This window comes from Pistacia vera, unplaced genomic scaffold (genome assembly GCF_008641045.1).
Source record: "Pistacia vera cultivar Batoury unplaced genomic scaffold, PisVer_v2 Contig93, whole genome shotgun sequence".
Taxonomy (NCBI): Eukaryota; Viridiplantae; Streptophyta; class Magnoliopsida; order Sapindales; family Anacardiaceae; genus Pistacia; species Pistacia vera.
Genome location: NW_022196812.1, coordinates 2,010,682 through 2,151,259, shown reverse-complemented (window position 1 = coordinate 2,151,259; position 140,578 = coordinate 2,010,682). Strand labels below are relative to the sequence as shown.

Sequence of the window (140,578 nt, the reverse complement as noted above, 5' to 3'; positions counted from 1 at the left end):
AATCAAAATGTAAAATTAGGAGCCAAGAAAAAATTAGGTACAAAAGTTGATTGGGTTGTAAGGTTAATGACCCACGCAAGGGCTCGCTCTTGGTTTGCGGAGGGTGAGTGATTGATCACCACAATTGGTTAACAAAACAAAGCTGTGGCCCACAAGGGCGGTTAGGGGAAAACGCCGTCTTTACATGGATTTCTTTGGCATTGGCCCCAAAAAATCGGGGGGCACCAGGGCATGGTCCTTGGCCGCTTCCTAGATAAATTCCCACAATCCACGGCCACGCGGGGGTGGCTTTTGTTCGCATTGGGCCAAAGGTTTTTCTGCGGGAAAACCAAGGGGGCCGGGTCCCGCCGGACTCACACCGGTGGGTGGGGCTGAGGTCCGGGGCCTGTCATTGGGTACTACAAGGGCGCTCCGTCGAGACTTCCTCCATGAACCGTTTAATCTTTATTCCCCGCTAAAGGGGGCAGGGTGTTTTAGTGGTCAAGGAAAAATCAGGGTGTGGGGTTGTTTGTTGTGGTTTTTAGAGTGGGCAGACGAGTGAAGGGGGGAAGAATGAGAGGGGTTTTGGGTGTGTGTGCCGTTGGTTTTTTGGGAGTTGGGGGTTTGGGGGATGTGAGTTGAAAACGAAACACGGAGTGATTTGTGTGTGTTGAAGGAGAAATAAACTTTTACGGCTTATAATAGCGATCACGTAACAACAAAACTAAGGAAATAATTTTAACTCTTTTTTTTTTTAGCTTTTTATATTTTTTAAACTTTTCATTTCAATTATGTGTTTGTAAACTCACGTCCCGCTCTCGTTTATAAACGTTTAAATTTCAAGGGTAAATATGTATTTCAGTTAGACTAGACATCTAAATACTTTTAAAATTTTTTTTTTTTTTTTTTTTAATTTAAGTTGCAGGTAATGTTTTTCTTTTAAATTATAACAACTGTATTTTTATTTTATTTTTTAGACTTGTTTAGCGTTAGTTACTTGCCCAACCCTTTTCGTTTCTCATTAAAACACAGTGTATGTTGCCATTTTATTCTGGAATCAAATAAAATAAGACATAACCTGTAAATTTTGTCATTTTTAGATCTCAATTTCTCCTAGCCCTTGTAAATTTTTTGTTCATTTTTTTCAACATTTTACAATATGATAAATTCCTAACACAGTCACTAACACCAATCTCTGTATTAAACAAAACTCTTTATCACTTTTTTCTTACACATACACGAGATATTGGACGGGTGAAAATTGAAAATGAATAAACCAAGTTAAAGAGACAAATGACAATCGCATGTAAAGCTTATGATAAGAAATTTGTACATGCAGAATACTTGTGCTCAATCCTTTTTTAATCTATGCAAACTCCAGAAAGAGAATATTATGGTCACTGAAAGGGCCTAATAAGAGGCCCTGAGACCTAACTAGCTAGGACGAGTTCAACGAACGAAAACCTGTGGATGATCCAACCAAAGCTCGACAGTTGATAATGTGATGAAGCGAAAACACAAAATCCCAGTATCGGAAACAGTCAACGGCTCAGTGCACGACATGGCCTACATGCCAAACCTAACCATATACGAGCGTCTCTGAGCATACAAATGGAGACAAAACACCACAACCAGAGACTCTGCTCTTGAAAAAAATGGCTTAGTAACAATCCCACATCAGGAGGAATGAAACGGAGAAAGGTTTGGGGCCTATATAAAAGAAACCGATCAAACAAAAAAAGGGTTAGTTGTTAGAAAGTCAGCAGCTGGTTGGGCAGGCAATGAGGGTCGAGTGCAGGGGGTGATCCCTTGCGACAGTCGAGCTTCTCAATCCAAAAACCAAACAACACAACAAAACACTGATAATCAATCAAAATCACAACCCAAATTGCAAAACCAATCAAACTCTAAAATCCATCAAAACCCAAAAAAATCCACTCAATCACGATGCGGAAAAGTCAATTTGAAATCGAGTGCAGTGCATACTCCTCCCTGCGTAACCTAAGTAGTGGAGTATCGTTTCGTCCTTTTTGGTATCTCTCCAATGAGTCTTTTTATTCCCAGATTGTATCACCAAATTGCTGCTCCGACAGCGTATCAAATGTTGTCACATGTCTGGCCTTTTCTATACCATGGTGGCATTTCATAGTCGATCTTGACCTCGATACACGTCTCTGCCCCCTTATTTGAAGGCCCCTTTGCGTAGCAATAGGTGGGGATCAACTTGTGGAGGTAAGCTGGCGGAAATGAGCTATGGTCATGACACTCGCACCAGGTCAGGCATAATCGCCCACAGTGCTGCCGTTCCGGCCAAAGAGGTGGCCAGTTGGGAAAACAACAAGAGGGGGCCAATTCACAAAAAAGGGTTGGCGACGGTGTCGATAATGGTGGTGAGTTAAGAGAAATTAGAGGTCGTGGTTGTGAAAGAAATTTGAGATGCGGTGGTTATTTTGAAATTTTCATATTTTTATTTCATATTTATGCGAAATTATCACTTTATCCTTTTGCTATTACATTAAACAATTTTTTGTTAATTTATAGGTGGGAATACGATATTTATGAAACCAAGGATGAGAACTTGTCATTTCGTGAAATCTTGGGTGGGAACAAGTCGTTTACCCAAAAAAAAAAAAAATCAAAGTTAGAGGTGGAAAAATGGGTCGGGTTAGGCTGGTCAACCCTAACCCGGCTTGCATTAAGATGGGTTCAATCCAAACCACCTAAAAGGTGAACCGGGTTCCACTAGGCAGGCCGGGTTTTAAAATGTCAACCTGGCGGTTTAAATTTTTTATTTTTTTAAAAAAACCCTCCAACCCGCTGGGTTGGGAGTTTTCAACCCGGCAAGTTGGACAAAAAAATCAATAAATAATAATTTTTTTTTTTTTACAAATACCCCATTTACCCTTGAAATATAGCCGTTTTATAGCAGTTGGAGAGGTCTTTTTCGTCATTTTCTTTTCTCATTTTTATCTATAAATAGGGCCTAAACTCTCATATTTTCTCACATCTCAAATTCTCTCATTTTCTCTAATCTCTATTGAAATCGCTCAATTATTCTCTTTATTGTCAATTTGCTCTCATTTTAATTTTTATTAGTTTTTGCAATTTTCAATTTATATTTCCAAATTCCAATTCTCCTTCTTTAATTTTTTATTTCTTTTATATCAATTTTTTTTTTTTTAACTACAATGGATAGATATTTTCATCTCATCAATTTCGATGATGAGGAAAACTATCATAGTCCCCCTGAATTTACTAACATAAATGCAGTAGATTCAAATAGTCTCGCTTTCCTAGTCTCATAATCCAATACATCTCATAATATTCCCCCGATTCCTCCCCATGTAGCTATAGCTCCTGGTGGTTCTAGAAGTCGTCCTCGTAATCGTCGTCCTCGTCCAACTTCATCTCAAGCAGAAGCGAGTTCATCAATTACTGTCGAAACCGATGACAGGTACACATCAGACGTTTGGGTGCATTTCGATAAGTTTACGAGATAGAAAATTAAGTTCAAGTGAAGAAAGCAAGATGCAAGTATTGTGGAAATATTTATAAAGCTGATTCAAGTAATGGTACTAGTACTTTAAAAAGACATACTAATAAACATATTACTCAACATGGAAATAGAGAAACCAACCAAACTCAAATAACTAATATGGGTACTACTTGGCGTTATAATTCTGATGTATATAGGGAACAATTAGCTTTATATATTGCTGTAACTGATCAACCTATTAATATGGCTGAAAATAAATATTTTGAAAGATTTATTAAAAATTTATTTTTTCTAGGATTTAAAAGTTATTCTAAAACTGCAACTAGAAATGATTTAATAAAATTGTTTGGGAAAATGAAATTAGAATTAAAAAATAAAATACAAAGTTGTCATGTTAGTGTGGCTCTAACAGCCGATATTTGAAGTGGTAGGGCTAAAAAATATTATATTTGTGTGACTAGTCATTATTTTGATTACGAATGTAAATTAAATAAATCTTTATTGGGATTTAGATTAATGGATGTGGATCATAGTGGTCAACAAATTTATAATAAAATTGTTGAAGTTTTAGAAGATTATGATGTTGTTAATAAAGTGATAAGTTTAACTTTAGATAATGCAAGTGCTAATAGTACAGTTATAGATTTTTTTTAAATTAATTTTCCTTTTTATGACAATTTGAAGTTTTTTCACCAACGCTGTATATGTCACATTATTAATTTAATTGTGAAAAGTTGTATGAAAAAAATTAGAAATAATATTGATAGAATTAGAGATTCTTTAGCTTGGATTACTAGTAGTAATAAAAGAAATGTTGAATTTCAAGATGCTTGTATAAAATCAAATATGTTTCCAAAAACTTTTGCATTAGACATGCCTGTTAAATGGAATAGTACTTATTTAATGCTTGATTCATGTTTACTTTATGCAAATTTAATTAGTTATTTTGTAGCAAATAATAGAAGTCCTCATTATTGGGCAGAAAATGATTGGCATATAGTTAAAAAAATTCATTATTTTCTTAAATTTTTTTACCAATCCACTTTACAACTTTCTGGTCTGTATTATCTTACTAGTCCATTGGTAATACATACAATTATAAAAATTTCAGATTTATTTTGAAAAAATAGAAACAATGAAATGTTAGCGGGACCAATACAGGCAATGGAATTAAAAGTTAAAAATATTGGAAACCCATTCCTTTTCTTTATTGTTTAGGGTCTATATTTGATCCTATAATTAAAGTAGCAGGTTTAGAATATGGTTTAGACACGTTAACTGAAAATTTACGAAACAAAGCATATGTCAATCAACTAGGAGAGGTAAGAGAGTGTCTTGCAGAGGTATATTTGCAAAATAAAAACTGGTATGAGAACCAATAAAGAGGCGAAATACCCAGGGAAGTTGCATCAGAAGAAACAAATGAAGACTTCGACTCTTGAAGTGCACTTAATAGGCTAGAGAGGACATGAACCCGAAGCACAGCCTCCTCTTCAGAAGCATCAACAACGAATGTATTGTCCTCCATGCAGTTACAAACTAATGAGCTTCACCAATATTTGGGAACCCCCGAAGTGTTATCAGTAGATCCACAACAAAGAGTCAACTTTGATGTCTTAGAATATTGGAAGAGTCATCCGAACAAACATTTAGTGCAAGTGGAAGATTTTAAATGAAAGGAGGACTAAACTTTCACAAAAAAATGATTGAAATCCTCATATGTCTTCGAGATTGGGAATGGTCGCGCCATCGAGATCAATACGAGATTGTCAACGATACTTTAATATAATCATTTCAATTTTGTAATATATATGATACGGATGAGAGAGGTCTTAGTCAACCCTCAAATTAGTTATTTTGTAAATTGTAACTTGTAAATTAATTGTCAATTATTGCACTCTTTTTTCCTTACCAAGTTTTTGTCCCATTGGGTTTTTCTTGGTAAGGTTTTTAACGAGGCAATAATTGTTGTAATTTCTTATTTTATTTTTTGATAAATGAATAAATCTAATTTTTCTTATATTACAATTTCATTGTACTAAAATTGAATTAATATTTGAAATGTTAACAAAAAAAAATTAATTTAATTGAATTATTGATATTTGAAAAGTTAACTAAAAAGTAAAAACAATTACACAAAAGAAAAAAATAAAAAATAAAAAAAATTAAGGGCTAACCCGGCCCGACCCCCATCAAAACTCGTCGAGTTAGGGTTGGCGGGCCAGGCTAGGCCAACCTTTTTGGCCAAGAGGTGGGCCTAACCTGACCCACCCTTCTTGGTGGGTCGAGTTAGGCCTGGCCCGCCAATTCCTATAACCCGCCGCAGCCCGGGCAGGGCGGGTCATTTTTCCACCTTTAATTAAAGTTGGAATTTTGAAGGCCGTTTGGATTGGGGGTAAATAAGATAACAGGGATAATCTTTATTTATTTTGCAAGATTCTTGTGTTTGGTTTGCAAGTAATAAAATATTACAATAATCTTTTATTGCAAATAGTGTTTACTGTTGGAAATGTGAGGGGTAATCTTATTACCTTGTTAGGGGATGTTATTAAAACATTACCGAGGTAATATGATTTTTCTACCCATTTTGCCCTTAATTAAAAACTATTTTGAATACAATGGCCCTGAAATGTCTACCAAATAACAACTACCAAGCCCCCCTACATTTGAGAAATTAGCTAAAACACGCCAGCCACAAAAAAGTTTAAAAGTTAACAAAATACCCCTAGCCACCCAAGACCACTGTCAGCCATAACTAACCACCGTCGACTACCGGCATCAGTCACTGTATTGGTGCACGACCGATGGGATCTGGTCGGTTGTGCCCTGGTAAGGCCTTTTCTAGCCATGGATCTGTCGACCACATCCTTGGCCTTGAAATGACCATAGATTTGGTCATTTCCATCTTTCTTGACACATGGTCAGCCATATACGGCCAATCGTGTGCCATTCTATCAACTACTAGTGGCAACCGGTGTTGGTGGTGGTTGGCTGCCGGCAGTGGCTTGGGGTGAGTGGGGGTGATTTTGCTAAAAAATAAAGTTTTATATGGCTGGAGTGTTTTAGCAAAATTTCAAATATAGAGGGTTAAAAGAAATGATTCAAAAAATACTATTATATTAATATTTAAAAAGGAGGCAATTCGGTAATCTATATAACATAACCACCCATTTATTGTAACACCCATATCAAGGTACGTAATTTTATTAATGCCCTAATACCCTTAGTTAGATTTCTTTGAAGTTACCTTAGACAAATGTGAAGAAAATTCCTTAAAACTTCATTAGGGGTAAAATGATATTTTCACTCATAATTAGTTGAAAAAGTGGGAAGTGAAAGGAAGCAAAATAATGTGAAGAAGATAATAAAAATGAGTGTATTTTGGTAATTGACTAGATGGAATTTCATAGAAAGTGCAATGGCAAAATAGGAAGACATGGATATAAGATTAGATATAAGGTTTCATTGAAGAAACCCTAGCCATATCTTCAGCCCTTGTACACGCCACCCTCGCCCCTTTTTCTCTCAATTTTCTTCACTAAATTTCAAAGGGAACTCATAGGATTTAGCTTGGATTTTATAGATTTTCAATCCTAAAGCATCCAAAGGTAAAATTCTAGCACAAGGTGTGTGATTAACCTTTAAGGTTCTAAATTCTTATGGTTTTTTTATGATCTAGGTCCAAGACGAAGAGACTTTAGCAAAAGTAGATGATATCACACATTCAAAGTAAGTAAACCTAAATTTAGCTTTGATTTGAGCAAGACTTGTGTAGAATGATTCTTCCACGTTTTTATGTGATTTTATGTGAGAATTGTTGGTTGTTTTTTATGTTGAATGATGTATAATTTCCAGCCATGAGAAGTAGTGCTTGAGTATGTGATGAATTGGTGGAATTATGGAAGAATTAGTGATGAAATTGTGAAGTGTTGAGAATTGCTGAAAACGGCCAGGTTTGATGCTATAGTTAGTGAGTTTTTGGCTCAAACTTTGGTGGATTTAGAGAGATGTGGAAGTGTAGCCAACATGGTAGTTGCATGTGCATATGAAGTGTTTGATGAAAATCCAAAGAGAAAATGCATGCGTGAGTTGGCTAAACCCTATTGAAGAAAGGGTTAGAGAAAGGCAAGAATTGAAGTAGAAATATTATGTTGGGCTTAACCAAGTGTAAATGTTAGTATTCAAGAGTGCATATTGTTATGCCAAAATTTAGAATATCACTTGGTCATGTTAGTTCCATGAAAGAAATGACCCTTAGTGTTTGGCTTTAGTTACTTGAACCTTTACTACTTATTGAATAGCACATGAAAGTGTTAGAAAAGAATTGTATATTAAAGTGTTCCTTTGATATGGCATTGTTGATAAAAATGGTAGAATATTTTATGACATACCATTATGCCATAATGAATTTTCAAGTTTGTTTATGTGAGCTTGGAAAGAATATCAAAGAATGGGCTTGATCATACATATCTTGTGCATATGATTTATATATAGCCTTGATTTGGTAAATGACAATAGTAAAGAATATGTTAGCAAAGAATGAGAAAAAGAAAGAAAAGAAAATGGCTTGTAGTTTTTCTTTTAAGCTAACATGCAAATATGTATTTTCTCATTTACTAAAGAATACAAGTGTAAAATTTCCATAGGTTGGAAATTTATTTGAAAATGTGTATAGTATCTCTTTCTATTCTCTTTCTACAACATATTATGATATAAGGTTGTTGCGATGGGGAACTCGTGAGTGACAAAGATGCCAACATGCATGTCGCCATTAGTGAGCGGCCTCAGCAGAGAGATACAACATTTGTACAGTCTATCAACAGTGCATGTGGATGAGGACTGTACCCAGCAGAGAATACCTACATGCACGCCGTTATCAGTGAGCCGCCTCAACAGAGAGATACAACATTTGTACAATTCGTCAGCAGTGCATGTAAATGAGGACTGTACCTAATATACACCCACATGGCTAGGGTTCCAAATTCATGCCTCAACCTAATCCGATCGGCAAACCATAATAGAAAAGAAAAGAAAGAGAAACATAAAAGAAAAGAAAAGAAAGAGATACATCATAAGAGACAGAAACAGAAAAGAAAAGAAAGTTCTTTTCTCATAAAAGTTTATTATTCTGCATATGTGTTATGCTACTTACATGATTTAGCATTTCTTATGTGCTCGACAATGTACAGTTTTATTCACTCTCTTTGCACGTTGATAATAGCAAATCAGAATATCAAAAAAAGAATGCAGAATATCAGAAAAGCATGAAGAATATTAGCAAAGATTAAAGTGAGAAAAGGAAATCAGAATATGAGTAATGGAGGAAAAACAGTAGTGCAGTTTGGTTTACTTACTAAGCAATTAGTGCTCTCTCAGTTATTCTATTGTTTTGCAGATACTAGATGATTTACGGTCAGGTGGGACGTCAAGAAGCGGAGGAGTTTGGCGGCACTGTCCAAGACTACCTTGTACTTATTAAAGTATATTAGTTTTTTTGTGTATATATTTATATGAATTAAAATTAGAATTTTCGGATTTTACATTATATACCTCTATGTATATATGTTTACAAAAGTTATTTAGTGGATTTTGTCATATATTTCTCAAAGAATTACTAGCTAGAGAGTATATTACATTTATCCTCCCAATCAAACATATTATTCACTAATTTATATAAACCAACCAAACACATTTTCTAAACATTCCTAGTAATCTTCAAAGTGATATTTCTTTCTGTTAATATAATATACATCTATAATAAAACATTATATGATCCAATCGCTCCCTTAAGATTAAAAAATATCATAGATTATATATTTTATTTTTCATATATAGTGATTTTTTTTTCTTGTGGATGTCTTAATTAAAAAAAAAAAAAATTTAAAATTCAGATAGAAAATTTTGGTTGAATTTTTTTTTTTTTAATGCTTATAATCAAGAATGTGGATCACAATTTTTAATGAAAAATTTCTTGTAGATACGATATTTAATTTATCAGATATAATTTCATATAAAAAAATGATGTATTAACAACTAAATAAATTGACAAACAGTATAATAATCAAGGCTAAAAAAAAAAAAAAACCATCTATAGGTACACTTACAAATTTCATGATAATTTGCACAAACAAATGATGCACACCAATGAATTCTTTAATTTTAGGGGAAAATGTAAAATAAAAAGGGGTAAGAGCATCGACAATGATACTTTTTATTTTAAAGAGTATCTTTCATATAAATAAAGAGCATTTTTATTAAATTCTAAATATAAAGAACAAAATTTTTATTCAGATCCAATAGATTCTTTAAATTTAATGAAGATGCTCTATATTTTCAAGAAAAAAAACTTAATACGAAAGAGAATTAATAAATAAAATACATAGAAACTTGTAGTTTATTAATTAAAATTAAGATAGAGAGTGAAATTTGACTCTCTAGATGTGGAGTCAAACTGACAATTTAATTTATATTTAAGAATAAAGAATCAGTTGGACTCTTGTTTTTATGGATAGATTTTTTATAGTAAAGAGTTTGGGTCATATCTTTATTCTTTAAATATAAATTAAAGAATGAGTTTGACTCTCCACATCTAGAGAGTCAAAGTTCACAATCTATCCTAATTTTAATTAATAAATTATAAGTTTCTATGCATTTTATTTATTAATTTTCTCTCCTGTTAAGTGTCTCTGCTATTTATTAAGTTTAATTTAAAGAGTTCACTGGATTTGAATATAAATTTTGTTCTTTATATTTAGAAATTAATGAAGATGTTCTTTATTTATATGAAAGATATTATTTAAAATAAAGAGCATCACTGGAGATGCTCTAAAATAATATTGTTAAATTGTTTCATATTTGAAATTACTCTCTTCATATTACTACATGAGAATACTCCACTATTTTTTTCATGTGGTCTTGTGCAGTTCTCCAATGAAGATCAAGAGAAAAACCTTGTGGGTTGTGAGTAGGGTTGGGCAAAATTTTAGGGCAGAACCAGAATCGACAGGTACCCGAGTTTCGATTTTGGTTTCTATCTAGAACAGGTCGTAACAAGGTCGGCTCTAGTTCCAAAAAATAGGAACCGACACTGTGTGGTTCCAATTTTGATTCCTAATCAAAGGAATCAAAACCAGGACTAAATTGATATAATATTAAATGATGGGGGGTTTTATGATATTTTGCATTTCCATAAATATATTAGAAAAACTTAGGGATTTGGGGGAAAAAATCGACATTCTCTATCCTCTTCTCCAGTGCGCCTATGGACTGTTAATAATTGGATGTGATGTTATTGTCATGCTAATCTTATGTTAATTTATCATAATGGACCCAAAAGGTTTACGACAAAATTAAATAACTAACATTATGTAATTATATTGTGAAGACAACGCATCTTATTCGCCGTTGCTAAACAATCAGTGATGTATAATATTTATGTTTCTAATCCATAAAAAACCGTAAGTACTGAGACAACATTCTAATGAAATCAGCTTTTGATGGCCTATTATTGACTAGAAGCACATTATAGACGTAAAAATCTACCTATACGAAAGGGGGGGTCTGATCCCGTGAGGTTGAGGCCACTAGCGATCCGCTGTACCTGCACATGTAGAGAAACAAATGCGTGAAGCGAACGGAAAACACTAGGGTGGTGTTTGCCATAGGCACTCCGAAGCTCAAGTCAGCAAGGCTGAAAGAGGCTAGTATAGTGAGGGCTATGGAGTAGAGAGGTTACCGGAAGTCTAGTCGGGGACTGTGACTACGACAGTGATGTGAAGCTCTCAAGTCAGAGCTTCAGGTGTGAAGGTGTAATATAATGTGTCTTGTGAGAGGGCTGGCCTCTACTTATATAGTGACTATCTGGTCTCCCAATCTTGGTGGGAGTAGGAGTCCTAGTGTTATTCTGATGCAAACCCTATAAGAGTTAGGGCGGTGGTGAGCTGTCTTACCAGTGTCCGGATAGGAAGGTGATCCCGATCAGGAAAGTAACTTCGAGTAGGAAAGTGATCTGAACAGGAAGGTGACCTCGAATAAGAGATTGACCAGGAATAGGAAAGTGATCTGAGGGGGGCCGTGGGCTCTGGATTCGCTCATGGATCCAGGAAGTGAACTCAGATTATAAGGCTTGTGCCCGGATGGTTTGGGCCGGTTGTATCTTGTACCAAATGGGCCTAATCGGGATTGGGTCGCATCGGGATTGGGCTTGGCTTCTTCCTCACTGTCGGGCCTGTTTTCCTATTTGGGCCAATGACGATTTTTGGCCCTAACAGTTTGCCCCCCACTTTCTGAGTTAAGAGTTTCTTAAGTCAGAAAGTAGGATGCGATTGAGGCACGGTCGGTCTCCCTTCCCGGACGACCGATTGTTGGCGTGGATGATCCAATTGTTGCAGGTGACTCTTAGTCGGATGTCATTCGGTATCCATTACTAAACCGGAGTACGCCATCATTGCAAAGTGGTGTGCCTGATCAGTGTGAAGGGCAGAAGGGAATGAGACAACCAGGCTTCGAGGGCTCACGCATTCGTTCGGTACGTCCAGCTGACGAGAGAGGTGAGCAACAATTCTATAGCTGGGGTGTCCACTCGGTATGCCAGGTTGACTGAGTAAGGGACTACATTAAACTGAATGTTCGCTTGGTCGGGGTGTTCGGTCGATCGAGTGGAAGAGATATTCGAACTTCGATAGATGGTTGCCTATTCGTCCGCTATGGAAGATGAGCGGGCGAGGCCTCCTGCCTTTTTATCTGGAGAGTTTGGGCCGGGCCGTTCCAGGTTGGTCGACCAGTCGAGAGGATCTCCTGGGCTTGTGAATTGTGGGGGCATGTTGGGTCCAACCTGGCAGTCGTGTGCTGGCTCAGTCGGGAAGGCAGGGCGATGGAACGTGGCTTCCGTACAACGCTGTAGTTTCCCAGGTTGCTTGGATCCCTGCCACGCGTATGGTGTTGATCAATCTTCGTTATGGAGGCTGGAAAACGAGGAGTCGTTCTAATCCTTGGCCAGTCGTGGGCCGCCACGTGTCGGCCTGTGTCAGATTTCCCTTATAAAAACGAGATTGCAGACTCTTCGTCTTCCATTTTCCGTTTTCCCTTTATCTGCATTTTGAAAATTTTCTCTCCTTCCTTTCTTCTTTTCGTTTCGGTTTCTTTGAGCAGCGGCGGTTTTCTCTTTGCAGTCTATCATTTTACGGTAAATACCCTTTTCTTTGGACTGATTTTGGTTTGTTTTCGTTATTTGCTGGGTTTTTGGAAATTAGGGTGAAGTTTTTGAATTTTTTGAGTAGTTTCGACTGGTTTTGAGGAGTTTAGAATACAGGTTTTTAGAATAGGTGTGATTTCTGGTGTTTCTGGTGAGTTTCCGGCGAGTTGGCTAGTTTTTTGGTGTTTTTCCGGGCGTTTTGGATAGAACCGAGAAGACAAAAACGGTTTTCGTATTGTCTTGACTCAGCTCGGTTGGTCTGCCTGACCGAATCGAGTAACAAGTTGGATTCTAGTTTAACTAGATGGGTAAGTCCTTCGATCCATCCAACCGAGTGGTAGAGGGAGTGTGCGGAGTGGATTGACAAGGTGATCGGTCATCCAGACCGAGTGGGTGGTACAGCCATGTAGGCGTTTGAGTTGGTAAGTCGGTGACCCAGAGTGGGTAGACTCATAGGGTTGAGCTTGGAGGTGGGTCGGTCACTTGGGGTGAGCGAAGAAATCTTTATTGAATCTGGAATCGGGTCGGTCAGTAGCGAGGGTCGACCGGGGTTTAGGAGTTGACAAGTTGTTGCCGAATAGGTCGACCGGTGTTGACGGGCGAGCGATAGCTAGGCGTCGTACCCTTATTTGGTCGGTAGCTTGGGGTGAATGGTCACTTGCCACTTAGATTTTTGGGAGCCTAGGTCGTGAGGTTCAGTCGGTCGGTTAGGTAGGGCGAGTGGCTACTTGACACTTAGGTTTTTGGGAGTTTGGAAGTCTGAGTCGAGTCGGTCCATCGGGTTGGTCGATCAAGTTATCATGTCCGACTCTGAGTTAGCTAGTTCGAGTGGAGTTGCGGCGGATGTTGATGACGAGTATGAACGTGCCCCTACCATAGTGATAATGCCCGAAGGGGGCATTCCGATGGGGGTATCGACTGGAGTTAGTGTAGCTGCCTCAAGGACAAGTACTGTCGGCCCGAGTGGTTCGGGCAGGCATGGGAGAACTGGAGAAGACTCCGAAGGAGCTGGTAGTCCGTCTTCATCCAATAACAGCTCTGAAGAAGAGCCGAGTCAACAGGGCAATGGGATATTGACCAGGGATTATCCGCTCGCGCTTAAGGAAAACGATGTGTGGCGCATCTGGACTTTGTACCATATACTGAGTTCAGTTGATATTCGAGTGCCACGGTCATACGAGCGGGTTGACTGGGAGGCACCGGGTTGGGTTAGTGTTTATGAGAAGTGGTTTCACAATGGGTTGAGATTGCCTATTCCTCATCTTGTCTAGGAGGTATTGAACCATTTCATGATTGCTCCGTCTCAGCTCATGCCGAACGGTTGGAGGTTACTTATGGCTCTAGAGGACCTTTGTATCCGGAACCAGGTGATGTTCGGGCTGCATGAGTTGTTATTCTCGTACTTTCAGAAGGAGAATGACAAAGAGAATGGTCAATATTTGATTAACTTGAGGCATGATCGGTCTCACCTGGTGATCGATCTACGGTCTAGCGACAAGAACTAGAAGGACCGATACTTTTTTGTAAGGGGTCAGGCTGTCTTCGGAGAGAGAGGACCGATACTTTGTTGCTTTCTTTGTACTTTGATTACTAAATCTTGATTGTGTTTTTTGCTTGCAGAGCTTGAGTACAATTAGGCTGGGCAAAGCGGAGACGACTTGGACGTGGTGACCCAGAGGGTTCTTGCCATTTCGAAGGAGCAGAGGGATTGGCGGGTAGTGTTGGCAGAGTCCAACCTCAGGACCAGCCATCTCTGGGCCGGAGTAAAGGCGATTCAGCGAGGTATTCCCTTTCCTTCGTTGAAGCAGACTTGGGATGTGCTTCTAGCTCGGTACTGCAATCATATCATTTTTGGTGAGTCAAGGCTGAACCCACTAACCGTTGGAGAGTTTGCGCTTGCAGAGACTCTAATGAAGAAGTTGACCGTCCCCAGCGTGAGGGATTCCATTGCTCGGCGTCGAGAAAAGAGGAGGAGAGAATCCTCGGCCAAGGAAGATAGGAGAGTGGAGGACGTGTTGGCGACGTCGCTGAGTCAGCAGCCCGCCGTTGGAGCTAGGTCACCCCAGACCGTGGTCATGGATGAAGAGATCGGGACGATTATATTCAAGATTCCAACTACCACGTCGACCTATTCTAACGCGACTTCCATGAGCAAGCTGGCAGACTTGTTCTTGTTCCCGACGGACGAGGTGCGTCTGAACTAGATGGGCACAGTCGCTGCTGCTAATTGGGGAGTATCTGGCGCTTTACAGGTTTGGTCAGAGTTTTGTTTTATTTATTTATTTAGCTCCTTACTTTCGTACTGATGACAATACCTTGTTGTGCAGGTACTCACGAGCAGTCTTTACCTGAGGAAATTTGTGGTGGCGCAGGAGAAGAGGATACAAGATGTGTCCAAGGCGAACACTAGTTTGCGCCAGAGAGAGGCAGCAGCCCGGAAGGTCGAGCAGGAGGGTCAGCAGTGTCTGAGGGATAGTGAGCGTGAGTTGGAGAGGTTGAGGCGTGAGTTGGCCGAGAAGACCGTAGAGATCAAATCCCTCAGGGAGCAGTGTATTTCCATCGCTGATGACGTTATCATCAAGGCCTGGGGTGAACTCATGCTTGAGTTCAAGGAAGGAAGGACCTCTAACTGAGATCCGAACGAAGACATTCAGCTCATGCGGGAGTTGCTGGAAGAGGGAGACGGTCCTTCGGGTGGGCAGGACGAGGAGTAGATGTTTGACCTTGCTAGTCAGTCGGGGCCATCGGATGTTGGGGTTGCGAGCGACCGGGCTGCTAGGACGGGTGCTAGCAGTGCAAATATGATGACCGAGTCGGAGATGGAGGAGGCGACTCATACTGAGGATACTTAGCTTAGTTTTCCTTTATGTATTTTGGGGCCTGCAATGCCCTTTTTCTTGGCGTGTGTGTCGTTTTTGTACTCTGAACTGAGCCGTTTGAGGCTGTATGTATTATACTCGATTGTTCTAACTTTTGATGCTTTCTCATGGATGAGTGAGTTGTTCATTGTTTCTTTACTTGTAGATGCACTGTGTTGTGTTTGTTACTTTAGTGCGGCCCAATGGCTGAGGCATGTAGGCCTTATGTTGGGCTAGGTTGGTGATTTGCTTGTTGAAGGTGTAAGAACCATTCACTCGGTTTGGCCAACCGAGTACGTAGTCTCCTGGATTGAATGAAGTCAATCCGAAGGTGTGAATTCTTGGATTGGACAGGGCCGACTCGAAGGTGTGAGTCCTGGGTTGGGCAGAGCTGATCCGATGGGGTAAAGTCGTAGATCGGGCAGGGCCGATCAAAGTTGATTCCGTGAACCGAGAAGGGTCGATTCGAAGGTGCAAGTTCGTGGATCGGATAGAGCTGATCTGAAGGTGTTATCGTGAATCGATTAGGGTCGATTCGAAGGTGCAAGTTCGTGGATCAGGTAGGGCCGATCTGAAGGTGTTATCGTGAATCGATCAGGGTTGATACGATGGTGCAAATTCGTGGATCGGGCAGGGCCGATCTGAAGGTGTTATCATGAATCAAGCAGGGTCGATTCGATGGTGCAAATTCATGGATCGGGTAGGGTCGATCTGAAGGTGTTATCGTGAATCGATCAGGGTCGATACGATGGTGCAAATTCGTGGATCGGTAGAGCCGATCTGAAGGTGTTATCGTGAATTGAGTAAGGTCGATTCGATGGTGTAAATTCGTGGATCGAGGCGGAGTCGATCCGAAGACGAGAAATTTCTGAATAATACTTCATTAATACTTGGCTATGATACCGACTTTCTATGAGGAGGTGGATAGGCCCACTCATCCTTTTTAAATGGAAAGAAAAGGAAAAGGAAAACATAAAAAACATGAACGACATTCCAACTGTTACTGATGTCTTTGCCCTCGAGGTCTGGAGTTTGTAAGCACCCTTCCCTGCTTCTTTAGTTATCTTATAGGGGTCTTCCCAGGTGGGACCGAGTTTACCAGATTTGATCTCATTGGTGTTTTGGAAGACCTTGCAGAGGACCCAGTCACCTATTTTGAAAGTGCGGATCCTCACGTTGTAGTTGTGGTGTCGGGCGGCTTGTTGCTGATAGACTGCATTGCGGATGCTCGCCCTTTCGCGTAGCTCGTCAACGGTGTCCAGGTTCTGGCAAAGGTTCTGGTTGTTTGATTCCTCGTCCGCCCATTGGAGCCTGGTGGACAGGACTGATACTTCGGCTGGGATGATCACTTCAGAATCTGACCCCTTGACTAGCGGGCCATGGTTCGGTACGACGAAAGGACTCCGGGTAGCTCATCTGCCCATGCACCCTTGGCTTTCTATAATCGCTTCTTTAATATCTGAATGATGGCCTTGTTTGACGACTCGGCCTGGCCGTTAGACTGGGGGTTGTGGGGGGTTAAGAAGCTCAGTTTTATTCCCCACGTGCCACAGAAATCCCTGAAGTCGAAACTGATGAACTGGGATCCATTGTCGGTGATGATCTCCTTTGGTATCCCAAACCTGCAGATGACATTCTTCCAGATGAAAGTTTTTACCTCTCGGTCTCTGACTTGTGCGAAGGCTTCGGCTTCAATCCACTTGGTACAGTAGTCTGTCACAGTTAGCATGAAGACTCGCTGTCCGGGTGCAGTAGGTAGTTTTCCCACGATGTCTATTCCCCACTTCTTCACATAGCGGTCAAATCGGTGCGTATGGTCGGTCAGTAATATCCAGTAGTGATCACCTAGTGTGCAAGGCTACGTCCCCCAGCATGGTTTCCACATTCACCTTCATGTAGTTCGGCGATGACATGTTTGGCCTCTTTTGGGCTTGTGCACTTGAGATAAGGACTTAAGAATGATTTTCTAAGGAGTTGGCCCTCATGTATGGTGAATCTGGCAGCTTTTGCTTTCAGTCGGCGTGCTTCATTCTTGTTAGCTGGGAGTTCGTCGTTTTCCAAGTATCTCACTATCAGAGTCATCCAACAATCGGCTAGTTCAACATCCATTGCTTCTTCGGGCGACTTTTTTGTGGTTGTTTCTTCTAGTTGGCTGGCCATTGCATGAATAATAGAGGGATAGATAATGGAGAAAAACATTTGAGCGCTGAGCCAAGGTTGGCAAGGGCGTCAGCGTGAGAGTTCTCTGCTCTTGAGACTTCGACTATGGAGAACTCTTCGAACTGGGCCTGCAGTTCCTTCACTATGTTCAAGTAAGCCGTCATCTTTGAGTTGCGTGCTTGGTACGTGTCTTGCAGTTGATTAACCACGAGCTGGGAGTCGGACTTCACCTCCAGTCTCTTGGCTCCAATTTCTCTGGCTAAGGAGAGTCTAGCAATGAGAGCCTCATATTCGGCTTCGTTGTTTGTGCAGTTGAACCCACGCCGTATTGCCCGCTGGATGATGTCGCCCTCTGGTGAAGTCAGTACTAGTCTGAGTCCACTCCATTCACGTTACTTGAGCCATCCACTAAGAGAGTCCATTTAGAGGGCGGCCCTTCGGTCAAGCACAATAACTCATTTTCTGCTTGGGTGGTGGTACTCGGAGTGAAATCAGCAATGAAGTCTGCCAATGCGTGGGATTTGACGGCAGTGCGAGGCTGGTAGGATATGTTGAATTCACTCAACTCCATTGTCCACTGCATGAGTCGGCCTGATAGCTCTGGTTTATGTAGTATCTTCTTGAGGGGGAAGGAGGTGAGTACAACTATGAAGTGACACTAGAAGTATAGCCTGATCTTCCTGGATGCGTGGATAAGGGCGAGGGCCAGTTTCTCCAACTGACTATACCACGTTTCTGCGTCGAGGAGTGACTTACTTACATAATGGACCGGTAGTTGCTTCGTCTCTTCTTCCCAAACCAGTACTGCTGAAATTGTTGTCTCTGATACCGCTAGGTAAGAGTAAAGCTTCTCCCTGTCCACAGGCTTGGAAAGGAGCGAGGGGAGGTCAGGTACCTTTTTAGTTGTTACAGGGCTTCTTCGCAGGAGGGGGTCCACTCGAACTTCTTGGACTTCTTGAGGGCATGGAAGAAGAGATGACACTTGTTGACGGATCTAGAGATGAATCGGCTCAAGGCGACAACTCGTCCTGCCAGGCGCTGGATATCTTTGATGCAAGCCGAAGATGGTATATTGAGGATCGCTCTGATCTGGTCGGGGTTGGCTTCTATCCCTCACTAAGTCACCATGTAGCCTAAGAACTTTCCTGACGAGACGCCGAATGAGCATTTGGCTGGATTTAACTTCATGTTATACTTCCTAAGGATGGCGAATGCCTGGCTGAGGTGGTCAAGGTGATGTTCGGCCATCTTTGACTTGACGAGCATGTCGTCGATGTAAACCTCCATGGTATTTCCGAGGTGCTTAGCAAACATCTTGTTGACTAGCCGCTGGTAGGTGACCCCGGCGTTCTTGAGACCGAATGACATCACCTTATAGCAATAGGTTCCCCTTTCTATGATAAAGGTTATCTTCTCTTGGTCGTCCAGGTGCATCAAGATCTAGTTGTACCCTGAGAAAGCGTCCATGAAACTAAGGAGCTCGTGGCCTGCGGTCGCATCAATCATCATGTCGATATGTGGGAGCGGGAAGGAGTCATTAGGGCAGGCTTTATTTAAGTTCATGAAATCGATGCAGACTCTCCACTTCCTATTCTTTTTCTTTACGACCACGACATTCGCCAGCCATTCGGGATAGTGGACCTCTCTGATCATACCATTGCTCAATAGCTTCTCGATCTCTTCATTGATAATTCGGTTACGCTCTGATGCGAATTTCCTTCTCCTCTGCTTCACTGGTGGGTGATCCAGATCTACCTTGAGCTAGTGGACCATTGCTTCTGGATTGACTCATGTCATATCGATGTGTGACCAAGCGAAATAGTCTTGGTTCTGTTTGAGAAATTCTATCAGCTTCTCTCTTGTCTTGGGCTCGAGGCGGGAACCTATGTGTGTCTTTCTCTCGGGGTAGTCCAGATATATTTGTACTTCATCCAACTCTTCCATAGATGGTTGATTCGGCTCGGTCGAAGGGGTTGGATGGGACTGTAATTGCTATGAAGTGTTACCTTTGCCCTTGAAGGCATTCTTGTAGCAATCTCTGGAAGCTTTGGGGTCGCCCTTGATCTCTCGTACTCTCCACTTGGTAGGAAACCTGATCGTCTAGTGGAAAGTGGATGGGACTACTCGCATGTCATGGATCCAAGGCTGACCTAAGATGACGTTATAGGGTGAAGGGCAGTCGATCACTAGAAAGACCGTCTGTTTGTTCACTCTGCTAGCGTATATGGGAAGGATGATTTCTCCGATGGTGTACTTTTGCTCAGAACTGAAACCAATTAACAGTTTCGGCCTCCTGTTGATGTTTGCTTCTTCTAGACTGATAGCCTTCACTGCTTTAAGAAATAGGATGTTTGCTGAGGAACCTCCATCTATGAATACCCTCTTTACTAGGATGTTGGCGATCTGCAGGGAGACGACTAGAGCATCGTGATGAGGAGCGGCCAAGGTGACCGGCTCATCATCTTCAAACTGAATTACCTGATAGGTGTGTGGCCGTGAGACCGGATGGATAGACTACACTTCATGCTAGATGTTAGCTCTGGCGTATTGTTTAGCTAATGAGTAACTAACCCCGCTGATCTCTGATCCCCTGGAGATGAGTGAACAAAATCCTTTCGGTGTGGGTTCCCACGAGGGTGGTGATGTTTCTTTAGTGCTTCTCTGGCTAATTATGTTCTTCCCTTTATCCGTTAGCAGATCTCGGAGATGTCCCCTCTTCAGAAGTGCAGCGACCTCGAGCCTCAAGGCGATGCAGTCTATAGTGTTATGCCCGTGGTCGCCGTGAAACTCGCATCATTTGATTGTGTCTTTCCTGGCTTTGGGATTGAGCTTGCCTGGCCATTTGATGGTGGATCCCATTCCTTTCATTATTGCGACTACTTGGGCCGGTTCGACGTTGAGTTTATACTCTGGTATCTTGTATCAGCTCGGTCTGACCTGTCTGTTATCAGTTCTCGTTGGTTGGCGATCATAGGGCTTCCGGACTCTACTCATGTTACATGCTAGGGGTTGATAGCGGTGTTCCACCGATCTGTGCTCTGGCTTTCTGTCATTCTGCCTTGGGTCGTATCTGGCGTGAGTTGCCAAGTTTATCTCATCTTCCTCCCACCTTATCTGGATCACTGCTCAGGCCAAAACGTCTTCATCGTGGTACACCCCAGCTTCGTCAGTTCCTTATACAGTTCTCCATCCGGGAGAAGGCCCTTCCTAAAGGCATCTACGGTTGTCTCTGGGTTACAAGAAGGGATGAAGATCTTCTCTTTGTTGAATCTGCTGACATACTCTCTTAGTGGCTCTCCCCTTATTTGGTATACTCTGTATAGATCATCTGACAGCTTCTTGAGTTCTTGCTGCTGGCGAACTGCTCCACAAAGGTGTCGATGAGTTGAGCGAATGAGTCGATGGAACAGTTCGGGAGATTTGTGTACCACTGGAGTGCTGGACCGGATAAACTTGAGCCAAAGCTTTTGCACATGCAGGCTTCCCTTAGCACTTGGGGTATTGAGACAGTGAACATCTGCTGCTTGTACGAGGCTATGTGGTCATCCATGTCAGTTGTGCCGTCGTAGGATTTCATGCTGGGGATGGTGAACTTCTGGGGCATGTCAGCTAAGGCGATCTCATCCACAAAGGGCGAGTCAACGTAGCAGTGAGGCCTGCTTTTCTTGGTCGAAAACAGCATTCCTAGGATGCGCCTCATCACTGCCTCTACATCGGCCAACCTCTTGGCTAGTATCTGTTCCATAGGAGAAGGGGACACCACTAGGTCATCCCGCTTGACCTGGTCGGCCTTTGTATTCATCTTCGGCATATTCTGTTAGACCATCTCGCGCGGTGTGATTTGGTGGATCATTTCTTCGTGCACACCCTGGTAGCCTGGATCTTTGGTCACTTCTTGTGGTTGGATGACTCTCATGGTAACCGATCTGGTGTTTCGCCCTACAAGAATAGTCAGGGAGGTTGTTTGATAGTCGGTCAGTCCGTCGGGATGGGTGGGCTCGAGTGCTATAGTTTGGTTGGGTTGGCCGTTCAACCCGTGAGGGTGAGCCGAGCCGAGCCGAGTAGAATGGCGTTTGTGTGGAGACGGTTGACTGGAGGTGAGGCTGGATGGTAAGAAGGGACTGGTCTTGCGGGCGCGGGTTCTCTGTCACTAGGGCGCCTTGATCTCGAGACTGAGATAGGTCGGTTGAATGGGGTTCTATCGGCATATCTTTTTCTCCATGAGTTAGGACAGAATCGTCGACCGCCGATGAGCTTAATGGACGCGACCTTTTACCGAAGATCGAGGGTCGGTGCTTTGGTGTGTGGAGAGGTTGCATGGATGGAACAGGGGTGCGGAACCGATTAAGAGGTACTTGGCCAGACAGAAACTCTAGATCATAGAATTGACTCACCTTCTCTTTAAGAGACTAGTTTTCTGCCCTGATGGATGCGTTTTCGGTCCGGATTGCATTGTTCTCAGCTTCTAGTGCGGCTACCTTGTCATAGTTCTGTTGCATGAGCGCGGTCAAAGTCTCTAGTTTGGCCTCGAGCCCGGTGTTAGCGTTGTCGGAGTTGTCAGCCATGGAAAGTTCCTTTACGTAACAAGGTTCGTTAAGCCAAATGATTGCTAGAGGCCCCACAGTGGACGCCAAACTGTAGACGTAAAAATCTACCTATACAGAAGGGGGGGTCTGATCCCGTGAGGTTGAGGCCACTAGCGATCTGCTGTACCTGCACATGTAGAGAAACAAATGCGTGAAGCGAACGGGAAACACTGGGGTGGTGTTTGCCATAGGCACTCCGATGCTCAAGTCAGTAAGACTGAAAGAGGCTAGTATAGTGAGGGCTAGGGAGTAGAGAGGTTACCGGAAGTCTAGTCGGGGACTATGACTATGGCAGTGATGTGAAACTCTCAAGTCAGAGCTTCGGGTGTGAAGGTGTAATATAATGTGTCTTGTGAGAGGGCTGCCTCTGCTTATATAGTGACTGTTTGGTCTCCCAATCCTGGTGGGAGTAGGAGTCCTAGTGTTATTCTGATGCAAACCCTATAAGAGTTAGGGCAGTGGTGAGCTGTCTTACCAGTGTCCGGATAGGAAGGTGATCCCGATCAGGAAAGTAACTTCGAGTAGGAAAGTGATTTGAACAGGAAGGTGACCTCGAATAGGAGATTGACCAGGAATAGGAAAGTGATATGAGGGGGACCATGGGCTCTGGATTTGCTCATGGATCCAGGAAGTGAACTGGGATTATGAGGCTTGTGCCCGAATGGTTTGGGCCGGTTGTATCTTGTACCAAATTGGCCTAATCGGGATTGGGTCGCATCGGGATTGGGCTTGGCTTCTTCCTCACTGTCGGGCCCGTTTTCCTATTTGGGCCAAGGATGATTTTTGGCCCTAACACACATGATAATCAAAGAACTTTGTTGTGTTGGTACTGATAATGCATAATTATTAACATATAAGATTTAAACATCAATTATGTTATAGATTGTTGAGAATTATTTCATATTCAAATACTCACATAGATCTTACAGTAAACAACATTTTCCCACCCAAGGTCCCACCCCCGATTTCATAAATTGCAGATTCCCACCCTTAAATTAACACTGTTATTTTTCTCTCAAAATAACCCCCACATCTCAAATTTCTCTCAAATAACCCTCAGAGGATATCTTGGCCAAGCCAAAAATTCGGCCTGATTTCGACACCATTGGACCTCTCCGACACCACCATTAGCATCCCCTTATTCTCCTCACCAAGACCCCTAACTTTTCCACCCGATTGCACCTCAGTGAGGTGCCGGAATTTGCTGGAAAGGGGTGACAAAACTAGAAAATCTAAGGGAGAGTCGGCGACGATCGGGGGGCGATTGCCGCCGGCGATGTTGAGGGTTTTGGTGGGGGGAAGCCGACAATACTATTGGTGGTCGTGGGGGTGATTTTCGGTGCTGGGACTTGTCGAAATTTGGATGAAACGCCGATTAACACTAAAAGCGACAGCCGGCGATTGGGGGATTCAATTAGGCGGGGAGGTTAGGGGTTGAGGGGATTGTAATGGTGGTGTCAGGAGGGGTTGATTGTGCCGAAAACAGGCCGGAATGGCCTGAAATCGCTAGTGGGGTGAATTTGAGAAGTGAAGGGTTATTTTGAAATTTTTCGATGGGGTGAATTTGAGAAATGAAGGGTTATTTTGAAAATTTAATATTTGAAATGACCATTTTACCTTTTTAACTGTTAGATTAAACAATTTTATGTTAATTTAAAGGCGTGAATCTACAATTTATGAATCTAGTGGTGGGAACTTGCAGATTCGCCAAACCTTGGGTGGGAAAATGTCGTTTACTCTGGATCTTACTATCATATAACATTACCCATTACCAAAAAAAAAAAAAAAAAAAAATCTAATTGAATAAATGTTACAGTGAACCTCAAGGGGTTGAAACTTGTTATGTAATGTTATTGTATTATTTAATGTAAATTGTATTATAATAATATATTAACTTATTATGTGATGTTATTGTGTTATTTAATGTGTTATGTAATTTTAATTTTGGGAGGATGAAACTTGATGGTTGATATGTTATTAGGTTGTTGTACTTGTGTTATTTAAAGTTTTAAAGTGTTATATAATTTTAATTTTTGGAGGTTGAAATGGATATTGAAATAGTTGTATTGCAAGGTGTATTTGTCATTTTAGAAAACTAATAGGGGTATCATAAATTTTATAAGGGTTAATTTGCTATTTTTTTAAACAATAAGAGGGTAATTGATATTTATCCGGATACCCGGAACCAAAACTGACCGTTCCCATTCCGGTTCCAAATCAAAGGAACCGACCCGGTTTAAAAAACGGCGGGTACTTGAGGATGTGAATAGAAGTGGCAGATTGAAGGGCTATCTGGCTATCTGCGGGGAGGTGCACGAATCACGATAATCGGCTGACCCACGTTGCAGCTATAATATCTACTACAAACTTCAAGGTCACTACTCAATGTTTGTCTATAGAATGAGGAGCGTCAACGACTTTGAAAAGGACGAACAGTCTTCTCAGCTTGCAACCGTTTGTTCATTTTTTAAATCACTAAAATACCCCTACTTGGGACTCGCTCGAGTATGTGAGGCAAATTGTGATTTCAAATCCTTAATTTTTGGAGCCATAATAGAAGCATTCACGCGCTTGAGTAGCAACTGATATCCACCTGAACATCACGTCTGCGAAAAGTAAATCAACAAAATAACAAGCTTTACCTCTTAGCGAATAATCGCGTTTTCACGTTCATTTTCTTCTACGTGGACAATGCCGATCGCGTTAGAGACTAATAGAACCACGCCAGAAGCCAGATGGTAAGCCGTTTACGAGGGGAAATTATAGAATGCATCGCTGTACAAATAAAGCGCTGATAGAGTGTGTACTAACCATGATCAATTTACTTGCATAATTCTCGTCTGAAGATAATTTTCAGCCGGTTAGCAAATTTTTTAAATTTTATTTGATAAATTAATGATTTGATAATTAGATAGAGAGAATTGGTGAGTTTAGGCATTAAAAATAAAAGATTAATCTTAAAAGGAAATTTAGTTATCAAATCTCAATTATATAATAAAAGTATTTTTTTAAATAAACACAATAATTCAAAATAGAGTAAATCTTTTAAAAATTTTCATACAAAGTGATGTTACACAAAGTAAAAAAAAAAAAATGAGTTTGACTTTTTATTTTATTATTCTATTGATTTTTTATAACTTCACTTTTTATAAAAATCTTTATAAGATATGTTTGTAAGTATAATATTATTGTTCAAAATAATACATTATAACTCCTTGCAAGAATCTGAATGTGTTTGTTTTATTATTTTAATATTTTTGAGAATGTTGAATTGAGTTATTATTATTATTCTTATTAATAGATAAGATTTGAATTTAAAAATATGTTTGGTAAGATTATTTTTTATTTTTTTATATTTATTAATTTAGTTAAATACCTCTTAGACAAAAGTAATGAATTATTCCTATTAACTCACCACCGTCTTTTAATTTTCTGTGATTGATAGAGCCAACGGTGGTGATCAAGAGAGTCCATCAAATCAATATTGTTCAGCATAGTATACAGCAGCAATCCATACCCACACTCTACTCAACAGTCAACACTCTTTCCCTCCATTCTCATTCTCGTTTCTTTCTACTCATCTCTCTCTCAGCAGAGAGCCTTTTGTGCTCACCTCTCTCTTTCTCCGATTTCCTCCTCTCGAAAACCCTAGAAATCGCTCTAATAGACTAATACGAGTCTCTCTCGGTACGATTGTTTTCTCTTCAGTTTCCCTTTTCTTTTCTCGCACGATTAACTGTCATATTGCTTTGAATAAGTTTGCCTTATTTCAAAATTTTGAGTTTTTTGTAGTCGGTTTTCTTTTTATATTGTTTAATTCCTGTTTTTAGAGTTTGTTTTTGGTGTATCTTTTTCTGCATTGGAGATGCTCTGGTGTCTACATTTGTAGACCTGTTTGTGTGTAAATATTTTATAGGTATAATTGTTTGTTTATTCACCATTGTTGTTTATCTGAGTTTTTTTGTTTTTTGGTATAGACTATTTTCGTTTGAATAATTTGCTAGGAATTTTTGCTTATTATCGTTTGCTTTTTTCGATATTAATTTTATTATTGAGATTTTGAACTTTGAACTAACACGTTTCCTTTTTTATTTGTTTGTCCTGCCTGGTAAAGAATTTAGTATTCGAATGAGGTTGGCTGAGGCCTGATTTCAACCGGGTTAAGAAATTTCTGCGTTTATGTATATTTAGAGTAAATAATTTTTTCTTCTATCAGCATCCAGTGTTTTTTATCTGATTGTCTCTTAACATTAAATTGTTTTTTTTTTTTTTTTTTTTTTTTTTTTTTTGTTACTTATATCTTAGTTAAGTGTTTTTTCTCGGTTCTTTTAAGCTCACTTGTTTTGTCACCGCTTCGTTTTCTTTTCAGTGACTTTATTTTGGTGCTCTTATTGTGATTTATGACTGTCCTCATCTATTTGTGTCATTTTATTATGCTTCCTGAAGTTGATAATTAGCCCTTTGTTTTACCATATTAAGCATCCATATCCTTACTAGAAGATGGAGAAAGCAGGAGGTCTTGAGGGAGCAGATCAATCCCCACCTTTGCCTCCACCTCCGGATGTACCTCCAAATTTGAAGCCAGAGCTGGTGGACCTTCCCAAACGTTCTATCATCAGTAGGTGTGGGGTTGGTAATTGTGGGCGCCGTATAACCTTGCTCACCAATCACTTTAAAGTTTCTGTCAATGCCTCAGATGCAAGCTTTTACCAGTATACAGTATGTCTTAGCTGATCAATTTTTTTTTCTGGAGTTGCAATGTATTTCCTTCTGAAATTTGTGAACATACCTCTTGCAGGTCACTATTTCTGCAGAGGATAGGAAAATTACTGAGAGCAAGAATATTGGAAGAAGACTGCTTGATCGGCTTTACCAAACATACTCTTCTGAACTTGCTGGTAAAAGGTTTGCATATGATGGAGAAAAAAGTTTATACACTGTGGGTCCGCTTCCACAGAACAAGTCTGAGTTTACAGTGATTCTTGAAGAGTCACGCGCAAAACGGTATGTCTATTTGCCATTCTCTTTCAAATTCTGGATTCAGAGTTTTTAGAATTTATCTTGTATTTCTCTTGTGTGTTAGTAGAAGTGGCAGTCCTGATAGTGGCAGTCCTGCTGGTACTGGTAAGCGGTCAAAACAATGTTTCCAGTCAAAAACTTTCAAAGTTGAAATAAGCTATGCTGCTAAAATACCTTTGAAGTCTATAGCTCTTGCCCTCAAGGGAAATGAGGTAGACAATAGTGCTCAGGATGCACTGAGAGTGCTTGATATTGTACTAAGGCAGCAAGCAGCTAACAGGTAATTAAGTATGCTTCTTATAAATATATGCACTAAATATAAATCATTAGATCAAAACTCTTTAATGACTAAGATCATATATCTGGCACATGTCACTTCCAATTAGATGTTGAAAGTGAATTAATTTGATGGTCGTGTAAAATACATACACACGCACACACACACACACATATATGAGTCTCAACTGTTATATTTGTGCCATATTTGCTTTCATGCTTATATTTACTTGGATCATGGTTGTTGAATGAACAGGGGATGTCTTTTGGTGAGGCAATCATTCTTTCATGACGATTCGAGGAACTTTGTTGATGTTGGAGGAGGTGTTAATGGTGTCAGGGGGTATCATTCTAGCTTCCGTCCCACTCAGGGTGGCTTGTCTCTTAACATGGGTATAATTTTTATTTCAGTTCTCGTAATTTCTGTAATGGTGTCTTTCTTGTTTTACTTGTTTGTTAGTGTCACTGCCTTCATTTATTGCAGATGTATCTACTACAATGATCCTTAAACCTGGCCCTGTGATTGATTTTTTAATAGCTAATCAGAATGTACGGGAACCTCGCAATATTGACTGGGCAAAGGTAAGAAACTCTTAACTTCATCACTGAGGTTCAGCATTAATTTCTCTATGAATTTTCAATTTCCTTTTGATGTATAGGCCAAGAAGATGCTGAAAAACTTGAGGATTAAGACAAGACACCGCAACATGGAATTTAAAATCATAGGTCTAAGTGAGAAGCCATGCAATCAGCAGTTGTATGTGCTTGTTTCAAAATAGTGATCTCTCTGTTTTTAACTTCTGGTTTCATAGTTCTCTTATCTCTTTCTCTTTTCCTCCGAATAACTTCTAACTGTAGTTTCATCGGCTTTTTAAGTTTTCTTATGAAAGTGAAAAACAATGATGCTGCAAATGAAGGACAGACTGTGGAGATTACTGTGAATGAATATTTTGCTAAACACTGTGGCATAGAGCTCACTTTTTCTGCATTCCTGCCATGTCTTGATGTTGGGAAACCGAAACGGCCAAATTATTTACCGCTGGAGGTATGCAAATCTCTTGTGCATGATACACAATTGATTTTTAGTTCGATATTAAAGTAAGATTTTTATTCTTTATTTCCCACTGTTGTGTCAGCTTTGTTCTCTTGTTTCACTTCAACGCTATACTAAATCACTATCATCAGTGCAACGAGCATCCTTGGTTGAAAAGTCAAGGCAGAAGCCTCAAGAGAGAATGAAAACTCTAACTGATGTGAGTTTTATACATTGCTTGAAAACATGTGTTTTTCTCTTGAATAATGCAAACTTTTTCTTACTCAATCTGGCAGGCTATGCAAACCTACTGTTATGATGAGGACCCTTTTCTTGGAGCATGCGGTATTTCTATTGGAAAACAACTGAGACAGATTGAGGGTCGTGTCCTTGAGGCCCCAAGGGTAAATATGATCTCTTTTTTTTTTTTTTTTTTAAATTTTTAAGAGAGGGGGTTAAGGAGAGCTGCTCCATTCAATTGAAATGATTACTGGTATGGACTGCAATACATTTTTCTCTATATCACAGCTGAAGGTTGGTAACAGTGAGGACTGTGTCCCTCGTAATGGACGCTGGAACTTTAACAACAAGGTACTATTTTTGATATCTTGAACACCTGACAGGGGATAATCATCAAATCCTCCCACCAAGAAATTTTCTTCTTTGTCTCCTCAGTTGTATGGTATAGAAGTCGTGTTACCTTATTTAGCAATTTCATGTCCCACTTTTTCTCATTCTTTGCAGACGTTTTTAAACTCTATCCAAATTGAGCGTTGGATTGTTGTCAACTTTTCTGCCCGCTGTGATACTAGTCACATATCTCGTGAGCTTATCAATTGTGGGAAGAAGAAGGGCATTGTAGGTTATAATGTGTTGATTCTGATTTTTTGGGATTATATTTTTGTACCATGATTTGTAAATTAATTCTCTTGCCTTCTGTCTCACTCACTGACTCACATGCTACTTTGTGAATTAATGAAGCATATTGAACGCCCTTTTACCTTAATTGAGGAGGATCAACAATCTAGAAGAACCAGTCCTGTTGTTAGAGTTGATAAAATGTTTGATCAAATTACAGCAAAGCTTCCAGAACCTCCTCAATTCATTCTCTGTGTCTTGCCTGAGAGGAAAAATTCTGACATTTATGGTATATGATTCTTCCTGTTTTTTAAGATTTGATTCATTTTTATATTATCACTAACTTATTGTTTTGTTTCATTGTCGAGGACCTTGGAAGAAAAAATGCCTCTGTGATTTTGGAATTGTTACTCAATGCATTTCTCCTTCTCGGATTAATGATCAGTATCTTACAAATGTTCTACTTAAAATCAATTCAAAGGTGAATCTTGAAACTAGATGCTTGAAGAATCTTAATATATTTAATTTCTTTCGGATATGCTATTTTTTTTCCTCTTTTGTAGCTTGGAGGAATAAATTCTTTGTTGGCAATAGAGCACTCCTCACACATTCCCCTGATAAAAGATACTCCTACGTTAATTTTGGGTATGGATATCTCTCATGGATCTCCTGGTCGATCAGATATCCCATCTATTGCTGCGGTAATTCATCCATGATCTTTTCAGCATCTTAACTGTTCAGTCTCTTCATAAGTATTTTCATTGTCAGGTTGCTGATGCTTTAAAATAATGTAATATTCAGGTTGTTGGCTCTCAAAGGTGGCCACTGATTTCAAGGTATAGAGCATCGGTAAGAACTCAATCTCCTAAGGTGGAGATGATTGATGCTCTATACAAGCCTCTGGCAAATGGGAAAGATAGTGGTATTATCAGGTATTCAAGTCAAGCAAATATTATCTGTGCTTGCAGCTTGAGTGACTGATGTATATGCTGGTTTGTATATATGTTCAAAAATCCATCTCTAGGTGTTTAAATATTGATGTCGGAATTCTATACTATATATCAAGATACCATTTCGTTTATCTTAGAAATTTTATTTATAATTGGTAATATGTATTGTCAAGATTTAGATTTTTACTGATTTATTGATATATCTTTCTAAAGCCTTCTGAGTTGCTGTCAATCTTTGTACTGTGTCATAAAGATTTTTTATTTATTAATTGATAACAAACCTGTACCAGATACTTTTAAAATAAGATCCTGTATTAAAATCTATATATTTGCTTGGGACATGTGCTAGTTTATGTTATGCTGAATATGTAGAAAGATTTGGAGTAATGAATACTTAATTTATTTAAATGTATTACACATTCCCTCAACTGCACTGTTCTTCTATTGCATGATTGAGATTCCTTCCTGCATTGTATCATGCTTTTTGCTGATTTCTCACATCTTTGTAGTCTTTAACACCACTAGCATACCCCTTATCATCTCTTTTGTGAATAACTGCTAAACTTGGTTGTAATATTGTAGTTTGATGGTTTCATCTATTCCTAGTAAGACCAGTCTACAGTCTTGTTCATCATATTATGATAAATAGGATGCTATAAAATCTATGATGACATTCATTTGAGCTTCAAGTATTGAGAATATCGCTTGTGTTATTGTTCTTAGGATGTCAAACTCTTTCTTGTTTTATAGGGAACTGCTTGTGGACTTCTACAAAACAAGCCAAAAAAGAAAACCTAAACAGATTATTTTGTTCAGGTATTGCTGTCTTATGTCGGTAGATCTTTCTTACGCCAGTCAATTAATCTTGGAAGAGATAATTAAAGATAGTTTAAATATAAAAATCATTTACTCTTATTTATACATGTTATCAAAAAGGCATTGAAGAATTGTAGTTTTATGGCTTTACAATAAAAAGTAGAAAATGTTCAACATTCATCTAGATTTTGTATTTTGAAACAAGAAAAACGGAATTATAATATCTGATTCTTAGATTATCTTGCCTGTATCATAGTGCCAATCTTGCTTTGATTAGAGGCAAGCTTCCAACTTTCCTTATCTGACCTCACCTGTTTTATTATTTTCTTTTCTTGTATGTTTGGTTTTGTGAGCTAGATCTCAATTTCAACAACAAAACTGTGGAATTCCTTTTGTATTCTCTGGGAGAACCTTATAGAAGCCTTGGAAGAGCTGAAAACTATCACTTATAAAGAGAATGTAAATAAAATGTTTTCACGCTGAGATCTGAATGCTTTCTGTGGCCTTGTGGTAGTAAAGCATAGCCTTCTTTACACAACAATGCTATTGGCACTTGTATAAGTTCAAATTGATATTATTTTCAGTTTCTAATTGAAATGTGGGGTGCAGTGTGGATGTGTAAAGGAGAGGAGGGACTAAAACTAAAACTCCATTTTCTTGTTTTAAGAACCTTTCAAGTTACAGTATGATGGATAACTTTACTTTCTTATCCAAGCAAATATGTATTTGGGACTTTGGTGCAAACAATTCCCTTGTTTTTTGATTTGAGATTTTGCTAATTGTTCTTTTTGGTTTCTTTGCATGCATGTACTCTATGCGGTTAAACACAAATGTATCTGGCTTTTGGGTTTCTTTGTAATTTTCTTTTAAATCCCTTATTGAATACTATATTTCTTGGAATTTATCATGTTGCTTTTGTTCTCAGGGATGGAGTGAGTGAATCACAATTCAATCAAGTTTTGAATATTGAGCTGGAGCAAATCATAAAGGTGGCTGCAACCATGTTTCCTTCACATCAATTGTGCAAATTATGCCTGCTATTCTCAACATTTTAATTTTTTAAGCATTTCCTTCACTTTAATCGTGCAAATTATGTCTTCTACACTCATCATTTTAATTTTTAAGGGTCTGAATTTTGCTCTTGTTGATTATAACTACTTTTATTGGGTAAGTAGCCATATTTTCATTTTTGGTACGTGACTTGTCACTGTTTTATGGTGACTTACATAGACTTGTCAAAACTTGAATGCTTATTGCCTCATGTCTGCACATGTACTTTATCTCAGTTGTCTGTATCAATTTCATGGTTGACCATTAGGACATGCGGGCTCTAGCATACAGGATAGATAATCATACTTGTTTATGACAGGCATACCAGCATCTTGGTGAGACTGACGTCCCGAAGTTCACAGTTATTGTTGCACAGAAAAATCACCACACCAAGCTATTCCAAGCTAGTGGACCTGAAAATGTTCCTCCTGGTTTGTGACTTTCAAATGCTATTCTCTTTTGATGGTTAACCTAGTGCTAGTTTTGTTGATTTAACTCTCTCTCTCTCTCCAGGAACAGTTGTGGATACAACTATTGTGCATCCAACAAACTATGACTTCTACATGTGTGCTCATGCTGGGATGATAGTATGTCCTTAATTTGTTCCTTGGTATCTTTTTTCAAAGGCTCTTCAAATTTATCCATCTGGTCTGAATAATGTTTCATTTGTATGATAAGTTGCCATGGTGTAAATCCTGATATTCTATCATTTTATTACCTTTACATCCAGAATCCTTTTTTGATTTGATGTTAGTATCCAATACACATTAGTTCTTAGAGAAGAATTCAGTATTCTATGTTAAACTATTTAGAAAGATAATCACCTTAAGGTGCATGACGATCCCTTGCTTCTTAGAGCAAGTGCTTGAAGTCCAAGTGAATACTTTTTTTATTTATTTATTTATAAATTTTAAAGGTTAAAGTTTTGTTTGGTTTGTAATTTGTCCAATACTTAAGCTTCTATCAATTTTCATGTAGTATAACATGCTGTTTCACATCCCATACTTATACTTCCTATGATAGGGAACTTCAAGGCCAGCACACTACCATGTCTTGCTTGATGAGATTGGTTTCTCTCCTGATCACTTGCAAAATCTTATCCACTCCTTGTCATATGTGTAAGCTTTCAAACTCCGCTTGCTTCTCAGTAATTATTGAAATTTATAATCACTCAATTGACAATATCGTTCTTTCTTACTATTAATCCAGTTACCAAAGGAGTACTACAGCCATTTCAATAGGTGAGTTCATCACAGAGTCTTCAGAATTCTATTTCTTACAAAGGAAAGTTTTCTGGCTTGCACTTATCTTTATTTCACCATGAGTTCATCTCATTATCATATTTTTTTTTCAGTGGCACCTGTATTGTATGCTCACCTTGCTGCACAACAGATGGGGCAGTTTATTAAGTTTGAGGATTTGTCAGAAACTTCTTCAGGACAAAGAAGTATTACATCTGCGGGGAGTATTCCTGTTCCTGAGCTGCCTAGGTTGCATGAGAGAGTTGAGGGTTCGATGTTCTTCTGCTAAGAATGCTGTTGATAGCTTTTTGTAGGTACAGCTAACATGCCCTAGTTTTTCAACTCTAGATATTTGGGAAGCTAGGGGTATACAAACATGCAAGCAACCCTTAGTTATTTTGTAGGTGATTGAGATATAGGTACAGAAATGCAGTTCTATTTTAGTATTGGATGATTTGGGTGCTCTATATTTACATGGGTAATAGTAATTATCAATTGAAGAGTTCACCATTTGAAACTTTTGATACCGAGGAAATTGTTGGTTTGGATAGGTACGTTTTCAGGAAAGGTTTTTCCCTTCTATGGAAGGAAATTTTGTAATGTTCTATTCATTATGATTATTAATTTATTATATGGCATTATCTTTGACTTAATTCCTGTATTCCTTGTCATCAATGGTATTATTTTCTGCACTTGAATTTTGTTTTGTTTTTTCATCTCCAGCTGATAGGTTGTTATTCTTAGTCGTATAGCCTACTACTTTGTTGGGGGATGTATCTAAAATATCTGGTCCCTGCTGCCCCGATTCTAAGCAAATATAAAATATAAATTTGGGAAAGACCTACTGGAACTTGTTCCTCATTCCTCGTTAATATATTTTAATTAATACTACTTTAGTATAGAAATTGGTGTTAATCGTATCAGTGCTTTTTTTTTTTTTTTTTTTTTTATCTACTGTAATGTATGGGATGCGCAAGTGTGAAACGGGTATTAAACTTGTTGCAAATGTCAAAGATTTAGCTTAAGGATTCCAATAATTAACTTAGCTTTACCTATTCCTGAGAAACTGCTAACCGCCTTCTGCAGGAAAAAGAAACAAAATGTTGCTATCATTGCCCTTTTGCTTTTTCAAACTTGCACCTTTCCATGTTTAAGTCTAATGGACTTTTTTTTCAGAATAATTAGCAGGGTTTAGGTCAGTACCTTAAATGAATAGTTTTACCTACGCCACTCCTCACTAGAGAGACAAACCTTTTATGTTTTATTTTCTTCTAATAACTAATTACAGGTAGCATAATGTTACCTTTAATGGAAATCTTATGTTTTCTTTTTCATTTTTTACTCTTTCAAATTATACATTAGTTTATATAAATGTATTGATCAAAGTTCTCTTGTTTATATAATTCAAATTTAAGATATTAATTCCTATATTTAAGTATCCATCAGGGTCAAATAATTCATTTTACTATACAGAAAAAGGCACAAATATTAAAACTTGAAACAAGCTTGATAAGGAAAAGGTGAAGGGGAATAACAAAAAAGAAGAATGACTGGTTGGTTTAGTCCCACATCATACAAGTGATGGTGTGCAGTTGATGAGAAATCTTTTGAAAATCCTGAACAAGACCAAATCTGGTTGGTAAAGTCGTCAGAATTCTTACCAGACACATTTTGACTGGGTGTCTGTGTACCAAATTTACATTTCAATTGCATGCATTCTCATTATGACTAATGTGATGACTCATGCTGCTCTCATCACGCCAAATTCTAGACTTCTAACAACGTACTACCGAGACTACCATTGTTACGGTGCACCAAGTCACCAACCAATTAGGGTCTTCATTTCCAGAAATTTGTTGGTGTAGCTCTCTGACTCATAAAAAACTGGTATCTAAACCACATCATAACTTTCTTTGGCTGATGCTCTTCAAATTTGCTTTTGGGATGGGACCCACTTGTTATGACGCACTAGCGAAGAGTTTGCTTGCGCCAAATTCAGTCGGTTTGACATTTTTACCCTTTGTTTGTAACTATTATTTTATAGGCCTTCCTTTTCCCTGACCATTTTTTATGAGTGAGGTGTTTGATTTTGATAGATTTGGTTGGTGGTAAATGTATGGTGTGTGGTGTTGGGAGAGATTATTTATTAATTATTCTAACCCCACTTCATTTATTTCCTCTTCAAATTTTTCACCGACTTCCAATTACTAATCGCCACTCACACACATCCCTCCCCTCTCCTATTTATTTATTTTTATTGCTTGTGGTCTACTTCTTGCCTCACCTCCCGCCTTGTGGTCCACCTCGTTTTCTTTTTTCTTTTTTCACTATTTTATTATTAATAATATTAATACAATTAGAATAAAGAGTGTCGAGAGTTATAAATGATTTAAAATTATACTGCATGATATGGATGTATCTACTGATAATAGATCATGTCTGTCTCATTCATTCCAAAAATTAAAATGAAAAATTTTAATTGAAATAAAAATGGATTAACTACTTAGTATATAGAATGATGAAATGTAATTGGAAAGACGGTTCTGCATGCCTCAATCACATCTTACAGTTTCTAAACAATCACCAATAACTAACACATTGTATTTCAATATTCTTTACTTTAGTCTTTACACATCATTCCATTTGTCTCCCTTTTTTTTTTTTTTTTTTTTTTTTTAACTGGCTTATATCCAAACACTAAAATACAAACAATTTTAATATATCTTTTTGCATAAATATATATTTTCAACCGAATAAATACTTTATCCATGGAAGCAATAAATCTTCTTCAGTATTTCTTAAAAGAAAAAAAGGAAAAGGCTATTTTGTAAATGAACCATAACGCGTTATTCTCGGTCACGCAGGTAGAGAGTCGTGGTCGTTATAGTTTTTTTTGCGAGTAAATGGCCGCCGCGAATCTCCACTTCTCTCTATCATTCTTTAAACTTTAAACGGGACCCACTGGACAAGCTCGTTTTTTTTTTTTTTTTAATTTTTCTTTCCTTGGTTGTGGGGCCCCATCCTTATAAGCTCAAAATCAATGGCCGAGATTTCTCATCATCACTCACGTGCCCAATACTTTATGACGAACTTTTTTTAGCCTGAATAAAAACAAAATAACTAGTAATATTCGCGAGAAAGTTATATAAGGGTTTGTGGGTTAAAATATTTAGAAATAGCTGATAAATTTTTGTATCATTTTTTAGTTTTTAACTCCAAAATCATATTTTATATTAGATTAATCCTCTTTTTGGATATTAAAACAGAGATATTTCTAAATTAGAAAATTATTCTTCAATTATGTCATATTTGTTAGCCAAGTTATGTATTTTAGGCTACTTTGGTCATTTGCAGACCAGAAAATATGAAAACTTTAGACATGGGACCCATTGGAAATTCAAATCCTGTGGTCCATCCTCACCGCCCCTCTCAGGTTCGCGCCCTAACGGTGATTGATGATATTTTATATTTCTCAAATTTAAAAGAAAATATTATGCCTGTGACGCTCAAAAGACATAATAACCTTCACCATTTGGTCATGGGCTTTTGATTCTCTTGTGCGCTTTAAATGCGACTCTTCTGTTTTTACATTTTTCTTATCATTTAGACCATTTTTTAAAATATTTTTGAAATTCATTTTTTATAACATTAAAAAAATTAAATGAATGTTTAATTGATTGTCAATATATACATAATCAAAAAAAAAAAAAAAAAAAAAAATCTTAAAACACTTTTTATGAAGATATTTAAAACAATCATGGCCAAATTCCTCCAAATTCAATATGCCATTTTTTATGAAAGAGATACACCCATTTGAGGTTCGTTTCTACTAATTTTAAAATCATTAATTAATTAAACGATGATGATAAATGTCACATCCAATTTATACTTAGTTTTCATTTCGAGACCAAAATGAAACCTCCAATTATCATTAGTAAAAGGACTTAGCGCGCATTAAATACAATATAACTAAGGCCCAAAGCAATAAATTCAATTGATGACATTCATTTATTAATACTATTTCATATAGGTATTCTTTAGCCAATACTATAAAAAAAAAAAAATAAATATATATATATATAATTTCAAATACTATCAATATCGTATTAAGAAAATTGAGTTCACTAAAGGAAAATTGGTCACTAAATGAGGTTTATTTAACAGTTCAATGGTTTATAACCAACCGATACCCTAATTTTCGTAATTTCCCCTCAATTAAAACGTTAATTACCCTCAATCACATACTATTATCCATTCTAATCCAAATCAGGGATAATACGTAATCTGCAAAATAATGAAAATTATTCCTACAAAGAAAAGTTGAAAAATAAGAAGAGGCTAGCATACGGTTAATAACTACAAAACAGAGAAGTAGTTGTGAGGGCAAAGGTGTCATTTCATAGAAACTAAAGTATTATTCGTACAAGAGCCGATGAAACGAAACAACTTATGTTATATTTTCCAGTTTTGGTTTCACATTGAAGAGATCCGAAATTTTACACACACAAACTGAGAATCGTGGGAAAGAAAAAAGAAAAAGGGAAATAAAGAATTTTTAATCAAATTGGAATATATTTGCAGATTTCACTTTCTGATTCTTCATATTTTATCTCTTCTTCTTATCGATTTTTCTTCTCTTTTTTTTTTGTTTGGGAAAAAAATGATAAAAAGTTCTCCTCATTTCAACCTTTCTGACATCGTGTTTTTGTTTCTTTAACTTATTTGATTTTGTGTTTAGAATTGTATCTTGGTTGTGTTTGTTTTGTTTGAAAGCTGACGGGTGACGAAAATTCTGTGCCACCGATGCCAGATAACCGTCAGGCTAATACAATGCTGTGTCAAATCAATCCGGGACAACTTGAAGGTAGTTGATTTCTGGTGCACTTTTTTTCTTGACAATAGGGATCTGATTATTTTTTTTCATTAATTATATGTTTTGATGAAATATGATTGTTTATCTTTTGTGATCATGGGTTATTCTTTTTGCTGTGATCAACTTTTTGCAATGTGTTTTTTGTATTGTTAAGTTAGATTTTGACTTTGATTACAGGTGAGTGTATTTTCCATGTGGGTGTTTTAGTGTTTAGTACTGCGTTTGTTGAGGCATGACATATTAAGTTTTGAATATTTTGATTTGAATTGTTTAAGATGCGATGTTGGTAACTTATTTATTGAGGGTTTGAGCTATTTTGTTTCTATTTATTGTGATATTTGGATTTCAATTTATCTGAATCCTGTTGTCGTCTTATTAGATGAGAGAAGTTTGATGATTTGGGTTTTTCGGTTTTGACAACTATGTTTACTGATGCATGCATGTTGAAGTTTTGTATTTTAGCTTTCGTTGATGGCCTTAATTTTAGTTGAAATTTCATTGAATTGAGTTTTTTTTAGTTCCTTGATGTTTGGTATTGGTTGAGAAGTGAAATATCATAAGTTGATGGACTGAAAGCTTGGATTCTGGACATGAACTTTGATGATTTGTGCTTCTCCTGTGTTTTGCAGAAGCAATATGGCGGTTGAAAATTCATGATAATCAAGAAGGGGTGGTGTGGCTCAATCAAGCCCATACCCAGATCGGCCGGTGAGCCAAATTGTCCTATTACCTAAGGACAGGGGTGGGTGGTTATGGAAGCCATTGTCGCTTTATCATCCTACTTATGCTGCTCAGGTAATTAAGATTTTATACTTAAAGTGGCTTCACTAATGTTATGTCAATTTTAATGTTATGTAAAATGGATTATCAATGTTGCTTCAACGGTTTGCACCATAGTGAAATGATTTATCAACTGGTGTGAAATCTGCACCAATGTTTTGTGTTACCTTTACATAGACTTCTACTTTTTTTTCCTGTTATAAATTGTAGACTGGTAGTAGACTTTGTATCTCATCATATTATTATCTGAACAGGGTGCTGAATATAGAAAGAACTACCGGAGAGAGTTGGACAACCCGACTGTGGGGTACATTCTCCCCTTCTTGAATTATATGATTGCTGGGTGTTTATCTTGCTGTTTGCTCTGATATATTAGAATGAAATTTTTACAGGACTGTAGCTAATAATTATGTGGGGAATCCATCGGGTTCATTTAATTTTGGAACTTTATTTAAATATATGTATGTGATATTGTTGACTAAATGAAAGCAAAATGCACCCTGATAACCTGCAGAATCGGTTGGTTCTAGATTTTCTGATAATGTTGGTTATTGTTACACAGTTCCACTTTACTTTTGTTGAACAGTTATGAGAAATTTCTGCCCCTGATTTCTATTTGTTCTGTCTTGCCCACAATCTTTGACGGCAATCTAAATCGTCTTTGGAAGTTTTCTCACACTGTATATTAGTTATGAAGGGTGGGCCATTTTTCTTTGTAAATTAAATGAAATGCATAATTTGGCAGCTGCTAAGTTGGGTTTGCTAGTGGTTGACTGGCAAGCCCAGATGGGATTTTATTATATCATGTGTAGTGTATACAAGCCTTCCTTTGGAATCTAGGTTAGATATTGCTTAATTATGTTTGATATACTGCACAATTGTCTGCAATTATTTGAAAGGAGAATGATGTCATATTAATAGATTAACTTTTTGTAGTAAAATTACTCTGGAATTCTTCCTTTTATGATACTAATTGTTAGCCTGCATGTATATGTTAGACAATATGCCTCATTAGTTACAATCTTTCTGATTGATGAGTTTCCACCTCTTGACATGCGCTGCAGTATTATTTGAAGACAGGGACCTGCAAATATGGACCAACATGTAAATATCATCACCCAAAGGATAGGAATGGTGCTGGACCAGTCTCATTCAACGTTCTAGGTCTTCCTATGCGTCAGGTGATTATTTCTTACTGCAAATCAGTACGAGATTTTTTGACCTCTTTTCTCCTTAAATTGACATTTGAATATTCATAATTAACAAGTTCTCATGCATGGATGAATATGAATGATACATTTACAACTCCTAAATTATGACTCTTCTTTTTAGGATGAAAAATCATGTCCTTATTACATGCGGACTGGAGCATGCAAGTTTGGAGTTGCATGCAAGTTTCACCATCCTCAGCCTGCGGCACATGGAAATGGTTTACCTGTGACTGGAACTGCTGCATTTGGATCAATGGGGACATCAGTTCTGCCTTACGCAGGTGGCATTTCAACATGGTCATTACCAAGGGCACCTTATGTATCTGGCCCTCGTTTACAAGGTTCACAAAGCTACATGCCTGTCATTGTCTCTCCTTCTCAAGGCATTGTATCTGCACCAGGTTGGAACACCTACATGGTCAGTAAGTTAAATCTTTAGGTAACAGAGTTCCTATGTGAATTTCAGAAAACTTTGTTTTTGCTTTTGCTTCGTGTAAGGTCCATAATCTACTATTGGAATGAGTGGTACCATTAAGAAGCAGATTGCTTCATTTTTTGTCCACTCATGTTAATACTAAGAGTTGTGCTGACTCCGTCATGTTTCTCTTTCAAGTAGTCATATGTTTCAAGCAATTATCATATAAGAACTCAGACATAAATTTTTTATGTTTTTACCAATAAGCAAATGTATTTAGGGCTTTTCTCATGTGAAATTTCCATTTAATATGAATTTTTATTGTGTTATTCTCTTTCATGCTTTTCTTTATCAGGGAAATATTAGCCCTCTATCTTCTCCTGGTGCACTTGGATCCAACCATATTTACAACTCCAGGAATCAAGGTGACTTAAGTCCCGGTGGGCAGGTGCAAGTCTTATCCCCATCCAGTTCAAATTTACCTGAGAGACCTGATCAACCAGAATGCCGATATTATATGAACACTGGAACCTGCAAATATGGATCTGATTGCAAGTTCCATCATCCAAAGGAAAGGGTTGCTCAATCAGCAGTAAATAATATAGGACCCCTTGGCCTGCCCTCAAGACCTGTAAGTTTTTCACGTTATTTTCATACATTGCTGACTGGTGAGTACATATTGATACTCCATTTCATACATTGTGGAATAAACATTGATACTCCATTTCATACATTGCGGAATGCAAATTGATACTCCATTTCATACATTGCAGAATACACATTTATACTCCATTTCATACATTGTGGATTACACATTGATACTCCATTTCATACATTGCGAATACACATTGATACTCCATTTCTTACATTGCGGAATACACATTGATACTCCATTTCATACATTGCGAATACACATTGATACTCCATTTCTTACATTGCGGAATACACATTGATACTCCATTTACTGTTTGGGTTGCAAAATCAAGATTCATAATTTTCCAGTTAGTACTAGATTATTGAAATTACTTTTTTATTTAAAAAAAAAAATCATACTTATCTCATAATTGAGGCATGCCTATTGATTTACAGCGTCTGTCTTAAGAAATTTTGGAAACTTAGGAAATATCATGATTTTTTTTTTTTTTTTGAATATCAAGTGCACATCAGTGCAATAGTATATTTGAGCTTGTTATAGGCTTAAAGTTATTTATAACTTTTGCTCTTGAAATTTAGATTTTTCTCTTTGTTGAATATTTAATTAATTGCAATGAATTCATTTTCTCCTACATGCAGGGGCAAGCTGTGTGTTCTAATTACAGTATGTATGGAATCTGCAAGTATGGTCCAACTTGTAGATTTGATCATCCCTTTGCAGGATATCCTTTTAACTATGGTGTGAGCCTTCCTCCACTATCTATACTGGATTCATCTCTCATGACTCATCATCTCATACCGACAGCTCCTTCGTCTGAGAATTCTACTGCTATGTCATCAAAAGTTCCTGATTGGGTACAGAATTCTGATGTTGCAAATGTCAAGCATCAGAACCCAGATACGAAGAACTCAAGTACAAATAATTCAGATGATTCACCTGAGGAGCCCCGTTCTCCACCTCCTTCAGTACAAGATTCTTCAGAACCTTCACACGATCAAAATTGAGTTCATTTTGTTCTCATTGACTTTACATTTTTGTTACCCAGTATCTTTGAAGGATATTTATGACTTGTACCTCCCACTCCCCCCTTTTCACCTGTGAGTGGTATAGGTTGTTTGGCGATTGTGATGAGCAAAAGTTTGGGGGTTGTGCATGGAGGCATTTTTTGTGGTGAATAAATAACATGCAGGTGAAAATTTGTAAAAGATTTCCTTTTACTGTTGAAATATTTGCTCTTTCTTGGATCATATCCATTATGTGGTGATGAGATGAGATTTTAGTGGGAAGGTTTTGATGTTTGTGGTTATGATGAATGTTTGGCATTATTATGCTCTGCAAATCTCTGGCCTTTTCATTACAGGAACATGTTGGCAAATAGAACCAAATCATAGCTAACAAATTAACTTTGTGTGGTAGAATTAAGATTGGCAATCTTTTATGAACTACCATGCCCAGGGGGGGCATGATTATTTGGTTACTGTGAACAATGAATGTTGTTGTAGTTGTGGTTTGGCAGATTCATAACGTAATACGTTTATTTCACTTTATGGGTTACCTATAAGTTATGTTGTGTCTCCACATTTCTGAATGAAGACAGTGAAAGTAGAAGAAAATGTTTGTATTTGGTGCCGTGTTAAAGAATGTACAAATTAAACTTAAGAGGATCGATTTTGGTTCCACTTGTCCAAAACAACCGTGCCAGCCAAATGAAGCAAAACGTAGGGTCAAACTAATTAATTTATGTAATAAATGGAACCCACTTTCCCCTACTTAAGTTTTCATGCAAATAAATCTGTGGGTCTTCCTTCACACTTATACTCAGGGACGGTTCCCACCATTCTAAGTTAATATTTAATATTTTCACATGTATTGACTTTATTCTAATTCTGTCATATTACCCCTTTTTTTTATTATTATTTAAGGCCAGCGTTACTTTTATTATTACTATTATCTAAGTTCCTTTCTCGCCTTCCTCTTATAAATTTATTTAATTTTCAGTACTTAATATTTCGATATTTTCTCGACTCCTGGATATCATTATTAAAGCAAAGACCTTTACCACCTGGCGCAAGTTACAGCTACAGGCACGTTGTTTGAAAATCCTCAGATGATGCTAACAAACGCATATTGCGTACACTACCAACTGCCACATTGTTTGCCATTCCCGCGAAAATATTATCCACAGAAAACGAGAAAGCTGCTTTTGACGATGCTAACGTGCGCTTATGGTTATCCTTTCATTTGAATTGAAACAGCGAGTAATTTTATACGCATTAAAAGCTTATTTCATAAGCTACTGCCTCCCATTGGTACTGCTTTGATGCTCCCTCATTTGTGAATCATCTGATTTTTTGTAGCTCTCATCTTTGCCACGTCATTTCATTGGGCCTACACAATGCCCGCGTGTAGAATTTAAATTTCATGTATTAGGAATGTTTTATAATATATACTTTATGGTAAAATGATTTTGATACCTTTAATATTTACCTTTGAAAGCAAGTATTCAACAAATTCCTTAATAGAAGACAAAAGATTTTTCTACAAGCTTTATTTTGTATATTAAGTGTGTTGGGTTAATTTATTTGTAATAACATTCAAAGTGTAATTTTAATCAATTTGTTTTTGTCGGTTAACCAAAAATTATAATTGAATTATCTTCTGCTTAAATACAAAAACCACGTAATTAAACAACACTAATTTACGTAATCACTTGTTTTTACAATTTGTGACGAAATTAGGCCACGTTACCATGATGTTTCCATGGGCCCCCGCGGAGCCCACGAGTAACGCGGCGCACGCTGTCTTTGGTGCCTAGGGGAAGCCACCGAATAGTCAAAAGTTGGGTTAAAATTAAAATAAATATATCAATTTGGCCAATAGGGAAAGAAATACACGGACACGTTTAATACAACCATTGGTTTATAGGAGACCGAGAGCATCAACAGCTGTCGGTTGGCGTGACAGTAAAGACCCCCCGACATATGAGTCCAGTCAGAGAAGGCCCGCCTCGGTTTTGCTTAAGTGCCGGCCGGTTGCTTTTACCGGGAAACCTGGTGGTCCCGGTTGACTCTAAGGCAATATCGATCAATGTGATCCTACTGATTACTGACACGTGGGCAGATGTGGGCCAGGATTTGGTCTGCTATTGCACCTAGCCACCTATGGAGTAAAGTTTTGTTAATCGATGATTCGATGTATTTTAACCTTTATAAAAAATTGATAGCTTTATTTATTGTTGTGGTAAATACCAGAATTTGTTATCCACTCAGAATATACAAAATGTTTAGTTTGTAAATATCCAAATGTTAAATATAAAAACAACAAAAAGAAATAAATTTTTTAACTTTATTGTGTTTATAGCTTGAATTTTCATTTCAAATCATTTCTCCACCTTTTACGCAGTATAATCTCAATATTCACATGCCATCTCTTTGAGATTGATTCATATCTTCCAATGATAAAAATATATTAAGATACACAAATACTAAATAGTTTTGGTATATTTATTTTTTTCGATTATTTTATTTGATAAGTTGAAGAAAAGCTGAGCAGGAGATGTAGGTTTGTAAGCAAGAGAAGAAATGTCAGAAACTGAGCAGCCTAGTCTTGAAATTTGGCTAAATCAGTCGGTCAATGTGGGGCCAAATGCTACACCGTTTTGAGGCTTTACTTGTATTTTTCTTCCCTCTGCAAATCCAATAAATTGCACATGATCAACTGACTACCTAGTGGATTTATATGATTTTCAATGCCTTTTGACTCTCTTTTTAGGCCCGATACTAGCCGTTGGACTGTAATTTTAATTCCATATACGGCCTCGGAGATTAAAAAATGTTTCATATTTTTGACTGGAGTAAACTGAGTCGCTTAAAAAGTTTTAAAATATCATTTTTTTTAATCCAAAATTAATATTTTGTTATCATCCAAAACCGATTTTGACAGTTAAAATTCTCTTTGACACTACTATTTAAATCCTTATGTCTCCTCTTTAGAAAACCCTTCTCATTTTGACACCAAATTTTTTATCGATTATCGGCCATCGTAAAGTTAATATTTTCTATTCTTAACAGATTTTCAATTGATTTTAACGGTGAATATTCAATCGGTCACCACTATTCAATCCACCAGTCTCTATTCTACCAAACTCCTCTTATCTTGGCTCTTGGTAACTTGCCTAACGTTGACTGAAAAAATGAAGTGTATTTTGAATATTAACGGAATATAAACTTTGGGTTGAAAAGTTGTATTTTAAAGCTTTTTTTGGTGTAAAAGTGTCATTAAGGCAAACCTTGGATGGGAAAAGGTTATTTACTCTATTCATGTTAAAACATCTCCAAAAGACTCTTTATATGACCCAAATAAAGAATTTATTCATAGAAACAAGATTCCGACAGATTCTTTATTCTTTAAATATGAATTAAAGAGTGAATTTGACTCTCTACATTTAGAGAGTCAAACTTTACTTTTAATCCTAATTTTAAATAATAAATTGTAAGTTTTTATGCACTTTATTTATGATTTATCTCTTCTATTAAGTTTATTTCTTGAAAAAATTATATTATCTCTCCTATAATTTAAAGAGCCTATGAGATTTGAATAAAAATTTTATTCTTTATATTTAAAAATTAATAAAAATACTTTTTATTTATATAAAAATGTTCTTTAAAATAAAAAACATTATTAGACGTATTTTTACATTTGTTTAAATAGATCACTGTAAATTTATTTATTCATCTTAAGATTTTGAATTCGTCTTTCAATTACATCTGCCCATCTTTTGAATCGGTCAATACTTGTCAATTAATCAACTATTTATAATAAGTTAACGATTTAAATATTGTATTTCTGTGAACATTTTTTTATATTAAAAGGTCTCCATAGTTCACACCCTAAAACCCTGTCTAATAACAATGACAAATACCTTATGGTCCAATATATTAATATTGAAAAATGATTAAGATTTTACTTGAGTCGACTGATGAATAAACATTGAAAGCCAGATCCATTAACAACTTTAGTTATAGTACGTAGAAATTAATGACTATTAATTAATTTGATACCAAAAAAGGGTTTCAATAAATACGAAGAATAGAATAATGAGGGTCCATTTCCATTGTATTGATTTGGACAAATTTTTGAATCATAGAATACAAACATTTGTATGCTATTCAATGAATTACTAAACCAGTTTAATTGCCATGTTGTGTTCAAAAGTTGCTCCTTTCTTGATTCCATGGTTTACCTAATAGTATTTTTAGTCTTTGTAAATTCATCCCACGTTTTGATTCTTATTATAACTATCAGAATGTGTAAAAGTTGATCCTTTACTAATTTTAATACAACTCATATAAATTGACATTCACAGTATGTTTTAATTCTTACAAGCTCACATTAGACGAACAAATAGAATTTAGTTTATGTGTGTAAATCCAAAGAGGTGAATTGGGTGAAGAACATTTCTAAAACAAATACTCAATTTTCGGAATTAACGAATTGGTTGGCAAAGCAGCTGGACTTACCGAATTGGTCATATCGTGACCTTACAACTTTAGAAAATCCTCACTATATCATCGACACAATTGATTTTTTCTTCTTCTATTTTTATTATTCAATTTTTTGTTTAATTTCATATATAGAACCAATTATTTAATTAGGATGCGCAAAACATGACAAATGATTTTTGTTGACAATATCAAATCGCTATTTCTCTTTCTAATACCTTATTCAGTTTTTTCTTTTTTTGACTTTGATGGAAACAAATTACCAAGATGCTTGTAACAATAAAGGTCAACATATGAACTTTTAACTATTTCATTTTTTGTTATTTAATTTATAATTAGATATAAATTTATATTTAATTTTATCAAATGGGTCAATTAGGAAATAATAATAATAACATATATATTATTTATCTACTAAGTGTCAAACATTTGAATTATAATTTTTTTTATGATCAGGGTGTCCGAACCAGTTTACGTGTACCTTAACTAATCCCTCGGGACTTTGAAATTGATAATTAGATAAATTTCCTTTGTAGTCACCCTATTAACAACCTACTCAAGAGTCTTAGTTGAACGTTGGATTTGTGGTTAAATCATAAATTTTTTAATCACTACATTTCTTTCACATTTATCATAAAACATATATGGATTTCTTACATTTGATAATTTTTAAAGAAGGTAATCATAGTAAACATAAACAGGAACATATTATCGATTCGTTGTGCCATGAAAAAAAAGGAAATTATGATTTGGAATTTTCATAATATGAAACACATAAATAATATTTTAAAGCACAGTAAAACCTCTCTATAGTCATAATGTTGGGACTAACTAATTTTATTATTATAAAGAGGTTATAACTTAATGAAGATGTAGTTACAAAAATAATAGTTTTGATTTCTTATTTTATAATTCATGTTTTAGTAGTACAGTATTAAGATTTCAATTCATATTTTAGTAATATTAGAATTTCAATACAACATTTCAATTGCTAACTTTTGAAACGGATAAAATATCGTTTCTTAGAACTAGCAAAAATAAGTGTCATTGATGGAACTGTAAATACAGTTGCATGGTCAATTGATGTGAAGCCACAAACAATTGTCAATGGTTTTAAGTACTGCAAAATAAGGACCACTAATGTCAATGAATTGTAAGTTACAAATAAAGTGGATGAAGAGAATAAAAGAGTCACTATAGAATTGAATGATCAGATTCGACAAATTCACTACATTAATCGAATGGATATTAATGTCTTATTCGATTATCTAAATGAGCAACAAATCGTGTATATTTTAACCAAAGGATAAATCATTGTTGTAATTAGACAAGAAGAGAAATAAAATAATCCTAAGGACAATAATACAGAAATACAAAAAGTCTTATGCCATGAAGCTCTAAACATGTTTGAGAAACTAAAAATATTTTGGCTTCAATAAAAAGGAATCCATGCTAACGAGCTATTACGTACTCGTAAGATAAAAGATGTGATAACAACTCTAAAACATAAATCATTGTCTCAAACAATTTTAAATAAATATTTTTATTTCATTTTAAACCTTTAATTTTACATAACATATTTTTTTTGTAATATATAGATAATTGTTATTATGTAGAGATAATTTAATAATTATTATTATGTAAAGATAACTTTTTTTAAAATAGAAATTAAAAAAATTATAATTTATTAAAATATAGAATTTATTCTTATTTATAGAGAGATTTTACTTTATTTATTCTCCTGCCGAGGTATGAACGCTATTTAGTCTCCTACCAAGGTATGAACGCGCTATGAAATTAAATAGTGGTGTTGATAATCGCATAGAGAGTTGGTCCAATAATAAAATAAAAACCAAATTAAAAAAAAAAAAAAAGGCAATCTGGTAATTTCACAACCACACACCAGTCCCTCTCCGTCTCAATAAAAGAGCCAAAACCATACACAGCTTTGAATCCGGAATCGTTCATTCCCGGAGAGAAAAAGAAGCGCAAATCAGAACCCTGCTTGGATCAAAAGAAAATAAACGAATCACAATGAATACACAAGCTCAGCTTCAAGATTAACAAAATTCTCTTTGAGAGGTGGTGTTCGTAGCCACATATATCCATTTTTTTTTAATTCCTTCCCCTTTTTTTATTCTTCTTTTCCTCATGCGGCGAGCCAAGGCTACAAAGCCGATAAATCTACCACCAACGAAGGCCACCGAAAATCTTTCCGAAATCCGATTCAGAGGCGTCCGGAAACGTCCGTGGGGCCGATTCGCTGCCGAGATCCGAGATCCCTGGAAAAAGACACGCGTTTGGCTCGGGACCTTCGACTCCGCTGAAGACGCGGCACGTGCTTACGACGCGGCCGCACGGTCCCTCCGTGGGCCCAAGGCAAAAACGAATTTTCCGTTGACGATTTCTTCGTCTAATAATGTTAATAATATTCCTGTACTTTTACAGCATCGAGAACGAGAGTCTCGAACCGGGTTTTGTAAATTTGAGCCGGCTGTTCAGGTCAATAGACCGACGAGCAGCAGCATGAGCAGTACGGTGGAGTCTTTTAGTGGGCCCAGGGTGTCGAACCCTGTGCCGGTTGTCCCACGGGTGCAGCGGAAAATCGTGCAACCGGTTGCACCGGATGATTGTCATAGCGATTGTGATTCATCGTCTTCGGTTGTTGATGACGGCGATGATGGTGTTCTCAGTTCTTCGTTCAGGAAAATCCTGCCGTTCGATCTGAATTTACCACCGCCGACGATGATGATGGACATTGTTGATGTTGACGGTGATGATCTTCGAGCCACTGCTTTGTGCCTCTGATGTTTTTTTTTTTTTAAATCCTTCCCTTAATTTAATGTTTTTCTTTTTTAAAGTCTTATTTTATGGGGAATATCATGATGATGATTATGAGAAAAAAAAGAAAAAAAAAGAAAAGAAAATTCGGGTACTTGGTGGTGGGTTGAATCGAAGAGGAAATTTATGAAAAATGTCTACTTTTTTAGATTATATGTAGATTAGTTGTTCATTATGCGATCTGGGATTTCTTCAACTTGATGATGGGCTGTTGAATATTAATGTTTTGTCTGTGTCGTTGAAGTTAGATCGTCTTACAAAAGATGTGGATTCGATCTTGATCTGATCATCCTCATCTCTTTTTCAGGTGTACAAAACATTTTCTTAATCTTATCAAACCAAAAATAATAGTTTCAGTCCGCACAAAATTTTATTTTCTTTTGCCTTTCGATTCATTTGCAGTAAAGTTAATTATTCCAATGATGTTTGAAGATTTTGAGGTGAGGATGGTAATGGACGAAGATTAGAAAAACAATGCAGGGGGCTGTGTTGGTATTTTGGTTTGGTGAGAAAGCTTACATGTTGATAGGGTTTTTGATAAGAACCATTTATTGCACGTGATGTAGATTCTTGTACACACCATCTTCACTTCCAGGCCTTGGTGCATGCACTGCATCTGTATTTCATCAATACACCCTCTTAGGTTATTGGAGGGTTTGGCAATTTTACCGGGCAGGTAATTTTGAAATACCCATTAGGGGAAATGTGATGTTGTATTTGCAACAAAAATTCAGTTAAGGAAATATGACCCTTTACCAAAATCTGATTCATGTAATTGGATTCTGCTTTTAGGTTGGGGTGTTATTTTGAGTGAAGTAAAAGAAGAATGCTGTTGTTGAAATGAACCCTACTTTACTTGTGGTGGTATCTTTGGTTGGATTTTGAAGTTTTTAGCATTAAAAGAAGATTGCATGTTTCTTGGATTCTCCTGGTGATAGAATTGTGTTCGCATTTGCTTTTTCTGTTGTTTTCTTTCCACTCTTTGAATTTCTTTGGTAGGATAATCATTCAGATCAACTTTATTCATTCTGCCACATGATGGAGTGTGACATGGATGAGTTTCACTGTTTCTAATGACTTATCTTTTGTGATTTTTTATATCAAATTTGCCAAAGAAACAAAATCAGGAAATAGAAAAAAAAACCAAAAAAAAAACAAAAAAACAAAAAAATGGAAAACTCTGGGTGCTTTCAATTAATGTTCGAAGACAGAATTTCATGAATCCTTCATCTTTATATCACTTTATTTCACTACTTCTTCAGAAAAGGGATTGACTACCTTGTTTTTCAAGGCAGACAGTGTCTGTTATCAAGGCTTAGGTTCTGAAAGTTCAGGCTCTCATGGTCCTCAAAAGTAGTGGAGGTGCACAAAGTAAATATGTTGCCATGTTGTTCATATTGTATATTCTGCAAAGCACTTAATTTTATATGAACAAAACATCAATAAAAAATTGAACAGATGCCATTATGGCCAGTACAATAGCTTTTCACTTGTTAAGATATCCTATTCGAGTGGTAAGCAACCATCTTTCAACAAATATATTTTATGATGGTTAAAGCATTGTGTTACATCTTATGCTTTTTCCTTAAACATGAAGAAAAGCTAGTTTGCCCTCAACCGATGTGCTTTCATTCGATATCCTTAGTTTTTCATTTTGTCTTTTGATTAGCCAAAAAAGGATCAGGCTCACTTTCATTTCATCTCATCATTATCCCTACTATAATGCTGTTAACTTTTGTTATTATATATAAATATACCAAGTGATGTGAAGGCATTTGCTAATTCTCCATTAAAAAAAAAAAAAATCTCAACTGTGTCCTCCTTTAGAATAACATCTTGTCTCCCACCTTGTAATTTCATTTACCATTCTCTTGTCCTCCATCCATCTCATTCTCCCTTTCTTTTTATCTACAAAATTCCCCAATGAAGGGGGCCTAATATGATTGTAATCAAGGAGTAGAAAATGAGTTCCACATTCACACACGGTAATGCATGTTTGGTTAATTAAACTTAATATTATACATTCACAAAACCCTCTTAATCTTGTAAATTACTAGTATTATTACATGCTGTTGATAAGGTAGGATAATGGCATAATGCTATCAACCTTTTCAATATGATCCCGAATTTCTGTGGACGATACATCCGGGAAAGTTTATCCCCTGGAGTTTGGAGTTTGGACTGTCCAGAGATTTCGATGAGGCCCAATATTCGATTGCAGGCCCATATTCTCCGTGAGAAAAAGAATAAAATTAAAATTGAAAGCGAATAATAAAAACAAGAAGAAGGTGTTAAATGAGATGTAGCTGTAAAAGACCAAACGATCCTTTATTAATCCTTTCTTTTTAAAACTGAAATTGACGGTCTAAAATCATTTTTAGGATTGACCTTTGGGCCAAGTTATTAACCAAGAATCAAAATAAGGCAACTTCACTTGGCACCAAAATTTTCCTGTAAATAGAAAATGGGCAGAAACTTTTCTCCCTATGAAACTTCGTCGTTGGTTTCAGAGAACCTCTTTGTCTTTGTGATTTGAACTCGACAACTGCCTGAGTTAGCTCACTGAGTTTCGAGTCGAATTCAATATGCAGCGATTGAGAAGTAGAGGGACCTCGATTTTGGGTTCAGTAACTGTGCCCCAGATCAAGAAAAAAGCCCTTAATTCATGGGCTGCTGTTCAAGACACCTTCTTTTCAACCAAGGTTCTGTCTTTTCAGGGTTTAAATTAATGGGTTTCAATTAGTTTTCTTTTTATTAATTTTTATAGGGTTTTGTGTGTTATTAATATTATTATTTATTTTTCACAATTTTATTGTGTTTGATTGATGTTTGATGTTTTAGGATACGTTTGAGAGGCATAGAGTGGTGTTCACTATCGGAACTTCGATAGCATCAGTTGCTACAGCTTGGATTGGTAACTTTTATTTGGATTTATGTTTTTATTCTCTTCACTTTTTTAATATTCTTTTGGCCTTTTCGAGTGATTATTTTGTTCTATCCTTCATCCCAATGATTTGGGATCTTAATTTTCAGAGAATTATAAAGGATGCCATTTATCTCATATTTGTGTTACTCTGATTAGAATTTTGGTCGATTGCTTCAGTCATCCTTGGTAGAAAAGGAATAGTTTTAATAGCATCAACTAACATCACTGGAAACATTATTAAAATGCTTTTATGAGAGGGTTTTCTTGGTGCAATAGTCTGTGAAATTCAGTTTGAAGTTCAATGGAACTGTTGGCTCTTGTATATCCACTTGGTGGTTTAGCTAATTACTCTGTTTAACTGAAGAGCCTCTGTTGTAGTGAATGAAAGGATTGCTTTTTTAAACTAACGAGAGTGAAAGGATTGTTTTTCAGACCAACGTTTTAAACCTTTAACCTTCTTTAGACAAATGCTGTAAGAAAACGTTTCAATGATAATGCTAGAGCGTCCACAAATAAGAATTTATGACCAAAAAGAAATGGTACTTGTTGATCTCAGGCATTTTAAAAACATCTTGTGTACTTGTTTTTGTGCTTGTACTACTATTTGCTTCCTAATTACTGTTAATCAATCTGAGTAATTTTTTTTAATTGATGGAGCAGGGTATTCTATTCGTCACCTTCATCAAACCAAAGTAGATCAGAGACTTGAATCAATTGAAAAAGCTGTAAGTATTTACTGCAGAATACTAAACAGTTGCTGTTTTTGTTGAGAATATAACTACTTGAGCCTGCTCTTCTTGCGGGGATTATGAGTACCTTTTATACAAAATTCTCCAATTGCTCCCAAATACTCATTGTCATTTCTACTTTTTTTTGTTGGTTACAGCTGATATTCTTTCTTTATTTTGTGACAGTTGCAAAGCAGTTACCAGCTTGGACATGCAGAAGTTGAAAAGCTTGTTGATCCGGGATCCAGTACTGCTTCTTTGATGGCCACTGCTGGAACGACTTTAATTATTGGGTATGTACCTACTGTTAATTTCTTGTATTCATTGAGTAATCGCTCTGCTTCTAAAAAATTAAGTGTTGCCTCTAGTTTTCTATCTGTTTTGTCTTTGTTGAATAGAGGAATTATTTAAGTTCAAAATGGATTTAAAAGCAATGTGAAATCTTTAAGGTTTTTATCCATGTTGACATGAGTTTTGCTGGAAGTGAGAGTGCTCTAATGTTAATATGCTGTTACATCATCAGATGTAATGAATGCATATTGTTTTGCGGCAATAGCATTAACTATGCTTCAAATTTGAGGGTTTTTTGGAATCTTCAAAAATAATCGGAAAGTAGTCACGAATTAATTATGTATGGATATATTAGTACTGTACTTGGAAATCCAAAAACAAAAGATATGCTGAAAAAGAATAGGTTAAGACTTTAGAGCCAATATTTGGGGGATTGGGCCAGACATACCGATTTCTTTATTGGATTGGCTTCGCTCTGGAATCTAGGTTAAAACAGAATCTTTTCAATTGAAAGTAACTTAAAATTTGCATTTCCTATTGGTCTTTTACCTATATTGTCGAATTGCAGGTATGGAATGGGCTGGCGAGGTGGAAGATGGTATGCAACTAGGAAGTTCAGAAGGGAGCAGATGAAATTGGTAGGGCAGATCAAACCGAGAAAGTGGCAGTTACTTGGGCAAATAAAACCAAGAGGCTTGCAATTCCAGTTCCTTAGAAGACCTTTAACTAAATCCAAAGTGATGCTAAAAGACAATCCTACAACACATACTTCTGGGGAAATCCGTCAGTCTTGTTAGCATTTTTATAAATTTGACTGCAGTTTTGATAATATATTTGATGATAATTCTCTTTTGAAGAAAGAAATGCCCAAAAAATGTTTATGTGGTTCAGGGCGACCTTGGTTTGAACTTTATGATGGTGGATGAGAAGGAAAATAATTAGTTTCTTCGTTTACCATGTGTTTGATGGGTGAGTGTTCCATGCTTTTCCTATTATAGTGGTTTTGAGCATAAAATTTAGAGTAAACGACTTTTTCCCACCCAAATAATAGCCTAACGACACTCCCACTCAAGAACTTTCAAAGTATAACTCTACTGTCCAAAGCATAGTTGGGTTAGCATATTTCTTTGTGAAAAAGGGTAGGTTGGTCAAAAGTCCCTTATAAGTAAGGGCATGATGGTCAATTCAAAATTCCACTTTGTTGAGAGGTTGCTGGTGGTAGAGGGTGGTGGTTAGGGGTGTTTCACCGTCCCAACAACAAATCCAAATCAACCAAAAGTCCAAAACTCTTAACAAACAATCAGGGTAGTCGCGCAACGAAGTCACACAAGGGTGACCCAGCGTTTTTTTGGTCATCCTCTCCATCGGAAATCATCCCTCACCCCGCCATTCGACTCACCGTTGTGCCCTCATCAAAACCCCCAAGTTTCTTGACCCTGATTGCTTCCCTATCACCGTCGATTGAAGCCTCATTCCCTAGGGTTTTTTTTTGAGTTGAATGATGATTTGTTGATGATTTTGGGCTGGATTGAAGGTTATTGTTGAAATTAATCGTTGTAGTAGTGTTGCTATTGGTGTAATTGTGTTTTTCGGTCGCTGGCCAATTCCCACTGTCTTCACAACTATCGATTTCTAGCTTGCACACAAACTGTTCGAGGAAAAGCTTGGGTGAAGCTGTCCCAACATCCTGGACCGATTGAGGGGTGATTGTGGGTGGGGGTGAGAGAGGTTTTGGTGGAGGGATGCTGGTGAGTTGCACGGTAGTGACAGGGTCGATTTCCAGTGTCGGATTCGGCTGAAATTTGGGCTGAGGCTCGCGAAACCTTGATTTGCGGTNCACAAACTGTTCGAGGAAAAGCTTGGGTGAAGCTGTCCCAACATCCTGGACCGATTGAGGGGTGATTGTGGGTGGGGGTGAGAGAGGTTTTGGTGGAGGGATGCTGGTGAGTTGCACGGTAGTGACAGGGTCGATTTCCAGTGTCGGATTCGGCTGAAATTTGGGCTGAGGCTCGCGAAACCTTGATTTGCGGTGGCCAGTGATTGGGGGTTGATCTTTAATAGGGGTATTTTCGTCTTTATAATAAATGCCATTGTATTTAACGGACAGTAAAATTGTATTTTGGAAGTTTTTGGGTGAGAAAGTGTTATGAGACCTTTATTTGGGTGCGAATAAGTCGTTTACTCTAAAATTTAATAGCATAAAGTCTTTGTCATGTTTTATTACCAAAATTAGCAAAAGCAATTGTAAAGATCAGTAAATTTGAAAGATTAGCTGGTTTAGTGCTGATAGATATATATACAATGTCCAGAATGATCGTGACAATTTGTTTTAAGTGAAACAGCACGAACAAAGTCCGCATATCTGTATTGGCTTACGTAGGAACCACATTTAACTGTTAACCGTTAATGGCAAAAAAGACAATAAAGGAAAAACACCTGGTATTTCTTGTTGAAGGTGGAATTATGCTTTGATGAAATCTACGGTATAGTTTATTTCGTTAAATACTTAATTCTAGAGAGATGAGAATGCCAGGTCCTACCACCCGCCTCGTTTATATCACTAGTTTAAACTGTTGACAAAGATGTCCAAGATTTTCATGTGGATTTAATGTTATTATTTGCTTGATTTCAACTACTATAAATACCCCATCATATTTGAGCGTTGTTGGAGTAGGATACATAGCATAAAAATATGGCAATTGCTTTTAACTCGATATTTCTAGTGATTCTTTTTTGTGGGTCAGCTTTGGGAACGAGAATTCATTTGTTTTCAGTGAAAAGTCAGCCTGGTACGAGTATGAGTGCATTGTCCTCATCAGCCTCTGGTGGAATGTGCAACACAGTGGTGAAGACAAAAGGCTATACTTGTGAAGAACATACAGTAATTTACTGCCTAAATTCTTTTTTCTTTCTGTAAATGAAGTTTGAGGTTTATGATTACTGACGACAGAAATGTGATGATATTATAATCGGTTTTAGGTAACCACACAAGATGGTTATATTCTCAGCATGCAGAGGATTCCAGTGGGGCGGTCAGGTGGGTCAGCAGGAGATAGACCTCCAGTTCTGTTACAGCATGGTTTACTATCGGTTAGTAACTTGCTAACTAGTGTTTGGTTTTCTGGCAATTTTCATAAACTAAGAAGAAACTGTGTGTTCGCAGGATGGATTTGTATGGCTGGCATCATCTCCAGAGCAAGCTTTATCATTCCTATTGGCCAATAATGGCTTTGACGTATGGATTGCCAATGGACGTGGAACCGTATATAGCCTAGGACATAAATCTCTCAGTCCTGATAACGCAGTTATATTCCTCATTCATTCTAGATGTTGTTTTGCTTTTAGTTGATCGTTTTGCTTTTGTCACTAAAGATTTTGGTTCTGTTGCTAGACTTTATGGGATTGGTCATGGGATGAAATGGTAGCTTATGACCTTACCGCTATGTTCCAATACGTGTACAAAAAGACAGGACAGAATCTGCACTATGTTGCGCATTCACAGGTGAACTTGATTCATGATAGATATTGCTCGTTTCAGGATTCTGTTAGCCTATAATGAAGATACCTTACATAATTTTTTCTTAGGGAACTTTAATGGCTCTGGCCGCTTTATCCAAGAATCAACTATTGGACATGTGGAGATCAGCTTCATTACTTGCCCCAATATCTTATATGGGTCAAATTACCTCCCAGTTTGTCAGAGTTGCCGCTGAAAGCATGCTTGCCGAGGTGACTACTACTGTCTTCTACCTATGTTGATATTCAGGGGGATGAAACTCTCAAGAAACCTATGTCCTCTTTTATGTTTTGACAGGAATCCTTTTGGTTACATCTTGGTGAATTTAACATATTGAAGTAAGAATTCAACTCTTTTCATCCTTGATATTCCTGCACCATCATGATGCACAAAGCATAGAGAGAAAAAAAAAAAAAAAAAAAAAAGGAGAATTGCATTCAATGCATATATCTAACTGTTATTATAGTTGGGCATGCTCACTCCTCATCGAAAAACACTTGGTATCTCACCAAATTTGAAGTGCCACTCAGTTTTGATGAGTTAGAATGGTAAAAGGTTATTCTTTGTTTGCCCTATTTAACAGGGGGCCTGAAATCGAACTTATGGCGATTGCCTGCCAAACAAAAGGTGTAAATTGCACTGACCCCTTTTCTGTTGTCTCAGGTAGCATACATGTTCGCAATCTGCTAATTTACCGCCTAGAATTGAAATGTTCATCTTTCAATACTGACTGCAAAATATTGCTATAATTATAGGAAAGAATTGCTGTCAAAACTCCTCCGCGGAAAGTGATGTGGTGGCCCATGGCCTTCAGTCATCTGCCTCAAAAAACATGATTCATTTTGCTCAGAGTAAGCGTTCCTTAATCCCTGCAATACAAAGACTAATTTAAATAAATAAATTGACTTGTGGTAATGGAACCTAAGAGTTTGATCCCATCTAGATGAATTTCACACCTTTCAACTGCAAACTTATAAGGTCGTGTGTGAATTTAATTCCTGGGTATATTGGACAGTGGTCACTAGAGGAACCATAACAATGTTTGATTACGACAATAAGGATGAGAACAAAAAACATTACGGGCAGACTGTTCCTCCAGTTTACAACTTGAAAAGCATTCCAAATGACTTTCCTCTCTTCCTCTGCCATGGAGGCGCAGACACTCTTGCTGATGTTTACGACGTGCAACACTTGGTGGATACCCTAAAAGATCACGCTGGAGACAAGCTTGTGGTTAGATACATAGAAAAATATGGGCATTCAGACTTTTTATTGGGTGTAGATGCCAAGAAAGAAGTATATGATCCTCTCATGGCTTTCTTAAAGCTTCACTGAGGAAGCAAGTTGTCCATCTGCATCTTCATGTTTTCTGTTCTAGTAAAACTGATATGGCTTATATGTTAATAGAAACAGGTATCCGAATATTACGATCATATTAATGGGGCATTAAATGATATAAATAATATTTACAGCTAAGTGCTTCAAAATGATTTCAAGTCTTGATGCAGCCTCTCGACACATGATTTCTGTACGTTGACAAAGTTGATTTCAACAAAATTAAAAGGGAAGCTTGGCCTGTTGCTCCTAGCTTTTTGATAATTTTACAAGAGTTTTTGAGCAGTTCCCCAATTAGAGGCAATTTTAGTAATTTCCTAAAATAATTGATAGATAAATCTTTTAGCAAGTGAGAGAATAAATCATTCTAAAACATCCCAGGTTTGATTACAAGTATTACATTCGAATAATGTTTGCATTATTTGAGATATAATTTGCTACAGATAACATTGTTCAATAAAAAAATAAAGACGAACCAGAGAACTCAACCCTACGAGATGTTCAAAACAGAAGGACTATCCTTACTGAAAAATAGAAAATATGAAATCTTAAGGCCGGCCAAACATTATTATCTAAGATTTAAAATGCAGAATTTTCACTTTGATACAATTGGGAAGAGTAGCAATTTCGTCCCTTAGGCTTCTGTGTACGGCCAGGAATTGATTTCAGATACTTGTAGGATCAGAAACTTGTATTTTAGTCCTTAGACTTAACGGACGTTTGGGAGAAAACTTAGAGAGGGAGGGTTGCTCAGTAATTTCCGTTTAAACAAACTTAAAAATTTAACGGCTTTTTCACCGTAAATTAGCTTTGTAATTCGAATTTAGTAAAAAATCACATTAACCCAATTTTCCTCGACACAGCCGCGGTAAACCACATTTTTTATTTTTAAAGGGAGAACAATATTTTCTTACCTAAGGTTTGATAAAACGACACTTTCACACCCGTCAAGTTTCTAAATAATACTTTCCCACCCACAGTTACGTTTCGTTAGCAAAATCCGTTCTCAAGAAGGGCACGATGGTCAATTTACATCAAACCGCAAAAATCAAAGTTTAAAAATTGAAATAGTTGCCACGTATTCCACTAAAGCTGGCTTAGAAATAAAAAAAATAAAGAAAACGTAAAGCCATTTGCCTTTACTCCTATTCTCTGTAATCGACGATTAAGCAGCTAGGGTTGGTGACTATCGAAGATGACGATTGAGCAAAGAAAAAGGGTTGAAACTGGCGATTCATCTTCGTTTCACTTCAGCCATGGCTTCTCACGCCAGAATTCTCCTTGTAAAAAAACAAAAGCTCAAAAAGAACATTAAAGAAGACTTTGGAGCCTTCGTTGAGAAGCTTTAGCTTCTCCGTCCACCTTAACCTGCTCCTCCCAAGGCTTCTCATCCTCTCACTTCTCTCACCTTCGTCGTCTCCGACATGTACGCTCTCTCGCTCGCGCATGGCTCATAAAGTAATGATATATTATGTTTTTTTTTTTTTTTTTGTGTATTTATAATTTGTGTTTGTTATTAGATTGATATTGAGGTTATGTTACTGGTCTTGGCCATCCGAAGTGGGCGACTACAAGCGGTGCAACTCTAGAACGATGATGGTGGTTTCGAATCTATGGAAGGAGGTGCCACTTGCATTGGTAAAACGGTGGTGGATGAACTAGCTTATAGGTTTGTAATTTTTGTTCATTGCTTCAGCATTTGAGTGAGAAATTTATAAACAAGCTCATGAGAAATGGCCAAAATAGTATTGAAGTCTCGACGTTTTGCTTTTAATTTTAGATTTTGTATCATTGAAGATTGAAAAGTACAATTTTTGGTTTAGAAGTCATTATTATTAAAAAAAAAAAAAAAAGGGAACACTTAGTTAGGATGACATATAAGCCATTAGAAGAGACAATTATAAGTCATTACTTACTGATTTATCCTACTTTTGGTGGGGTGAATGTTGGATTTTTTAATATTATGTTATATTCTCTTTTCTATGTGTTAAATTTTTGTATCGTTTGGTTTACTGTTGGTTATGGATTATGGGTGCTTTATTTTCAGTATCAATGGAGTGAATAAGCATTATGGAACACCAACTAATCCTGCAGGCTGCAGCACATGCTCGAGTTCTTGGTAGACCATATAGTGGATTGTTTTAGGCAACTCTAAAACTTAGTGAAGATAACGTGAAGCAATGCGTTGCTGCTAAGTTAAATGGAGCATACCCTCCAAAGATAGTTGGAAGATGGTAACTTTGACGGAAAGTAATACATCAAATTCGAGCTTTCTCGGTGAAAGAGCAAAAGATTGTGAAGAAGATCCAAAAAGCAAAGTAAAAGCGAGCTTCAAGGAGCTAGAAAGTGGGAGGGTGAAAGCAAAACTTTCTGGATTTTAAGAAATGAATGAGAAACTGGAAAAATTGTTTTCTTTGTATTGAATTCCATATATTTATTGAGTTTGACTTGACAAAATTTCTTTTATATATAATGCACTGTAATTTTACAATCTGGATTTTTTTTAAGCAAATCATTAATGTTATTACTTAGTTTTATTTGGGTTTAAATTGACAAAATATAAATATAAATTCCAGGACAAACTGGTAATTTTAATGGTTTCAAATTTTAAAATAGTAGTAACATCATTTTTTAATATAAAATTGGAGAGACAAATTAGTAATTTGAATTTAAATATATAGTTGAGGGCATATAAGTAATTTCATATTTAAAAAGTAGATATATTGGTAATTGAATTGTTGAGATATATAAAATAATAATAAAATTATTAAGTTAAACAGTAAAAGGTTTTTTTTGTCTTTATTGTCAAATAGTAACGTGAGAAAGTGTCATTTTAGAACTTGACGGGGTGAAAAAGTATACATTTTGCCAAACTTGGGTGGGGAAAAGTCGTTTCCCCCCTTTTTAAATGGCCTAACAAACTCATTTTCCTCGACACAGCAAAACCAAATCCGAAACAGAAATCAAAACGTAAACCAAAACAAAGACTCAGAAAACAACCAAAGCGGCTAGAAGCCTAGAAGCGTGTGGTGGGTTGGGGCGAATAGGTGAGGGGTGGTGTGAGATGGCGTGGCAGCTGTCTTAAGGGGTGGGTGTTTCCGTCGCGAGGGGAGGAATGGGCAGGGGCAACATGGCGGCGTGGAGTGGGTGGGGAGGTTTCTCTGGAGAGGGCTTTATGTGTTACAATTTATCCTAAGGTTTAATATTGTCTTCTTACATAAGATCCTATGTCAGATAACCGGTTTCCCCAACTTCCGTTAAGGACTAAAATCTTTGATTGACTGGACGGAAACCTGAAGGATGAAATTGTAATTAGCCCTGGTATTAGAGCGTTTAAGATGTAACTATGAAAGTCAACTCTTTCAACTCAAGCAAAAAAGAAAACTGGAAAAATCTCCTAATATATCCATTTAACGGTAAAAACTAAAAATGAAAGCGAAATGAATAAAAGATGAAAACCTTTAGTTTTCAACGCTTCTGTTGGAGCTACATATGCAGGTATTACGATCGAGACAAAAGAAAGAAACTTTCACAGAATGCCATTTTCTGCACATGTTTTGGCGTCACATACTTGCCACATTGGCCAGACCATCATCCTTTACAATGAAATCATTTCTAGTTATATTATAAAAATCAACCGTGGCAGCAAAGAAATCTAAATTCATCCTTCTCTTACTAGTCAATACTAAGAGCATAGGCCCACCAGATTCCTTATATAAACTTATGCTAAAATCAATTATAAAGAAATAATGTTCCATCCCCTATCATGTCATGTGAATACTCTTTTCTGTTTTTACATGTTTCTTTTTCTACTATAAAAAGTGGGACAACGTTGTATGTTGTTAAAGTTGGAAACAACAAAAAAAGAAAAGAAAAGATGGCCAACAGTTGTTTATTCTCTATAATTGTATTTGTTCTTGTCTGTGGGTCAGTTGTTGGAACAAGAACAAATGTGTTTTCAGCAGAAAGTCACGATGACAAGACTGCATTGGAAACAGCAGCCACTGATGGTATTTGCGCATCAATGGTTGAGACACAAAACTATGCTTGTGAAGAACATACGGTAATAACATGCCCAAATTCAATCACTTCACTACTGAATAAGTAAATTAATTAATGTTGTTTTCAGGTAACTACTGAAGATGGTTATATTCTCAGCATGCAGAGAATTCCATCAGGGCGGTCAGGTAGGACACCAGGAAACAAGCCACCGGTTCTGTTGCAGCACGGGCTCTTAATGGTTAGTAAATCCTGGCTAGTTTTAATAATCACAAGTTGGGTTGACAAGTTTTTATAATATTGTTGAGGGAAATACAAGCTATTTATGATTGTGGTGGCAGGATGCAATAACATGGCTGCTTTTGCCGCCAGAACAATCTTTGGCATTCCTCTTAGCGGATAATGGATATGATGTTTGGCTTGCCAATACACGAGGAACCAAATACAGCCTCGGCCACGTATCACTCAGTCCTAATGACTCGGTATGTTTAGTATTTGTCCGCTGAAAGTTTGCTTTTTTTTTTCGATGCTATATCTTTGAGAGGGTTGTTTTAGGCCTACTGGCTCTGGTCATGGGATGAATTGGCAGCTTATGATCTTCCTGCTACATTCCAACATGTGCACGATCAAACAGGGCAGAAACTACATTATGTTGGACATTCACTGGTGATTTTCACAATTCAAAGCTTCACTTTTTTTGAAGTTCTGTTAACAAACAACAGAGGGACAAATAAATTTGAAATTGTTATCCAGGGAACTTTGATTGCTCTGGCATCTTTTTCTAAAAATCAGCTGGTGAACATGTTAAGATCAGCTGCCTTACTTAGTCCGATTGCCTATGTCGGCCAATTGACCTCTCCTCTTGCTAGATATGCCGCTGAGGACTTCCTCGCTGAGGTGAAATATTATATTATTATTCCTATCTTAGTTAATTCAACAGTATAAACTTTTTGACATCTTTGTATCTTCCTTTCACAGACACTATACTGGCTAGGCGTTGATGAATTTGATCCAAGAGGGTAGAATATCAATTCCCTTTCCTTACTTTTCCTCTAACAGTGATGCATCAAGCGTGGGATCTAATTCAGTAGACACATGCAGATAACAAAGCAGCAGGCCACAATGCATTTAATAAGATTAAATTCAATTATTTCCATTTTGAATTAGTTTGTCTATATTTCCTCATATCCATGACATTGTTTTTCCTTTCTTTTTCTTTGTTTCTATACTTGAACAGGGAGGCTGTGGTCAATCTTCTTAAGGATATCTGCAACAAACCAGGGGTCGACTGTACCAACTTATTGAACTCTTTCACAGGTAGTATAAATGCACCTATTTGGTTAGTTCCTTATTTCATTTTGATAAATATTTAAACTTAAATTACTGACTTTGGAAATGTTGCAACTCTTTATAGGCAAAAACTGTTGCCTAAATTCTTCCATAGTAGATGTATTTCTTGACCATGAGCCTCAGGCAACTGCAACAAAGAACATGATCCATATATCCCAGAGTAAGTCATTTGTAATGCCATATACTTAACTAATACAACTGAAAAGATAAGGAGGGGCATCACAGCCCAATATTAGATTAATATTATGCTCTTCTAAGATAATGAGCTGAGAGCTAGCCTAAGCAATTAGGCATTAATGAATCGTTTGAAGAATTTTCAAGTGTGGCATTTTTGGACAGTGATCAGAGACAGAACCATAACAATGTACAATTATGAGGATGAGGAAGAGAACAGGAAACACTATGGGCAGCCAAATCCGCCAGTGTACAACATGACAAACATTCCAAGTGATCTTCCTCTCTTCCTGGGTTATGGCGGGGCAGATGCTCTTTCTGATGTCAATGATGTGAAGCTCTTGCTGGATAGCCTCAAAGATCATGATGGAGATAAACTTGTGATTCAGTACAGAGAAGATTATGCTCACGCTGACTATGTTATGGGTGATAATGCTAAGCAACTAGTATATAATCCTCTCATGGCTTTCTTCAAGCTGCAATGAAAAATGTAAATTCCAGGGAAAAAAAATGGAGAAGTATGAGAATCGTTTTCTTTTTCCATGTTGAATACCTGTAAGTTGTCAAAATTTCTTTCTACCACTTCCCTGATTGTCAAATTCCTCTCAATTGTTAGTACAAGAGAACCAAATTCAATTTTAGTTATACATTGAAGATTTTTTTGGTTTTGTTAACATCCGATGGTGGATGTAGAAATTTTGTGAGAGGGGTCTTAAAATATAATATCTGAACCATATTTTTTTAATCATCTTAAAAAAAAAAAAAAAGGATATTAAGTTTTATAAAGAGGGCACAAACAGAACACCATTGTAATGCAATTAAAAGTCCGGTAAAAATTGAAAAAAAATTCAAATTTTAGTGCCCCTAAGTGGTCTTGAGGGCCCATCATACGAATGACAAAACGATTCTATAATTGATGTGATTTGCACATTATTAAATAAAGAAAAGGATAAGTTCATATGGATGTTCCGTGTCTCATAATCCTGGTTGAAAAAGATATTCCGTGTCATTATACCCATCCTTTGGGGAGTTTTTTTTGCTTTTTGTTTTTACTAGGAATATAATGGTAACTCGTAGGTGTTGAGATCAATATGCCAACAGTACATTGAAGAATTCATTATTATGCAACAGGGGTTTACCCTGTTTCTCAAAATTAATCTATATATTTGTGAAGATATTTAAAATGTATTAGTAGTCTGACTGTGATGATTGAAGAAGGTTGTTATCTACGAAAATGAAGCTGCAATTACTACTTTTCTTAAATCAAGCTTAGGCTATAATTTTGCATTCCGCTGTGAGCTGTAGGCATTTCTCACATGCTTAATCGAGTACTTACAATCTGACCAGGTGGTTATCTTGAGTCCCTGACCAGATTTCTATTCAACCATCAAACAAAAATTCTTACACGCTACTAACTAAGCAGACGAGTGAGACTATAGATAAATAGTGTCCTCATGAAACATGTATCAACATCTCTATCACAAATCTTTGTCTAACCACTTCATCGTCTAAGCAACTCACTCGTAGTTTGTAGGAGGCGTTTTGTCTCAACTTTATTTGCGTTAGCCTTTTTTGCCGTCTCTATCAAGAATTAATTATTTGTAATCTTGAAGAAGAAATCGTGGCAGCAAAGAAAATTTGAAGCTCAAATAGGTAACTGTCACTGATAAAATAGAATAGTAGCTATTTAATATTAATTATGTCATGCTCTCTTCTGTTTGTATGCGGACTATGTCCACTATAAAAATGCAGGAAAATTTGAAGTTGCTGCAATTGCTAATAACTGAAGTTAAAAATGGTCAACAAAAAGACCACTTTGATCCTAGCAATGATAGTATTCTCTGTGTGGGTTGCTGCTGCAGCAAGAACAAAGCTTCACTCTATCAATGGTAAGGAAGGACAATTTGCATCTTCCCCACCTACTGACGATGGCATTTGCAAAACAATGGTGGAGCCACGAGGCTATATATGCCATGAGCACACGGTACTATTTTACTCTATGCTACCAATATTGCTGTATTTAATAATCACTTTGATGAATAATTGTCAATAAAACAACACTTTTGATGGCTTTCAGGTAACAACCAAAGATGGTTATATTCTTAGTATGCAGAGGATGCCGAATTCGCGGTCTGGTCAGTCAGCAAAGAATCCACCCGTTTTGTTACAACATGGGCTCATGATGGTTAGTTACCCAGAAGCATTTTATTGAATACGTTGTAAGATCAATAAATTGTTAACATTGGATGGGCAATTATGGTGGCAGGATGGCATAACATGGCTGCTAAATTCCCCAACCGAATCTTTGGCATTCATTTTGGCAGATAATGGCTATGACGTGTGGATTGCCAACACTCGTGGGACTAAATACAGCAGCAAACACGAGTCACTTTCTCCCAGCGATCAGGTTCTCCTCATATTTTTACAAATTATTGTCCTTCATCACATCTTTTTGACTAAAAAATTGGTTCTTTGTATCTTCGCAGGCTTACTGGGAATGGTCATGGGATGAATTGGTGACGTATGATCTTACTTCTTTTGTCCAATTTGTGTACAACAATACAGGAAAGAAACTGCACTATGCTGGACATTCATTGGTGAATATCTGCACATTGTTGCTTCCAGTGTTGTTGGGAACTCTACTTATTTAACTCAAGAGATTTTCAGAACATAATTACTAATAGAGAAACCTTGGATTGTAGGGAACTTTGATGGCTTTTGCTTCCTTTTCCGAAAATAAGCTGTTGAACAAGATTAGATCAGCTGCTTTGCTAAGTCCAATTGCTCACTTGGCTCACGTGTTATCACCTCTTGCAAGAACTGTTTCTGAAATTTTTTTAGCGGAAGTAAGACGATAATTGAATTTCTATTATTTCAGGTTTCATTCTATATTGGATTAAAAACTGATATTTTCAAACTGTATGGTCTTTATAACAGGACATGTACTGGTTAGGCCTTCATGAATTTTCTCCAAGAGCGTAAGTTTACGCATTTTTTTTTTTCAACTAGCATCATGCATGTGCAGTCGATAACTAGGTATTTTTTTCATGGTAACTATATTAGAGCCACTCGGAAAATATTATGGAATTGTCAACAAAACAATGCCCCAATTCTCTCACTTGGTGAACTTTGTTCCAAAATCCATGTTAATCTCTTCAGTTCTTTATAGTTTTTCATTTCTATGTGAACAGTAAGCCTGCAGTCCAACTTCTAGAATATTTCTGCTCTCAGCCAGGCATCAACTGCTCTGACTTGATGATTTATTTCACAGGTTTCTTCTTTCACCGTCCCAGGCTTGCTTATCACAACCTAGATATTGAAAATTTAATTTCCTACACAACCATTGAGCAAAATTTTTTGTGTTGATAGGCCAAAATTGCTGCCTAAATTCCTCAACAGCAGATACGTTTCTTAAACATGAACCTCAGCCAACTGCCACAAAAAACATTATCCACCTGGCTCAGAGTAAGTCTCTTCCAACTTTTGAGCCAATAATATTATCATATTATGAGTGATCATCCTTTGAAATTATATGGGTGGTTCTGGTATTCTGACAGTGATTAGAACGGGAACAATAGCCATGTATGACTATGGTGCAGTTGAAAACATGAATCACTATGGACAAAGTACTCCTCCACTGTACAACGTGACAAGTATTCCAAATGACTTTCCTCTTTTCATGAGCTATGGTGGGAAGGACTTGCTTTCGGATACAGATGATGTGAAGCTTTTGCTACAAAACCTCAAAAATCACAACGCCAATAAGTTGGTTGTACAATACATAAACAACTATGCTCATGCTGATTTTGTTTTTGGCTTCAATGCTAATCAACTTGTATACAATCCTCTAATGGCCTTTCTTAACCTGAACTGAATTTGAGAATTCTGTTTTCGACCTGTAGATGAATTAGTAAACTATAATAATACTATCTAGTTTCAGATTTTCACTCATATTGTGTAATTATCTCATTAACGGAATAAGATATGCCATGTCTTATAATCTCTTCCTTGAAAATGATGATCTGTGTAATTACACCCATCCTTTCGGCAGTTATATTACTAGATTTTTACTGCTAACTCGTAGGTATTAAAAGAGTTCAATATGTCATTACATTGAAAAGTGTATATTCGACAGCGGTTTAGCCTAGCATCTGGCCCATTTAAATTGAATGTCTCAGTACCTTAGAATCAAAGCTACTTCAGACTATAACAAGAACTGAAGAAAGTAAAATTACCGCACCCCAATCTTTAAGAGGTTAATAAGGTAACCATAACAACATTCAAATAAATCCTTATTTACATTTTTTAATTACACTTTAAATAGAACAATTAAAGTAGGGAAACCTTCATGCCATATCCATTATATATGCACTTATTTTTTTTTTATTAAACTATGAATTGTAATAAACTAAAGTGAGCATTAACTTTGTAAATAAAATGATTTTTTATTTTTTATTTTTACAAATAATACTTACAAACAAAAATAGTTGTGTGAATTGGAAAAATCGTGAGATGGGTGATAATTGGATGAGTGTTGGTTGTAATTGAGTGAAATTTAATGAAGAATAGGATTATAATTACATTTTTATTTATTAAGGGTATTTTCATCTTAATTTATAAAACTAGCCCGACCTAACCTCTTAAATCCTCAGCCAATCAGTTTATTATCTAGGAACCTCATTCTGTCCGTCCACACAAGTCCTTATCTAACAGTTCATCATCTATGCAATTCATTCAGACTTTGTCTATAGTACGACTCTTGTTTCAGCCTTTTTAATTTGCATTAGCCATTTCTGTCGTCTGTATTAACATTTTATTATTTCTATTCAAGAAGAAGAAATCGTGGCAGCAAAAGAATTGGAAGCTCAAATAGGTAATTGTCGTCTGTATGACATCTTTTGTTTAGTCAGTTATGTTAATTAATTAAGACTTACGGCTCTACTCTGCTAATTTTTACGTGGACTATGTCTACTGTAAAACGTAAAAATACAGGAAAATTGGAAATTGTTAATAACTGAAGTTAAAAATGGTCAACACAACAGTTACTTTGATCCTAGCAATGATAGTATTCTCTGTGTGGGTTGCTGCTGCAGCAAGAACAAAGCTTCACTCTATCAATGGTAAGGAAGGACAATTCGCATCTTCTCCACCTACTAAGGATGGTATTTGCAAAACATTGGTGGAGCTACAAGGCTACATATGCCACGAGCACACGGTACTACTTATTCTATCCTTTTTATATTTTTGTATTTAATAATTCAATGAAATAACTGTCAGTAAAACAATAATTTTGATGGCTTTCACGTAACAACCAAAGATGGTTATATTCTTAGTTTGCAAAGGATGCCGACTGCGCATTCTGGTCAGCCAGCAAAGAATCTGTTGGTTTTATGAGCATGAATATGGTCTTACGGGAGAGAAAAGGATGATGAACTAGTAAGAGAAAAGAGCTGTGATATTTGCCTTAGTTTAAACTGAAAGTTACAGCAGAAGTTTATACATGACAGACACTATTGCACCTAACCATAAAACATATTTTAGTCCAAAATGACATCCTAACCACACATTCTTAGCAACTCTGATTACATCACATTAATTAGATACAAAGTTGACAACCTAAATACAAGCTGAATTCACCAAAAAGCATCACTTCAGCATCCCTACAGATCAGCTACGTGAACTGCTCCAGACCAGCTTTCAAACTTCAGCCTTCTTCTTTTGCCGCCAGAACACAACTCCAGTTGAATCCAAAATATTGTTTCAAGCAAAATATCACTCATTTGAATACTCCTCCTTGATATTTTTGCTTGAGACACCAAGTTTAAGCTTCATGTCTACAAACTTGGACCTACATAGGGACTTAGTAAATATGTCAGACAATTGCATTTCCCCCCTGCAGTGTGTCAATCTGATTTCTCCGGATTGCTCAGCCTCCCTCACTGCATGAAACTTAATTTTTATGTGCTTAGTTCGACCATGCATGACTGGATTCTTAGCCATTGCAACAGCCGATTGATTATCACAGAAAATTTCAGTAGGCTCACACTGCTTTACCTCCATATCAGCCAGCAAATTTCTCAACCAAATAGCTTGATTTACTGCAGCTGCAGCTGATATGTATTCAGCCTCTGTAGTGGATTGTGCCACTACTTCTTGCTTCTTGGAAGACCAACAAAATGCACCATAATTCAGTAGGAATACATACCCTGATGTGCTTCGCATATCATCACAGGAACCTCCTCAATCACTGTCTGCATACCCTATCAGTCTAAAATTTTCAGATTCCCTGAACCAGATTCCATGATCTGCAGTTCCTCTAATGAATCTCAGCACCCTCTTGGCTGCTTTAAGATGCTTCTCACTTGGTTTGCTCATAAATCTTGATAGGAGACTAATTATAAACATCAGCTTAGGCCTTGTTGTTGTTAGGTACAACAAGCTCCCAATCATTCTCCTATAATCTGTCTCATCTACCGAGGCTACTCCATCATCTTTGCATAGCCTTTGATTTTGCACCAAAGGTGTGGCAACTGACTTGCATTCATCCATTCCAAATTTCTTAAGCATCTCATTTGCATATCTCCTTTGACAAATGAAAATGTTATCTTGAGATTGATGGATTTCCATTCCAAAGAAGTAAGTCATCGCTCGCAAATCAGTCATCTCAAACTCTTTGTGCATTGCTTTCTTGAACTCTTCAACCTGAATTCCATTGTTTCCAGTCACCAACAAATCATCCACATACAAGGAAACCATAATCACATCTTCATTGTCCCTTTTTACATATAAAGTATGCTCATTGGGGCTTCTTGCATAACCAAGACTGACTAGGTAGTCATTGATTCTGCTGTACCAAGCTCTTGGAGCTTGTTTCAGGCCATACAAGGCCTTTTTCAGTAAGTACACCTGATCTTCTTTCCCCTTGACTTCATATCCATCAGGTTGTTCAACAAAGATCTCCTCATCCAACCAACCATTCAAGAAAGCTGACTTAACATCCATTTGATACACTTTCCATTTAAATTGGGCTGCCAAAGCTAGAACTAACCTGATTGTATCATGTCTTGCAACCGGGGCAAATGTATCTTGGAAATCCACACCATATTGTTGTGCAAACCCTTTCACAACTAACCTGGCTTTGTGCTTCAAAAATGAACCATCAGGATTCAGTTTTTTCTTGAAGATCCACTTCACTTGGATCACTTTCCTCCCGGTAGGCCTGTCCACAAGTTCCCATGTTCCATTCTTTTCTATCATGGACAACTCCTCCTGCATAGCAAGTCTCCATCCTTTGACTTAGTTGCCTCATGATAAGATGTTGGTTCAAGCAATGCAACATTGCATCTCCCATAAATCTCAGCAAGAGGTCTAGTTCCCCTGACTGAAATTTCTTCTTCTGTTTCAGAATCTGCCCCTTTAGTTTGGTCAGCAGTTTGTTCTCTTTGCTGTGGCTTTGGATCTACTTGAATTTTCTTCTCTTCTCAATTCCACACTGACCTCTCATCAACCTTTACATCCCTTGAAACAACTACTTTTCTTGACTCTGGAATGAAGATTCGGTAAGCCTTGGATTGGAGGCTGTAACCTACCAGAATTCCAGCCCTTGCTTTGTCATCCAGCCTTGACCTTTTGATGGCTGGTATGAGTACATAGCATATACTCCCAAATACTCTTAGATGATCCACTTGAGGCTTAACTCCATACCATGCTTCAAATGGAGTTTGATCCTCTAAAGCTTTGGTTGGAAGCCTATTCAGCAAATACACACTAGTATTGACAGATTCTGCCCGTAACTCCTTCGGCAGCTCCTTTTCAGTCAGCAAACACTTGGACATCTCCATTACTGTCATATTTTTTCTCTCACTTACTCCATTTTGTTGAGGAGTATAGGGACAACTAAACTGATGCCATATTCCAGCCTCCCTGCATGTTGATTCAAACTCATTTGAGGTGTATTCACCTCCATTATCACTTCTCACAGCCTTAATCTTTACTCCAGCTTGGTTTTCAACTTTAGCTTTGAACCTCTTAAACACAGCAGCCACTTCTCCTTTTTGTTTTAGGAAGTACACCCAAGTCATTCTTGAATGATCATTAATAAACAAGATGAAAAATTTGGATCCATTTTGGGATGTGGTCTGCATTGGTCCACACACATTAGTGTGCACCAATTGGAGCTTTCCAGTAGCTCTCCAGGCTTGGTTTGTAGGAAAGGCTGGTCTACTAAGCTTCCCTATTTGGCATACTTTACATAAGCTCTCTTTCTCTTCCATTTCGGGTAAGGTGTGTACCATCCCTTTAAGCTTCATTTGCTTAAGTCCAGCATAATGGTAATGACCATATATTTTATGCCGTAGGTCTGTATCATCTGAATTTGCTGTCATAGCATGAAACTCTGGTTTTTTAAGTTCAACCGGGAAGCTTTTCCCAACCATTTTTACATGCATCATCTCTTTTCCCTCATCATCTAATATAGTGCAGGTTTTATTTTCAAAATGCAGAATATAATTTCTTTCAAGCATTTGTCCTACACTAAGTAGATTTTGGTTGATTTCAGGAACAAATAATACATTGTAAATAATCTTTGTACCTGTCATGGTCTGCACAACCACATTTCCCCTGCCTTTAACTTTCACAAGTTCACCATTTCCCACCTTTACACTTGACTGATATGCTTGATCCAATTTCACAAAATTCTCCAGATCAGGCATCATGTGGTCTGTACATCCACTATCAATGAGCCAAGTTCCAGCATTGAACTGAACAACATAGCAGGATGACACAAATAGCTGCTCAGATTCAGAATTCTGCTGCAAATCTTCAACAGTCTGTGCTTGCTGTGCAGGTTGTTGTTGTTTGTTTTTGCAAACCTTTTCAATGTGACCTAGCTGCTTGCATGCCCTGCATTGAACATTTGGTCTGAACCAGCACTTGTACTCAGCATGGTTCTTCTTTTTACAGTGGGAACATGGTGCAAAACTCCGAAAACCTGCTGGTTTGTTCCACTGATTGTTTACTCTCTCTTTTCCTCTTTTTTCTCCTCCAAACTTCTTGTTTCCTCCTTGAGTTGGCTTGCTCTTCTGCTGGACAAACAATGCAGCTTCACCACTATCCTCTTGCCTCAGTTTTCTTCTTTGCTCTAGGGCTTGAAGAGCATGGACAAGTTCGGTTAAGGTGATTCGAGACAAGTCTTTGGAATCCTCCAAAGAAGAAATTTTTGATTCAAACCTCTCGGGTAGGCTTACTAACACCTTTTCAACAATTCTCTTATCACTTATCTCTTCCCCTAACAATCTTATCTTGTTAACCACATTCATTAGTCTATCTACATACTCTTTAACCATTTCAGCCTCTTGCATTTTCAATGTCTCAAACTCTCTCCTTAGGTTCAAAACTTGCATGTTTCTGGTTTGGGTGCTTCCTCCAAATTCTTCCTTAAGCTTGTCCCAAGTTTGCTTTGCTGTCTCACAAGCCATTATCCTTGTGAAAACTTGATCGATGACTACAGCATGTAAATGGGACAGGGCTCTTGGAGCTTTTGCAGTCTCCTCTTCATGGAGTCTTATCTGGTTCAGGGTTGGGTTTGGTCCCAACTGTGGTGGCTGTTTCTCTTCATCTACATACTGCCATAAACTCTGACCTCTCAAGTAGGCCTTCATCTTAACAGCCCACATATGATACTATTCCCCATTGAAGGTTGGAGGCAAGAGTGAGGCTGAACTTGTTGCCATGAAGTCTATCTTCGGTGAGATAAGGACTAACAGAGAGTATGTAAAACTGGAGGTTTTGCAGGCCCCTTAAGATCAAGGTATTGCTGTGATACCACTTGTTGGTTTTATGAGCATGAATATGGTCTTACGGGAGAGAAAAGGATGATGAACTAGTAAGAGAAAAGAGCCGTGATATTTGCCTTAGTTTAAACTGAAAGTTACAGCAGAAGTTTTATACCTGACAGACACTATTGCACCCTAACCATAAAACATATTTTAGTCCAAATGACATCCTAACACACATTCTTAGCAACTCTGATTACATCACATTAATTAGATACAAGTTGACAACCTAAATACAAGCTGAATTCACCAAAAGCATCACTTCAGCATCCCTACAGATCAGCTACGTGAACTGCTCCAGACCAACTTTCAAACTTCAGCCTTCTTCTTTTGCCGCCAGAACACACTCCATTTGAATCCAAAATATTGCTTCAGCAAAGAATCCACCAGTTTTGTTACAACATGGGCTCATGTTTGTTAGCTACCCTGTAGTTTTATTGAATATATAGGTCCGTAAGATCAATGAATTGTTGGAAATTGTGGTGGCAGGATGGCGTAACATGGCTACTAAATTCCCCAAAGGAATCTTTGGCATCTATTTTGGCAGATAATGGCTACGATGTGTGGATTGCCAACACTCGTGGGACTAAATACAGCAAAAAACACGAGTCACTTACACCCATAGATCAGGTTCTCTTCATATTTCTACAGTTTTATGACTCCTTAATCAAATCATTTTGACTAAGAATTTGGTCTTTGTATCTTCGCAGGCATACTGGGAATGGTCATGGGATGAATTGATGGCGTATGATCTTACTGCTTTTGTCCAATTTGTGCACTATAATACAGGAAATAAACTGCACTATGTTGGACATTCCTTGGTGAATCTCTGCTCATTGTTGCTTCCAGTACTGTTGAGAACTTTATTAAATTCGTTTACTTAAGGGATTTTGAGAAGGAAATAATTAATGAGAGAGAAACCTTGAATTGTAGGGAACTTTGATGGCTCTAGCTTCGTTTTCCAAAAATAAGCTGTTGGACAAGATACGATCAGCTGCTTTGCTTTGTCCAATTGCTCATCTGGGTCACATGACATCACCTCTTGGAAGAACTGCTACTATTTTAGACGAAGTATTTCGAGTTTTATTCTTCCGACAATATGGTCTATATATTCTTCTTACAGGAATGGTACTGGTTAGGTCTTCGTGAATTATCTCCAAGAAAGTAAGTTTTTTTATTTTGGCTATGGTGGGAAGGACTCGCTTTCGGATGTAAATGATGTGAAGCTTTTGCTACAAAACCTCAAAAATCACAATCCCAAGAAGCTGGTGGTACAATACATGTTCATTTTGATTTTGTTTTTGGCATCAACGCTAATCCAGTTGTATATGATCCTATGATGGCCTTCTTCAGCTGGAACTGAACTTGAGAAATCTGTCTTTTACCCATGGAATAATTAGTAAACTGTAATAATATTATCTAATTGTCAAATTTTCAGTAATGGAAAAGCTATGTTTCAAGTTAGTTTAATTTCTTCATTCTGTTGAGACGTACCGTGCATCAAAAGACAAGCAGCAAAATATCTGTCGGACACATAATATAAATAGTATCCAAAAGATAATTTTTGCATTAGGGTGTGAGGGCTGCAATTACGTTCATTTGTATCATTGAAGGTTTAACTGAACTAATTGAACATGTTTTTGGAGTTTAAGAATATCACGTTATTGTGTCACAGAAAGCGCATTTCTCGCATGCTCAACTCGGTATTTAATTTCAATCTTGGCCAGGTGGTTATCTAGACCAGATTTTGATTCAGCCACAAATAATTGATGTTCCCATTTATTATCCCCATGAACAGGTATCACCATCTCTATCACAAGTCTATCTAATTAACCACTTTATGTTCATTCATCAAACTCACTCATAGTTTGTCTTGAAGAGGAGTTTTGTCTCAGCTTTGTTTTTGCATTAGCTTTTTCTGTCGTCTGTATAAACATGTTATTATTTGTTATCTTGAAGAAGAAATCAAGTTAGTAAAGTATTTGAAGCTCAAATATGTGATTGTTAATGATGGAATAAAATAAGAGTATACGACCCTACCTGACATATTTGATTTGATCAATTATGTAAATTAATTGACATATGATTCACTTCTGTTTGCATTTCGACTTTGTCTACTCTAAAAGTGCAGGAAAATTGGAAGTTGTTGCAGTTGCTAATAACTGAAGTTAATAATGGTCGACACTACAACCACTTTGATTCTAGTGATAGTATTGATCTATGTGTCGGTCGCTGCTGCAACAAGAACAAAGCTTTACCCAATCAATGGTAAGGAAGGCAAATTTGCATCTTCCCCACATGCTAAGGGTGGTATTTGCAAAACAATGGTGAAGCCACGAGGCTATATATGCCATGAGCACAGGGTACCACTTACTCTGCTTTCTATATTGTTGTGTTAACAATTCACTTGCATGAATCATTGTAAGTAAAGCAATACTTTTGATGGCTCAGGTAACAACAAAAGATGGTTATATTCTTAGTATGCAGAGGATGCGGAATAAGCGGTCTGGTCAGGCAGCACGAAAGCCACCGGTTTTCTTACAACATGGACTGTTGATCTCCCGTAATTCATGCAGAAGCAGTTTTTTGGTCACTGTGTTGGATTGATTCAGTGACATGTTCAGGTGTTTTAGGTTTGGTTAAGCGTAGTTTCTCACTTGCTTGTACGTGTATTAGTAGGTGGAGTAAGTTTAAATTTGAATTTTGAAATGTTATTAGTTGAAACAGTAACGTTTGCATTGTATATTTTACCCCTGTTTTTTGAATAAAAAACAGAGCATTATTGCAGTCTTCAGTTTCTCTTTCGTTTATCTGTTTTTCTCTTTGTTTGCATGCAAAACCATCAGACCTTGATCCGTCAAATCTTTATGACTTAAGAATTTTGGTTTTCTGTATCTTCGCAGGCTTACTGGAACTGGTCATGGGATGAAGTAATGGCGTATGATCTTACTGCTTTCGTCAAGTTTGTGTACCATAAAACAGGAAAGAAACTGCACTATGTTGGACATTCTATGGTGAATATCTGCACCTTGTTGTTTCCACAATTATTGGGAACTTTATTTNATTCACTTCTGTTTGCATTTCGACTTTGTCTACTGTAAAAATGCTGGAAAATTGGAAGTTGTTGCAGTTGCTAATAACTGAAGTTAATAATGGTCGACACTACAACCACTTTGATTCTAGTGATAGTATTGATCTATGTGTCGGTCGCTGCTGCAACAAGAACAAAGCTTTACCCAATCAATGGTAAGGAAGGCAAATTTGCATCTTCCCCACATGCTCAGGGTGGTATTTGCAAAACAATGGTGAAGCCACGAGGCTATATATGCCATGAGCACAGGGTACCACTTACTCTGCTTTCTATATTGTTGTGTTAACAATTCACTTGCATGAATCATTGTAAGTAAAGCAATACTTTTGATGGCTCAGGTAACAACAAAAGATGGTTATATTCTTAGTATGCAGAGGATGCGGAATAAGCGGTCTGGTCAGGCAGCACGAAAGCCACCGGTTTTCTTACAACATGGACTGTTGATCTCCCGTAATTCATGCAGAAGCAGTTTTTTGGTCACTGTGTTGGATTGATTCAGTGACATGTTCAGGTGTTTTAGGTTTGGTTAAGCGTAGTTTCTCACTTGCTTGTACGTGTATTAGTAGGTGGAGTAAGTTTAAATTTGAATTTTGAAATGTTATTAGTTGAAACAGTAACGTTTGCATTGTATATTTTACCCCTGTTTTTTGAATAAAAAACAGAGCATTATTGCAGTCTTCAGTTTCTCTTTCGTTTATCTGTTTTTCTCTTTGTTTGCATGCAAAACCATCAGACCTTGATCCGTCAAATCTTTATGACTTAAGAATTTTGGTTTTCTGTATCTTCGCAGGCTTACTGGAACTGGTCATGGGATGAAGTAATGGCGTATGATCTTACTGCTTTCGTCAAATTTGTGTACCATAAAACAGGAAAGAAACTGCACTATGTTGGACATTCTATGGTGAATATCTGCACCTTGTTGTTTCCACAATTATTGGGAACTTTATTTTTCATTTACTTTTGTGATTTTGAGGAGGAAATAATTAATCAGAGAGAAACCTTGAATTGTAGGGAACTTTGATTGCTTTGGCTGCCTTTTCCGATCATAGGCTGTTGAAGAAGATAAGATCAGCTGCTTTGCTTACTCCAATTGCTCATCTGGGTCACATGAAATCACCGATTGCAAGATTTTCTTGTCAAATTTTTTTAGCCGAAGTAAGATGACAAATGAATCCCATTTCATTCTTAATTTGATTAAAAACTGATATTTTCCAACAATATGCTCTGTTTATTCTTCTAACAGAAGATATACTGGTTAGGTCTTCATGAATTTTCTCCAAGTGCGTAAGTTGAGGCAGTTTTTTTCAACTAGCATCATCCATATGCGATCGATTAGTAATTTTTTCATTAATTCATTTAGTTTTTTTCCCATGATTTCCTGGAAACCATAAAAGTCACTCAGAAAATAATATGGAATTCCCAACTAAACAATGCCGAGGACAAGTATACCAATTAACATTACTGGTGTTTCCCTTTTAACATAGAATGCTTTCATATCCATTAAAGAGCACAAATTCCCTTGTAATAGTTTCTTTTTTAGGAGAACAGGAAGCCTGCAGCGGAACTTCTAGATTATTATTGCAATCAGCCGGGCCACAATTGCTCTGACTTGATGACTGCTTTCACAGGTTGACGCTTTCAATATCCCAGGCTTGCTTATTAGAACCTAGAAATTGAAAATTTTCTTTCCTAAACAACTATTTGACCAATATTGTTTGTGTTCATAGGCCGAAATTGCTGCCTAAATTCCTCTTCGGCAGGTGCTTTTCTTCATCATAAACTTCAGTCAACATCTACAAAAAACATGATTCACATGGCTCAGAGTAAAGTCTCTGAACTGTTAAGCCAATAATAACAGAAGAATGACATACGATGAGTGTTCATCTGTCAAAATATTTACTCCAGTGCACGACATGGCAAATATTCCCACTTTCCTCTTTTCCTGAGCTATGGTGGGAATGACTTGCTTTCCGATGTAGAGGATGTGAAGCTGTTGCTTGACAATCTCAAAGATCACCACACCAAGAAGCTGGTGGTACGATACATCAAAAACTATGCTCATATGGATTTTGTTTTTGGCATCAATGCTAACCAACGTGTATACAAACCTCTAATGGCCTTTTCTAGGGCGAACTGAAATTGAGAACTCTCTTTCTTTTTTTACCTATAGAAGAATTAGTAAACTATAATAATATTATCTACTCGTCAAATTTTCACTCATGGAAAAGTTATATTGTAGAATTGGGTTACTTTCTTGATTTTGTTGAGGCAATGTACCAGGAATCAATCCCGAGGGGTTGATATGCTAGTCAAGGAGATTTGCTTCATTTCTTGAGTTTTTGGGTTTAAATCTTGATGTCACATACCATAATAATATTGTGGTTTATTTAATCTTTTGGGTTTGTAAGGTGTTCAATAGACTCCAGAAATTAGTTGAGATGCGCACAAACTGACCCAAACCATGATTCTATTTAGGTTGAACATGCTTACAATACAAGTGTTATGCTTATACATATAAAAAATCCACTACAGAAAAATGGTTTGTGTGATTGCATAAAACTAAAATTCCTGTAAAGATAGTTTGGGATTAATATAAAAAAAGTACAACTCCAACATGAACAAGACATCAATCTCTTTCTCAAACATATATGTTTGGCCTAAGAGTGAAGTAATTTAGGGCTGCAATATTAGCTGCTACAAATGGATCCATATCATTCTCTTTGGAAGAACCATTTTTTTTCCCAACTGATGACAAGAAGAGCTCCTCACAATGAACAGCAACCGGAGGTGATGAAACTGAACAAATTGCTTGATCAGAACTCTTACAAGAATGCTTCAATAATTTCTTCAACTTCTTACCATACATGACGATCTTCTTCATTCTCTCAACCCTTCTTATAATGGTGATGGTGTTCACCTACAATGCAAAGGGCAGTTATATAAAGAAGAGTTAGCTTGATCACATGGATTATATGAGAGCTTTAGTGGGGTTATTTATGAATGAAAATTAAAAAGCCCAGGTCATGGCCCTTGTCTTATTGGCTTTAGAAACTGTTGCATACTTGTAGTTTTGTATGATAAGCATAAGTTTGTTATGGAATGGGAAAAGCAGAAACTAAAAGATGAAGCTTTGGATAATTCCAGGTACAAAACATAACCCAGCAGTATTCTTTACGTAGAAAAAACAAGGAAGAAAATAAAAAGGTATGAGAATGAGATACGTAAGTTTTATATTATAGATAGATACTAGTGCAGATCGGCCAAAATGTTTACCAAATTTGCCGTTACATATGGTGTTGACAATAGACGAAATGTGCTCTCGAATTTGCAGTTGAAAAAGGTTAGTTTTATTTAATTGTTACTGTAATTAAATTTGAAATTTTACTTATTAATTATTTATTATTTATCCCAGTAAAATGGAAAAGGAAATTTAACAGGTTTTATATGGTGTACAAAAAAAAAATGGTTAGTTTTATTTAATTGTTTTAATGTGATACAAAATTCTACACAAATTTTAGCAAAAAAATTAATTAATATTATTACAACTATAATTTTCCTAAAATTATGATCATATCTTAAAGTCCTTTAGGAACTAAACCAGACAGCTGACGTGTAAGTTTTTTATTGGTGAGCACACGTAACTCCAGCAGTCAAGGGGTTTTTCTTCTCGCCTCTGCGACGAGAGGTTTCTGCTAAGCGAAACCAAACAATTTTGCGGGAAAGTGATAGAAAATGAACAGATCACCATTGCTTGTATTTTTAACAATTTTATTTTCCTTCTTTACGTTGTTCAATCTCAGTTATGCATTGTACGGATCATCATCACCGGTAGTTCAGCTCACTCCTACCAACTTCAAGTCCAAGGTAGATTAATCGCACCGCCACCAATCTTCTCTTTGGCTCCCGAAAATTTGAGGATATTAAGAGAAAATAATTATATAAATTTCCATTTAGTTGTGTTAGCTAAGATTGTAAAACTCTATAGACTGTATACTAATTTGAAATCTTGTGTGATTGTACTTATACCATAGATCTGAATCATCTGATTCAAATTGTTAGACTTATGTTAATGTTTATTCTATTTTTCTTTTTCTTTTCTTTTTTAAATTTTCTTCAACAAAATCTGAATGTTAATTCTTTTAAGTTTTTTGAGATATGATGTTTTATGTTGAGATTTTTGCAATGGTCGCAGGTTCTGAACTCCAATGGGGTTGTTCTGGTTGAGTTCTTTGCACCTTGGTGTGGCCATTGTAAAGCTCTGACACCTATATGGGAGAAAGCAGCAAGTGTCTTGAAAGGTGTTGCTACTGTGGCAGCTCTTGATGCCGATGCACACCAGTCCCTTGCTCAGGTTTTTTTTTTTTAATGATTTGAAGGCCTCATAATTACAGTAGATACACATTTCTTTCTTCCGATCACCAAAAAATGATCTGCATATTGACTTGGACAATGGAAAAACATTTTTTCATGTGTACATCTTTGCACAATTAGCATTGAGGGTTTGATATATTTGTACCAAGATAGGAGTTTTGCTGTGCTTTGTTTGGTTGATAATGATGGGCATACCAAAATTTAGTCAATAAAACTGGTATCAAATAAGCAAGTTGCTCTTGGGCATTACTCCACTCCTAAGTATGGGGATGGGTTTTAAGTCTAAATCTCAGTAATCAGCTGAAGACAAAACAAAGTTACATTTAATTATGACTGATAATTCTAGATTTTGGCTGCAATAATGAAGAAGCAATGAAAGAGAGATAACTTGGCTATCTTGGACATGGCAACACTATTCATCCTGAACCATTGAAAAACTGCTAAAAGAATATTCATTTTCATGAAAGCAATAGGAGTGGATTCTCTGCTCTACTGTGATGCTGTCGTATTGCATGTCATATGGACACGGTTTTTGTCTCTTGAGCATATGTTTTCCTGCTTGTTTACTTTTTATGTCCTAACTAAGGTGTGGATTGTATTTTGCTGATAACTCAATGACGTTTGATTGCTTTGCAGGAATACGGGATCAGAGGATTTCCAACCATAAAGGTGTTTGTACCAGGGAAGCCTCCAGTAGATTACCAAGCAGCTAGGGATGTCAAACCAATTGCAGAATTTGCACTGCAGCAGGTTTTTTTTATCACTTGCTGATTTAAATACTCCAAAATGAATTTTTCATATTATCACTCAAAAAGTTTGGTATTGTTAAAAATGTATAAATAAAATTGTAATTGATGTCTATTTGTTAACAAAGGAACTAAAAAATAATAAAAATGTATCTGGTATGAGTGGAATATCATTGATGTATTGTATTTAAAATGGTATTCATGATATATGAATTTATTGGCTGGCACCTATCGATTGTGTGGTTATTGGCTTGAGCACAGCCTAAAGGGCCATTGCAAAGGTCAATAGATGGCGATATACTTCAGTGCATTCCTGTTTACAGCCTGAGTTGAAAGATAGTTTATGCATTCTAATAATTTAGCTCTTTTCAGATAAAAGAACTTTTGAGGGAACGTCTAGGTGGAAAAACAACTGGAGGATCAAGTGATAAATCTGAACCTAATGCATCTGTCGAATTGAATTCCCACAATTTTGATGAGTTGGTGCTCAAAAGCAAAGAACTTTGGATTGTGGAGTTTTTTGCACCTTGGTAAGTTAGCTTTGATCTTAGGTCATCTCAGCACTTCGTGCATAAGGTCTTGTTCTAGTTACTGGTGATAAAAATTGTTAAAATTCTTTTTCTCAAGGTGTGGACACTGTAAAAAGCTGGCTCCTGAGTGGAAGAAGGCTGCTCGTAACTTGAAGGGCAAAGTGAAGTTGGGTCATGTGGATTGTGAGTCTGAGAAGGTAATATTGAATTGTTGGGATTCACTTAGAATGGTATAAACCTGGGTACTTATTTTGGTTTTATTCCTGTTGAATCTTATTTATTAACAATTGCCTGAGCATAGAGATATTATAGTTTGGTGATGTTGATATTTCATCACCATCTTGATTTAGCATTATATTAAAACATTATTTCTGTTTAAGTTCTTGCAGTGTTTTCTGCTAGTCAGAAACCTGTTCAGCTGATCTATCAAATGCTTTGTTTCCTGAATAACATGTTTTTTGCCTATGTAATGTGCCATTACATAGGAATTTAGACTCACTGAGTTTCTACTTTTATAGTAGGATCATACTAAGTTCTTGTTAAGACCTCTAAACTCAGCAGTCTTTCCTATTGCTTTAAAATGATGATGGAATATATGGATGCCATCTTCTATTAGACGATGGTTATGACTATATTTTTGTAGGTTTTATTATTTTCAACTCATTCATGAGACATTGACTTTGCCAAAAGCTCTAGTAATAAGGAAAATTTTATATTCTCTTTATTGAATGCCTTTAATTTTCTGGTTAAACTCTGTGGTCTAACGGAGTGTGTTTAACAGTCTTTGATGAGCAAATTCAATGTTCAAGGATTCCCCACTATCTTGGTGTTCGGTGCTGACAAAGATAGCCCAATTCCGTACGAGGGTGCTAGAACTGCCTCAGCTATTGAATCATTTGCTCTAGAGCAGCTGGAAACAAATGTTGCACCTCCTGAAGTGTCTGAGCTTACTAGCCCAGTATGTCATTTTCTTTTTTATTGATAATGCATATCTTGTGGAAGTTTTATGATGGATTTATGAAACTGTAATCTTTTCATATAGGATGTTATGGAAGAAAAGTGTGGCTCTGCAGCCATCTGTTTTGTTTCTTTCCTTCCTGACATTTTGGACTCCAAGGCTGATGGGAGAAATAAGTACCTTGAGATGATGTTAGCAGTTGCGGAGAAGTTCAAGAGGAGTCCTTACAGGCAAGCATATTAGACTTAGATTTTTCGTATTTCAGATCACGTTTATTTATTCCTCAAATGCTTTGAAAACTAAAATGTTTGGAGAAACACAACTTTTTTGCTGAATGAGATGAAAATCCTTTAATTGTTACTGTAAAATTTATGTTCGACAGCTATGTTTGGGCAGCTGCTGGTAAGCAGCCAGATCTTGAAAAGCGTGTAGGTGTCGGTGGCTATGGCTATCCAGCTCTGGTAGCTTTGAATGTGAAGAAAGGAGTTTATACTCCACTGAAAAGTGCATATGAGCTTGAGCAGATCATGTAAGTCTTGTGTTTCTGATTTGTCTTGAATGCTAGTTTCCAAAAGAGGGACATAACCCTGAATGTTGTCAAATTGATTTTCAGAGAGTTTGTCAAGGAAGCTGGGCGTGGTGGAAAGGGCATTATGCCTTTAGACGGAACCCTGGTGATTGTGAAAACCGAACCGTGGGACGGTAAGGATGGGGAAATCATTGAAGAGGATGAATTTTCGCTTGAAGAACTCATGGCAGAATAAGCTGCCTGAGTAGTGTGATTAGTTTTAAGCAGAAAAACTAAAGGTCCGGGAAGGAATGAGAATGTAGGCTAAAGACGATTTTGATCTTGTCAGCAATGTCTGTTTCTTCTTAATGTTACTGTATTTAATGAAACAGATTTCTTGTTATGATTGGTAATTATTGAACTATTGAAGTAGCAGTACTAGCACCCTTAGCTATTAATAATTTTGGTGGCCCTTCGTGACTCTATTTGTTATGGTACCCCCTGAATTGCTTTCTTTAGAATTAGATGGCCGCGACTTAAGGAGTGAAGTTGTCTCGTAAACATTTTCTCATCCCAACTACAATACCATACCTCTGTGAAATACAATCCCCATCCAACACTGGTTTTAGATGATGCAATGACAAACTTGCCCCTTGGACGTTGGATTTTGCATGAGGTTTTTTTACAAAATAATAATCAAGATATTACCAGAATAATAATTAAAAAATATTATATTAATCATAAATCAAGTAAAGTCTTAAATTCAGAAATTTTTTAAACAAAATTATACACCAAATTAATTAAAATTAAGGAAATCACGAATCAAGCAAAATGTCAGATTAATAACAAATAAGCAAGGTTTAGCCCATGGTTCCAAAACAAGATTTATAAGCAACCCGATTATCTCAATTTCCAAAATTAATCAAAATTTTGCATACATCCAAATCAATCCGCCACCTCCACATTATTTTAACACCTTTCCAATTCATCCATCATCTTCAATTCTACCAAAATCATAAATTTCGACTAGAGATCTACAAAATCTGTCTCATCTCACTGGTAGTAAATTCAAAGGTGTCTACTGTCTAGCCGATGCTTAATTTAACCATATAAATTATCTGAGGAGAAATGTGTTGTACATGAGGTTTCAAAAAAAAAAAAAAACTATGAACAGACTATTTCTCCCTCTCTAATTGAAAAGGATGGATGTACAAAAGGAAATTATGAGTACAGAAATTAAGTTTTCATCACAAAGGAGATACACCAAAACAGCCTCTTTTCGTTAATGTGGGAGTGTTAACTGCATCAGCTCCCCTGCGGTGCTGCAAAATGTTGGTATTTTCATCTCTTTCTTTCTGGTGCAAACAATTTTCCTAAATTTTACAAGCTCACGTTTTCTATCCTCCATAAGCATTCTTCCCTTAAAGGTGAATCCGCAAATATGGCTTTGATGAAATCTTGTACCTGCCAAAATGTTAAGACATTGGGAACACACTGAAGAGGAACACTTAAAATTGATTTAAAACCATAAAATATAATTATATAGCAAAAGTAAAAAGAACCAAAGAAAGGTATACAACGTATCACTTAATCCAACAAATATTTATACCTCTGATAATGCAAAACCACAACTGAACAGTTCTCCGCTTTCCCAATCTGTTGTAATGGATTTTAAAGGCATATCTAGCAATTCTGGCCAAATTTAAAAGATGAAAATTAAACGACAATTCTGGCCACAAGGCACCTGCAGATTACCAATTTTAAGAGAGAAATCAGTCAACAGTGAGAAAACATACCTGCCAGTTTCCGGATCTTGCGTAGAGATGGTATGAAATCATCAAGAGGGCGTGCAGATTCCTCTTCTGCCTTTCCCTTTTGCTTGACAGCAGTTATGGACTCCAATAAAGATGATAAGTTTTCAAGCATCAGATGTATCAGTCTTTGAAGCTGAAAAATGTCAACCAATTAGCTGTATTCTAAATCTTAAAAGGGTAAAAAATTTCCAATTACTTGAATGAAGACTGAAACTGAATATTATACCCGCAATGTTTCTTCTGCTGCCATATCATCTATAAGGAGAATGTCTCTTGTGATTCTTGAAAACACTGACTCTAAAACCGTACACATGCTTCTCTTAAAAGTTAAAGGCAGCAAGAGAGGCTCCCATATAATATGTACTTTCTCAAGAATGAAAACAACCTGACGAAGAAAACGTTTATCTTCATTAGAAGGGAGAAAAAATGGCAGAGAAATAGTATGCAGAAGGAGGACCATAAAATAGACAGCCAAGCTACCTGATCTATACTGAACTTTGCAGATTCATATTGTTGCATGTGATGAGTATTCTGAAATCCATCAGCACCATCTATAGCCTAACAATAAAAAGATAAACACAACATTAAAACAGTGAATTTACCTATTCATAAAGCTGATAACTTTCAAAATGTTCTGGCCAATGTCAAATCTGAACGATGTAACAACTTTACCTCTCTCAAATTAAAAATAACAAGCTGAATTTGCCTCTGCAGTATTTCTTCAGCCATTAGATGAAATCTTGGAGCCATATCAACAAACACAGCATGTTCCTTAATGGAACTTGGAAAGTCGGACTGATACTGAAAAATGTGGATGAAAAGTATTAAAGTCCAAGTTTTGTCCATCATAAGACAATTAAGATTGAGTTTCCCCAATAACAAAGAGGCAATTTTGGTAAAACAACTAAACAAATCTTTATACAGGATAAAAAAAAATAGTGCACCAGCATCAAATAAACAGATCAAGTTATGAAAATCATGATGTCAAGAACCTATCCAAGAAACCATTTATTTGTAAAGTAGATAAGGGCAGAGAGAGGTTACAAAAGAATAACAAAATATAAACAAATCTATGTTATGGCACTTTGTGCATACCTCAAATGCTAGCCCGAGTATCTCCTGGGATAAATAAAGACAATCGTTGTGAATGAGGGCTGCAACCTGGTTGATGCCATCAAGCTGCCTTTCTAGCTTCATTGGCCAAAAGTTAAGGTTAATAAAATAATCATGACAGGCCATCAAAGATATATAAGTACCACATCTAACTACCCATACAGCAAGCACAGCTTTGGTGAAGATAAAATATACTAGAATTAACTTAACAGATTTTTACTCCATAAAGATTGCAGGATTTGCTTTAAACTAAAAATGATATTAACTTGAAACAGAACCGCTGGTACATATTGTGAACTCAAAGCAACTGATATAAATAAAAAGAGAAGACGAAATTGCATACAACATAGATTTCTGCAGGACCCCAAGTGAGGCCAAGTGACAATCTTTAAAGTACCTAATGAAGACAGCACAAGCGACTTTAAACCAACAAGGAATAAAACCAATTATTTCAAAATTTTACTGAACTTTCACGTTTATATGCTAACTAAATCTATAAGAAGATTCATGTAGCAAATTTCATTTTATGCCACTCCCCTCTGAGCACTAACCTTGACAAGAATGACAGCTTCATAGAGCAGTATAGCATCCCTAGCAGTACGATGGAATTCCAATGCAACTCTTGTGGATGACAAGCAAACATCCTGCAGAGACTTTGGTTACTCACAATTTAACAGTAATGTCCTCAAGATATTAAATCTACAAACATGCTAAAAGTCATTTCATTTATGAATTGCACATGTGGTACTTTAGTAAAAGAAAAACCTAGTTTAAGTTAAATGATTGTTTTTTAAAACCTAAGTTTAAAAGGGAATAAAAAGCACCAGCATCACATGATCAAAACTTGTTTAGATTATAGAAATAAGAATACGTTATCTATGGTAAAAGGGAAAGATAATAAAGAATTCTGTTGCTGCAAGTGTGACTAACAATTGCATTTATGAATACCTTCCTACCTTTAATCTTATATATATATATTTAATTCAAAAAGATCCTAAGGAAAACACACCAAAAAAAAAAAAAAATGGTGTTTGATACATCATGAGGAGGAACCCAATGACTCAGGCTATAAAAGAACCCACACATTTATGATACAAATGCATAATCAAGTCAAATCAGATTATCATATCTCTTGAATTAATTACCTGAAGTGTCTGATGCACTAACTTCATAAGTTGAGAAGCTGCTTTGGATACCACACACCTGTCAGACAAAAACAGCAAGTCCACAAGATGCTCAGGGGAATGTTCAGCCCACCTATCATTCTTCCATCTAGGACTTTCCCTAGTATATCCCTGTGGGGAAAAAAAAATTGATTATGCAGAGTTATAGAACAAACAGCTCGAAAAATATGTATTACAGTGATGGAAACTCACTTCAGGAACAGCAAAGTCACACTGTAGAAGCAAATTTCTAGCCTTTGCCAAAATTTCTGTCTTCTTCTTAGATGCAAAGTGCACCTCAACATTTTCAGCAAAATTGCTCAGTCTTTCATCCTCATTATCAGAGGCTGAAATGAACCTCATCTCCTTTAAAGCAGCCTCAAATTCAGAAGTGTATTCAATGATCTTCTGAAAGTCAGCCAGCTTCGAAGCATCTTCAGGCACAACCTGAAACAAAAGATAATGCATGATTTGTAGGATGACTTTCAGATACATCAGGCAGAAAAAGCAAATTATTGTAGACCTACTTCAAAGTGTTAACTGACAAACCTTTGAGAGAAATTTGGAAATAATCAGTTCCGAAATCCTTGGCCACGTCAATCTTCCCAAGCACTGGACCCAGGAACCATTTTGGAAGCATATGCATTTGTAGTTAAACTTAATAACTTGAATAATCCCAGAATAGATGGTTTTTCCATCTGCATTTTCAATCTGAAAATTACAGAAGAAATGTTCAAATGACATATAACAAACTGCACCAAAGTATCAATTGCAGAGTGGATAAAAACCCTTAGTGAGTGGACAGAATAATGTAAAGCAATAAACGAATCGATGCAGAAGTTGATGTATAATAATTACTTTAGAATCAACTGATGGTATGATCTTCAATGTTGCCTCAGCTCCTTCATTTAACTCTTCCACAAATGTGATAGGTGATCCATTAACAGCAGGAGTGATAACATACTTCACCATCAAATCTGCTACTTTCGCAAGCCCATAATTCAATATTCCAACTGCCTACAGAAGCCCTTTAACAATTAATATATAAATATGCGGCAAGTAACAAAAGCAATGTCCACTTTAAAAAGTCAATGGTAATGCATCAGTCTGTTTCAAAAGAAATATTTATAAGGAGAACCATCCAAGGATCAAAATAACATTTCTCCCAAAATATTTCACCCATGAAGCATATTGAAGATGTCAAAATTAACTGACCACCAAGATACATAGAGGCTTAACTAAATATTCTATGGAGAAAAAAATTTCGTCAAAATGAATAAAACTCACAAAATTTGCAAGAAACTTATGCAGTAATGTTTTCCAAGAGGTCATTTTACTTATACTCTCTTCATGATATCTGTTACACTAGGTCTAGGCAAAGAAATACAGTTGTGCAAAAATCAACGTAAAACATAAGGTGCAAAACTCACCTCCATTGCTTCCAAAACTGTACGAAGTTCAATCCCATCAATTCCATCAACATTTAACCGATAGTTAACCAAAACTCTATTAGATTCTCGCTCAAACCGCACTGCACTTTCCATGTACTTCACAAGCAATTCTTGTATCTACAAACCCAAATCCAGTTCCTCTAAAAACCAATCACAAACTCAATATAAAAATCACAAAATAAAACAAACACAGCTCACCAAAATAAACATCCAAGAACCCACAAGTCTTACAAGAATATTTAGCTTAATTTAACTTTTTTCGACACTAGAAGAATTAAACAACAGAAATAGTAATACAGCAGACCTGCAGTTTCCTATGCATCCAAGGTTAGAACCATCCTAGGTTTCATAATCTTGCGATTTTAAATATGTGTGCCTATAGTAGGTACTGATTCCAAACTGACACTCTCATATTGCAACTTCAAATTCATATTAGAAGTCTTAAGTCCTCATACCACGAGTTTTTATAAATTACTAAATTTTAGTATTTTACATTCCATACTAAAAGCTGAACATTCTATTCAGCCTCATGCATGTCATATATTTCAAATAAGTTGAATCAAGCTTTATATTAAGTTATACATATTTTTTATTATTATTATTATTATTATTATTATTATTATTATTATTATTATATATAGACATATTTCCTCATAATCAGTAACTTGAAGTACGATTGAATTTCCCTACGCATGCATATTGGCAGTTATTTCACTTAAATTCAACTAAAATTTCCCTTTTCTCTCATTTTCCTCGATTTTCTCAGCAACCAAACAAATTCTTCAAAAAAACGATAATAATAATATACCATAAATAAATAAACACAATCGCTACCTCCTCGAAGCAATGGAGCCACTCTTTCCTCAGCAAACCGTACACTATTGGCTCTCTCTCATTCTCATCACCAATTCTCAAAGCTTTCTTCAACTCCCTCACTTCTTCAGCAGCAAATCTCAACCGTCCATCTCTCACAGCCTCTCTCACTCCCTGTAACCTCTCATAGATTCTCACAATTAGTCTCACCAACTCCAGCATTTCCCTTTTTACCCTCACCTCTCTCATCTTCTCACTCACCTCCTCAATTATTTCCCTAACCTCCGCGTCTATCGGATGGTCGGAGATCAATTCCAAGATCTCTGATAACTTGGTAGAAATTTCTTCTGTTCGCGAAACAGCGTCGTTGCAGACAGAGAAGAGTGAAGCGAAGTCCTGGCGGTGAGATACGATGTAGGACTGGACTTTGGATTTGATTTGAAGGGAGTGTGACTCGAGGCGGGAGATTAGAAGGCGGAGATCGGGTGCGGAGAGCGGTGAGGTGGGGTCTGATAGATCGTGAGTGGAGAGAAGATCTCGAACGTTGATTGTTTCGAAGAGTGCGTCCATGATGGTGAGTGATTGGTCTGACGAAATTTGGAGGAATGAAGAAGTTGTTTATTTGAAATGAGGCAGAGAGCGTAATGCGTAACTGGAGAGCTATGGTGGCGAGGACTAATGTGCGCCGAAGCGTATTGTTGAATGGGCCTAGCTTGGGCTTAAACTTTATAGGGCTTGGGTTTCCACCTTTGAAGTTAATGGGCTGGTATATATGAAAAGAGATATTCTAAATCTTAAATGTGAATCTTGGACCTGATTACCTACCAATTTGTGTGAAAGGTTACTTAAAAAATTATATTGACAGTTACATTTCACAAGTGTATAGACTTGCCACATGCATGAAACCAATCTAAAAATTCAACAGGTGTGAATGCCAAATGAAATGAACATAAACAGGTGAATTTGTTGATTCTTCATTAGTTACATCGCATATTACATTAACTTAATAAATCTCACCAAACAATTGTACCACAGTATCAATTCCATTGAAATTATGCAAAAACAGGCACTTTATGTTTCTTGTTTAATAAATTAAGTCATGAAACTGAAATAAATTAAGTTAAGAGCAAACGACATATTCCCACCCGAGGTTTGGCAAAACCTCAAGTTGGTAACTGTGGTTGCATTTATTCTAGATCCACACCTTTAAAGTAATGTAAATAAAATTGATTAATATAACGGTTAAAGGGTAAAGTGGCCATTTTGCAGGATACGGCACATGTTAGCAAGCGTCGCCCTTGGCTTTTTTCGCCCTTTTTTCAACAATTCTTCCACCCAAAATCACCACCCTTGTCACCACCATTCAAACCCTCATCTTCCCCTCTACAAAACCTCACCATTCACCCCCTCCAGGCCTCATCACTCACTGATCGCCCGCCATGGCAACCGCATCATGTGACTTCTTTTTGCCGATTTTTGACCATTTTGAGTGGCGAAAACCACCCCAACCACCACCACTGTTTGACTCTTCGTTCCCTTCCCTACAAAACCCCTAACCTTCCCGGCCACAACAGCTCACCATTTGCCGCCCACCATTTTACCAAAAAATGCGATGAACACGAACCTCTCGGCTGGCAAACGACGACTAATCGATTACTGGGGATAGAGTGGTTTTGTAGAGTTGAAGAAGCTAGTTGCGATGTTGGTGTCCAATTGGATTTTGGCTACCAGAATCGGCTGAAATCTGGCAAAGAATAACGAAACCTTAAACCTAATGACACCGGCGATCGGAGGGGTCAATGAGTTTGAAAATAGGGGAGTTTTGGAGTATGGACTATGGGGAAGATGATGGAGGTGGCAAGGGGGTTCAACTCCATAGGAAACAACCCAGATCAGGCAAAAACTGAGAGAGTGCACAATCGTCAAAGGTGTTATTGAAATAAATTTGAAAGTATGCAGATTAAATAATTCTACTAATTTGGGGATTAAAAAATAGTTTATTAATTTATCTGTAAAGAGCATTATGATAATAACACCCCTTACAACCTAAAAATCACCAACAATGATACCTTAATAGTTAAAATCTGGAATAATGCAACCATACATACCGATTTAGACCAAACCTCTAGTGGGAATACGTTGTTTTCTCAGTTAAAGCTCCAAAATGACGGGGCCAGACGGGAGGCACGGAAATCTGCATTTCAGCGTTGATAAGTCAAAGTTTGACCGTGTCAAGTTTCGTCTATGGCTCTATTCCTATTCATAAACGCTGAAATATGTTGACTTTGACACTTTCAAACTTATATTCCATACAGCAGGCTCCACATTCAATCCCGAACGAATAAGAAATGTTATACACAAGGCAAAAACCGATAGCAAAAATTTACATACATACGAACCAGATATATTGATCAGACTACTGATCAAAAGTTTGATACCTGGGAAAAATGGAGAAAATCAAATGACCCATAGAACAAATAATCTAGCTTAAGAAAATTGCTGATAATAATATTGTACAAATGGGAAAAGAGGAAGGAAATATAGAGTGAACAAAACACAATTTTCTCTCTTGCAGAGAAAATTAATCTAATTCCTATGCCCAAAATCCCAGAATTCTTTCTCCGAGGAAGCTCACAATCTTTCTCAAAGACCCTTTCTCCAAATCTACCTTATCACCATCTTCACCACCACCAACCAGATCAAGGTCCTCTGAGGCGGCGGCGGCATCAGCCCCACAACCACAACTCATTTCCACTGACGAGCCTGAATTTCCCAACTCGTCCTTGTCACCATCTTTTGACTCATCAGAAACTTTCTTCCTTGAATTCCCCCTCTTCTTCTTTTTCAGAGTCTTCTTCTCTTTAACCAATCCTTCCTCATAGGCCTCGATAATCTCATGAATAAGTTGACGGTTTGGTGACGTGTCCCAGCGAGCCCAAAAACTCATGTAACACCTAAAACAGTTGCATTCAAATATAGGCACATGGTCACCGCCACCACCATCAACACGAACACTACTTTTCTGGGTAGTTTTGTTAAAGTTATCAGCAGTGGTGGCGTTAGTGCAGCCAGAGCATGAGAGGAGATATGCCAAGACTTGTTTGTCTTCAGGCGAAAGAGTTGCAGCTAGGATTAGGATTGTTGCCGGGAGTAACGTTAAGTGCTGGTCAGAGATGGTTGGTAATGGTGCGGGCGATGGGTGCACTTTGCCTTTCCTGTTGAGCTTCTTCATGGTTGAGTTATGGCTTTGGCTTGGAGTATTCTTATCTACGAGGGTTTAGTTCTCTCTCGTCTTTTTATATAGGGTGTTATGTGATGTGAAGAAGTGTCGTAATTGACCGACGCGCCTACAACTTGACCATGTTTACATTTGAAAAATATTAAAATTAACTTGACCAATAAGGAATAAAATGCTATAATAGACCCAAATAATCAAATTTAATACTAGTTTATTTAGTTTAATGACACTAAGAGAGTGATGAGAAGGACAAACACAAGGGCATGGTTGGTGAATTTTTGTAAATATCCTAACAAGTTAGTTGATGGCTGAATATATTATTAGAATATTAATTATATAACTTTAGTTGACGGTTCCATTATATATTATGACTTCTTAAATTTGAAATTCCAATTAATCTATAAAGATGATAAATAATCCCAATTGAAATTATAACTTAGATTAAAACAAAAAAAATTAAAGTATTATAATGATGAAAAAATTATAGAGTATCAAGATGCCTAAATTTATTCCCAAGTTAAATAATATTAAATTTAAAACTATTAGTCAGTAAAATACACTTATTATTCCCCGTAGTCAAGAGACGTGCAAATCAATCCGTGGAAAGTGAGCGTGGGCATAACACTAGTAGTGAGAAAATGGTCAGGAATCCTGTTGGAAATATCCACTGCTACGCGGTGCATGCAAAGACCATTACTGTTTTCTTCTCCGCTCGTGTAGTGAGTAGCACTGTAGTGTAATACACTCACTTGTTTAGTGCTGTGGTTGAGGGCCAGTGCGAATCCACTTCACCAATTCTCCTTCTCCCAACATCATCATGATGCCGTTAAATAATCAGCACACAAAAATCAGGGGAGATATTAACAAGGATTATCTGTATATGGCTGCGGAGGGCTAATTTAAATGCAGTCCAAAAATGCGATTGGGGTAATATTGGACAAATGAATTAATATAAGCATGTGATTCCTACAGTACAGAGATTGGTATTTGATCATCAATAGTTTAAGAGTTATCGACAAGGCCAAAAGAATGAAACAAAGCCGACAGATTGTGTAGATAAATTTTATGTTTGGATATACCAGGCAAGACACAATATTAATGCATGTGCCGTTGTTTTTTGTTATTTTAGAACTTAAAATCTTCAATAATAATTACTTTTTTATTCAGTCAATAATACTGTTTGATTTTTTATGGTATCAATTAATTGATATAAAGTAGTTTTATTGCAATTTGGGTTGATTGGTAATCACTATTGGTGACCTGATAATAAAAAGTAAAGAAGATTTAACATGATCTTAAAATGAGTTCTCTTAAAAAACAAGATGAGAATTTAATGTGATATCCCAAAAGAATAATTTAATATGGTTTTTTTGAGGACAATCTTACATGGTTTCTCTTATTCGAGTCCTTTTGAGGGTAAAAAAATAAAAGAAAGATCTAATATGTTCTTTCAAGTTTAAATCTTATAATTACTAATAATAATAACTATTAGAACGATAGTTTCAAAGTCCTAAGAGATTAGTTGATGTTAAGTTAACCAGACACCTTTGATCCTAAAAAAAATAAAAAAATAAAAAAATCGGTAGGTGAGTCATTTTTATTAGCTCGATACATTAAATTCGATTGTGAATATAAATTTTTGGAAATTATTTTTTATATAGAGTTTTCCGACCGCAAATCCGCAATTCCAGACCAGTTATTAAATTAGTTGACTATTTTTTTGAAATATCTTCAAATATTTTAGCAAATAAGAACATGCACGTGACTGTTGAACAACTTGAGTGGCTAGATATTTTTATTAGCAAATATTTAAAATTGATAGGAAATTTTGTACTATTTTACTATCTAATAGGCTTAAGGGGTTGAATAGATAATTACCCTTTTTTATAAATTCTGTTGAGAACTTTTGTATTATTTTAGTAATTTAACTAGTAGGCTTGAGCGGTTGAATGGGAGGATTACTCAACCTCAGCTTTAATATTACGATAGAATTTGAGAGGAGTTTAACTATTTACCCAATAAAGTTTTTTGACTAAGAAAATTACTCTCTCTTATAAACCAATAAATTTGAACGTGTGTCTAATTGGTATGAGGCTCCAATACTAACTATTATCTTAGAGTGATTAGTTTCTAGAGACGGCATTATCAAATTAATTTGTTGAAGACAACAAAAAGGATGTTCATGAAAAAGATTGGTGGATCGATATTCAGAAACAGTGCCATTATTTATTTTATCAAGATCAAAAACAGAAGGACCAGATTTAATAATATTACAAATCTAGTTCATATAAACACGGGGAAAAGCCACGACGATATACATATGCATACAGAGTGGCAGATTGATCATAAGTAGTAATACTATTACAAATAATAAAGCACAAAATATGGAGATCAGTGAAAGACGGAAAAGACATTCTTCATCAAATAATTAGCAATTATTTGATTAGTTTTCTGAGTAGGATGAAAGGCATCCCAGAACGCATATTTGTCCGCGTTTGTGCACGTAAACAGATTGTTTCTAGCGCATGCATAACCCATCTCGAACATCCCCGTTGCGCAACATGCCACTTCTGTAACCTCAATCCCTGCATATCATATCATACCAAATCGTTAATTATGTTTTTAATTATATATTAAAACTTATTTGAACCAACATAACATCTACAAATATTAGGCCTTGTTGGACTTGGGCTTTTAATTATGCTTTTGAAAATATGTTGAGTCCTGCGTGAAAACATTAAAGCCCCCATCCAGCGAATGTGAAAATCTCAATATTCTTCCAAGGGGTAGTTGAAGAAAGAAGAGCAGCAATTAAAGACACTAACAGCCTGTGTAAATTTGTAAGAAGGAAAAGTGATAAGAAAACCATGGAATGGAATGACGTTTAACTGACCATAATTATCAGGATTTCGTAAAATATGCATGAAAGCATAATAAGGATTTGAGAAAACAAGGTTGACTCCAGGTAGCTCCTTGTTCAAATTTATGGTTAACTTCTTCAGTTTATCGTTGAATCCCATAGCCAGAATGTTGTATCTCTCCACACAGAGATGCTCTCCCATAAAATTTGTGGTTCTCTCCAGTGGCATACACCCCATTGGAGGAAGACCTCCTACGCTGATTTTTCTAGCTCCAAGAGCATACAGGTTCTTGACGAAATTCTCGGCAATTCCTACCAGAAAATTTTGGTACTCCGTGATGTTGTACTGGGAAGATCGGCCTCCAGGTCTAGGGAAAGCGTAGTAATTCTCCAGGAAGTCGTTTGTTCCTGCGCTGATTATGTGTAGAGACTCACTAATCCTTTCGTCTGCTTTTTTTTCTCCAAGATAAGCTCTCAGTTTCTTCTGGTAATCCCTGTAGTACTCCAGCTCCTTCCATAGAGGTATCACAGACTACAAACCAAAAAGGAAAGCGTAATTTAATGAACTTAAAAATTAATTAAATCCGCCAACCGAAATACTGTAGATGTAGAGACCAAAGTGAAGTTACTAACCAGCACATCAGAAGTGGCGTTGTCATAGCCAGAGCCGGCAGAAGCAAAGGTAACTCCGGTGGCAAAATCTGAAATGTTATATGCCGTATCCAAGTAGGCTGGTATAGTTGGTTTGACCCCTAAAGCCTCAGAAAGAAAGTCAGTGGCGATTCTGCCATTAGAGAACCTTCCAGTGGGATGGCCACCTGTAAAATCACGTCCATATGGCCGGAAATTGCTCCTAGCAACAGTTGGAATAAAATTGTTATTTCCTGCATCAACGGATGAGTCTCCAAACACAATGACTGCAGGAACTTTTGCCTGGATTGTGGCTACAAATAGAACAAAGTGATTTAAAAGGAACCATATGAAGTATGCGTAAGCCATTTTTTTTTTTTTCTCCTTCTTCTCTCCCAGTACAAACGTTGGTGCAAAATTGCAAATGCAATGAGGGTGTAGGAGAGATTCGAATCTGTATAAATATAATATATTAGTTGATCTTTAATTAGACTGCCAGAGTGTAAAAAGTCGTTGAGCCTTTTAATGGTTTACAAAAGGATTTTAATATCTGTGTGGCCCATTGTCATACTGTATGCATGATAGATCTTGTTAACGTTTCTTTTTTCTTAATGTTCATTAACTAAAGTAGAAAAAATTAAAAAGAAATCCAGTCAAATCAAATCAAGAGATAGGTGTCCCTTTTCAGGGTAGTTTCAATGTTACCTGCATTTGAATAATTAGTGTAATTAATTAGTATAGGGGGTTTTAAGCTTTCATCTCCCCTCAACGGTTGAATATTTGAGTTTCAGTCACAGTACTGAACTCACAACTACCACCACCGAATGAGTAATCACACTAGTAAAGACGAAAGTGAGGAGGAGAGTGAGAAAGGGATCAAGAATGTCAACATGGAGTAGTTGCACGTAACAGCTCATGAAGGAGACAACTTTTTGTATATGTAGGCAAGTCCGTTGGCATTCAAAGCTTCTCAACTAGAATGGAGGTGATAACTTTAATTTAAAGATGCCTAATTAATGTGTGTCCAAAGAAATTGGGGACTGTTCTCCTCTATACTGACATAGTCTTTCACTCTTTCTTGGTTTGCTATCATAGTGGGTGAATAATCCTGAGTGTACCTCATCTGTATTATATTCACTGAACAAGACAATAACAGTGACCCACCATTAACAAAGATATCTTTGTTAATGATGGGTCCTTATTATTATATGAATAACTAGGTATAAAATTTATGTATGGTAGCAGTCGTAAATTAAACTAATAATACTAGCAATTATTTGTGAAAAAAAGCGTCACATAACCCACAAATAAGACAACAGTAATGCTATGGATACCGAATTTGTGCACCGAATTTTTTTACTGAACGACATGGCCTCCACTAAGACGCGGTCACATTGGACAGAAAATATTGATTCTGTAAATAGACGACCGTCTATCTTACACGGACGGCCGTCCATATGTTATGGACGACCGTTCATCACGAATGAACGATCGTCCACGACAATATCAATGGACGATCGTCCATATAATATGAATCAGTGTCTATTTACTAAGATGGACACCCGTCCAAAAAAGTTTAAAAACAAATAATGGACAGACATTCATCTTATATGGACACCTGTGTATATGGACAATGGACTGTTGTACGTGTAAGATGGACGGCTGTCCATACCCAAATTTTAGTTTAATAAAAAAATTTCTTTAAAATTTTCAATTAGAATGTTTAAAAATTTAGGCCTCCCAAAACAGGTTTTAAAAAACATATTTCATTTCTCTCTTGCATTGCATTTTGTTTATAAATGAAAAAAAAAAATTGAAAAAAAAAAAAATCAAGAATGGACGCCCGTCCACTCATTAGATGGACTGGCGTCCTTGCTTTCACTTAAAATCAAAGTTTTTTTTTTCTTTTATTTCATCTAAAAATTTTGTGTTTTAAAAATGAATATTTCATCTAAAATTATGTGGATGATCGTCCATAGTAAAAGGACTCCCATCCATAATATATGGACGAGAGTCTATTGATATTTTATGGATTCTTGTCCATTCGTGATGAACGGTCGTTCATAAAATATAGACGGGTGTCCATAATTGTTGGATGACTGTTTATTCATTGAATACTTGTGTTGTATCCTACGTGGCATGTTTGAGTCAGATGCCACATAGATTGGTGTAAAATTTTGGTACCAGTATTTGGTGTCTGTAGCATTTTTCATAAGACAATGGACCCATCAACTTCTGTTTGGGAGGCTTAATAAAGAGATTAATTAAATAATTTGAGGGCGAGAGGCGAGAAGACATCAATAAAAAAGTTCCAAGAGTAAAGTAAATTCATAAAAATATTTATTTAAGCACCGCAGCTGCTACAAACTATTACAAATCATGCATGCATTAGTTGCTAAAAATATGTACATGTTTACATTAATTTAGGGAAACATCTATTTTATCTTTCTATACTGTTATGGATGCTCAAAGATCGTTGAATCTATAGTTTGATTGATAAATCCCATTTTTTTTTTTTTTTTGGAATCGATCAAGTGGTTTCGAGATATCGATGGTGCACTAATAATTAAACTTGCCTACAAACCATGCATAATACCTTGGAGTCTGAAAAATTATGCAAATCGAGATTTTAGTTGTGGAATTATATGATCTGACATAATTTTGTTGGTTTTTCCACCCATCCAGCGAATGTGAAAATCTCATATTCTTCCAAGGGGTAGTTGAAGAAAGAAGAGCAGCAATTAAGACACTAACAGCCTGTGTAAATTTGTAAGAAGGAAAAGTGATAAGAAAACCATGGAATGGAATGCCGTTTAACTGACCAATATTATCAGGATTTCGTAAAATATGCATGAAAGCAAATAGATTTGAGAAAACAAGGTTGACTCCAGGTAGCTCCTTGTTCAAATTTATGGTTAACTTCTTCAGTTTATCGTTGAATCCCATAGCCAGAATGTTGTATCTCTCCACACAGAGATGCCTCCCATAAAATTTGTGGTTCCTCCAGTGGCATACCCCATTGGAGGAAGACCTCTACCGCTGATTTTTCTAGCTCCAAGAGCATACAGGTTCTTGACGAAATTCTCGGCAATTCCTACCAGAAAATTTTGGTACTCCGTGATGTTGTACTGGAAGATCGGCCTCCAGGTCTAGGGAAAGCGTAGTAATTCTCCAGGAAGTCGTTTGTTCCTGCGCTGATTATGTGTAGAGACTCACTAATCCTTTCGTCTGCTTTTTTTCCTCCAAGATAGCTCTCAGTTTCTTCTGGTAATCCCTGTAGTACTCCAGCTCCTTCCATAGAGGTATCACAGACTACAACCAAAAAGGAAAGCGTAATTTAATGAACTTAAAAATTAATTAAATCCGCCACCCGAAATACTGTAGATGTAGAGACCAAAGTGAAGTTACTAACCAGCACATCAGAAGTGGCGTTGTCATAGCCAGAGCCGCGAAGCAAAGGTAACTCCGGTGGCAAAATCTGAAATGTTATGCTGCATCCAAGTAGGCTGGTATAGTTGTTTTGACCCCTAAAGTCCAGAAGAAAAGTCAGTGGCGATTCTGCCATTAAGAACCTTCCAAAACACAAGGGCATGGTTGGTGAATTTTTGTAAATATCCTAACAAGTTAGTTGATGGCTGAATATATTATTAGAATATTAATTATATAACTTTAGTTGACGGTTCCATTATATATTATGACTTCTTAAATTTGAAATTCCAATTAATCTATAAAGATGATAAATAATCCCAATTGAAATTATAACTTAGATTAAAACAAAAAAAATTAAAGTATTATAATGATGAAAAAATTATAGAGTATCAAGATGCCTAAATTTATTCCCAAGTTAAATAATATTAAATTTAAAACTATTAGTCAGTAAAATTCACTTCTTATTCCCCGTAGTCAAGAGACGTGCAAATTAATCCGTGGAAAGTGAGCGTGGGCATGACACTAGCAGTGAGAAAATGGTCAGGAATCCTGTTGGAAATATCCACTGCTACGCGGTGCATGCAAAGACCATTACTGTCTTCTTCTCCGCTAGTGTAGTGAGTAGCACTGTAGTGTAATACACTCACTTGTTTAGTGCTGTGGTTGAGGGCCAGTGCGAATCCACTTCACCAATTCTCCTTCTCCCAACATCATCATGATGCCGTTAAATAATCAGCATAAAAAAATCAGGGGAGATATTAACAAGGATTATCTGTATATGGCTCCGGAGGGCTAATTTAAATGCAGTCCAAAAATGCGATTGGGGTAATATTGGACAAATGAATTAATATAAGCATGTGATTCCTACAGTACAGAGATTGGTATTTGATCATCAATAGTTTAAGAGTTATCGACAAGGCCAAAAGAATGAAACAAAGCCGACAGATTGTGTAGATAAATTTTATGTTTGGATATACCAGGCAAGACACAATATTAATGCATGTGCCGTTGTTTTTTGTTATTTTAGAACTTAAAATCTTCAATAATAATTACTTTTTTATTCAGTCAATAATACTGTTTGATTTTTTATGGTATCAATTAATTGATATAAAGTAGTTTTATTGCAATTTGGGTTGATTGGTAATCACTATTGGTGACCTGATAATAAAAAGTAAAGAAGATTTAACATGATCTTAAAATGAGTTCTCTTAAAAAACAAGATGAGAATTTAATGTGATATCCCAAAAGAATAATTTAATATGGTTTTTTTGAGGACAATCTTACATGGTTTCTCTTATTCGAGTCCTTTTGAGGGTAAAAAAATAAAAGAAAGATCTAATATGTTCTTTCAAGTTTAAATCTTATAATTACTAATAATAATAACTATTAGAACGATAGTTTCAAAGTCCTAAGAGATTAGTTGATGTTAAGTTAACCAGACACCTTTGATCCTAAAAAAAATAAAAAAATAAAAAAATCGGTAGGTGAGTCATTTTTATTAGCTCGATACATTAAATTCGATTGTGAATATAAATTTTTGGAAATTATTTTTTATATAGAGTTTTCCGACCGCAAATCCGCAATTCCAGACCAGTTATTAAATTAGTTGACTATTTTTTTGAAATATCTTCAAATATTTTAGCAAATAAGAACATGCACGTGACTGTTGAACAACTTGAGTGGCTAGATATTTTTATTAGCAAATATTTAAAATTGATAGGAAATTTTGTACTATTTTACTATCTAATAGGCTTAAGGGGTTGAATAGATAATTACCCTTTTTTATAAATTCTGTTGAGAACTTTTGTATTATTTTAGTAATTTAACTAGTAGGCTTGAGCGGTTGAATGGGAGGATTACTCAACCTCAGCTTTAATATTACGATAGAATTTGAGAGGAGTTTAACTATTTACCCAATAAAGTTTTTTGACTAAGAAAATTACTCTCTCTTATAAACCAATAAATTTGAACGTGTGTCTAATTGGTATGAGGCTCCAATACTAACTATTATCTTAGAGTGATTAGTTTCTAGAGACGGCATTATCAAATTAATTTGTTGAAGACAACAAAAAGGATGTTCATGAAAAAGATTGGTGGATCGATATTCAGAAACAGTGCCATTATTTATTTTATCAAGATCAAAAACAGAAGGACCAGATTTAATAATATTACAAATCTAGTTCATATAAACACGGGGAAAAGCCACGACGATATACATATGCATACAGAGTGGCAGATTGATCATAAGTAGTAATACTATTACAAATAATAAAGCACAAAATATGGAGATCAGTGAAAGACGGAAAAGACATTCTTCATCAAATAATTAGCAATTATTTGATTAGTTTTCTGAGTAGGATGAAAGGCATCCCAGAACGCATATTTGTCCGCGTTTGTGCACGTAAACAGATTGTTTCTAGCGCATGCATAACCCATCTCGAACATCCCCGTTGCGCAACATGCCACTTCTGTAACCTCAATCCCTGCATATCATATCATACCAAATCGTTAATTATGTTTTTAATTATATATTAAAACTTATTTGAACCAACATAACATCTACAAATATTAGGCCTTGTTGGACTTGGGCTTTTAATTATGCTTTTGAAAATATGTTGAGTCCTGCGTGAAAACATTAAAGCCCCCATCCAGCGAATGTGAAAATCTCAATATTCTTCCAAGGGGTAGTTGAAGAAAGAAGAGCAGCAATTAAAGACACTAACAGCCTGTGTAAATTTGTAAGAAGGAAAAGTGATAAGAAAACCATGGAATGGAATGACGTTTAACTGACCATAATTATCAGGATTTCGTAAAATATGCATGAAAGCATAATAAGGATTTGAGAAAACAAGGTTGACTCCAGGTAGCTCCTTGTTCAAATTTATGGTTAACTTCTTCAGTTTATCGTTGAATCCCATAGCCAGAATGTTGTATCTCTCCACACAGAGATGCTCTCCCATAAAATTTGTGGTTCTCTCCAGTGGCATACACCCCATTGGAGGAAGACCTCCTACGCTGATTTTTCTAGCTCCAAGAGCATACAGGTTCTTGACGAAATTCTCGGCAATTCCTACCAGAAAATTTTGGTACTCCGTGATGTTGTACTGGGAAGATCGGCCTCCAGGTCTAGGGAAAGCGTAGTAATTCTCCAGGAAGTCGTTTGTTCCTGCGCTGATTATGTGTAGAGACTCACTAATCCTTTCGTCTGCTTTTTTTTCTCCAAGATAAGCTCTCAGTTTCTTCTGGTAATCCCTGTAGTACTCCAGCTCCTTCCATAGAGGTATCACAGACTACAAACCAAAAAGGAAAGCGTAATTTAATGAACTTAAAAATTAATTAAATCCGCCAACCGAAATACTGTAGATGTAGAGACCAAAGTGAAGTTACTAACCAGCACATCAGAAGTGGCGTTGTCATAGCCAGAGCCGGCAGAAGCAAAGGTAACTCCGGTGGCAAAATCTGAAATGTTATATGCCGTATCCAAGTAGGCTGGTATAGTTGGTTTGACCCCTAAAGCCTCAGAAAGAAAGTCAGTGGCGATTCTGCCATTAGAGAACCTTCCAGTGGGATGGCCACCTGTAAAATCACGTCCATATGGCCGGAAATTGCTCCTAGCAACAGTTGGAATAAAATTGTTATTTCCTGCATCAACGGATGAGTCTCCAAACACAATGACTGCAGGAACTTTTGCCTGGATTGTGGCTACAAATAGAACAAAGTGATTTAAAAGGAACCATATGAAGTATGCGTAAGCCATTTTTTTTTTTTTCTCCTTCTTCTCTCCCAGTACAAACGTTGGTGCAAAATTGCAAATGCAATGAGGGTGTAGGAGAGATTCGAATCTGTATAAATATAATATATTAGTTGATCTTTAATTAGACTGCCAGAGTGTAAAAAGTCGTTGAGCCTTTTAATGGTTTACAAAAGGATTTTAATATCTGTGTGGCCCATTGTCATACTGTATGCATGATAGATCTTGTTAACGTTTCTTTTTTCTTAATGTTCATTAACTAAAGTAGAAAAAATTAAAAAGAAATCCAGTCAAATCAAATCAAGAGATAGGTGTCCCTTTTCAGGGTAGTTTCAATGTTACCTGCATTTGAATAATTAGTGTAATTAATTAGTATAGGGGGTTTTAAGCTTTCATCTCCCCTCAACGGTTGAATATTTGAGTTTCAGTCACAGTACTGAACTCACAACTACCACCACCGAATGAGTAATCACACTAGTAAAGACGAAAGTGAGGAGGAGAGTGAGAAAGGGATCAAGAATGTCAACATGGAGTAGTTGCACGTAACAGCTCATGAAGGAGACAACTTTTTGTATATGTAGGCAAGTCCGTTGGCATTCAAAGCTTCTCAACTATAATGGAGGTGATAACTTTAATTTAAAGATGCCTAATTAATGTGTGTCCAAAGAAATTGGGGACTGTTCTCCTCTATACTGACATAGTCTTTCACTCTTTCTTGGTTTGCTATCATAGTGGGTGAATAATCCTAAGTGTACCTCATCTGTATTATATTCACTGAACAAGACAATAACAGTGACCCACCATTAACAAAGATATCTTTGTTGATGATGGGTCATTATTATTATATGAATAACTAGGTATAAAATTTATGTATGGTAGCAGTCGTAAATTAAACTAATAATACTAGCAATTATTTGTGAAAAAAAGCGTCACAGAACCCACAAATAAGACAACAGTAATGCTACGAACACCGAATTTGTGCACCGAAATTTTTACAGAACGACGTAACATCCACTAAGATGCGGTCATGTTGGACAAAGAATACTGATTCTGTGAATAGACGACCGTTCATCACGAATGGACGATCGTCCGCGACAATATCAATAGACGATCGTCCATATAATATGAACGGGTGTTCATTTACTATGATGGACGCCGGTCCAAAAAAGTTTAAAAATAATAATGGACAGGCATCTATCTTATATGGACGGACATCCATATACAATGGACGGTTGTCCATGTAAGATGGACGGTCGTCCATACCCAAATTTTAGTTTAATAAAAAATTTTCAATTATAATGTTTAAAAATTTAGGCCTCCCAAAACAAGTTTTAAAAAACATATTTCATTTCTCTCTTGCATTGCATTTTGTTTATAAAGGCCGTCCATACCCAAATTTTAGTTTAATAAAAAATTTTCAATTATAATGTTTAAAAATTTAGGCCTCCCAAAACAAGTTTTAAAAAACATATTTCATTTCTCTCTTGCATTGCATTTTGTTTATAAAGGCCGTCCATACCCAAATTTTAGTTTAATAAAAAATTTTCAATTATAATGTTTAAAAATTTAGGCCTCCCAAAACAAGTTTTAAAAAACATATTTCATTTCTCTCTTGCATTGCATTTTGTTTATAAAGGCCGTCCATACCCAAATTTTAGTTTAATAAAAAATTTTCAATTATAATGTTTAAAAATTTAGGCCTCCCAAAACAAGTTTTAAAAAACATATTTCATTTCTCTCTTGCATTGCATTTTGTTTATAAAGGCCGTCCATACCCAAATTTTAGTTTAATAAAAAATTTTCAATTATAATGTTTAAAAATTTAGGCCTCCCAAAACAAGTTTTAAAAAACATATTTCATTTCTCTCTTGCATTGCATTTTGTTTATAAAGGCCGTCCATACCCAAATTTTAGTTTAATAAAAAATTTTCAATTATAATGTTTAAAAATTTAGGCCTCCCAAAACAAGTTTTAAAAAACATATTTCATTTCTCTCTTGCATTGCATTTTGTTTATAAAGGCCGTCCATACCCAAATTTTAGTTTAATAAAAAATTTTCAATTATAATGTTTAAAAATTTAGGCCTCCCAAAACAAGTTTTAAAAAACATATTTCATTTCTCTCTTGCATTGCATTTTGTTTATAAAGGCCGTCCATACCCAAATTTTAGTTTAATAAAAAATTTTCAATTATAATGTTTAAAAATTTAGGCCTCCCAAAACAAGTTTTAAAAAACATATTTCATTTCTCTCTTGCATTGCATTTTGTTTATAAAGGCCGTCCATACCCAAATTTTAGTTTAATAAAAAATTTTCAATTATAATGTTTAAAAATTTAGGCCTCCCAAAACAAGTTTTAAAAAACATATTTCATTTCTCTCTTGCATTGCATTTTGTTTATAAAGGCCGTCCATACCCAAATTTTAGTTTAATAAAAAATTTTCAATTATAATGTTTAAAAATTTAGGCCTCCCAAAACAAGTTTTAAAAAACATATTTCATTTCTCTCTTGCATTGCATTTTGTTTATAAAGGCCGTCCATACCCAAATTTTAGTTTAATAAAAAATTTTCAATTATAATGTNCAATCGGGTTAGAGTAAAAGACAGAAACTGATTACAAGTTCAAGCCCTTTTATGAATTAGGAAGGAAAAAATATCTCAAAATTGATAGATGAAAGGAATATTAAAAATTTAAAATAATTAAAAATTTGTATGGTTATGGCATATATCACATCATGATGTAATGAAAATGGTGTAAAGGGTGGTGTAAATGTAGTATTAGATGTAAAGGGTATTCATGTAATTTACTTTTATTCTTCAGTCAATAAGTAACTTCAGTTGACTGAAGTTACTGCTGTATATAAACGAACAGTAACATTCAGTAAAGAGCAAATTCTCACTTTCCCAAATTTAGCTCTATTTCCTTTTCTCTCGTTTATTAACATGGTATCAGAGCTACGGAATCTCCAGCCCTCACCTGAGAATGAGTCAATTAGAGTGAAGCTTTTTGATTCAGATAAGTTCAAATCAGCTTGAACACTTGATTTCTACTTGATTTCTTTGCTTCATCCTTCGAATTTTTAGTTTGAGATCTTGAATTTTAGCTTGAAATCTTGAATTAGGTTTTCTGTTCAGTCTAAATGCTTAGTGGATTCGACTTGAATTTGATTCTAGACCAATCAATTTGATAATTAGTTGATCAAATATGGCAACATCGACAGAAGAAGTTACCATTCAATCGATTGACTCCAACTCTCCTTTGTATGTCCATCCATCAGATACACCCGGCTCTGTACTGGTTTCTGAACAGCTTGTTGGAGCCAGCATTTGGAGTCGAGCCATGACGGTCTCTCTCTGTGCTAAAAATGAACTTGGATTTGTTAATGGTAAATGCACAAAATCGACTGTGCATTCTAGCTTGGTTCCACAATGGGAGAGATGTAATTCACTGGTGCTTGCATGGATTTTTAATTCAGTCTCGAAAGAGATCTTCAATGGTATAGTTTACTCTACAAGTGCTGCACAGGTCTGGCTAGATTTGAAAGAACAATATAACAAAGTGAGTGGCACTAGAGTGTTTGGGTTGCATTGGGAAATTGTTAACCTAACTCAAGGAACTAATTCTGTAGCTAGCTACTATAGTAAATTGAAGTCATTATGGGATGAGTTGGACTCCTTGATCAGTCTTCCTGCACCTGATAGTGCCTCGGCAAAAGCATATTTGGAGCATCTGAATCAGCAGAAATTACTGCATTTTTTGATGGGATTAACTGAGTCATATTCCATGGTTCGAAGCCAAATCTTGCTAATGAATCCTTTACTGAATGTCAAGCAAACTTATTCAGTGGTCAATCAAGATGAAAGTCAGAAAATTTTGGCAGGGATGAGTTTGAATTCAGAAGTAACTACAGCACTTTATGCCAATCATTCTGAAAATGGCAAAGGTTAGAATCAACGCCAAAAATATAAGGGGAAGAAGCCCTACATTGAATGCGAATTTTGTCACATTCCTGGACACAAATGAGATACTTGTTACAAGTTGCATGGGTATCCACCTGACCATCAATTCACTAAAGGCAAAGCAAACTCTAAGTCAAAATTTACTGTCAATCAGGTGCATACTTCAGAGTCATTGGATATGGGAAATTCAGGATCAATGGTTAGCATTGGAAACTGAGATTCAGTTGTTGGTCCTGTTCTGACTACTGAGCAATACAATCACATCCTCCAATTGCTAGGAAAGGAGAATGTTTCTCCTCCCACTGCTAACTTGGCAGGTAATTCTATTGCCTTGATGTCTTACCTTGATAAGAATAGTTGGATAATTGATACTGGAGCATCTGACCATATGACTTTTGATTATTCTATTCTACAATTACCTACTACTATAGAACCTTCTGCAAAATACCTTGTAGGGTTACCAAATGGAACAAGAACGTATGTTAAACATGTAGGGTCTGTAGTTATGGATAAAAACTTACATCTACCAAATGTCCTGCATGTTCCAGATTTCCATCACAATTTACTTTTAGTCTCCAAACTTACTGCTTCTAATAACTGTTTTGTTATCTTTTATCCTGATTTTTGTCTCATTCAGGATCTTTGCAATGGCAAATTGAAGGGGATTGGTAAGCATAGACAAGGTCTTTATTTCTTTAATCCAAATTTGAAAATTTCCACTTTTGTATCAGATTTAGGAAAGTTAAATAAGGCTGTTTGCCATACTGTAGAATCATCTCAGATTGTACCTTTTGAGATGAATTTAAATAAAATGCCTATTTCCATGTTGTCATTATCTTCATCTCATGATTATGCATTATGACATCAAAGATTAGGAAATGCCTCTTATTCTATTTTGCCTTTTGTTCATCCCAGTTTGTCAAGTGCTCAAAGTAGTTTAAACTCTATGCATTGTCCTGTTTGTCGTCTAGCTAAACAAACCAGGTTACCCTTTCCTAATAGTACATCTCAAACACAAAAAAATTTTGATTTACTACATATGGATGTATGGGGTCCTTATAAAACACCTACACATGGGAATGCTAGATACTTTCTCACTATGGTAGATGATTTTTCTAGGGTTACTTGGTTGTTTCTTATGCAATTCAAGTCAGACACTTACTCTACCATTAAACACTTTCTTCGTATGGTCCATACACAATATAGTTTGACTCCTAAGTGCATTAGGACTGATAATGGTTTAGAGTTTTTTAACAAAGATTGTCATGAGAGCTCCAAAGTAGTCAGGGTATCATTCATCAAAGTTCATGTGCTTATTCTCCTCAACAAAATGGTATTGTTGAGAGAAAGCACATGCACATCTTAGAGGTTGCTAGGGCTTTAAAACTTCAGTCCAATATTTCCACTCATTTCTGGGGGTATTGTGTACAAACTGCAGTCTACATCATTAATAGACTGCCTATTGTAGTCCTTAAGGGTCAATCACCTTTTGAGAAATTTTTTGACAAACCACCTTTCTTGAATCATTTAAAGGTCTTTGGATGTTTGGCCTATGCTACAATCTTACGTTCTAAGGACAAATTGCATCCTAGAGCTGCTCCTTCTGTTTTCTTGGGTTATTCTCTTACCCAAAATGGCTATATTTTACACAATTTATCTACCCATTCTATTTTTGTCACCAGGGATGTCATTTTCCATGAAAATGTCTTTCCTTTTGCCTTGTCAACTTTTTCCTTGAATCCTTTTCCTATTGATTCAAAATTCCTTGTTTTAGAGTCAATTCCAACTCCTCATTTTACTGTTGATTCTCCTGTTATCCAGACTACAGATTTGACTGTTTCTCATAATTTTGTTCCTGATCATTCCACTCCTTCTATGCCTAGTATTACTCCTGTTTCACCTCTAGCTCTTAGAAGATCCAATAGACATACTAATCCTCCTATTTGGACACAAGATTTTGTTTGTCCTACACTACATCATAAGCCTACAGCCAATACTTCACACTATCCCATTATCAATTTTGTTTCCTATGCTAATGTATCCCCTTCCTATAAAGCATTCCTGTCCAATCTCTCCTTAGTTGAACCCACTACATTTACACAAGCTTCTAAAGATCAGAATTGGGTCCATACTATGCAGCAAGAAATTCAGGCATTAGAAAGCAATCAAACCTGGTCCTTAGTACCTCTGTCCCTTGGTAAGGCTCACATTGGTTGTAAGTGGGTTTATAAACTTAAGTATAAGGCTGATGGTACCCTAGACAGATACAAGGCATGCTTGGTTGCTAAGGGATATACACAACAGGCCGGGATTGATTATGAAGAGACTTTCTCTCCAGTTGTAAAGATGGTTACTGTTAGAACAATTTTGGCTTTAGCCTCCATGAACAATTGGCCTCTTTATCAACTTGATGTGGACAATGCTTTCTTGCAAGGAGACTTGCAAGAGGAAATTTACATGACATTGCCCCAAGGTTTTCCAAGGAAAAGAGGCAAGAATCTGGTATGCAAGCTCCATAAATCCTTATATGGATTGAAACAGGCTTCTAGAGCCTGGAATCATAAGCTGACTACAGCTTTTCTAAATGGTGGTTTCCAGCAGTCTCGGTCAGATTATTCATTGTTTATCAAAAGAAGTGAATCTCACATTGTCATGATTCTTGTATATGTAGATGACATTGTGATAACAGGTGATGATCCAGCTTTAATCTGCCAAACTAAACAGCTAATACACCACAATTTCAAGCTAAAGGATTTAGGTGTATTGCGGTATTTTCTAGGCTTTGAAGTGGCCAGGTCCTCCAAGGGAATTAGCATCTGCCAACGCAAGTATGCATTGGAATTGATCTCAGAATCAGGTCTTTCAGGTTCTAAGCCATCTTTGGTTCCCATGGAGTCCAATTTGAAGCTTACTACAACAGCATTTGATCATCAGTTTACTTCTACCAACACTAAGACTGATATGTTACTTCCTGATCCAAAAATTTATCAACGTTTAGTTGGTAAACTGCTCTATCTATGTATGACCAGGCCAGACCTCAGTTACTTAGTCAGTTTATTGAGTCAATTTATGCACCAGCCTAAGCAGTCACATATGGCAGTAGCTCTCAAAGTGGTCAGATATTTGAAGTCAGCCCCTGGACTTGGTTTATTTTTTCCTGCTTATAATACTCTGTCCTTATCTGCCTATAGTGACTCTGATTGGGGTTCTTGCTTAATGACAAGGAAGTCCATCACTGGCTTCTGTATTTTTCTTGGCTCTTCTCTGATTTCCTGGAAATCCAAGCGCCAAGCTACTGTTTCCAAGTCTTCCTCTGAGGCTGAATATAGAGCTATGACCTCTACTGCATGTAAGGTTATTTGGTTAGTTCAATTGCTCAAGGAACTTGGTTTCGATGCTCAACTTCCTGTTTCTCTTCACTGTGACAACTAGGCTGCCAACCACATAGCTTCCAATCCTATGTTCCATGAGAGGACTAAACATATTGACATTCACTGTCATATTGTGCGAGAGCAAATGAAGAATGGTTTGATCACTACTACCCATATTTCTTCATGTGAGCAGCCTGTTGATATTCTTACTAAAGCCCTTGGCAAGACTCTTCATCATCACATGTTGCACAAGTTAGGTGTGCTAGATCTTTACCACCCTCCAACTTGAGGGGGGGGATTAGATGTAAAGGGTGTTCATGTAATTTACTTTTATTCTTCAGTCAATAAGTAACTTTAGTTGACTGAAGTTACTGCTGTATATAAATGAACAGTAACATTCAGTAAAGAGCAGATTCTCACTTTCCCAAATTCAGCTCTATTTCCTTTTCTCTCGTTTATTAGCATGTAGCATTACTCATTATCATGTTAAAAGTTTTATAAGTCACTTATGAATATATGCCGAAGTAAAGAAAATAAATCTATGAGTGTATATATGGAAAGTGAACTAACCGAATGAAGAGGGCTTTGTAATCATCTGGTATAAAACGTCGTAAATACTTGACTCTAAAATTTTGATTCCAGTAAGCTTCTTGTTCAACTTTACCATTAAATTGTGCATCTTCACATTAAATTCCATGGCCACTTTGTTGTAGAGGGTCACACAATCATGACGGCCATTTATATTTAAGAACCTTTCAAATGGCAAACACCCCATTGGAGGAAGTGCACTCACCGATAGTTTCCGCGCGCCAAGACTATATAATTGCCGGATGAATTTTTCAGCAGCTGCAATGATAAAAACCTCGTATTGTTTAACTGTGAATTGGGTTCTTCTGTAAGGGAATACGTAGAAATTTAACATGAAATCGTTGGTTCCTAAGCTCAACATATACAGAGAGTTGCTAATAATTTCTTTTGCTTTCTCTTCACCAAAATGGGCTCTCAATTTTCCTTGGTAATCCTTGTACATCTCCACTTCCTTCCACAGCGGTATAACATTCTGCCATGTTGATTAATTAAAAACAATTACGCATACTGTGATACTTCAAATCTAGTACAAATTATATACAATCACTGCATCAGGACAACAGTCCATTCAGCATATATTTGAAAATATTTTTTTTTAATAAAAAAATGAAGCAGCTTCAAGAACATCTTTTTCTGACATAAATTATATCTCCATTTTTTAAGTTATTGAATCAACACATTTTGAATAATTGAGATTAGAGTGAGGTACGATGAAATTTCATGGTCATGTCATGCATATAGGCAAAGTGCATTGTTGTTGCGGGAACTCACTGAAGCCATGGCTGTTGCATTGTCATAGCCACTTCCAGCAGAAGCAAAAGTAACTCCGGTGGCAAAATCTGTGATATTATACGCTGGATCTAAGTAGGCAGGTACTGTTGGCTTGAGTCCAAAAGATTCAGAGACGAAATCAGGAGGAAGGCGGCCATTGCAGAAGCGCCCTGTGGCACGTCCACCTTCAAAATCACGACCATAGGGTGCGAAATTGCTCTTTAGAAGTGTTGGACGGAAGTTGTTGTTTCCAGTGTCAACAGTTGAATCTCCGAAAATAATGAGTGCAGGAACTTTGGCTCTGGCGGTGCCTGTACACACTAATGTTAGTAAAATGGTTAAACAAGGCCCTGGAATTCTGTAGCTGCTGTTTCCCATTCTAGTTTTCTGTCTTAATGCTTGGTCAACATTCCAAGATTGCAATATCAATATGGAAATGAATGAGCTGGTGACTGAAATCATTTCTTTAGCTTCAAAGAAATTCATAAGTTCAATTAATGACATTTCAGTTGTGGCTTAGATGAAGTGTGCGCTGGGCCAAGGAATGTCCTGTATCAGTGGACTATAAAAATAGTATTTGCCATAAATAGGCACTTTGAAAAACCTCTCATTTCTTTTTCAAACTCTTACAAGAATTAAACTAACAATATTTCAATTGGATCAATTTCAAAAAGTAATCTTGATTTTAAGTTAATAAGATACTAATAACCCACCAACTTCTATTTTGTTGGCATCAATAGAGATCAAGTAAATAACGTTCGCTGAAGTAAAATTATAATTATTTATTTTCTTATTTGGAATTGGGGGAATACGTAATAATTTTCAAGGAGATGGTTGGTTCCTAAGCTCAACATGTACAAAGCCTCGCTAAGTATTTCGTTTGCTTAATTAAAACTAACGTCTGTTCTCTCAACCTGTTTTGGTATACGTGTATACCTTGCAAAGCTCCACTTCCTCCACAGCGGTAGCGCGTTCTGCCCAATTGATTTTAAATATTTGTAAGGTGACAATCGTTTCAGCATATCTTTTAACAAGCAAAACACTATAACAGAAAGTACTGTATCAATATTTTCTGACCATTAAGACTTAAAATTTAACGTTGAACCCTACAATTTCAATTAAGATCAATCTACAATCTTGTCTCGGCTTCTTACCATATCTATTAGCCGTTAAAAATCGTACATATGTTATATATTACACTTAAATTACCATGATTTCTCAACATCAATGCGGGTAATAAAGATGAACTGTTGTCTTATGCACAGGCAAGTGCATTTTTGTTGCAGGGACTTACTAGCACAGCGGCATTATTATTGTCGTAGCCAGTTCCGACAGAGGTTAAACTCACTCCGGTGGCAAAATCTGCTATGTGTCGTGGGTTGGAGTTTCACACCCAGACGGCTAAACTATTAGACGGAGGAACTCCCCTTATAAACCCAAGACCCCCCATTTCCCTTTTGATGTAGGATATGTGACATTCTCCTCCACCAAATCCTGTGACGCTCCTATTACAGGTGAGACCCTTTGCCTACCGGTCCACCTCACCCTTGAGTGAACCCACAATCACATGTGAATGCCTTGCTGCGTGGGCGCTTGGTGGGACACTAAAAGACGAATAACGTTTGCTCTAATATCACTTGTCACGAGGTTGAAAGTTTTACACCTAAAAGGCTAACCTATTAGGTAGAAGAACTCCCCCTTATAAACCCAAGACCTCCCTCCCTTCCGATGTGGGATATGTGACATAAGGTATACCCTGGTCCCTCGATCTAAGTTGGTAACCTGGTACGGCTTGAGTCTAAAAGCCTCAGAGATGAAATCAGGAGCGAGACAGCCATGCAGAAGCTCCCTGTGGGGCGTCCACCATAATGTCTCGACCGTAAGGTGGGAAATTGCTCTTAATAACTGTTGATATCCCATTGTTGTTTCCTGTGTCAACAATATATTCTCCAAACACAATGATTGCCAGAACTTTGGTTGCGGCTGTGAACACTATTGTTAGTAAAAGGGTTAACTAGAGCCCTGGAATGCAGCTGCTGAATGCCATTCTAGTTTCTTTTATTGAACATTCCAAGGAAGCAGTAATAATAGGAAATTTATAGCTTCATGAGAATTCATTAGTAAGTTCTCGTGGCCAGCGCCAAGAAATGCTCTGTATCAGAGAAATAAAAAAATAAATCTTTGGAATACCTTATTTTTCGAAAAGACATTTTTTTAGTACTTTTAATAATTTCTGTTATGCCTAGGGAAATAAGGGTTGACGTGGGAAAGTCACGTGAAGAGTGACCTGCTCCCGTCAGAGCAACACGCACACGTCAGACCTGCTACATGATATGGAGCTCACACGCGTCCCTTTCCCCTGCAATAAATCATGCTAAATCAGCTTGGGAAGAGAGCAATGGGACATAAAGCCGGATTATATCCTGACAATCACACCAACCCACGAATTTAATGATAATTACACGCTTCAGCTTGATATAAAATGAGGAAGACCCCTTCATTAAAGGGATTCGGCCATTTTTACAAAGACTCTCTCTCTCTTGTAAACACATTTACTTTTCATAATTCCTCTGTAAGTCAGTCCGCTTTGCGACCTGACCCACACTAATATCAATACAAATTAGTGGACGTAGGACTTACTACCATAGCATCCGAACCACTTTAAAAGCTTTCTCTGCATTTAGTTCATTTGGTATATTCATTATCACGTGTGTTAATCCACCAATCAGCAATACGCACGTGACAATTGGTTGGTGTCAAAAAAACTAGCATCAACAGTTTGGCGCTAGAAGGAGGGCCTGATTTAGTGTCTACCCTTCATCAGGAGAATCTTTGACCTACTGGTCCTACAACAGCAGATGGCCCGCCAATCTGAGCCAGGGCAAGCTAATCAGCGTACTGAAGAAGTTCCAGTTTCACAAAATGCTGCGGGGGATGTCCCGGCAGCTCCACAACTCGACCCTGCCATCAGAAACTACCTGGAGAGGTTCGACAATACTCTCCAGACGGTCAACCAAAGGTTTGACCGTTTGGACCAAGGCATGTCATCTAACACAGCTAGGGCGGTGCAACCGCCAAAGACGCCTACAGGTCGCGCGAAAGCACGGCAAAGGGCAATAGCCCGTGCCGCGAGCACTGCAGCGCGTAGGCGCAAGGGTAAGCAAGTGGCAAAAAGTAAGCCTACGGGCTCCCAAGGACCAGCGAACGCAACAGGTGCCCCGAGCAGGGTATCGGCAAAGCTGAGACTCGGCGAAAGAATGGATCCCGAGCTGTCCCATGCCACGTCGCAGGCAAACCCAAGCGAGAATAGTGGACGCGATGATTCTTATCACCACCAGCAGAACGACCCCGATCGTTCTCAAGAGGGTGGCTCCCACACCTCGCGGGGCGGTTCGTACCATCGCGAGGGTCGTGAAAATACCCCGCACAATCCACCACCTTCACACGCCTCTAGTCAGCGTGTGTCGAGTGCGACCGGAAATGCCGGTCGAGGCGAGGAGTAATCCGACCTCCGGACCTTCCTGAACCGCAATCGAGAAGGCCCGACTCGCACGGGTGAAAGCAATCCCCAATTGGCTCCGTTACCACAAATAGAAGAGCTGCAGCGAGCTCTGGACAGGTTACGGGAGCAGCAAAACGAACAGGCGCAGGTCGCCTCTACATCCCCTTTCTCTCCCGAAGTGCTAGCTGCTCCCCTTCCACCAGGGTTCAGAATGCCAGATATACGGCCGTTTGATGGGAACTATGATCCGCAGGATCATTTATATGAGTTCAACGACCTGATGGAGCTCTACCAGGTTCCGGACCTTGCGAAATGTCGTTGTTTGGCCGTGACGTTGACTTTTCACGCCAAACGGTGGTTAAGGTCGCTCCCGACGGGATCGATCAGTTCGTGGCCTCAAATGAGCGCGACGTTCCTGCCGCATTTCCAAGCCAATTGGAAATTCTCGATGCCTTTGAGCTACCTCAGCAACATAAGGCAAGAAAGAGACGAATCCATGCAGTCTTACATTGACCGCTTCCACAGGGAACTCAACAAGGTGGCTTATGCCCCAGAAGAGTCCATCCGAACTCTTATAATAGCTGGAGTTCGCCCGCAAACCGACCTATGGAAAGAACTGCAGGCTGAGGACGATATTTCCCTCACTAGATTCTACAACCTGGCAGAAAAGTATCTCCGAATAGAGAATTCATTGGCGGCACTCCGCCGTCGCGATCACGGCACTTCCAGCAGTATGTCAGGTCGGGGAGACAATAGGCGAGCTGATCGCAAGGGAGACATTGACGATCAGCGAAAAGGGAAGAAACTCCGCTACGAGCAGAAAAAGTCTTATGCTCCTGTCCCCCGTCGCGACTGCGACAGGACCCAATACACTCAGCTGAATGTGTCCATATCTGCGATCCTCGACAAATCCGAGGAAGCCAGCCTGCTCAGTGAGCTAGAACCCATGAAAACTCCTGCTATGACCAGAAACAGCAAAAAATACTGCCGTTACCATCGGGATAACAAGCATCACACTGATGAATGCCGAGCACCTCCGGCCATACTATCAGTAATCCCGAACTTAGCTCTCAGTTTTTGTTAATTTCTTTCAAGTATTACTTTGTTCGCTCAAAATAGTTCGCATGTGTCCTGTTTGCATGTAAGAATTTGTAGGCAATTGCTTATGTAAATCACAATTCTAAATTGTACATATATATATGAAAAAGCGAACTACAATTGTAAAGATAGCCTTCATTCATGTACAAACAAAAAAGTCAAAAGACCCGATTACAATGGGGACAACTCATTACGCTAAGGCTAGTCGGGGGGATCCTTTGATCCAGAACCCCCTGCCTGGTCGGGTCGTTGGACGGCCGCGGCTTCCTAATCATCCTCCTCGGCCATGATCCGCAAAGTCGCTTGCCAACTCTCCGGGAGGTCGGACATGTCCAGATCTGGGTTTTTTGCTCGCAGGGAGTAAATAGACCCGATTGCCCAGTCTGCGGCCTTTTCTTCCAGCTCCTCTGACTGATTCTGCATTTCTTCAGTCAGGGAAGCGATTTTCTCCCGACTCTCCTGGAGTTCAGCCTCAAGAGCTCGCCTTTCTTGTTCGGAGGCCTCACTGTCTTGTTCAGCTCGCTGAGCCCGTTCGAAGGTCGCCCGGATCTCCTGGTCCTTTTCTTCGACCTCCTTGGAGAGCCTGGCGATTGTCCTTTGAAGTTCTTTAACTTCCTCCGCACATCGGTCGAGTTCCGTCTTTTGGAAATCCACAGTTCGTAAAGCGGCATCCTTTTAGTTCAGATACCTGTTCGCCGCTTCGAACGCTTGTGTTCTTTCCGCTTCGACGGACTCCAAGCTCTGCTTCAGCTTCGCGACCTCCTCCTCCAGGTCGCTTGTCCCCTTTGCGGCCCCCAGTCGCGTCTTTTCCATGGCCATTCTCATCGCAAGTAACGCCTGCGAGCAAGATATGAGTTAGAAATAAATCAGAATGAAGTTTCAAATCCAGCTCGTTTACCTTGCTCAGATGCTGGAACGACCTGGTCATCAGGTCGTCGCCCGTGTTAGTGAACTCGTCGTATGATTCCGATAGCTCGCACTCGAGCAGGCCATAGACTATCGGCTGCAGGTGCTCGGGTAGACTCCCTAATGAGTCTAGAACTGGTGCGTCCTTCGCCTTGCCGGCAGCGGCCGCCTCGCTCACGGGCTCCTTGCCCGACCTCCTGGATTCCTGGCGCGTCCTCAGAGGCTCCTCCTCGGATTCGGTCTCAGACTCTTCGGCCTGGACCTGTTTCCTCTTCTTGGACCTTTGGACCGGAGCCTTCCGCCTTGGGCGAGCAGATGGTGGCTGAGCGACCTATTCCGTCCTGGTCGCTTCGCAGCGGTTGTGCCGGAATGGGACGGGCAACTTCGGTCGCCCTCTCTCTCCTCGATCGAGGGAAGACGAATGGTGCTCGGTGGGGCTGGCCGGACTCCTTTAGAGGCATGGTCTCTGCATTTAAGTTCGTTAGTTAGCAAACTTATTCTACGACCAGAAAGGAACCCGTATAACTTACCTTCTGGGGGTTCTAACGACGCCTTGTCGCTGAAAAAACCGTACTTCCGCAAGTTCGCGGTTGTCACAAGCTTCCTCGCGTCACGGTTCTCCTCGTCCAGTGAAGAGTGACCTGGGAAATAAGGGCTGACGTGGGAAAGTCACGTGAAGAGTGACCTGCTCCCGTCAGAGCAACACGCACACGTCAGACCTGCTACATGATATGGAGCTCACACGCGTCCCTTTCCCCTGCAATAAATCATGCGAAATCAGCTTGGGAAGAGAGCAATGAGACATAAAGCCGGATTATATCCTGACAATCACACCAACCCACGGATTTAATGATAATTACACGCTTCAGCTTGATATAAAATGAGGAAGACCCCTTCATTAAAGGGATTCAGCCATTTTTACAAAGACTCTCTCTCTCCTGTAAACACATTTACTTTTCATAATTCCTCTGTAAGTCAGTCCGCTTTGCGACCTGACCCACACTAATATCAATACAAATTAGTGGACGTAGGACTTGTTACCATAGCATCCGAACCACTTTAAAAGTTTTCTCTACATTTAGTTCATTTGGTATATTCATTATCACATGTGTTAATCCACCAATCAGCAATACGCACGTGACAATTGGTTGGTGTCAAAAAACTAGCATCAACAATTTCTATACGGGAAGATGGGTTGGCCAATGATGAATCCAATCAACAAGATATAGTGCCTAAAATTCTTGTTGTATAATGTATGCGACTTTGTTCAATCTGATATCTCATTGAGACTACAAGAGTTGGATTTATAAGAAGAAATTAGGGAGATGGAGGAGGAAGATTAATGAAGAAGATGATTTTAAAGGTGTTTAAATCACTGTATCATCATTTTCATGTTAATTTTCCCCTCTTTCTAACAAATCATTTCAGGAAGGTGTGAGAAAGTAAGATTTTTTTTGGTGTTTGATAAATTTCAGAACAGTCTTTAAAGAAACTGTTAGATTTAGAAGAGATTTTGATAATTCCCAAATAAACTAAATCCACATGAAATATCAATTAATGACATTCTATATCGACACTCTAGATTTAAAAACTGGTACTCCTTGCATCAACCAATGACCATCCAAAACGAACGACTGTTGGAACTTTTTTTTTTTTTTTTTTTTGCAACAATTGAATTGAAAGGGAACCGTATGAAGAATGTGTAGCCATATTGTCTTCTTTTTTCTCCCTGTACAACCTTGGGAAAATGAGGCTACGGTGGGAAGGATTATTACCTCTATAATTATAATAATGGTTGAAGAGTTTAAATGATACTTTATCTCTAAGCCAGAGTGAAATATGTCGCTGAGAGTTTAAATTACTTCAATTATTTGGTGAGTTGAGTCATGAGTGTAGGAAATTAGTTGCATATCAATGGCCTCCTGATATAAACTTAAACAACATTTATGAGATTTCATGTTGTGTGATCATTATTAATTTATGATATTAGCACCAGAATTAGCTTTTTATTCCTTTTTATTAACAGTCAATTACAAGTCTGATATGTTTTTAGTTAGATATAAACTGAGATTATGAAAGCATCCAAAAGTTAATTCCTAATAATTTTTCACCATATAATTTATTTGTTTATTCGATTAGCTTCTAAACCCAAGGTTAATTTAATTAATCTTCGTGACGCTCACAGATCTGTATATGGGGAAGCATTGAAAGCTTCTCAACTAGAATGCAGGTGAGAGTTGTGTTAGCATTAATTGTATTGGGGAATAGTATCCTCTATGGTCCTTAGTTTGGCCTTGGCTTTTTAAGTGCGTTTTGCTTAGGGAATGTTATATTAATAAAAAAATAGATTACCTTGATGATTATTGAGAATGTTTAGGGAAAGTGTTTGGTTATATTAGAATAAATTGGTAGAGATATTATATTGATATGTTTGGTTAGGAGGAAAAATTGGTAGGTATGTTATATAGATTACTAAATTGCCCTCATTTTAAAATATTAATATAGTATTATTTTTATTATTTTTTAACCCCCTACATTTGAGATTTTGCTAAAAACGCCCCAGCCATATAAAAGTTTAATTTTTAACAAAATCACCCCACCCACCGCAAGCTAGTGTTAGTCGCAAGCCACTATCGGCGTCAGTCATTAGAACGGCACACGACCGGTCAGATTTGGCTGACCGTGTGCCGATCTGGCCGGAAACTGCCAGATCAATGGCCGTTAACAGTCAGATCTGTGCCTATTAACAGCCATGATTCTAGTCGTTTTTGGCCAAATCTATGGCCAGAACGACGCACAACCTATTAGATTCGACCAGATTGATCACAGTCAGTCATTTCTGATCGGTCGTGAGTCGTTCCGGTGATGTCAACCGGCGGTGGCCACTGATGGCCGTGGTGGTGGCTTGTGGGTGGCGGTGGTCAGCGGTGGTCTTGATTAGCCTGCAATTTGTTTTAAATATAAGGGCATTATTGTCCAAAAACTTAATTAATTAAGGGTAAAATTGTAATGGCAGGTTCATGTAAATTAATTTCAAAATAAGGGCATTATTATTCAAAAAATTTAATAATTAAAGGTAAAATGATAACAAAATTAAGATTACTGAGTAATTAAGTAATTTTAAAATACATAATAAAAAGGAGGCAATTTGATTACCACTTATATAACCAATAGTATTAGTTTTAGAAGATTACTGAAATCTTTATATTACTTGACAACCAAACATGGACATTACCTCAATAATAGGGATAACCCAAACTAAACACCTCTTTCATTTCCATTTTAGAAAATGACTAATTTAAGATAGTTTATGATTCCTCTCTTAACCATTCTGATAATAAAGTGGTAATATTCCTCGTCAATAAAAAGGGCACACTTAGAGATCAAATAATTTGAAAGCAAGATATTATATATGGTTACAGTTTCTTGAAGATTGTGGTTGAATCCATCACTGAGGCGTGTTGTTGAAAGGATGATATCTTTGAGGGCCATTGACTCTTTCTGGGAGTCAATCAGACGATATCCAGATCTTGATAAGCATACTGGTGAACTTAATAGTGCCTTAAAATTTATACATCAAGAAAGGATTGCTTAGACAAGAGTTCGGTTTATCGTAACTTCAATCCACGGAAATGTCACTGTATTAAGCACAGACCATAAATATCGAAAGTCTAATATAATTAATCATGCAAAGGTTGATAAAAGCTGAGGAATGAGATGATCTGCGATGATTTTGTTAGTTTTTTCGGTAGGGTGGAAGGCATCCCAGAAAACAAATTTGCTAGCATCTGAGCATGTAAATGGGTTATCTTGATTGCAGAGATAACTCATTTCAAATGTTCCTGTTGCGCAACATGCCACGCTTGTTACTTCAAATCCTGCCACCCAATAAATTTACGAAGGGCAAAAGCATTAAACTAAACTCAACCTTTAACATCCATGTATTGTGTTAGGTTAGCTATTAATCACAATATCGTTTCCTTATTCCAGCAAAGGGAAAGAAAAATATGAACGCATTTAATCGAGGAAAAAACTTGGTAGAAATGAGTGAATGAACCTGACGCAACAGGTTGAGACAGACTTGAGAGTTGACCAACCAAACATGGTTGCCTGATAAACTTTCATTAAGTTCTCAACAGTGTTTTGATTTCTAGGTCAAAACTAGGGCTTTATCATTTACTTTTCTTTTTTAATAACTAAGTATTACAAACACTCTATAAACCCGATGAATTTTTTAACAACATTATCTCCTTTTAACTTGTGTTATTAAAATCTAACAGTCACGGAACACAACATTTACGGCCACGAAACACCCTAATGCCTGGATACTTATAAATTTCTCAACAACATTATCTCTCCTTAACATGCGTTATAACATAATCCTATTTAAAAATAAATAAATAAATAAAATCAATTCGGTGTCTTCTAGGGTTCTAGGTAATTTATAACTCCTAAGAGCCTTCTTTTTTTTTTTTTAATTAATATTAAACTGAAAATTTATGAAGTAGATATATTCTTTTTTTGTATTTTTTTGGCTATACCAAACACAAAAAATCTAACAGTCAGCCACACACTAGAATCTAAAAGTAAGGTAAATGAATCATATATATATATATATATATATTAAACCGAACAACAAATAAAAAAAATTCTAAAAAAACAAAAGAAAATCAACCATGAGTAAGTGCAAAGTGAAAGTGAAACTAACCGAAAGAAGAGGGCTTTGTAACGATGTCATGGAAAATGTTGTATGCATCTGCATTGAAAAGTTTGAGTCCACGAAGCTCCTTGTTTAGTTTTGTCGCCATACTCTGCAACTTGCCGTTAAATTCCACGGCCACATTGTTGTACAATTCCACACAATCATTATGCCCCATTATATTTGTGGCCCTTTCTAATGGCAAACACCCCATTGGAGGAAGTCCAGTGAGGGACATTTTCCGAGCTCCAAGAGCATATATTTTCCTGATGAAAGTTTCCGCAAGTCCAAGCAGAAAATCCTCGTACTGTTTAACGGTGAATTGGGCTCTTCTGGCAGGGAATGTGTAGTAGTTTTCCAGGAAATCGTTTGTTCCTAAGCTCAACAGATACAATGCCTGCCTCACAATTGTTTTCGCTTTCCTGACCCCAACATGGGCTCTCAATTTGTTTTGGTAATCCTTGAACATCTCCACTTCCTTCCACAGGGGCATCACATTCTGCCAATTTGATTATAAACCCTTGTAAGAAAATAACTCGTACTTTAATAGATGCCACAAGTCTAGCATAGGAATTTATTGGAAAAAGTATTGTAGTCTAAATATATATTGTGACAAAATGTATGGACTTACTAGAACCATGGCGGTTGCATTGTCATAGCCAGTTCCAGCAGAGGCGAAACAAACTCCAGTGGCAAAATCTTGAATATTATAGGCTGGATCTAAGTAGGCTGGTATTGCTGGCTTGAGTCCAAAAGCTTCAGAGATGAAATCAGGAGGAATCCGGCCATTGCAGAAGCGGCCTGTGGGGCGTCCACCTTCAAAATCACGACCATATGGTCGAAAATTGCTCTTGAGAACTGTTTGCATCACATTGTTGTTTCCAGAGTCAACACTTGAGTCTCCAAAAACAATGACTGCAGGAATTTTGGCTTTGGCTGTATAGAATAATGTTAGTAAAAGGGTTAACCAGAGCCCTGAAGTGTAACTGCTGTTTGCCATTCTAGTTTTGTGTCTCAGGCGCGGTGTTTCTTCGACAACTTGAAGACTACAGACGGCAGGTGATGAATATAATACCATTTTTAGTGGGCTGCAAGAATTATATAGCTGGATCTTAATTCAATTTGAGATGTTTGGTGGATGTTTTAATGGCTAGTTGGCTTGGTCATGTGCGTTGGCCCAAGCAATGCTCTTCATAACTGAAACATAAAATTGATTTTGAAAAAATCTTTATATTTTTTCGAAATAAAACTTTTATAATATTATTGTTCTATCCTAAAGTTTAAGTGAATGGATCAAAGCATACCAGTTTACAGAGCAAGAGTTGAAATTTTTTTATAAACTACACGACAGAAAACCCTTTCTGCTGCCTTCAATTTTTTTATGGGTTATAATTTACACTCCCTAACAATGGGAAACTGAGGAATGTTGTATCTGCTTGGAGATGCAACTTCCGTGAATTAGAATATTACGGTCACTCTATATTATCTTTTAGTAGAAATATAAAATCCTTAAATACTTTTTTTTTTTTTTATCATTATTATTTTGAAAAAACAAAAGGTTTGAAAAGTGGCATTAGAAAGAGTACTCAATCAAAAAGGCATTTTGAAATATTTAGAGATCCAGAGAGCAACACGATAATATATTTGGGTTCACCAAATTGTGGGTTGCATTTATATGATATCTGGGTATGATCTTTATTGATAATAATTGAATTGACATAAGCGACTTGGCACATGGTCGGTCGAAAATTGAAATAGATAAAGGTCCTTGATTATAAACAGTTAGATGAACATAGAACAAACTATTGGTAAGAATTTGATGCCGATTCTTGAGATAATTGGGTAGCAGTAGTGTTGCTGCAAAAGTTCTGGTAGGACTTGAAGTGGACGGTTGGACATTTTAGAAAGAGAAACAAAACAACGGCCATTTAATTTTCTTCCTGAATAGTGAAAATATGCCAGCGAAATTTGAGGTTCCATAATTTTGGAAGTCATTTTTATATTATGTTATGTCTGAAAAAGTAAGGTTGACGCGAAATCTTGTCAGTATGGGATGGTCAGAACTTAAGAAGATTCTGCGACCGTTTAGATGCAGTCACGTCGTATGATGATGTGAGTGGCATGCCCTTGTCAGTGTAGTGAGTGAATGTTAGGTTAGCGGATGGTTGGAAATCGTTCACGTGTCCAATCCCTACACAAGTTGAGGAAATCACTTGGACAGGTGAACAATGGGACACAGAAAAGAATTTGTACGGTACCCACCCACTTATAGATTTAGTAATCATTACCTTGATGCATCCCACTATAAATAAAGGACTCTTCTCTTATTTGCGGGATTGACTAATTTCACTCTAGAATAACTTACTCTCTCTCTCTCTCCATCTCTTGTATTCTCTAAGCTGTAACTCAGCTTGCTGAACGCGACATGACCTTACTCTCATTAATACAATATCAGTGGACGTAAGATTCGCTTTTGAATATCTGAACCACTTTAAACATCGCATTTTACCCTTTATATAATTAAATTCTCTCTTATCGTTTGTAACTTTTAAGTCCGTTTAATATTTCTCACGTATAAATAGTTGATGTAAAAATCAACCATCTTCTTATTACAACTTACAAGAGAAAATAGACTAAAGAGTGATAACAAGGTTAATAATTTTTTTTTTTTTCCCCTCAAAGAGAGAGTAATTGTACATGACAGTCACAAGTAAGTAAACCCAGAAACAATAAAGGCTTTTCAGGAGAGAAGGTGGCTCTCATTTGGTGCCCATTTATGAACCTTTGCTGATGTTACTGAAACTCTTTAATCTCAGTTAGCTTTTCAGTTTCCCTCTTTCCCTGTGATTGGTCTTATCATACTATCTTCAAAAGCCATGCATTTCCAGAAAATTATTATGATTCTTGGAAAGGAAAACCTGTTCTGCCACTGTCAAATCCTTCTGAAAATTTAACACTTCCTGTCTTCCTGTGATCATATCCTATATAACTTTAAAAATCCCAAACTAAATAAAATGATAAGAATCAATAAAGTCGCTACCATTTGGCTAGAATCAATAACATTTTTCTGTAAAAATTAGAAGAAATCAAAAGTAAATTGATTTTAATTAGTTGTGTCGATAGCATGCTGTGACTTAATAATGCCTTTTCATTTAATGGTGGAAACTGGAAAGAGATGGCATGAAGAGTTGCTAAAGCAGATAACGCGCAATTAGATTAGATGGCATGGAAATTATAACATATCTTAAAACGTGGTTGGATCATATCTTAAAACGTGGTTGGATCTTTTGAATTATGAAACTTGTCCATATTTCAATCCTATGCACTGTTGATTATATGAAAAAGTTTGCTGCTGTGAATTTCAGCAATGTTTTTATATCGGTACTGGACCTTGTCCCTGTCAAGGGGCCGGCCCCCGAGTCATGTGGTCCGGGTCGGGCCAATGATATCATGCTGACATAATAAAATTTTAAAACTTTAATAACTAATAAAATTTTAAAATAAATCCATTCAAATTCAAAATATAAATAACATTATAACATAAATAAAATAAATTAGAAAACTATACCATGCTGATTGTTGGATATGGTTCATAGTAATTAGACTTACTATTGTTTTACTAATATTTGGGTCTGGGTCATGTTAGATTCGGGTAGGCCCAAATGGGATAGAGTTTTCTATTATATATAAATATATGATGTAATAGTGAGAAACCAAAAGTCAAGACAATTAGAGAGTGAGCTGCCGTCTTTATATAGATTGTAATTGTTGCAGAGTTCTGAAACTTAATACAAAATCTCTACGTGAATGTTGGACATAGTTCCTTAACTAGAATGAACCACGGTAAATCAAGTGTCATATTTACTTTTCTGTTTTATTTTATTACATGTGTTTGGCCGTGGTTTCAACATTGACGTAACTGGTCCGACCAGCTGGTCCAACTGATTGAACCTACAATTCAGCATTGTTTTGTCAGTTCAACCCCGGGTCTATCCAGTCTACCTTTTATAATCAGGTTTATGATGTATTCGAACCAGATAAGGGTCCCATTCTAGGTCGGACCAATCAAACCAATCAATTGGTCCAAGTTTTAAAATAATGGTTTTCAAGTATGTTTCCAAAAGAAATACTAAAATATAGAAATATGAGAATACTTTCATATCAATCAAATTTTTGAAGTTGTTAAAAATACTTTTAGGTGTAATATGAACTATTAACAATGAACCTACGATCTATAGTTAATCAATTCATATCACAACTACTAAGGAAGTTATAAATCCCTTTCTTTTCTCCGGTTAGAATTGGCTTACAGTTCAGTCTTATGAGAAAAGGAAAAGAATTAGGTGTCATATGAACTATGTAACAATTCCCCTACGGTCTCTAGTTACTTGATTCATAACTCTAATAAATTCCCTCCGGAGATGTGAGAAAATAATTGTAAATATTGTAAATGATAAAATTTACAATTGAATTTGAGAAGACAAAATCTTGTAGGGCAAGCCACTGACAATCTTGATGGACCTGCGGAGGGTGCCCTTACGACTAGGGGGAAGCTTTAGCAACGTAGGGACATTGGAATATGTGGTGAGCTTGGGAATATGGGTACTAGAACTTTGGGGTGAATTCTGAATGAATAATGAGAAGGTTTGCCTCTGTTTTTATAGTGAATCCAAGGGGTCCAAATCCTAGCAGGACTGTGAATCCTACTTGATATGAGAGTTCTCCTTTTGGAAGGAGATTAGATTTCTTGCCTTTATTGGTTCAGGCTTTCCTCTTTGGGTGATATCGGGGATCTTGTCAAAAGAGGAATTTAACTAGGATTCTGATCCTTTGTCATGGACTGCTGTGGGTGAATGGGCCGGATCAATTCAACTTAACTTGTGGGATGACCCAACACATAGAGCAGGCAGTTCACAAGGTATTCTAAGTGTGGGCTCAATCGAATTGGGCTAGGACCCTGGGTCGTTATAAACTTATGATGTTATTGGACCTCGTTAGTCCAATACAATTTTTTGCCCATACAGTTTGTCCCTCACTCTCTAAGTTAAAGGGTATTTAGCTTAGAGAGTAGATTTAATTACTTGTATTCTGGATACGGACAAGTCATTGTTCACAGGAGGAGGACTTGATCGTTAAGGGTGCCCTTTGGGCATGGTCAGTTTGGCTTAGTCTTAATGTTCTAGCTGAACGAATTGGAGATCATAGGGATCGTATCTGAGCCAAACGAGATGCTACTTAATTTGGCCGATTCCAATGAACGACATGGTTCGACACTACCTTGGCAACGGACCCACTATGGGTCGCGGGGATAGAGAAGCAAGGAGTGATGATGCGGCTTGGCGATCGCTCCCTTATGGTAGTTCAAGTGAGCGTGACTGATTATCTGTGCCATTTCAAATTGAGTGTTGTGAACATGCTATTCTATGTCGAGCCGACTAGAGGTGTAGTTAGCTCCTTTTTATCACACAGGTGTGGGACTTCATCTTCTCATCGAGGCGCTTTACCTGATACAACCAAGCCGTGTCGGACAAACCTCGTGAGTGAATTCTTGAGCGTAGTGAAGAAAGTGTAAGTGTCCTGCCTCGTGTGATCTGAACGTGCCATAGGTGAGGTAAGAAAACAAAAAGTCTCAATCTTTTTGCAGCCAATGGTGTTATACCACCTGTCTTTTGCAAACTAAACTCTTTAAGTGTGACTCATTTTTTTAACTCAGCTTCTCCATTTGAGTTCGTTTTGAGAGAGAAAAAATTGGCGATCCTTTGCTCTGGAAAACTCATTTTTTGGCTATCTGCCATGATAAATCCTTATGTTTTTTTTGTTTGTTTTTCATTTCTTTCTCGTTTTTAGGTGAAAATTGAGTGTTTTAGGGGTGTTTTTAGGAGGATTTAGGTTTACGTCGAATCTAGGTTTTGAACTTTTGGGAAAAGGTGGTTTTGTTGGGTTTTTAGGCTGGTTTTTGGGGGTAAAGCGTTTTTGGGTTTGTAGTGGAGAAAAGAACGAAGACGAAGGGTTTTTTGGGGAAAAGGAAGTCGAGTTGGATTGATCCGAGCTGAGCGACAAGCGAAGCTTAGTTTTGCATAATTGGGCAGCATCGAGTCAACTAGGAGTTGGAGATATAGAAGAAGGGCAGCAATGTCTAGAGGGAACGAGTATAAGGATATATCAACTATGGTGGTGATCCCAGAAGGTGACGAGATGGCTCCATCCAAGGGGGTGAGCATTGCCTTTCATGCAGGGAATTTGTCGAGTGGTCGTGCTATAGAGTCGAGTGACGATGACTCAACCGACAAAGATTCTAGTAGTAGATCTGATTAGGAAAGTGTTGCCGACGTGGATCAGTCTAGTGGAGGTGAGACTCTCTCGACCAATGGTGACAATGGGGATGACCAGAGTCGTCTAGACATTGGGATGTTTGCAGACAACCCATCGTCCCGGATTGAGCCAATAGAGCTTACGAAGCTTAGGTATCTATACAAAATATCAGTTTCCATTGAAATGAGGGTGCTGACCCAGCACGAGAGGGTAGACTGGTCCATGCCGTGTTGGATCAACATTTACAAGTAAATCTTAGTGGAGGGGGTGCGTTTTCCCATTCCTCGGTTGGTGCGTGAGGTGTAGAGCCACTATGGTGTATTATCTCGAGCCAATTGATGCCGAACGTGTGGCTATTGCTCATGTCTATCCAATGTCTATGCGCACGACTTCGCACAGAATTTAGGGTTATAAATATGCTCTACTCATATTATTCGAAGGAGCTTGATAAGGAGAGGGGAAGATACCTCTTTATGCTTTGGCACAACTTGAGGCACTTGGTGACTAGACTAAAAACTTATGACAAGAAATGGAAGGATGACTACTTTTTCGTTAAGGGCGAATTGGTTTTTAGGAAAGGTGGAGTCGAGGGCATTCCTTTCTTCTAGCAAATGACAGGTGAGAAGATTTAATTTTACCTAAGTGTGGGAGTACTGAATCTCATTGCTTCTTCTTTTGCAGATTTGAACTACAACAAAACACTGTCAAGACTCCGTGCCAAGGAGAAGAGTTGAGCAACCCTTGCTTTATTAGAAGAAAAGAGAAACTATCGCCAAGTGTTAGATGAGATGAACCTGCGAAAAAGCCCTTTGTGGAGCCGTGTCCTTGAGGTATAACAAGGTATCTTGGTTCTATTTAGGAACCTATTGTTGTATGTCTTATTGGTCCGATACAGCAACCTCATCGTCTTTAAAAGATCTGTACGTCATTCACTAACCACTATGGAATTGTACTTTATAAAAGAGAGGATATTGAGTAAATTCAAGGTTCCAACGGTTAAAGAGATCAGGGAAAAGCACTGAACCGAATCGTTGAAGAAGCGTAAGAGGACTGAGCCAGGTGGAAGCTCTTTAGCAACAATTAAGGTAAATCCAAGCCGTGTCTCTCCACCAACTCAGAAGGTGATGCTGACTGTGATCGTGGTGGTGCCGGATGATGATAACGTGAAGATTGTCATCTTGTTTGATGCCTCAGCCTACTCCGATACATCTTTTATCGAGGGTGTCCTGGAATCCTTCCCCTTTCCCAAAGACGAGCCCCAACTTAGGTAGCTCGACGCTGCGCTGGCAACTGAATGGACAATGGCTCGGTTCTTTCAGGTATTTTACTTCGTTTGATCCCATACCGCTTGTTTTTTCACTTGTCTAAAATTCGTTTGCTTTTTTGTAATTGTAGGCTCTTTCTAGGGGAACCCATGTTTAGAAGTTGGTCGTCTCGCAAGATAGAAGGAATAAAGAGTTGGAGTGGCGCAACAAGGAGCTTGCTAATACCAACTTCGAGTTGGAAAACAGGTTTTGTACCAGACAAGAACGAGAGAAAAGGCTGGAGAAGAACCGTGTGGAGCTTACTTGTCAGATGCAGAAAGGTCGAGCTGAGTGGGAAACTGAGAGGGATTTCTTTATCAAGAGGTTGGAAGCTGTCTCTGTTGAAACGGTCTTGAAGACTCGCTCAAAACTAATAGAGGAATACAAGAAGGGGAAATAGAGCGAATGAGAGTCGGATGAGGACATCGCAGAGTGCAAAGCTTTGCTTGTGAAGCAGGGCTCAGACCTGAGCCGGATGGCTACGAAGGTGGACTCGTTGCATCCAAAACTTAAGTGGGGGAGTCAGGCGATGGATCGAAGGAACCGACCAAGGGATTAGTTGCACCAAATAGTCAATTAACCAGGGACGTTGCCGAACCAAGTAGCACAATTATTGAAGATGCTTAAGTTTAAAAATTTACTTAGGTTTTTGTGAGTCTTGTACACACATTTTGTTTGTAAGTGCCGAGGGCACTAAATCACTTGAAACTCAACCCTTGGGGCTTTTTATGATAAGGGCTCGACTCCATTTATTTTCTTTCTTTTGATATGCGAAATTCACTAAGTGTTGTAGATCTTTAACTGTTTAAATGATTGTGTGAAGAGAATGTCCCTTACAGCCTTTAGGGCGTTTATATCAAATACACTTAATATCTTTCATGACTGAATAATACTTCTATTAATTGAATGATGAATGAGAAAACTCAACTAGAGTAAAATCGTCTAACAAAACTAAGGGAAATGGATAGGCCTACCTTGTCCCCCATTGTAAATAATTACTAGGTGCTACTAGTGGTAGAGTGTTATGACACTCTCTCTAGCTAGTATACTCGTAAAATAAACAGTAAAATTCACTTATGCACATGCATCACGGCATTCATATTATTCAGAATTAGTTTCTCCAATTGTGCTTACATGTTAGTAAGTGAGAAACAAGAATAGAGAAAGAACATAGAGATAGAACAGAAAAAGAATAGAGAAAGAACAGAAAGAAAGAATAGAAAAGAATAGAGAAGAAGAGAGAAGTGTGATGTAAGGAAAGAATTCAGAATATGAGCAACGGAGATAGAAAGGTAGCATAACTGGTTTACTTACTGAGCAATTAGTGCTAACCTCGTTGTTTTCAATGTTTTTCCAGGTAGTAGATGAGATTCAATCGCTTGGAATGTCAAGATGCTGAAGGGTCGGGCAACACTGTCGAGCTTCTTGAGAAATTTATTTATATTATGTATAGTTTTGTATATATAAAGAAAAATTGGGCCTATTATTTTATCTCATCTACATGTATATTTTCATAATATTTATATTTTACCCCTAATGAAATTTTAAGGCATTTTCTTCACACTTGTTCAAGATACCTTTAACAAAATTCAACGAAGGGTATTAGGGAATACGTAAAGCTACGTACCGCGATGTGGGCGTTACATAGAGCCGAGCTGATTGGTTTAAGAAATTATAGGCTTTTAAATGGGTGGCGTTCCACTGTTGGTGATGTTCTTGCCCTCTGATGTTTGCAGTTGATACGCTCATTTCTTGATGACCTTGATGATTTTTTAAGGGCCTTCCCATGTGGGGTTGAGCTTGCCAGCTCCTAGTACTCTTGTGTCCAGGAACACTTGACGTAAGACTCAATCGCTGACTTTGAAAACTTTGGCTCAGACATTTATGTTGTAGTGCCGAGCCATTTTTTGCTGGTATATGATGTTGCAGATAACACTTAATCCCTTAATTTATCAGTGATGTCAAGATTGTGGCAAAGTTATTGCCTGTTGGTGTCTTCGTTTATCCATTGGAGTCGAACAGATGGAATTGTCATTTTTGCTAGAATGACAGCTTCCGAAACATAGGCCAAGGAAAAGAGGGTTTCTTCTGTAGATGACCGTATCATGGTGCGATAGGATCATAGCACCCCAGAAAGCTCATCTGCCTAAGCACTCTTTGCCTTGCAATCTCTTTTTCAATGTTTGGAGAATGGTTTTGTTTGAGGACTTGGTTTGTCCATTCTCTTGGGGATAGCGCAGCGTGGAGAAGCTTAACTTGATCTCCCACATTTTGCAGAAGTCTTGGAAGCCTGAATGATAAATTGGGAGCCATTGTCGATGATTATTTCCTTTAACAAGCAAAACCGATAGATCACATTCTTCCGCATAAAGCTTTTTATTTTGCGATCTCTGACTTGAGCGAAGGCTTCTACTTCTATCTATTTGGTGAAGTAATTGGTGATCGCGAGCATGTACACCTTTTGGCCTAATACGGTTGGTAGCTTTCCTACAATGTTCATCCCCCTCACTTTATGAATGACCAAGGTATGAGGATGAAGCTGAGTCGTTCTAGAGGTAGGTGTGATACTTCGATGAAACGTTGGCAGTTGTCACACTTCTTAGCATACTTAGCCGAGTCGGAGTGCATGGTGGGCCAATAGTTGCCGGCTGTCAATGCTCTATTGGCGAGGCTTTGTCCCTCAACGTGATTGTCGCACTCGCCTTCGTGGAGTTCTACGAGTACGCACTTTGCTTCTTCAAGGGTGATACACTTGAGATAAGGTCCTGAGAACAATCTCCTGAGAAGGCGGCCTTCATATATGATGAACCGTGCTGCTTTATCTTTGAATCATCGTGCCTCATTTTTTTTTTTTTTTTTTTGTGGGGAGTTTGTCGTTCTCTAAGTAATGGAGAATGGGTATCATCCATGACTTGTTCAGGCTAACTGGAGCCACTTCTGCTGAACCAGAAGCAATTGCTAATGCTTGAAGGTGTACTAAGAGAATCGTTGTTGGGTGTTGAGTCTTCAAGGCCGAGTCGAGATTTGCAAGGGCGTCTGCATGTGAGTTTTCGGTCCTTGGGACCTGGGTGATTGTGAATTCTTCAAATAATTATTAGAACTCTTTGGCTAAGTTTAGATACGAAGTCATCTTGGTGTCTCGTGTCTGATAAGACCCTTGGAGTTGATTCACAACCATCTATGAGTTGGATTTCACCTCTATCTTTTTTATCCACATTCCTTTGGTGTGTGAGAGCCCAGCGATCAGTTCTTCATATTCAACCTCGTTGTTGGTTGCCTTAAAGCCACACCAAATAACTTATTGCAGAGTATCTCATTCTCTAGAGATGAGCACTAGTCCCAATCCACTATCATTGACATTGCTTGAGCCATCCACTATAGGATCCACTTGAAGGGTGCATGATCAGTCAGACATAATAGTTCCCTCTTCTTTTGAACAGAAGTGCTAAGTGCGAAGTCGGCAATGAAGTCAGCTAGCACTTAAGATTTGATCGCAGTGTAGGGTTGGAATGAGACATCGAATTCACTCAGTTCCACCGCCCATTGGATGAGCTAACCCAAGAGATCTGGCTTGTGGAGTATCTTTTTCAATAGGTAAGAGGTCAAAACTATGATCGTGTGGCATTAAAAGTATGGTCGCAGCTTCCGTGCAGCTGTAATTAGGGTAAGCGCCAATTTCTCAAGTTGGTTGTACTAAGTCTCGGTGTCAAGTAAGGACTTGCTAGTATAGTAGACTGACAGTTACTTTCCATCTTCCTCTTGAATCAGCACGGCGGATGTGGTTAATTCTGATACTGCCAGATAAGTGAAGAGTCGTTCCTCTGTTTTCGGCTTGGAGAGTAGTGGAAGTGATGTTAAGTACCGTTTCAGTTGAACTAATGCCTCTTCGCATGCTTGAGTCCATTCAAACTTCTTTGACTTCCTGAGGGCGGCGAAAAAGAGATGGAATTTTTCTGCCGACCTGGAGATGATGCAGCTCAGGGCGGCTATCCTCCTTGTGAGACGCTACACGTCTTTTATGGTGGTTGGAGATGGGATGCTTAGAACCGCCCTGATCTGATCTGGATTGGCCTTAATGCCACGCTGCGTCACAATATACCTTAGAAATTTGCCGGAGGATACACCAAAGGAACACTTGGCCAGATTCAACTTCATATTGTATTTTCGCAGCACCTCGAAGGCTTGCCAAAGGTGGTCGAGGTCTGCTTGGCGATTAATGATGCGTGTTTCCTACAACATGCAATATATAGCAAGTATACTAATCGCACAAGTAATATAATGATGAGTGAGTATCGTTCCCACGAGGATAGTGTTACTAAGTACCGATTTCTCTAGTTTAAGTCCTAATTGAAGCAACAATAAATTGGATTGATGGAAAATTAACAAACTAAATACAAATTAACAAAATAGAAATGAATGATAATGAAATTAAAGCAAAACCCAACAACTTAACTAATTAAACAATGCTAAAAAAAATGCTAGGGTGTTGATTTCACCTAGATACGCTAACCCAAATCATAGAATCTATTACCCAAATTCTAATTCCTTGATTGAAAATCGAATTCCCTAAGTTGTAAAACATACCTTCTCAGGCTACATTTCCCTACTTATCCCTATCAAGCTTCCGCACCTAACAAAATGAAGATTAATAGTTCAAAGTCTTTTAAGCTTTATGGAATTCTATCTAGATTTCATAGATCGCTAAACCTATCTCTAGCGTTTGCTAATCTACGGTATTTATCCCAAGAGGCACAATCACAAATCACTTCTCAGTCTCATTATGAACAACACACATGTGAATGGTGATCAAGCATCCAAAAGTTATTAAGCAAAGAGATAAACACTCAATCATGAAATTAAAACTCAAAGTAAATCAATTCATATAAATTTGAATCATTGTATCAAGGTTACATCAAACCCTAGCTAAACAACTTAGTTCATACACAAAAACGAAATAAAATAACAAAAACCAACTGAATCAAGATTCATCATTGAAAAAACAAGCAAAAGATGGAGAAATCTTCTCTAATTTGAAGCCCAAATCTTCAATAATCTTCTCCTTCCATGAGCTGCCTCCCAAATGCGAACCAAGACTCTTTTCTCTTCCTTTTTGCTCTAATTTATACCTCTCTCACTTAAGGATCAAGCCCTAGCAAAACAAAACGCGTCGTTTTATTTTTAAATCTGACGCAGGTTTCGCTGCAGCGAAGCTTTTTCTTTGCCGCGGAGAAGACTTTCGGGCAAAATATGAGCATGATAGATTCTGAATCTGGAAACGTGTTAAACATATGAATTTTAGCCCTTTAAATTATCTTTCTGGTCGTTCAAGAATCAGCACAATAATAGGTCTACAGATTAAGTTATGGCAAAAATACCGAAGCACGTCCAAAGATGTTTTTCTTCAGTTCCCAGCGTACTTTTCACGACTTCAAGCCAAGTTTTCACCATTGTCCAGTCAGAATTAGGAAAAACCTAAAACAAGAAAGTTGTAGCTCTTCTTCTTAGCTTTCCAAAACTTCTTAATTCAGGTCATTCCGAGTTTCCAAACTCAAGTTACACAATTTACGCTCAAAACTATCATTTATGCTCAAAATCATCGTTTAGGCCTACAAAGACAAATTAATAGAATTAGGTAGCAATTATGGCCCAACTTGAATGAATCCTAAATCCTATCAAAATTTAATGCAAAATCATAGTGTAAAATATGATTATCAATTAATGACTTCACTAGCATATTGTCGATGTATACTTCCATAGAGTCTTCTAGCAGGTTGGAGAACATTTTGTTCACAAGTCGCTGGTAGGTGGTTCCAACATTCTTCAGGCCGAACAACATTACTTTGTAGTAGTAGATGTCTTGTTCAGTGATGAAGGCAGTCTTCTCTTTGTCGTCCGGATGCATCAATATCTGGTTGTAATCAGAGAAGGCATCCTTGAAGCTTAGTAGTTCATTTCTGGCGGTGGCGTCCACTAGCATGTCTATATGGGGGAGTGGGAAAGAGTCCTTGGGACAAGCCTTGTTCAAGTCAGTGAAGTCAATGCAAACTTTCCATTTCCCGTTCTTTTTCTTCATTACTACTACATTCGCCAACCAGTCTAGATAATAGACCTCCCGAATTGAGCCGTTGCTAAGTAGTTTCTCTACCTCCTCATTAATCACCTTGTTTCTCTTTGGGGCGAACCTTCTTCTTTTCTATCTTATAGAAGGGTAGTCCAAGTCGGCATTCAGTCAGTGTATAATAGCTTCGAGGTTGATCCCTGTTATGTTATAGTGAGATCAAGTGAAACAATCTTGGTTCTCCTTCAAAAAATCGATGAGCTTTCTTCGGACATCAGGTGAAAGTTGGGCTTCTACTTGTGTCTTTTGGTTCGAAAAATCTGGGTGAATTTGGACCTTATCCAGTTTCTCCATAGCTGGTTGGTCCGACTCTACTCTTCTAGCTAGAGGAGTTTGTAGTTGCTACATGGTGCCACAATTTGTTTTGAAAGCATTTTGATAACAATCTCTGGAGGCCTTCCTTCTGATCTCATTTTATCTTTTTGATGCCCACTCGGAGGGGAATTTGACAATCTGGTAGAAAGTTGAGGGAATATCCCGCATGTCATAAAACCGCAGCTAATCAAGGATCACATTGTAGGGGGAAGGGGCATCTAATATCATAAAGGTGGTTTGATGCTTGATTCCTTTAGCATAGACCGATAGGGCAATCTCTCCGATAGTATACTTTTGCTTCGAATTGAATCCTACGAGGAGAGTTGGGCGATGGTTAATGTTAGCCTTATCCAATCCCATCACCTTGAATGCTTTAAGGAACATAATGTTTGCTGAGGAGCCGGGGTCTATTAAGATTCTTTTCACAATGATGTTGGCATTCTTGAGGGTAATCATGAAGTGCATCATGGTGGAGATTCAGAAGTGTTGTTGCCTCGTTATCCATAAACTTTAGGTTAGGTTTGTGGCTTTTTGTAGTGTCGGTCTTGAATGTTGGAACTGCAGCTTAGTTGCGGCCTGTGCATGGTGCTTTACTGATGAGTAGCTTACCCCGCTGACTTCTGATCCGCCCAAGATAACACCATACATTCTGTCTGTTGAAAGGGCTTTTGGTGGAGAAGTGATTTGGTGATCTTTGTTCACCATTGTGCTTCCTTGTCTGACAAAAATTCACGGAGATGTCCCCTTTTCAACAGCTTGACTACCTACAGGTGAAGTACAATACAGTCAGCGGTATTATGGTTGTGGTCTCCATGAAATTCTCACCATTTGGTGGTGTCCTGCTTTGCTCCAGGGTGTTTCAATTTGGCCTGCCATTTGACCACGTTTTCCATTTCTTTCATCACGACTACTAAGTCCATCGGCTTGAGGTTGTAATCGGACAACTTGTACTTGGGTGGTGTGTTGGGCATTGGCTCGTTGTGCCAAGCAGAAGGGCGATCTAGTTGGTGTCTGTTGTCTAGTACGAAAACTCTTCTTACTGGATAGGGCTCTACTGGTCTTGTATCATGGCGTCTGTCAGGATGCTGAGAGCAGCGATTATCGTATGCGTTTTCCTTGGCTCTGTGAACTTCATCTTCCTCCCACCTTATCTCAATCCAAGCATGGGCCAATACATCCTCCATGGTGTTACAGTTAAACTTGGTAAGTTCTTTGTATAGCTCTCTGTCTGGGAGTAGGCCTTTCCTGAAGGCGTCAACTGTGGTCTCTTGATTGTAGTACGAGATCGATACTTTCTCAAAACTTGGTAAGTTCCTTGTATAGCTCTCTGTCTGGGAGTAGGCCTTTCCTGAAGGCGTCAACCATGGTCTCTTGATTTTAGTACGGGATCGATACTTTCTCAAGGTTGAAGCGTCCCATATAATCTCGAAGGGGCTTATTGTGATGTTGTTGGATCCAGTAAAGGTCGCTAAATAATTTCTCTAGTTTTTTACTACTAGCAAATTACTCCACAAATGTGTTCGTGAGTTGAGCGAATGAAGCAATGGAGTGATTGGGGAGGTTGGTGTACCACTGAAGTGTCGGTCTTATTAGGTTGGAGCCAAAGCTTTTGCACATGCACACCTCATGGAGATCTCTTGGTATGACGGTAGTGAGCATTCTTTGCTTGTAGGAGGCTATATGATCATCTAGGTCAGTGGTTCCGTCATACAGCGTCATGTTGGGGAAGATGGATTTGCTCGGCATATCTAAAAGGGCAATGGCATCTACAAATGGTGACTCGGCATAACTTTGGGGTTGACTCTTTTTTAGGGGTGCTGACACTCCTGGGATATGTTGGATCATGACTTCCATTTCGACTAGTCGTTTGGTTAGTGTTTGTTCAAGGGTGGTTGGTATAAGGGTGTTAAGGTTCTTGAGGAGTACTCTTGGGTTGATGTGAATGGCCATGCCCAGCGGTATGGTTTAGGGAGTGGTGTTGGTTAGCAACTGCATAAGGTGTATTTATTAAAGTGTAAAGAGAGTGTTTAAGTGTTGGGAATGGGCGGTTTGGGTATGTGTCTCGGTGGCTGGATGAATGGAAGGGTGTACATCCTCTTCTCAGGTTGGCTCGACCATGGTCGAGGTAGTGGTTGGGTCTAGATGTGTGTAGGTGCCAGTAAAGGTGTCGCTATCTGGGTTGATGAATAGTTGCCTAGGTTGGATGGGGGGTCGAGAGGTGGATGCATGATGCTGGTTGAATGACCAATCTAAAGAGTAGAATTGGCTTACCTTATTCTGGAGAGCTCTATTTTTGGCGCAAATGGTAGCGTTTTGGGCTTCCAAGGCTTGGTACTTATTGTTGCTTTCATGCACCAATGCGATGAGGGTTTCGATTTGAGCCGCAACATCTAGTGTTGAACTTTCGGTATGATTGGCCATGGCGGCTAAATGGAAGGGAGAGAACTGAACGGCATGTTGTTTTGGATCGAATGATTGACAGGGCCCCATGATGGGCGCCAAATTGTAATAAATAAAATTTACAATTGAATTTGAGAAGATAGAATCTTGTGGGGCGAGCCACTGACAATCTTGATGGACCTGCGAAGGGTGCCCTTACGACTAAGGGGGAGCTTTAGCAACGTAGGGACATTAGAGTATGTGGTGAGCTTGGGAATACGGGTACTAGAACTTTGGGGTGATTTCTGAATAAAATGAGAGGATTTCCCTCTGTTTTTATAGTGAACCCAAGGGGTCTGAATCCCAGTAGGACTATGAATCCTACTTGATGTGAGAGTTCTCCTTTTGGAAGGAAATTAGATTTCTTGCCTTTATCGGTTCAAGCTTTTCCTCTTTGCGTGAGATCGGGGATCTTGTCAAAAGAGGAATTTGTCTAGAATTTTGATCCTTTGTTATGGACTACTGTGGGTGAATGAGTCGGACCTAGTTCAGCTTAACTCGTGGGATGACCCAACACATAGAGCAGGCAGTTCACAAGGTATTCTAAGCGTGGGCTCAATCGAATTGGGTAGGACCTTGGGTCGTTATAAGCTTATGATGTTATTGGATCTCGTCAGGTCTAATATGATTTTTGGCCCATATGATAATGAAGTTAATCTTTTCCGTAGGCTAAACTTAATGAATGTCTTCTAGTGAAGTAGGAATTTCCGTAAGCTATGATTTAATCTTGACTGTAGGATAAACTTAAGGCTAAATACTTTGTAGAGTTTGGATGAGATAGATAC

At 37.4% G+C, this 140,578-nt stretch overlaps 15 protein-coding genes, 1 long non-coding RNA gene and 1 pseudogene across 23 annotated transcripts; 10 read left to right on the top strand and 7 right to left on the bottom strand.

Moving 5' to 3' along the window:
- Positions 1–25,819: 25,819 nt before the first annotated feature.
- On the top strand, positions 25,820–34,168 carry LOC116120251 (protein argonaute 16). Of its 7 annotated transcripts, none has more exons than XM_031406198.1 (23): positions 25,820–25,959; positions 26,773–26,991; positions 27,071–27,276; positions 27,356–27,571; positions 27,824–27,960; positions 28,052–28,149; positions 28,227–28,324; positions 28,426–28,612; positions 28,704–28,820; positions 28,897–29,004; positions 29,129–29,191; positions 29,345–29,458; positions 29,582–29,747; positions 29,827–29,939; positions 30,022–30,159; positions 30,260–30,390; positions 31,159–31,224; positions 32,150–32,213; positions 32,594–32,705; positions 32,788–32,861; positions 33,298–33,392; positions 33,484–33,515; positions 33,629–34,168. In XM_031406198.1, the coding sequence occupies exons 2-23, from the start codon at positions 26,773–26,775 to the stop codon at positions 33,802–33,804; spliced, it is 2,730 nt and encodes a 909-aa protein (XP_031262058.1). In that variant the 5' UTR covers positions 25,820–25,959; the 3' UTR covers positions 33,805–34,168. The 7 variants fall into 7 exon arrangements, with proteins under 7 accessions (XP_031262058.1, XP_031262062.1, XP_031262059.1 ...); XM_031406202.1 differs by having other exon boundaries at positions 26,752–26,991; positions 27,359–27,571; positions 28,444–28,612; XM_031406199.1 differs by having other exon boundaries at positions 26,752–26,991; positions 27,359–27,571.
- A 2,726-nt stretch (positions 34,169–36,894) lies between these two features.
- On the top strand, positions 36,895–42,696 carry LOC116120377 (zinc finger CCCH domain-containing protein 3). Its single transcript, XM_031406327.1, is given in 12 exon segments — positions 36,895–36,948; positions 38,289–38,379; positions 39,018–39,053; positions 39,056–39,101; positions 39,103–39,158; positions 39,161–39,183; positions 39,423–39,435; positions 39,438–39,475; positions 40,233–40,349; positions 40,501–40,797; positions 41,150–41,425; positions 42,088–42,696. Coding segments are annotated over 12 exon segments (1,413 nt in total). The 3' UTR covers positions 42,454–42,696.
- Positions 42,697–48,889: 6,193 nt separating this feature from the next.
- On the top strand, positions 48,890–49,810 carry LOC116120303 (ethylene-responsive transcription factor 3-like). Its single transcript, XM_031406264.1, has one exon. The coding sequence runs from the start codon at positions 49,102–49,104 to the stop codon at positions 49,756–49,758; it is 657 nt and encodes a 218-aa protein (XP_031262124.1). The 5' UTR covers positions 48,890–49,101; the 3' UTR covers positions 49,759–49,810.
- A 2,383-nt stretch (positions 49,811–52,193) lies between these two features.
- LOC116120290 lies at positions 52,194–54,690 on the top strand. The gene is made up of 5 exons (XM_031406244.1): positions 52,194–52,493; positions 52,633–52,705; positions 53,378–53,442; positions 53,632–53,738; positions 54,305–54,690. Exons 1-5 carry the CDS (start codon positions 52,377–52,379, stop codon positions 54,531–54,533), a joined length of 591 nt encoding a protein of 196 aa, XP_031262104.1. The 5' UTR covers positions 52,194–52,376; the 3' UTR covers positions 54,534–54,690.
- Positions 54,691–55,599: 909 nt separating this feature from the next.
- LOC116120375 (triacylglycerol lipase 2-like) lies at positions 55,600–58,753 on the top strand. The gene is made up of 9 exons (XM_031406324.1): positions 55,600–56,617; positions 56,716–56,826; positions 56,900–57,065; positions 57,162–57,238; positions 57,322–57,465; positions 57,551–57,591; positions 57,837–57,916; positions 58,009–58,104; positions 58,269–58,753. The coding sequence occupies exons 1-9, from the start codon at positions 56,429–56,431 to the stop codon at positions 58,586–58,588; spliced, it is 1,224 nt and encodes a 407-aa protein (XP_031262184.1). The 5' UTR covers positions 55,600–56,428; the 3' UTR covers positions 58,589–58,753.
- Positions 58,754–59,701: 948 nt separating this feature from the next.
- Positions 59,702–60,740, top strand: LOC116120229. Its single transcript, XR_004126517.1, has 3 exons — positions 59,702–60,014; positions 60,109–60,257; positions 60,683–60,740. It is a non-coding gene; the product is annotated as an uncharacterized LOC116120229 (long non-coding RNA).
- A 1,725-nt stretch (positions 60,741–62,465) lies between these two features.
- Positions 62,466–64,710, top strand: LOC116120402 (triacylglycerol lipase 2-like). Its single transcript, XM_031406358.1, has 9 exons — positions 62,466–62,651; positions 62,718–62,828; positions 62,929–63,069; positions 63,143–63,253; positions 63,341–63,484; positions 63,566–63,606; positions 63,825–63,904; positions 64,002–64,097; positions 64,277–64,710. The coding sequence occupies exons 1-9, from the start codon at positions 62,466–62,468 to the stop codon at positions 64,594–64,596; spliced, it is 1,230 nt and encodes a 409-aa protein (XP_031262218.1). The 3' UTR covers positions 64,597–64,710.
- A 1,190-nt stretch (positions 64,711–65,900) lies between these two features.
- On the top strand, positions 65,901–68,032 carry LOC116120396 (triacylglycerol lipase 2-like). Its single transcript, XM_031406351.1, has 9 exons — positions 65,901–66,095; positions 66,189–66,296; positions 66,378–66,518; positions 66,598–66,708; positions 66,814–66,957; positions 67,049–67,089; positions 67,303–67,382; positions 67,481–67,576; positions 67,669–68,032. Exons 1-9 carry the CDS (start codon positions 65,907–65,909, stop codon positions 67,983–67,985), a joined length of 1,227 nt encoding a protein of 408 aa, XP_031262211.1. The 5' UTR covers positions 65,901–65,906; the 3' UTR covers positions 67,986–68,032.
- Positions 68,033–74,406: 6,374 nt separating this feature from the next.
- LOC116120373 (triacylglycerol lipase 2-like) lies at positions 74,407–75,093 on the top strand. Its single transcript, XM_031406323.1, has 3 exons — positions 74,407–74,574; positions 74,655–74,792; positions 74,878–75,093. The coding sequence occupies exons 1-3, from the start codon at positions 74,407–74,409 to the stop codon at positions 75,091–75,093; spliced, it is 522 nt and encodes a 173-aa protein (XP_031262183.1).
- A 5,597-nt stretch (positions 75,094–80,690) lies between these two features.
- LOC116120274 (protein disulfide isomerase-like 2-3) lies at positions 80,691–84,631 on the top strand. Its single transcript, XM_031406227.1, has 9 exons — positions 80,691–80,899; positions 81,228–81,386; positions 82,043–82,156; positions 82,525–82,682; positions 82,780–82,879; positions 83,464–83,640; positions 83,725–83,870; positions 84,023–84,169; positions 84,254–84,631. Exons 1-9 carry the CDS (start codon positions 80,768–80,770, stop codon positions 84,402–84,404), a joined length of 1,284 nt encoding a protein of 427 aa, XP_031262087.1. The 5' UTR covers positions 80,691–80,767; the 3' UTR covers positions 84,405–84,631.
- A 446-nt stretch (positions 84,632–85,077) lies between these two features.
- On the bottom strand, positions 85,078–91,128 carry LOC116120401 (centromere/kinetochore protein zw10 homolog). 2 transcript variants are annotated; one of them, XM_031406356.1, is made up of 14 exons: positions 90,524–91,128; positions 89,669–89,806; positions 89,097–89,255; positions 88,788–88,949; positions 88,452–88,685; positions 88,221–88,370; positions 87,627–87,719; positions 87,058–87,153; positions 86,635–86,763; positions 86,443–86,520; positions 86,189–86,347; positions 85,945–86,095; positions 85,758–85,840; positions 85,078–85,642 (listed from the first exon to the last, which is right to left on the bottom strand). In XM_031406356.1, the coding sequence occupies exons 1-14, from the start codon at positions 91,070–91,072 to the stop codon at positions 85,529–85,531; spliced, it is 2,295 nt and encodes a 764-aa protein (XP_031262216.1). In that variant the 5' UTR covers positions 91,073–91,128; the 3' UTR covers positions 85,078–85,528. The 2 variants fall into 2 exon arrangements, with proteins under 2 accessions (XP_031262216.1, XP_031262217.1); XM_031406357.1 differs by having other exon boundaries at positions 85,080–85,612.
- A 1,650-nt stretch (positions 91,129–92,778) lies between these two features.
- On the bottom strand, positions 92,779–93,759 carry LOC116120384. Its single transcript, XM_031406335.1, has one exon. The coding sequence runs from the start codon at positions 93,732–93,734 to the stop codon at positions 93,096–93,098; it is 639 nt and encodes a 212-aa protein (XP_031262195.1). The 5' UTR covers positions 93,735–93,759; the 3' UTR covers positions 92,779–93,095.
- A 2,187-nt stretch (positions 93,760–95,946) lies between these two features.
- LOC116120293 (GDSL esterase/lipase At2g04570-like) lies at positions 95,947–97,633 on the bottom strand. The gene is made up of 3 exons (XM_031406247.1): positions 97,234–97,633; positions 96,634–97,132; positions 95,947–96,325 (listed from the first exon to the last, which is right to left on the bottom strand). Exons 1-3 carry the CDS (start codon positions 97,597–97,599, stop codon positions 96,132–96,134), a joined length of 1,059 nt encoding a protein of 352 aa, XP_031262107.1. The 5' UTR covers positions 97,600–97,633; the 3' UTR covers positions 95,947–96,131.
- Positions 97,634–99,789: 2,156 nt separating this feature from the next.
- LOC116120372 lies at positions 99,790–100,727 on the bottom strand (annotated as a pseudogene).
- A 2,036-nt stretch (positions 100,728–102,763) lies between these two features.
- On the bottom strand, positions 102,764–104,450 carry LOC116120291 (GDSL esterase/lipase At2g04570-like). The gene is made up of 3 exons (XM_031406245.1): positions 104,051–104,450; positions 103,451–103,949; positions 102,764–103,142 (listed from the first exon to the last, which is right to left on the bottom strand). Exons 1-3 carry the CDS (start codon positions 104,414–104,416, stop codon positions 102,949–102,951), a joined length of 1,059 nt encoding a protein of 352 aa, XP_031262105.1. The 5' UTR covers positions 104,417–104,450; the 3' UTR covers positions 102,764–102,948.
- Positions 104,451–110,007: 5,557 nt separating this feature from the next.
- On the bottom strand, positions 110,008–113,478 carry LOC116120371 (GDSL esterase/lipase At2g42990-like). Its single transcript, XM_031406322.1, has 3 exons — positions 113,101–113,478; positions 112,312–112,801; positions 110,008–110,111 (listed from the first exon to the last, which is right to left on the bottom strand). Exons 1-3 carry the CDS (start codon positions 113,476–113,478, stop codon positions 110,008–110,010), a joined length of 972 nt encoding a protein of 323 aa, XP_031262182.1.
- An 8,451-nt stretch (positions 113,479–121,929) lies between these two features.
- LOC116120368 (GDSL esterase/lipase At2g42990-like) lies at positions 121,930–124,351 on the bottom strand. Its single transcript, XM_031406319.1, has 3 exons — positions 123,937–124,351; positions 123,315–123,804; positions 121,930–122,484 (listed from the first exon to the last, which is right to left on the bottom strand). Exons 1-3 carry the CDS (start codon positions 124,303–124,305, stop codon positions 122,291–122,293), a joined length of 1,053 nt encoding a protein of 350 aa, XP_031262179.1. The 5' UTR covers positions 124,306–124,351; the 3' UTR covers positions 121,930–122,290.
- Positions 124,352–140,578: the final 16,227 nt, after the last annotated feature.

Coding starts and splice junctions, on each gene's coding strand:
- LOC116120291 (XM_031406245.1), bottom strand. CDS start 104,416: ATGGCTTACGCATACTTCATATGGTTCCTTTTAAATCACTTTGTTCTA. Junction 103,950..104,050: donor ACGCCACTTCTGATGTGCTG/GTTAGTAACTTC, acceptor TTTGGTTTGTAG/TCTGTGATACCTCTATGGAA. Junction 103,143..103,450: donor ACGAAATCCTGATAATTATG/GTCAGTTAAACG, acceptor TATGATATGCAG/GGATTGAGGTTACAGAAGTG.
- LOC116120274 (XM_031406227.1), top strand. CDS start 80,768: ATGAACAGATCACCATTGCTTGTATTTTTAACAATTTTATTTTCCTTC. Junction 81,387..82,042: donor CACACCAGTCCCTTGCTCAG/GTTTTTTTTTTT, acceptor ATTGCTTTGCAG/GAATACGGGATCAGAGGATT. Junction 83,871..84,022: donor TTCAAGAGGAGTCCTTACAG/GCAAGCATATTA, acceptor TATGTTCGACAG/CTATGTTTGGGCAGCTGCTG.
- LOC116120251 (XM_031406198.1), top strand. CDS start 26,773: ATGGAGAAAGCAGGAGGTCTTGAGGGAGCAGATCAATCCCCACCTTTG. Junction 28,325..28,425: donor AAGCCATGCAATCAGCAGTT/GTATGTGCTTGT, acceptor TTCTAACTGTAG/TTTCATCGGCTTTTTAAGTT. Junction 32,706..32,787: donor ACCTGAAAATGTTCCTCCTG/GTTTGTGACTTT, acceptor CTCTCTCTCCAG/GAACAGTTGTGGATACAACT.
- LOC116120373 (XM_031406323.1), top strand. CDS start 74,407: ATGAATTGTTGGAAATTGTGGTGGCAGGATGGCGTAACATGGCTACTA. Junction 74,575..74,654: donor CACTTACACCCATAGATCAG/GTTCTCTTCATA, acceptor GTATCTTCGCAG/GCATACTGGGAATGGTCATG. Junction 74,793..74,877: donor TCTGCTCATTGTTGCTTCCA/GTACTGTTGAGA, acceptor CTTGAATTGTAG/GGAACTTTGATGGCTCTAGC.
- LOC116120375 (XM_031406324.1), top strand. CDS start 56,429: ATGGCAATTGCTTTTAACTCGATATTTCTAGTGATTCTTTTTTGTGGG. Junction 57,066..57,161: donor ATTCCTCATTCATTCTAGAT/GTTGTTTTGCTT, acceptor ATGAAATGGTAG/CTTATGACCTTACCGCTATG. Junction 57,239..57,321: donor ACTATGTTGCGCATTCACAG/GTGAACTTGATT, acceptor ATTTTTTCTTAG/GGAACTTTAATGGCTCTGGC.
- LOC116120368 (XM_031406319.1), bottom strand. CDS start 124,305: ATGGCAAACAGCAGTTACACTTCAGGGCTCTGGTTAACCCTTTTACTA. Junction 123,805..123,936: donor ATGCAACCGCCATGGTTCTA/GTAAGTCCATAC, acceptor TCAAATTGGCAG/AATGTGATGCCCCTGTGGAA. Junction 122,485..123,314: donor TACAAAGCCCTCTTCTTTCG/GTTAGTTTCACT, acceptor ATTGGGTGGCAG/GATTTGAAGTAACAAGCGTG.
- LOC116120401 (XM_031406356.1), bottom strand. CDS start 91,072: ATGGACGCACTCTTCGAAACAATCAACGTTCGAGATCTTCTCTCCACT. Junction 86,348..86,442: donor CAAAGTTCAGTATAGATCAG/GTAGCTTGGCTG, acceptor TTTCTTCGTCAG/GTTGTTTTCATTCTTGAGAA. Junction 85,643..85,757: donor GTGGTTTTGCATTATCAGAG/GTATAAATATTT, acceptor GTTCCTCTTCAG/TGTGTTCCCAATGTCTTAAC.
- LOC116120290 (XM_031406244.1), top strand. CDS start 52,377: ATGCAGCGATTGAGAAGTAGAGGGACCTCGATTTTGGGTTCAGTAACT. Junction 52,494..52,632: donor ACACCTTCTTTTCAACCAAG/GTTCTGTCTTTT, acceptor TTGATGTTTTAG/GATACGTTTGAGAGGCATAG. Junction 52,706..53,377: donor AGTTGCTACAGCTTGGATTG/GTAACTTTTATT, acceptor TTGATGGAGCAG/GGTATTCTATTCGTCACCTT.
- LOC116120396 (XM_031406351.1), top strand. CDS start 65,907: ATGGTCAACAAAAAGACCACTTTGATCCTAGCAATGATAGTATTCTCT. Junction 66,519..66,597: donor CACTTTCTCCCAGCGATCAG/GTTCTCCTCATA, acceptor GTATCTTCGCAG/GCTTACTGGGAATGGTCATG. Junction 67,090..67,302: donor CATGAATTTTCTCCAAGAGC/GTAAGTTTACGC, acceptor CTATGTGAACAG/TAAGCCTGCAGTCCAACTTC.
- LOC116120371 (XM_031406322.1), bottom strand. CDS start 113,478: ATGGGAAACAGCAGCTACAGAATTCCAGGGCCTTGTTTAACCATTTTA. Junction 112,802..113,100: donor ATGCAACAGCCATGGCTTCA/GTGAGTTCCCGC, acceptor TCAACATGGCAG/AATGTTATACCGCTGTGGAA. Junction 110,112..112,311: donor TACAAAGCCCTCTTCATTCG/GTTAGTTCACTT, acceptor CAATAGGAAAAG/GATTCAAGGAAAAAGTTGAC.
- LOC116120293 (XM_031406247.1), bottom strand. CDS start 97,599: ATGGCTTACGCATACTTCATATGGTTCCTTTTAAATCACTTTGTTCTA. Junction 97,133..97,233: donor ACGCCACTTCTGATGTGCTG/GTTAGTAACTTC, acceptor TTTGGTTTGTAG/TCTGTGATACCTCTATGGAA. Junction 96,326..96,633: donor ACGAAATCCTGATAATTATG/GTCAGTTAAACG, acceptor TATGATATGCAG/GGATTGAGGTTACAGAAGTG.
- LOC116120384 (XM_031406335.1), bottom strand. CDS start 93,734: ATGAAGAAGCTCAACAGGAAAGGCAAAGTGCACCCATCGCCCGCACCA.
- LOC116120402 (XM_031406358.1), top strand. CDS start 62,466: ATGGCCAACAGTTGTTTATTCTCTATAATTGTATTTGTTCTTGTCTGT. Junction 62,652..62,717: donor ATGCTTGTGAAGAACATACG/GTAATAACATGC, acceptor TGTTGTTTTCAG/GTAACTACTGAAGATGGTTA. Junction 63,070..63,142: donor CACTCAGTCCTAATGACTCG/GTATGTTTAGTA, acceptor GGGTTGTTTTAG/GCCTACTGGCTCTGGTCATG.
- LOC116120303 (XM_031406264.1), top strand. CDS start 49,102: ATGCGGCGAGCCAAGGCTACAAAGCCGATAAATCTACCACCAACGAAG.